The following is a 137,870-nucleotide window of genomic DNA, read 5'->3' as shown; positions in this document are numbered from 1 at the left end:
TATATATATATATATATATATATATATATATATATATATATACATATATATATATATATATATATATACATATATATATACACATATACACATATACATATATACATATATATATATACACATATACACATATACATATATATATACACATACATATATATACATATACATATATATATATATATATATATACATATACATATATATATATATATACATATATATATATATATACATATATACATATATATATACATATACATAAATATATATATATATACATATACATATATATATAAATATATATATATATATATGTATATATATATGTATATGTATATATATATGTATATATGTATATGTATATATATATGTATATATATATATACATATATATATATATATACATATACATATATATATATATATATATATATATATATATATATATATATATATATATATATATATATATATATATATATATATATATACATATATATATATATATATATATATACATATACATATATATATATATATATATATATACATATATATATATATATATATACATATATATATATATATATATATACATATATATATATATACATATATATATATATATATATATATACATATATATATATATATATATATATATATATATATATATATATATATATATATATATATATATATATATATATATATATATATACACTATATATGTAGGATGTTAAACTGCAGATCTGCCAGTATCAGGAACTTCATTGCATACAGTCGATCGGCTGCAGTCATGGCAAATCACACCAGCGGTATCAGGAACGGTAAGTAAGGAACCTAACTATCACTACATGTAAAGTCTCCCGGTGAGCACAGATCAATGTACCACAATTACTCTCACTCTCAAAACCACAGTGTGCGTGTGCTATATCACCTTTTTCCTTTTCGGTCTTCACTTCCTATCAGGCACTAGTCGTTGTTCCTGAATCCTGAATCCCTCAGAAGTTTGTGCATCCCAGAAGACGCCTGCAGTTAGTGTAAACAGTTTTAAATTAGACACCATGCATGTCGATCATCTCACGTATATGCACACAAAATTAACTTTAATTAATTTTGCACTGCGACCATGCACCAAACAAGCTAGCATGTCGAACAGTTAGCATGATGACAGTATTGTATACTTACTGATGCATCCTACTGCGACGACCAGTTGATCTGTTCTCTCTGGGACGTCTCCACCATGTTATTGCCTCTTCCTTTTTTCTACAAGCACCAACAGTTAATGTCACACACAACAAGTGATAGATATACGGCCGGTGCTATTTAGGGAGAAAGTTTCAATTTTCAAACCTCCTAGTGGCATCAATCATCCGAGCAATAGGGTACCACATGAGCCTCAGGGCAACCAGAACGCACTGAAATTGAACACGACAAACAATTAGAATTGAACACGACAATTAGTTATACAACATTTGGAGAAATCTGGTATTGAAAATCAATTACTCACCACAGGATCTTCCGTAGCCAATGTCCAGACAAGAATAACGATCAAAGCACTGATTCCTGCAGTGACACTCCAGACTATAGCGATGGTCTGTTCATCCATGGCAGGCGTGTATTTGAATACCTCAGGAGGAAGGCTTGTGAATGACTCAATATTGAAGGCCAGCACGTTAAACAGCAACCCCTGGAGTACTCCATTGCCTGATAGGGCCAGTGGACACTTAAAATGCCGAGGGAAGGAGCCAGCCGCCACACCGATGAGCATGGATAACAGGGCGAAATTGATGTATGCATTCGCCGCAGACATGACGTACGGATTCTTAAGTTTGCCAACAGCAGCTCTCGCGCCACTCCAAAACACTCCACCCAGGCTAACCAACACAAGATTAACGTATCCATTGGCTTGTTCATGCTCAATCTGCTCAATCTGCATTAAAAAGAATGATCTCAATCCTAATATTAACTAGTGGTCAGTTCGATAAGGTTTTCATACGCCTGTAAAAAAAAAGACAAAGATTTTCAATACACATATATACGCAAGTAGCTACCTCCTCCTCTGTTCTCCTATTTTCTTGATATTCAGACTTTGATCTCTTTGTGCATATTTGAACCCAGAATTCCTTGAGGGCCTCCCAGGAGGACTTAGGATCCTCCATGTGTACCCTGCAGTTTAGTAAGATGTATTTAAATGAGTAAACTTCAAGAATATGTGTCATTAAAAATTATTATCTCGTCACAAAATAACTCATTGTTTACACATTCCATACATGTCAATCAAAAGTAAAAAAATAATTAAAATTATCAAATCCCAATACAGTTGTCCCTCTCCCATTGCGTTTGTTCTTCACTTTGGCACATTCTAATGCAACAATTATTTGATAGATGAAGTTATTTTGAGATGATAAGATGGTGAAAAATGAAGTGTTTGAGTTTAACAAAAAAAAAGTACAAATACTCGCTAATGCACGAAATCCAATGCCTACTTTTCAATTTTAACAAAACAATCATATCGCATTCACCATATTTTAGAGAAAGTTATTTCACTTACTACTTAACATCCACTCCCATGAATAATATCCTAATGACACAATTATCATATGATCTTATAATTTTAGTAATCCCATACCTAAAACATATAAGATAGTCTAGTTTTATGTGTATAGTAAAAAATGACATATAAAAGAGAAGAGAGCAAGCAAACTTGTTAAAACAATGTGCTGGAGTATGTGAAAAGGTGGCCCGACGATCACCGGACAAACGCCCACCGTCCCGCGCTCCAAATACGCCCGTCGGCCCGTGTTCCCGCAGCTGGGTGCACACAAGGCCACGCCTGCCCGGCGATACAGACATACAGTCCACCAATGCATGCGTGCGCATCAAACTGTGCGAACCAAACACAGCACGTGTACTCGTCGATCGTGTGCTCGCGCCACGATCAACCCCTATCGGTTTCGACTTTCGAGTCGTCAGCTCCGCCTCGACGTGACGCCGCGAACCGCCCGGCTCGCGCCATATAGGAGTAGCTCCGAAGCGCGCACACCGAGGACAACCTAATCCGCCGCCTGCGAACTTGGGAAATTGAACCCCCCGAGTTTGCCGTTTTCGATTAGACGCGCACCAGAGCGCGTCGGCGCGAACCCTTCGCCACCGCGCCACGCCGCTCGACCTCCGTGCGCGCGCCGCGCCTCCACCCAACGTCGACGCGATCCCCTCGCCACCGCGCCACGTCGCTCGGCCTCCGTGCACGCGCCGCGCCTCTATCGTCGACGCGAGCTCCTTGCCACCGCGCCACGCCGCTCGGCCTCCGCGCGCGCGCGCCGAGCCCCTCGCCACCGCGTCATGGAGCTCTGCCTCTTGCGCGCGCGTCTCCACTGTTCGTCGACGCGACGCGATACCTTCGCCACGGAATTGGCTCTCGACTCTCCCTGGTCCCTGCCACCTAGACTGGCCCCGCCTCCTCGACTCCTCCTCTGCACGACTACACCACGCCGGTGGCAATCGCCAACCCAACGCACCGCCCTTGCACCCGCACATACGGCTTCTGTGCTCCGGACTCGGCAGTCGTCTCCCAGTCCCAGCTAGCTACACCGCGCTTACGCCGCCCGCACGTGGCAAACACGCCGTACCAACAGTCCAACGACACAGCGCCCTCCCTCCTGTTCGAGCGCCGGAGCGCCGACGAACACCAGAAATGCCACCATCCCAAGTCGCATCGTGTCGCGCTATTCCCGACCCCTCCACCGCCCACCGTCTCCGCTCCACACGGCGATTCGCTTCCCCGCGAACGCGCCCTCCGCCACCACGCTGCACTCGCGTAAACCATCTCGTTTCTCGGACTCGAACTCGGAAGACACCACAACTCGACGCGGACTCGCCGCCCCGGAGAACATCACCTACTCGTCGACGCCGTACGGGCCGTACCGCGTCGCCGACTCCCCTTCGTTCTCCCGCCGCTCCTCACCGCCCCCAAATCGCCTACTCCTCCACCTCCTTGGCCCTTGCACCTCTCCGGCGACCAATCCATATCGCTACTCAATCTGGCTACGCACGCGGCCTCGCGCTACCACCCACCCGAGACGAACCGCTCGCTCACCTCCATTTCTTCCCTAGCACGCTGACCTCACCCCCACCAAGCCCACACCCCGAAGACACCACACCACACGTCCACACCACACCACGACTCGACGGGACTCGCCGCGACGAACAACAGAACACCACCCACTCGACGCCGCCGGAAAACACAACCAACTCGTCGGCGCTGTACCGCTCGCCAGAGAACACCACCCACTCGTCGCGACCCCCCACCAGCACCCGTGATTCCGTGAACCGCAACCGAGAACCAATCCGAGAAGGGGAAGGGAGGGGATGAGATAGTTGGGCTCGTACCTGGTCTGGTGGTGGCCGGCCGAGGAGGAGGATGCGCCGCCGCGCCGCGGGAGGAGGCGTCACCTTGTCACGCTCCTCGCCTCCGAGGCGCCGGCGCGGCGAACCCGATCACGCCGCTCGCCTCCGAGACTTCGAAGCGGCGAACCCGATCACTTCCACGCCGCGCGATTGGTTGGCGAGCCAGCCACGAAGAAGAAAGGGGTCGAGGCGCCGGCATTTTATAGGGGGAGGTGCTCTCTCCGGCGAGGTGGGTCCTTCTCAGTTCAAATCTATCTCGCTGACAGGTGGGCCCAGTCCAATGTGGACGACGTTGGTTGGCCCACCTGTCAGCCCTCTCGGAGGGAGGAGGCTGCGCCGGCGAGGTCACGTCATGCTCTCTCTGTTTACTTTCGCTGACAGGTGGGTCCAGCCCTGCGCTACGGTGATTGGCCCACACCTGTCAGTCACCTAGCTCCGGGCCGGCCGGTTTGTTTTGGGTCAAGTCGACTTGGGGAAGGGGGGAGAGGCGTGTGGCGTGTGACGTGTGGATTCCCCTCTCCCCGTTCAGTCGCCGCGGCGGCGTTGCTGCCGGCGGTGGCGGGGCGGCCGAGGTGGCGGCTGCTACGGCGAGTCCGAGTGGATGCGGCGGCGAGTAGGGCCAGCGCTCGAGCGTGGTGGGGCGGCGGCTGTGGCTTAGGCGCTCGGAGTTGAGGCGGAAGCGCCGCGCCGCCTCCCGATCCCCTCCGCGTCACGGCCTCACTCGTCTACGCCGTCGCGGCCAACTCCGTCCCCTTCCCCGTCGCCACCGCGTTCTTCTCCTTCCCTTCGTGCGCCTCATGGGTCGCCGGGAGGTGGCGGCGGCGCGCGGCATGGTGTCTTCGCCGCGTGGGCGTCGTTCTTCCCCTCGCGGATCGGGCTCGACTGCCAGGTTCGTTGGTTCGATCGCCTGCAGCTTGTGAGCATTTCGTCGAACATCTGCGGAGTGGTCCTTGGCGCGCTGCCTGCGGGGTGGTTCTTGATTTGTAGTTATCAATTTCTGCTACATATGGCTGACGACTTATGCTTGTTCACCGAGAGATTGTTTGGGACTCTGGGTCTTTGGGGGGGGGGCGCATTTAGTAGAACAGTTTGATAGTACTCTACAGATGAGCTCACAAACAGCCCAGGTTTCTCCTCAGAAGGTAGCAAAAACAGCACTTCTGTAATCTGATGGAACAGTGAAGGTGAGGGAAACATGTTACATAGACATTGAAGCAGCACTGCATAATCTGGATGTGGCATAGAAGTGTATCCAAAAGTACTGAGCAAGGTGAACTGCATGGCACCAAGACAGAACTTCAGTCAAACTTTAGTCTAGAGAGTAATCCCCTTGAGGCACAGTTTCCTTCTTGAGATGTTTTCCCCAAACAAATGGGATGCCTGACATTTTTAGAAGCAAAGGAGTATATTCAAAATCTGTTCTGACCCCTCAGTGACGGTCGAGTAGTTTACTGACCACTTAAGGACAAAACAGAGTCTCAGCGCTGAACAAAATGAGCCATTGACTATAAAGCAGCTGAGATTTTATGGTCTTGAAAAGTTGGGGCATCCTTCGATAGTGATTATATTCTATCAGTTGCTTCTGGTATTACTAATGGAAAACCATCCAGCAATGGAGCCACCACATCTGTTGAGGAAAGGTAAATCGAAGCTTCAGGGGCAACAGTTGATCCTAGGACATCTGATGCCAGCAATTCTAAAGGCAATTCTCAGCTTGGATCACAAAAATCTGCTGAAAGGAACGGTATCCCTTATCTGGAGAGAAAAAAACAGGTCATATTGATGGATCATCAACACCTGGAAGCTAATGGTAAATACAATTTATTTTTCTTGATAGCCTAGCAACATAATTTCATTAGGATAAAACCTTTATTTGTACCTGATATATTTCCCTCTTGTTAAGATTTAACTCAGGGTGCTCTTCATTCAATGGTTTCGCCAGATTCATGCGACATGTTAATATGACTTGGGTTGTGCTGTTGCTCGGTGGAGAAGATCGTTAAGTATCTCCTGGCATGCATGCCACTGCCGTCGACATTCTTTCTTGATGGCCGTGAGCAGGTTATATTCTATCCGGTGTTATCCCAGGTGATGAGCATCCCGTTTGATTTTTTTCTTTGTTTACATTGGTTAAGCTTGATACATTTTTCAGGTTTGCTTCCATGGATCAGTTCGGTTAGGCAAATCTTGTTGCAATGCAGAGTTCTAGGTATGAACAGTTCATATACTTCATATCATAGTTGTATACAGTGGTTTCTTCTAATCATTCCCATGCGATTCCTGAGAGTAGCCAAGTCGGTACATGGTCAGATATTAGGAATGCGCTCTGTTGGGTCAACTAGCTGTATATGTTCTGACATGTGCTCTGTTGCTTAGATTGTTGTTTATCTATGTGCTTGAGGGAAGTATTTTTAACCTGTTGAACCTAGAGCTCAACAACTCCTGGTGATAGATTAGTTCACTAGAAGAGAGTCCTTTAGTTGTTCAGGGAAGATAAGTGCAATCTTTTTTATGTTTAGGCCTATTACCTAAGAGTCAAAATACCCAGGATTGTGACGTGGAACAGTGCTCCAATATGAGTAGTGACCAAAGCAGATTAAATTGAATTGTGAACTCTTTTACCAAGTGAACAAAGGCTGTAGTGATTCATATAGGCAGGTCAGTACTAAAATCCTATTGATCAGTATAAAATTGCAATCTCATTTGCTGTTGCCTTTTTCTTGGTGGTCATAGGAGTAAACCCTTTTTTCATGCTTCAAAGGCATATGGTTTTGTATAAAATTCCATTGCTCAGTATAGAATTTAAAACTGTCATTTTTGTCTGAACGAATAAACTATTGGTCTTCTCCAAGATTTGTTCACTAAGTTGCAACCGATAGCACATTTCTACATTTTCTTGGCACGGCCAATTGCACCTCCACAGTTGCCTCGTATGCTACTGCGACATTTCTTATTATTCATTCCTGTTTCTTAGAGAACAGTATTTATTTATGCAAAATTTCAACTTGATGTATTGAGGATTTTAGAAGCTTTTAAAGATTACTGTGAGCACATAGTGTACTGTCCAGAGAATTACTCAGATTCATTTATTTCTTTAATGGATTGGATTTCATGTAAATTCAGTTGCAATCGCTGGATTTGATGATGTAAATTCAGTTGTGATCCTTTAAGATGATTTTCAGTTTTGTATATATATATAGAGTCTCTTCAAGGCATATAACATGAAATTTAGCATGTACGAGAAGATTATAATCAGTAGACCAAAGAAAAGGTCACACTTAGGACCAACCAATTTTGATTTATCAAGTGCATGACCCTTGATAAATTTACTCGTGTGCGATGTCCTTGACTGCTTCCTGAAGCACCAACCAATTTTGTTTTGAGGAAAACATCAACTAATTATGTATCACCTAATAGGGTAATATCCAGAACTTGTGATCTTAGAAAATGAAACCTTATTCTTCTGTGCCAAACTGCCAATGCCTAATGGTTAGAGAAATAAAGCTACAACTGATTGGTGGGCACGTGGCAAGGGCAATAAAATCCAGTCGGCCACTCGAGCAAGGCAAGCCGAACGCGTGCAAATCGGCGTGTGTTGGCCCTTTGTTGCGATCTTTGCTTGCAGTATTTTCATATCTGCCATGGAAATGTTTCTTTTCCAAGCACGCTACCCAGTGCCAATTGAACAGGACAGTTATTCACTATTATCATTGTTGCTTTTGTTATCTAGGTCCATCCAAATGTCCCATGTTTGCTGTTTACTCCAATCTGCCCGCACTCATTGTCATTTAGACTTGTCATCCTTCCTGATTTCTGCACGACTTGAATTGAAGGTATGGAGCAATCAACATTCAACAGCCGATAAAATGTTTATGTTTTCACGCAACCTTTATTATCATCCTTAATTAATAATGTTTACTATGACTATGTAACTCAGACTCTAGTAGCAGCTTTAGCTCCTGTTTTTAACCCACAATACCACAACTTGGTTAGCTAACTGGTAAAATTTGCACATTCTTTTGGAACTGCCATTACATTTGCAACTTCCACAGATACCAGATGATGCAAGAAGTCACATCTGGGTATCATTTGATGGCAAAACGAGGCAGCAATTATCAAGAGTAGACTGTTCAAATATCCATGAGTCAGCACCCACTCCCAACTGTTAATAAATCTGACCAAACTGGTGACTGGATCCGCAGCTTGATCAGGTGCCTGAACTGAAAAGAGCGACTGGACCAGAAGGCATTATAGGCTAGTTTTCCCTTGTACATACATAGCACTACACATAGATACACCTTTTAACAGGTGTAATGCCAGCAATGGCTAATTAATATTCGATAGTATAGTTCCAAGCCATCTAATGTCCAACCCAACCAACTACGTGTTCTCTTGATTTAATTGTTGATACATTGCTCTTATGTCTACTAGAGGATTTATCAAAAGCTATTAATTTGGTGCAAACGCGAAGAAATCTGGTTGAGAATGATCGTGTTTTGCTAAACCCTGCACATCGTGCTCAACAGGAATATGAAAGGTACGCCGAAATTTTACTCAGTCTTTTTCTTTCTTAACAATAGATATTTACTGAATCCAGCTAGAACTTTACTGGCATAAAGCATGTCTTGTGTGTCAATGATTGTCGGTATACAGTATGTAGGACTGGTATCAATGTTTGTTTCTATGCCCTTCCATCCTCTTTTGACTTGTTCCTTAGAACCACAGTATTTCATTTTGGGTATTTTTTACCAGTACATATGTTCTCTTGGAAGGGGGGTTTTGTTATTAATAAGAATTCTAACATACGTTTCAAATACATTTTGTTCACTGTGTGCTGCATAATGCTTGTGCCAGCTGTAACATTTACCAATTGAGCAGCGTACTGTTGGGATTCATGAACTGAAGCCATACTCTTAATTTTGAATTGATAACAAGTCCACAAGATGTTATTTAGTATGCTGATGCGCAGGGAAAAATAATTATTTGCAGCTGATGTCTATCTAAAACAGGAATTGCAATTTGGGATGCACTTATTTATCACAAATAATCCTGCTTTTTTTTTGTGTTGGTCTTGAATATTTTCTTATATTTGGTGGAATGAATCTATGTTCCAGCTTACTACGAGCACGTTTTAAGAATGGTTACTGATGTTTCCTTTATATAGGGTGGCCAGCTGCTGTCTTAGTGGTGAACAAGAAAAGATGGTATCAGAACGGTGTTTGTCAGAACTGAGAAATGCAGTTCAAGAGGCTCAGATGTTTTGAGGATTGCCAACCTGTTAGGGGTTTGGTAAGTATATAACTACCTTGTATTTACAAGTTTCTTGCTTCATTACAAACCCTTTAAGAACACAATCCGAGGGCCAGACTTCAATTAGATTATGGCAATGCGGTCATGTTGCGATTGAATGAGAACAATGATTATGGCCTAGAAAGGATTCTCAGTCCAGTCCTGGCGTGGGTGTTCTCATCCACGCATTGTTCTTGAGGGAACTCATTTCAGTTCTTATTCTATTATCCAAATTATCCATTGTGTTAGAACAGGGTTAACAAAATTGAGCTCGGTTTTTGTGAAACCGCTGGTGGTTAGTTTGTAGAAACTGATAGATTTTAGCTGGTTTTCGTACAGAGTTGACTGAACGTCGCCGGTTTTTACTGTTTTCCACTCGGTTCTCAGCAAACAGGTGGGGAGCAGTTTTCACTTCCAAAATGGTAAGGTAAACCTTAGTTAGAAACTCTTACTGAACCACCCATACGCACAAATAATCATGTCAGTCAGCTCAAATATGTATGAAGGGGAAGTGGTTCCTCTGACGTGAACTGCCACATGACGTGGTCACTGGCAGGTGGGCCCGCAAGCGGTGGGGCCCACATGTCAGCCACCACGTCCCTCTGACTTCACGTCAGAGGATCCCAATCCGTATGAAGGGGTACCATAGCATTTGCCTGATTAGTCCATTCCCCACGGTTTATATTTTCCTTTATGCTCCTCTCCATCAGCTTATTTTTACTTTACTTGCAGGTTGATGAATGGCATGAACAACCAGCAGCAATAGGCGTTGACTGGGTGACAATAGACGGGCAAATCGTTGGTGCCTGGATCAACCTCGTATAGCAACTTCACAATGGACATATTCGGGCGAACGCTTTGCCATGTCCACGGCAGGCGATGACTAGCTAGGGCAGCTAGTTACGATCTACAAAGTAATTGATTTCTTGTGTGAGGCCTTGTTTAGATCTCAAACGTCACATCAAATGTTTGGACACATGTATGGAGCATTAAATGTGGGGGAAAAAAACAATTACACAGTTTGCATGTAAATTGCGAGACGAATCTTTTGAGCATAATTACGCCATGATTTGACAATATTATGCTACAGTAAATATTTGCCAACGACAGACTAATTATGCTTAATAAATTCATCTCACAGTTTACATGCGGAATCTGTAATTTGTTTTGTTATTAGTCTATGTTTAATACTTCAAATGTGTGTTTGTATTCTTCAACAACTTTACACCCAAAGAACTAAATACACCCTCAACACTAATAATACATCTCAGATCTCACCAACAGAAATAGAAGAATTTCAACATGAAAAGAGGATAGGCTGAAACCTTAAGAAATCTGAGCTCCTATCTGAACCGTGAAATGTGAACTGATAGGCTTGAAATTTGAATGAACTGATAAGCTTGAAATTTGAATCAAATTTTAAACTGAAACGGTAGCTTAAACTGCAGTGCTTCGCTTATTAATTCTTTTCCTATCATATGATTCATTGTTAAATATACTTTTATGTATACATATAATTTTAAATATTTCATAAAAGTTTTTGAACAAGACGAACGGTCAAACATGTTTAAAAAAGTAAACGGAATATATCAAACGCGCCCAGCGCCCCCAGCGCCTTCTCCTGGCATGGCGCGTCCGCATCACACCGGCATCCACCTCGTCTCCCACCTCCGAGCGTCCGCGCCGCTCGCCGACCTCCTCCGCTCGGCTCCCGGCCTCCGCGCCGCCCGCGCCGCGCACGCGCGCGCCCTCAGGTCCCCCTTCGCCGGCGAGACCTTCCTCCTCAACACCCTCCTCTCCGCGTACGCGCGGCTGGGCTCCCTCCACGACGCCCGCAGGGTGTTCGACGGGATGCCCCACCGCAACACCTTCTCCTACAACGCGCTCCTCTCCGCGTGCGCGCGCCTGGGCCGCGCCGACGACGCCCTCGCGCTCTTCGGCGCCATCCCGGACCCCGACCAGTGCTCCTACAACGCGGTCGTCGCGGCGCTCGCGCAGCACGGCCGCGGCGGCGACGCGCTCCGCTTCCTGGCCGCCATGCACGCCGACGACTTCGTGCTCAACGCCTACTCCTTCGCCAGCGCGCTGAGCGCCTGCGCCTCGGAGAAGGCTTCGAGGACCGGGGAGCAGGTGCACGCCCTTGTCACCAAGTCGTCTCACGGGAGCGATGTGTACATCGGTACCGCGCTTGTGGACATGTACGCGAAGTGTGAGCGGCCGGAGGAGGCACAGAAGGTGTTCGATGCAATGCCGGAGCGGAATATTGTTTCCTGGAACAGCCTGATCACTTGCTATGAGCAGAATGGCCCTGTCGATGAGGCCCTCGCGCTCTTCGTCAGGATGATGAAAGATGGTTTTGTGCCTGATGAGGTGACACTTGCAAGCGTCATGAGCGCATGTGCAGGCCTTGCTGCGGGTAGAGAAGGCCGCCAGGTCCATACCCGCATGGTGAAGTCTGATAGGTTTAGGGAGGACATGGTGTTGAACAATGCTCTCGTGGACATGTATGCCAAGTGTGGGAGGACTTGGGAGGCGAAGTGTGTATTTGATCGCATGGCTATCAGGAGTGTTGTCTCAGAAACGTCAATGATAACTGGGTATGCAAAGTCTGCAAATGTGGGAGATGCTCAGGCCGTGTTCTTGCAGATGGTGGAGAAGAATGTCGTTGCTTGGAATGTGCTCATTGCAACATATGCACATAATAGTGAGGAAGAAGAAGCGCTTAGGCTCTTTGTCAGGCTGAAAAGAGAGTCAGTTTGGCCAACACATTACACGTATGGAAATGTTCTGAATGCGTGTGCCAATCTTGCTAACCTTCAGCTTGGTCAGCAAGCTCATGTACATGTCCTGAAAGAAGGCTTCCGCTTTGACTCTGGACCAGAATCTGATGTCTTTGTTGGGAACTCCCTTGTGGACATGTACCTGAAGACAGGGTCCATCAGTGATGGTGCGAAGGTGTTCGAGAGGATGGCAGCCAGAGATAATGTATCATGGAATGCAATGATTGTTGGTTACGCACAGAATGGCCGTGCAAAAGATGCGCTTCTTCTTTTTGAGAGAATGCTTTGCAGCAACGAACGCCCAGATTCTGTCACCATGATTGGGGTTTTATCTGCCTGTGGCCATTCTGGATTGGTCAAGGAGGGTCGGAGATACTTTCAGTCCATGACTGAGGATCATGGGATAATTCCAACCCGAGATCACTACACTTGCATGATTGATTTGCTTGGTCGTGCCGGTCATCTGAAAGAAGTTGAGGAGCTCATAGAGAACATGCCAATGGAACCTGATGCTGTGCTCTGGGCTTCTCTATTAGGTGCTTGCAGGCTGCATAAGAACATTGACATGGGGGAATGGGCAGCCGGGAAATTATTTGAGCTTGATCCTGATAACTCTGGACCCTATGTTCTTCTCTCAAATATGTACGCTGAGCTTGGGAAATGGGCAGATGTTTTTAGAGTGAGGAGATCCATGAAGCACAGAGGCGTTAGCAAGCAACCTGGCTGTAGTTGGATTGAGATAGGCAGGAAAGTAAATGTGTTTCTCGCGAGAGATAATATCCATCCATGCAGGAATGAGATACATGATACCTTGAGAATCATTCAGATGCAGATGAGCAGGATGAGTATAGATGCTGAAATTGCAGATGACCTGATGAACTTCTCCTCTGAAGCATGTGGCTAGAGCTCGAATGTAGTACATTTTGCAATTTAAAATCATGGAACATGTAGAATTCAGAGAGGGGAAATCTGCAAGCAGAGAATATCTATTGTCAATGTTATTGGGTGCCACAGTTTGCTTGGGTGAAAGCATGACAGACATTTATGATCCAGACTATGATTCTAAAACTGAAATTCTTCTGACAAGTATTGGGAACTTGAAAATGGGAATGCCATGATGGATATGAGTTGCTTCCTTGAACTCACTATATAAAGGTGAAATGCTACTTGCAGACAAAGCAATATATACCATGCAATCTGATAGCCAAATTCTGGTACTGAAATTTCTGTACAGAAAGTCATCTGCTTTCAGCTATTGTTGGTTATACAGTAAGCAATAGTACATGTTTGCAGATGATGTTTACTACCTGAAAAATAAGAAAGATGATGGAAAAGATACTTAATTAGTGTCTTCTATAAGCAAAGGTCAGGAACATGGAGTCAAAGAAAAGCTAGAAATTAGCAAAGAAGCTCCCATTGACTTCCTCGAGATCTCTGCTAGTGCATCATCACTCAACTCCCCTGATCTATATGGTTATATTAGCTTGAGTAAAGTTGGCCTCCCCTTCCTAGTGGAGATCCTGGGAAACTTGTTAGTTACAGATTAAGCAATGGCTGTCAACCTGGTGCTGTCTTTTGCCCTTGCCATTCTGATATCCTCCAGCCCTACCGCGGTTGGTGTGGATGCCACCGAGGAGCTGAAGGAGGCGGTCCTAACGCTGGATGCGGGCAACTTCTCGGAGGTGGTGGCCAAGCACCCGTTCATTGTCGTCAAGTTCTATGCCCCATGGTACAGTTCACTCACTTCTCTGAGCAGCTAGTACAGTATCACAGCATCACACTCATTCGCCGAACAGTGGCTAACTGGTAACTACGTGCTCACAGGTGTGGTCACTGCAAGCAACTCGCCCCAGAGGTAACCGACTACTTTGATACTTTCAGCAGTCAGCACCATGGACGTTTCAACATCAAGGTGAATGTAGTTTGTGCTATTTATGTGATATATTGATATGATGCAATGTAGTACGAAAAGGCAGCCTCCATTCTGAGGAAGAACGAGCTGCCAGTGGTACTCGCGAAGGTGGACGCATACAACGAGAGGAACAAAGAGCTGAAGGATAAGTATGGGGTGTATTCATACCCAACAATAAAGATCATGAAGAATGGGGGGAGCGACGTGCGTGGCTACGGTGGCCCAAGGGAGGCCGATGGCATCGTGGAGTACCTTAAGAGGCAGGTCGGCCCAGCATCCCTCAAGCTTGAATCAGCAGAAGAGGCGGCCCATTCCGTCGTCGACAAGGGGGTGATCCTTGTAAGTTTGCCCATTGTATTCGCAAAAAAAGTTTGCACATTATTACTCAGTTTGCTTACGTGTTCTTCAGAACAATGGGATTACGGGAGATTGATGGATGTGATGCATGTGTCTGAAATTTGTGTTGTAGGTGGGAGTTTTCCCTGAGTTTGCTGGTATGGAATATGAAAATTTCATGGTTGTGGCAGAGAAAATGCGAGCAGATTATGATTTTTTCCACACGTCTGATGCAAGCATTTTGCCACGTGGTGATCAGAGTGTCAAAGGCCCCATTGTCCGTCTCTTTAAGCCGTTTGATGAGCTGTTTGTTGATTCGGAGGTATATTCATCTGACTAGTTGAATGCTGATCAATTCTTGCATGTGCAGCAACCTGTGTAACACTCTACCCTGCATCTTTATTAGGATTTTGGTAAGGACGCACTTGAGAAGTTTATCGAGGTATCTGGTTTCCCAATGGTTGTTACCTACGATGCTGATCCAACCAACCATAAGTTTCTTGAAAGATACTATAGCACTCCTAGTTCTAAAGTGAGTAAACACAACAGCTGTTACATTCTGTTTGTTTCATCAAAATACATTGTCAACTACACATGCTAATTCTTAAAACTAATCTGTATATATGCTATATGGAACGATGAACATTTCAGTTATATTATTCAATTTTCTTTACCTGCATCAGCATTATGGCTAGCATGTATAACGCCTCTAGTATACCTCTAGATACATCGGTATACCATTGTTCTTGCATAACTGCAATGATCTACTTTCTTTCAAACACAATTGGACAGGCAATGCTTTTCGTGAGCTTCGGTGATGACAGAATCGAGTCCTTCAAGAGCCAGATTCATGAAGCGGCCAGGAAATTCAGTGGTAATAACATAAGTTTTTTAATTGGTGATGTTGCAGACGCTGATCGTGTCTTCCAGGTTATTGTTTGTACCACTCAGCACTTCCTTGTGAAGGATTCTTAGAACTTAGAACTTCCACTTATGAGCTTCCACATCCACCCTTTCAGTACTTTGGGCTCAGAGAAAGTGATGTGCCCCTCCTTTTCGTGATAGCATCTACTGGAAAATATCTCAATCCAACAATGGATCCTGATCAGATCATACCCTGGCTGAAGCAGTACATAGTTGAGGCTTACTCTACTTTACTGTGTTGATCAATTACTTATTTTATTTCAGGGTACTTCATGCCCACTCATTTCTAACGTATGTTAGTTTCTATTCTGATTTTGGTCCATGTAGTATGGCAACTTGACACCATACGTTAAGTCAGAGCCTATCCCTAAGGTGAATGACCAACCTGTTAAGGTTGTTGTGGCCGACAATATAGATGACATTGTTTTCAACTCTGGCAAAAATGGTATGTTTTCATTTCAATGGTTGCGAGCAGTATCATTTTCTGAGTAGTTCCATTCGATATTTTGGTATGTTCTATTTGATTGTTTGTTTCACCACTGCATGACATCAATTTCGTTGCAGTTTTGCTTGAGTTCTATGCACCTTGGTGTGGCCATTGCCGCAAGTTTGCCCTGATCCTGGAGGAAATTGCAGTGTCATTGCAAGATGACCAAGATATAGTGATAGCAAAGATGGTACTTCGTCTTGAGTTGATGACTTTATATTCCTCGCTGTTGTTGCGGATCGTTTATTCATACCTTTTGTGTTATGGAAATCAATGCCTACGGTTTTGCAGGATGGAACTGTGAACGATATACCAACAGACTTCACGGTTGAGGGATATCCAACTATCTACTTCTATTCATCAAGTGGGAACCTTTTGTCGTACGACGGTGCAAGGACAGCTGAGGAGATCATCAGTTTTATCAACGAGAACAGGGGACCGAAAGCTGGTGCAGCTGCTGCAGTGGATGAGAAAACCCAGATTGATGCTGTGGAAGAGGAGGTAACATCATCATCAGAGCCTGTTAAAGATGAACTCTGATCAAGGTGCTGTATGCATCTTTAATTTCTTTTCCAGCATTCCATGTATTTTGCCCTGTATCTTGCTTTGCAAAATTTAATGCTCAGAGGCACCTGTGTTGTGCAGGACACTGATGGTCTCTACACTGCATACAACAGAGACTACTGAAAATGAGTATGCAGTGCAGTTGTTCAGCAAGATGGATAGAAATTCAGAGTGGGTTAAATATGACCCGTGACCCAACCAAGTTTGAGTTTGGTCAGTCTTGTCACCATTCTCTTACAGGAACACTAGCCATTTTGTTCGAAATTTGTGAACTATACTAGTCAGTTTGTTGGAAATCTGCTGTCTAAACTTAATTGCATTGAATAATTCAATACAGTTCGTCTTTTGTTCCGTTGAACATCTGGGCGTTCGTTTCATTAGAAACATTTCCGGCATTGCTATGACTTGAAGGGAAAGGAAATTAAGGCCGATCTGATCTGTACTGAAAAGCAGTTCAAATGTAGCTTCAGTCTCACACAAAGCCATTGGATCAGGAATAGTGCCTGGCTGGACCTACTTGTCAGCTCATTCGTGGCCCGCCGGTCCCACCTGTCCGCCTCACAAACACCATTCCGGGTACTGAAAACATATTCCGAGTAAGATTTTGAATGTTTTTGGGGAATTCAAGTTTAAAACAGTAATTTAGATCGAAATTTAATTAAGATTTGGTGAAAGTTGTCATACCGTCATGGGTCAGGATCCCGTGCTCAATCGGAAATATGGACCCAGCAAGTAACCCCTAAGCTTTAAAAAAAAGTTAAACAAAAATTTAAAATTTTACTACCTTCATGGCCCCATCTCAAAATATAGCAATATAGGATGAGATTAGAAATTTGGACCATCAATCTACGTAGTACGAATCAGTTCCGATTTGTAGTCCTAGAAATATTTGTAGCACTAGAATGGATATAATTGCACTTACTTTACATTACTATATTTTGGGACCGAATTAGTAAATTGTCAATACTCCCTCGGTCCCTCCGTTCCATATTATTAGTCGTTTTGATTTTTTTATCAAACTTTTTAAAATTTAACTAAATTTATAGAAAATAATAGCAACATTTCTAACCCAAAACAAACATATTACTATTAAACTATATTAAATATTAGTTTTACTGAAACTATTTCATTGTCGTAGATGTTATTAAATTTTTCTATTGATTTGATAAATTCAAAAGAAGTTTAATTAGAAAAGAAGTTAAAATGATTAATAATATAAAATGAAGTGGGTATTTGGTTTTTTCTCGGTTGCGTAGTAAGGCCTTGTTCGGTTACGCTTCGATTCAATCCGGGCCGGGAATGACAAGTATAGTAAAAAATTTATGATAGATACAATAAGAGACCGAGATTTATTTCGGGCTGAAAACCAATTTACTCATGATAGGGGCAATAAGAGACCAGGAATCAATCCACTAGTCAAGAGATGTGGAACTAATCCCGATCTCTTATTGTCCCTATCATGAGTAAATTGATTCTCGGCCCGAAATAAATTTCGGTTTCTTATTGTATCATTCATAAATTTTTTACTATACTTATTCCCGGCCCGAATTGAATCCAAGCCTAACCAAACAATGCGTAAATAGGCTTACCTTCGGGTGCGGTAAACCGGCGGTAAAACTCTCGAAACGGGTAAATGGAACACCCTCCACAGAAGCAAGCCTCACCATCGTTTGGGGAAGTCGCGTGGCGGTTAGCTAGTGGAGTTACCAACCCAACCCGTGTCCCCTTGTCGGATCCGGGCGCGCGACCTCGTCGCCGGCCGGCCGGATCGCCGCCGCCGCCGCCGTAGAGATGGACCCGGAAGCGGTGCGGAGGAGCCTCGAGCCCACCGCCTTGTCCAAGGAGGTCGTCGGCCCCGCCTCCGCGAGCCTGCGCTACGACGCCTTCGCCCTCACCGGCGTCCGCATCGACGCGGCCGAGCACGGCCGCCTCCTCTGCTCCTTCGTCGTCACCCCGCGCATCGCCGTAAGCGCCCGCAGCCCCCCCCCCCTCTCCCACTCCCTCCCAAACCCTAATAAGCTTCGGTGGGTCTGAGATGGTGACGGCGCGGACGCGCGTGGTGGTTTTTTGGCAGAGCCCGGCGGGGTACCTCCTCAGCGGCGTCACGGCGACGCTCGCCGACCAGCTCGGGTCGGGCGTGTTCCTCTCCAGCGGGATCGGGACGAGCGGTGTCTCGCTCGAGCTCAACCTCTCCTACGTCGACGTGGCCAGCATCGGGGTGAGACCAAGGATTCTCTTCCCAATTGCCAGTTAGTACAAATTTTTGATCCTGTTTGTCTGTGTAAATGTGCAATCAACTAATTTGGGGCTAAGTAGGTGAAAACAAATTGTGCCGTCGATGCTGCGGTTCTGTCGAAATTTTGTGCATTTGGTGCTTATTTGTCAAATTAGGCCTCGCCGAATTGCTGGGAGCCTGAAACAATGAGATTAGGCAAGTAGTTGCGAGGCTTTTCTCCGAGTGGGCTCGTGTTTGGCAGTCACGTTTGGCAAGGAAGGGGGAGTGGTACCCAACAATAATACCATTGCGGTTGGTTAAAACTATTGCAGGTGTCTAGCGTTCTTGTTGTTTGTATTAGTGATCCTTGATCAAGTTCTGTCACGATGCTGGGATGCTTTGCAGGTGAATGCCAAATGAGGGCATGAGGTTGTTGTCGTGGATGGTTGGTACGAGTGCTACAGCAGTTGTTAAGGACAGCTTTGCGTCTTAGCTGAATCTGCCACTGAGTACCCCAAAGAGAGAGAGAGAGGGAGAGAATATGTAGTAGTAGTTGGTTTTCCTTTGTAAGAATTGCTCAAAGCAGGAACTAGGGGTGAACCAGGGTAACAATTACTTTGAACTTGATGGAAGTTGTTGAATTCTCCTAGTTTTCTGGCTCCATGACATAAATTAAGATTCTGCCTAAATCAGATATTTTGTGTGTGGGCTCATGGATTTTTTTAGGGTGCATACAGCTTTTTATAGCGCAAGTACTTTGCTGTTGTTAGGGTGTGGCACAGCATTCATCAGAGTATTATCAGTACTTCCTCATGAGAGATTAAACATATTCATAATAAACAGAGGCTCCAATTGTGCCATTGGTGATCATCATGTTGGAGTTATTTTCCGTAAGTGTGGTCACATCAATCTAAAGTCTGTGTCTTTAATCTAGTTATTAGTTAGGACACATTTTTGTGATTTGTGGTTCTCTTATGGTGATTTGAATGCAATTTTCTTAGTGATTTGCCCATCTTGGATGTTGGATGTCTCTTGGACTTGTAATACTTCTTGTAATGAATTTGAATGCATTTTTCCTGCATTATTTTCATATTAATCATTGAGTGACGGTGCTTTGGTATTCTGATAGCATATCTAAACAGTGTACTTCTAATCTCTTCATTTCCTCCACCTACGTGTCCATTTTTCACTGTTTGATATGCTTAACTATTGTTGTATGTGGAAGTATATAAGTTGATGGAAATAGTGTTGTGAAGAGTAATGACCTTGAGCCTTATGTGCTCAAGAATAGTGCATATGCACATGTGTGCTTCAATATCTTCCATAAACGGGCACAATAAATTCTAGGACTGTCTTGGGACATGAGATAATGTGCAAGCGTGCTATTTCTTCTTTGGAATAAGTAAATATTCAGCAGATTAAAAAAAAACTCCCTAAAGTTTTTTGCAATCTCATATTTGTATTTGTCTAGAAAGGTGGAAGGTAGTATTCTAATGGGTTAACGTTGGTGAACATGGAGGATGACAGCCCAATTGTTTAGATTAAAAAAAAGGGTCATTACTTCTTACCTTTCACCTTTAGGTCACTTTTCTACTGTAGGACAATAGGTGTGTAGTCTCTAGGCAAAAGGGGTGGTTCAGGACTAGAAGTGAATGCGCCTGCATTCCTTTTGTGATTTCCTTTTTCCTTTGTTGGCACTCAAGGATAAGTTGAGATCAAAACTTGCTGGCTAAAACATCGTTCCTGGTACCAGTACAGGATATTAGAATTTGACTAGCAGTGTTGCTGGCAAAATGCCTGGTCGAATATAAGAGGTAACCACACCAATTGTTTCTACCTGTCCATTATTTTGTGAAAAAATATATATAGCTTGTTAATTGGCTCGAAATTGGATGAAAAAAATGTAGATTTGGTTAATTTCTTCTGATTCTTATGACAAGGTGTTTTTAATTTTCCAATTATCTTCGCTTTCCACTACTGTGTTGACTCAAGAAGTTGTTTGACATTTCCATTAACTGCTTTTACTTTGGTAATTTTCCAGGAAGAAATAGAGGTTGAGGGAAAGCTGTTGCGCGCTGGAAAATCAGTCGGTGTTGTCTCTGTTGATTTCAGGAAGAAAAAGACAGGCAAATTGATAGCGCAGGCCCGCCATACCAAGTACCTCGCTGTATCTAGCAAACTATGAGGTTTTCCTAGATACCAAAATGATCATGTCAAACTCTTTACTATCTAGACCTTGTCATACGCTGTCAGTGCTGTATATTGTTCTAAAATAGGATCGTGTCCATCTCAAACGCATAGATTGATGGCGGTTCTGTTATTTATATTGCTTAGGTCAATTCCTATTGGGAATGAAGGGATTTCACAGAAAATGGGGGTAAATCCTCCTAAATTCATACCCAACTCTTCAGTTATACAAACAGGACCTCAGAAATTACGCAACTGGAAAATAAGAGTAGTTAAGTACTCAAATCAGATTGCATTTGTGTCAATATCTTCGATTACATAACTGTAGTCTTCCCTCAGCTAGGGTGATTCCCTCTGTTCATATGATCATTGTTGTATTATTTGTTTGGTGACAATGGTATCCACTGCATATATAATCTGGATGCACTACATTGCTCTGAGATAGTAGGTGAATGTAGGGCCAGCTGCAATCATTCTTGTTTCTGTGTTTCAAATAATTTCTTGTGGGTTGTCTGCTCTAGCCTCTAGCTGTTGGTTGACATCAATTGGGAGATTCATTTAGGTTAGGTTTCTAGATTGTACAACAACTGTTCTGTTCCTCCCAGTGCTAATTGAACTGGCAATTGTACCTCAGATCCTTCATTGTGAGATTTTCAAGTTGCCCGTCACTTCAGCTCTAATTTAACTTGCTGGTTTACCTTTCTTAAAAGATACTTCATCTTAAAATAAACCAATTCCTGCTTACAAACCTGGACATAACCTATGTCCAGATTCGTAGCCAAGAATTGCTATATTTTGGGACAGAGGGTGTAGTCCAGAAATCACAAACCTTAAACTCCAGTTACACCAGTTGGTTTAACAATATGCTGTCATTTTGTTTGATGCAGCACTGCAACTGAATCTACTCTGAACTGGTACAATCAAATGCTTTCTCCCATTTTTACTCAACTCGGTGCTCACCTGTCTTCAGGAGCTTCTATAGCTTAGGAGCAGAGATTCATTACTGCTCTAATCAGGTTGGAGGTTGGATGTCCCTGTCCTTGATCTCTTTTGGCCTTTAGTGCCCCGAATTAATCCCCTGTCCCTATATGAGAAACCTAAATTAAACACGCATCCTCCATTTCTCCTACTAAGCACAGTACGGAAGCTTTTTCTTCCCCCACAAAAAAAGTGACCTCTAAAAGGCCGTACACCTTTCCTTGTCCAGATCCAAAGATGATATTGTCACAAATCATGACAGCATCTCGTGACCAATAGAGATAAAAGGAATCTGGGTAGGTCTTGATCTCTTCTGATTATGTTAACGCAGATTATGTGATAATTAAATGATCTATTACTACTAGCTAGCATTGAAGAAGACCTGGAAAATGAATTCCATATTCAGTTCCATGTTAATGTTCGATTAAGATGACAGCTAGTATACCAAGCTAGAATTAGTTGCAATTCACCCTACCATTTGCATGAGAAGGAAGCGATGCTTTTAAGTCAGGTTTGGGGAGATTCCGAGCCTCAATAGCTACAAAATGCCAAAATTCTCGAAATGAATGGGCCGTTCAGATTGATATCATTTTCAACCTTACCATTTTTTTTGACAAAGTTATTAAAAAAAGTACATATATTTAGTTTGTTGCCAGACTTAAATCCTGCCAAAATTTTGATAATATTGTCTAACTTGTCAAAATTTGATAAGGTTTATTTTGGTTCCAATCTGAACAGCTTCGAACTACTCCTTACATCCCATGATATAACAATGTGGAATTGGATGAAATAATTTATAATATAACTAATCTAAACGTGCCACGTTGGGTTCCAGATTATCACCGGATGGATACCGATTATTTCCTGGAATCTCGCTAATTCCCCAAACAGGCCTAAATAAAATCAGTATGCATAATGTAGCAGTGCCCTTCAGCCTACCTGAAATCATGGTATAATTCGAGAGCACAGGAAGAAAGAAAGAAAAAATGTTGTAATTCAAATAAATTACTGTAAAAAAAACTGAAGAATTCAAAATTCAAGTGATGCTTAACTAGCTCCCTCAGTCCCTTGTATCTGCTGAACAAACCCTATCTAGCTACATGGCGTTATCAGCATGCAGGAGCAATTCGTACGTACGTGTGCCTATAATTTACTTAACTGCAGTTTAATTAGCATCATCAGAAGCTAGCGATGCTTCTTAATTAATTGCAGGCGATTAATCGTGCAAAGAGCAGTACGGATGCCGCGCGCTGATCGTGAATTAATGATGGCGGCATCACCGGCGCGCACTCCCATGGCGGCCGGACGCCGACGCCGCCGCCGACGACGACGACGAGATGGTCTTCTCGATGACGAAGAGCCTCCTGAAGATCTTCATGAGCAGCACCCAGCTGGTGGCCGTCCGGCGGTAGCCGCCGGCGCCGGCCCTCGACGAGGGCCGCAGCATCGGCGCGCACCCGATGTGCCCGCGCAGCGCCGCCGCCGCCGCCGGCTCCGACTCTGCGTCCGACGTCTCCGGCGACAGCTCCATCCCGGCCGCCGCCGCCGCCCGCGCGTCCGCGCGGGGGCACGAGCCCACCCGCTGGTGCAGCGCCTGGCGGAGCTCCTCGTTGAAGTTCTCCCACAGCTGGTCCATCTTCTCCTCCTTGTCGCGCGCCGCGCCACCGCCGCCATGGTCGCCGCCGTCCTCGTCGCCGTCGCCGCGCGAGAGCTCTCCTGTTGCTGCTGCTGCTGCTGTCGCCTCCTCCTCTTTCTTCCCCTCCTCCTCCTCCCGCCGCCCGGCGTCCGACGTCGCTTCTTCTTGACCGCCTCCTCCTCCTTCTTCATCTTCTTGTTCTTGTTCTTTGCCTTCCATGGCGTCTCGGACGAAGACGACGACGTCGACGTCTTTGACGGCGCTCGCCACGGCGGCGTCGGCGGTGTCGGCGTCGTCGGCCACCGGCACGTCAGGTGGCGCGGCGGCGACGGGGCAGGAGGAAGGGAACCAGAGCGGCGAGGCGGCGAAGTGGAGGCGGCCGCGGCGGCGATGGTGGTGGTGGTGGTGGTGGAGGCGGAGGGGCTCTGCTGCTGCGGCGGCGGCGGCGGCGGTATCTGCCGCCGCTGCTGCTGCTGCTGCGGTTATAGGGAAGGTGAAGTCGTCCATCATCTGTTAGACACTGCGGTTTGCGTGTAGAAAAATTGGTGAAATGCCACGCTGTTTTGCGACAGGGATATTAATCAATCTCTCTGGCTTGTATATGTGTGTCAGTGTGGGTGTGGCCCTAGCTTGCTCTTTAGGTGGCTACAGCTTAACAGTAAACAGTAGTAGTAAGTACGGTAGTGTTTACTCTTGCTAGTTTTTCATGCAAACTGTCGTGTTTTAAAATATAGTTTTGCTTTCAACTGTATTTTTTTAAAGAAACACGGTAAAAACGCGAACGCAAGTACTTACTCTTTTACCCTTATGATTACACAAGTTGACATGTTCACCATTCCTATATGCACATTCGAGAGATTGATGAATTTATTATATGCGTTTAGCTGTCACCACTCCTACGAACTTGTTCGAGATAGAATAAATCGGTATATCTTAACACTGATGAGTTTAGCATAGACATCTTTTTACTAATATATGTGTCCATGCTAAGTTGATTTTTTGGATACTCGAATCCCCGCAGATAGGTTAATTTTACCACGAGAAAACCAAGTTACACTCAATTCACATATACAATGTCATATTGGTCAGAAATTTTTTTAAAAAGAATATCAGACCTATCAGATATTACAGGTAATTTCGTAATATACTGGTACATTTTATTAAAAAAAATTATAAAATACCCATGCATGGCACTTAAATTCATCCTATGTTTTTTTTACATATATAAATCGTCCTTGGTGTTTCGCTTTTAGGACTTCCTCTGCAACGAGAGGTATAATTCATATAAATTCTTTTTTAAAGTACCGTGAGACTTAAGCATAACTTAACACTACAATAAACTATTTTATCTTCGAGTGCTGGTACAAACCCCTGGTTACTTCGAAAACGCTCCAAAGTACGGTAAAAATAGTTGCTCAACAGGTCGTCCTAATTACGTACGGTAAAAATGCTGCCAGCTAGTACTAATAGCAAATACTCCCTACAGCTCAATATATAGCAAGTACTCTCTCCGTTTCATAATGTAAGTCATTATAATATTTTCTATATTCATATTAATGTTTAATGTGAAAAATGATAGAATGACTTACATTGTGAAACGAAGGAAATATCAGATTGACGTATCATGTTATCACGAATCTAAATATATTTTTGTCTAAATTCATAGAATTAAAATATGTCGAATTCGATATAAAATTGTTATATAATGGGGGCAGTGGGTGTGCGCCATCGCCTAGCGTGTGCGCGCGTGCCAATGGCAGAGTGGCATATGCCATGCAAAGAACCACAGGCACAAGTCACAACCGAAGGCGGTAGATAGTATAACAGCGTACGTACGGGCGTGGCGACAAAGCGGAAGCAGGGGTGGGTAGATCTGCGGTGCACGGATCTACCGACAGGACGAGGAAGAGGCGTCACTGCGCAACTGTGCCGGCCGGCCGTTAGAAAGCTTACAACACAAGCTAGCTAGCTACCGAACGTAGTACCGCTACTTTGTACGCGCGCATGCATGCTGGGCCATGTAACAGACATACTACTCCTGTGTACGTATTCTCGCCGTCAAAAGAAAATTATAATTACTTCCAATTTCATCCCAAACATATATATATATATATATATATATATATATATATATATATATATATATATATATATATATATATATATATATATATATATATATATATATATATATATATATATATATATATATATATATATATATATATATATATATATATATATATATATATATATATATATATATATATATATATATATATATATATATATATATATTCCCAACGTTTCAAAATATATATATATATATATATATATATATATATATATATATATATATATATATATATATATATATATATATATATATATATATATATATATATATATATATATATATATATATATATATATATAAGGGTTTACGATAGTTTTAAAACCAGTTAAGGAACAAGATAAACCATCATATCGGTCATTGAACTGAAGGACCATTCCTGATTGGTCTAATTGTTACTCTACCATTCTAGAATATAGTAACCAAATATTTGATTAGACACGAGAATGAACAATTGGTGCTGTGGTAGAGTCGTGTGTGCTCATAAGAGTTCAAATCCTAATGACCATAAACATTAATAGAAAAAATAACCAATTAGATACTAATACTATAAATCTATACACAATTTATCAATATTTATAATACTTGATGATGTTTAATTGAGTATATTACTATATATTTTATGACAAAGGAAGGAGTTGGTTATTGAGCTAATACATACCATAAAGTAGCGTCCATTTGATAAATTGAGTACTCTACTTATGAGGTTGGACCGCCCTTATGTTTTTGGACGGGTGAGTGGCTACTTATGACTAGCTACTCAGTTAATTATCTTAAACAAATATCTCTTATTGTTTAATTTATTTATTTATTCATCTCAACCCATCATAATTATTTCTCGTTTAATTTTACATCTCACTTTAATCTTCGTAAAAAAAAACTAGAGAAAGCATTTACATTTTTGGACGGTGTTGAGGGTGGGTGGTACGTTGCCACGTTGCGCTTCGCCGTCGCATCAGCCTGCTGTGAGAGGTGAGCCTGTGACGCTGCCCCTTGGCTGGTACCCGCGCCCGCGCCGCGCGGCGAACTTGGGCGTCGACGAGTGTTGGGGGTGAACTTACGACGACAACTAGTCACGCACGTACGTAGTACGCTGCATGTGGGGACTGATCGACCGGGCGTCTTGGTTGGGCGTGTGGATGTGTGGTGGTGTGGGGCGTCTCCTTGGAAACGAGGGGAGAGTGTGGGGGGGTCCGGGGTCCCGGTGTGGTGGCCGACCGTGTATATAAGATTCATTTGGGCTGTGCTTTGCGGGTGCGTAATGGCGTGATGCTGGCTGGCTGGGGCACCCGCAGCTGTGGCTGTCGCCCGTCTAGGGCTCTCATCTTAACATGTTCTTTTTCTTATTCACAAAATTAAATGGAAGGGTCTGCAGACTGCGCAGCTGTGTAGTAGAAACGGTACACGCTGGATGCAACCCTGAACGTACGGGGAAATCGTATATGCTTCACAATCACACCCTTCTCGACTGCCTTTGTCTGACAATTTAACCAACGCTCGCGACGACAGTCCGTTCGTAAGTTCATTAATTCTTTCATGTTCCTAACGGTGTCTTTTAAAGTCTTTTGTAGCTCTAGCTGATCGGCCCGGCCCGTTTCGCGCCGACCGGCCGAAACCTTTCTCGTTCGTTTTCAAGAGCACCGAGCTAGAGATCGGCAGGCGGGCGCGCGCGCGGCGCCACCGCGGATCACATCACATCACTTTCCCGTACGTCCCCCCACCGCGCACGCACCGCCCCGCGCGCGACGTGCTCCGCTCCGGTGCTCCTCGATCTCCTGCCCGCTTCGCTTCTCCCACTCCGCCCGGTGTGAGGCGGTCACGTCGTCGTCGTCGTCGCCCCGCCTCAGCTGCCAAATGCACCAACCACGCGAAACGCGACCGATCGAGCCCAACGGGAGACGGGACGCGATCGCGCGCGCCCACCTCGGCTCGGCTTTGTAGACGATCGCGCGAGCGCCGGAGGCCAGGCCGGCTGGGCCGCTTATCTCACTGTAGTGGCCGGGCCGGGAAATTAAATTCACGGGGAAAAAGTATACCAAAGGTCCCTCTATTTGTCATCAAGATACAAAATCGTCCCCTAATCACAAAACCAGATATATGATATCCCTCAAATTATAAAACTGTTCACTTTAAATCCTTCGGTGGTTTTTGTCCGACGTGCCGATCAAGTCAGCGTGAGACCCATGTGGGCCCCACGTGTCAGGGCGACCACATCATCACCTTTCTCCCTCTTCTCTCCCTTCCCTTATCTCTCTTTTCTCGCCGTTCCAGGGTAGTCGGCCGGCATGTGCGTAGGAGGCCAGCGGGGAGAGGTGGGAGAGGAGCAGGTCCGCCGGCGGCCGGTGACGAGCGACACGGCGGCGCTAGGCAGGGGGAAGTGGCGGGTGCGACGCTGGCTGGGTGAGGCGAGAGAGGAGGCGGCCCACGGTGGCAATGCCCTGAAGGAGGGTGGCAGCGACGGCGACGGCAAAGAGGATCTCCCTGCGCGCTCATCGTCGGCCGCGGCCCTTCGACGCGAGCACCTCCTTCCTCTCCGCCCCGAGCGCCGCCATCGCCACCACCCACCGCGGCCGGCAGCGACAATGAGGAATTCACCTTGCCCTTCCCCATTTCTCTTCCAAGCTTCTCGCTTTTGGTGGGCGACCCCCTCTTATGGGCCAGCGCCAGCGAGGGCGAGCGGCACGGCCGAGACTCAACCGGCGAGGGCGAGCAGCACGGCCGGGACACGGTCGGCGGCGCTCCCGTGTAATGGACCTACGGGACACGGCCGGTGGCGCTCCCGCCGATGGACATGCATGGGACATTAAACGTGGAAAAAAAATCGATTGCACAGTTTGCATGTAAAATGCGAGGTAAATCTTTTGAGCCTAATTACGCCATGATTTGACAATGTGATGCTACAGTAAACATTTACTAATGACGGATTAATTAAGCTTATCAAATTCGTCTCGCAGTTTACATACGAAATCTATAATTTGTTTTGTTATTAGTTTACGTTTAATAATTGAAATGTGCGTCCGTATACTTCAAAAAATTTACACCCAAAGAACTAAACACACCCTTAGATTTTTTTTAGCTCATAAATTAGTTTATAAGTCTAAACGTCTAAACAAATAGGGCTGTAGCGTAGTTGTATCACTTGGAAAAGCGTGCCGTTTCACAAGTTCTCTTCCGGTTTGCCACTTCTGAAAAGTTTGCGAACACCTATATTCTCAGTGATTATCAGAAGGGGAGATTCTTTAGTGACAAATCATCAAGAGATCAGAACCAAGCACTTATTGCATCTTCCAACAGAAGTTAAAAACATTCCAAACACATGTCCACAACGGTGCAGGTTGGTTTTTTGCTAAAATCACCTCTAAGCAGGTGATCGATTACAGACAGTGGCAGCTGCGATAACCCTAATAGGTACTGGATCTCAACAACACCAGGAGGGGTTCGTGGAAATCATCACTTGGGCAGAATGGGATGCACAAAAATGGGACAGCACTGGATGGAAACGTGCGGTGAAACAGTTGCACATAGGGGGTTTTTGGATAGTGTACTAGGGAGTTAAATTGGGAGGTCCAGGCCCCTACGAATGCACACGCATCCTCTTTACATCGTTCTCTGGTACATTTGCGTCCGCCCCGTTGCCTCGTGCCGTGCCTTCACCTGAATTTGGAACCTACAGGTAAAGAAGGAAAAGAACTTCAGTAACAGTTCTAGTATAGTATCAGATTATAAGTGCCGTGTAATGGTTTGATTTTAACTGTTCGTGTTCTTGTGGGAGAATAAAGGGCTTCAAGTACACAAAGGAACTCACTTTTTCATCAGGAACAATGGCATATCTTTCTGATGGCGAGACCCAGACTTTGGCTGAAAACAGCAGAAAGCACCATTAGTCATGCAACTGCTAGTATCTGCAAGCTGGCAAGCTGCAATAGCTAGAACACGTTGGGACCAACCTGCAAATGGTACAGCTGTTGATGGCTCTAATTTCTTGCAGCCAGGACCATCCGGGCTTAAGGCATCAATCATCACAGGTTTGTTCCTTCAGATTCAGAATGGTAGATTGTTAATTTACAGAAGACCAAAAATGATTCATTTTGGGAGCAAGATATTATGGGTACAGAAATATTGATAGGAAACACCTGTCAACTATTTCACCATGACCAAGTTGTCCGCTAGTACCCCTCCCCCATGAGAAAACATTTTTCTTTTCTGTAAATGCAAGAGTATGCCTCCACCCGCAAGCAACTTGGGCAACTTTCTGCAGCAACAACACAAGAAATGGAACATCAAGTTCTTGATTGAGCATAAATATTGTGATTATGACTTGTATGCTTCAATAGTTCATTTATTCCTCCAGATATATGCCATACCTGATCCTCTGGAAACTTGACCTGTACTGGGAAACAGTGATCATCAGTATCACCAACTCCGACTTGCCCAAACTGCATATCCGAAGTATGAGGTAGAATCAGTAAAAACAATGGTAAATTACCAGTTCAAAAGAAAGTAAACATTTTTGAAACATTATATGTCAAACTGATGGTATATCTAGGACTGCAGCCGGTAGAACTGGAACTCAAGCAAGCTAGGCTCCGTATACAAATCAGAGCTATGCTTAGTGATAAAGACAACCTGAGCTTATCACTAATCACGTAACTCACGTTACCTCAAAATTGACTTGTAAAAGAATGCCACAAAATGTTTCCAGTTAGTTGGCACAAGTCAGCATCAGGTCTGGGGTGGATGATAGCAGGGGGGTTTGGGGAGCATGAAGCGTCTTTTAGTCCCTTAGACAATGGACTCGCAGTGGATGGTACTGGTGGAAGTCGAAATGGGTGCATGATTTGCCAAGAGGCCCATGATGCTCACAGAAAGAAAAAAAGTGTTGATATCCCGAAGGTTGAAACTCAGCTTGTTAAGTTCGGGAGAAAATATTGTTCGTCTTCTTTTGTTTGTTAAGAGATTTCCAATCATCATGACATTTATTCACCATGGAAGAGAAACTACACAAGTGCATACAAGATTCTTAGAATTTCTCATTTTCTTTTATAGGCACCAGGCTATAGAATCAATAAAACCATGAAATTGGAAGGCTTTGATCGTGCAGTTGATTTCTAACAAGACAATAAACCTGGGACAAAAATATAAGTAGAGGCACATAGATAATGACCTACCTTGTTCCACCCCCAACCATAAAGCTTTCCATCTGATGTAAGCGCCATTGTATGCCTCCATCCACCTGAAATCTAAATTAGTAGAATACTTTGTAAATAAGACGTGTGAAATTCCAAGAGAAAAGGGCAAATATATACTGACAATCATCAGAGGAAACAGGCCAAGAACTTCAGCATAGTTCCCAGAATATTGTTAGTGCTAGCGAGTGTACCTGCGATATAGAGCTATCCTTTAAGGCCTCTAGTTTATGTGGAACTAAATGATCTTCAAAATCACCATGCCCTAGTTGACCATATTTGCTCCAACCATAAGTATACAAACTACCAGAGGAAGAAACAGTAATTGTATGGCGCCATCCACATGCAATAAGCACCATCTTCTCTCCCTACAAAAGATCAAATAATAAGACGACAACAAACATGGAAACACAAAAACAAAGATAAAACTATCAAAATGCATACGAAAAAGAGGATCAAATGAACCACATGGCAGCAGACATAAGCCCATAATAATTCAAGATATTATAATATGAAACTTCAGAGAAGTGTATCTACAATTTATTTCACAGAAATAGATCCTTGTGGTTTGATCAATTTATAAATAAAATAGATCAGTTATAAACCATTTTGCACATGTGCAGCTCAGTGACAACTTCCAATTGACAAATCAGCTAATACACTCTGGCTCAATACTTGGATGACAGTAGGAGCAGAAAACATTTTTGGATTGAAAATGAGAACCGACAAGTTCTGATATGCATGGAAATAATTTGGCTCTCTCTGTTCTTCTCAAGTTTCAATTCGATGTTAGTGATATGACCTACAATCATTTCTAAGCATTTTGGTATAGTTCATGATAATGTGGTTAAGAGATGTGGAGGTTTGGGTGGAGAATGGTGGCCTTGAAGGGTGTTGGAAAACCAGAACCAGCTGGTTTTGGTTTCTTGGCCTGTGACCAGCCACTCCCCAGCAGTTTCCCTGTCCCTGATTAGTACAAGTGCCTTTCCTTTGCGAAAACCATAAAAGGTGATAATACTAGCAACCTATGATTAGAGTTTCCAAGGATAAATCACTACTGGATAAGTAGATGAGTGTATCTAGCTTCAATTAATTGACTCTAGGACCATATTGTATTCCATTGAATTCCACATAAGAAAATGATTGGCTTAGGTGTTCTGATTCTAATAATGCTTTGGAATATAAGGTGATAACAAAATACAGGATGCTCTGAACTATGTAGGAAATATCTTGTTTTTTAATAGTGTATTGAGAAAATGACTGACAAAATAAAAGGATCTTGTCTCCTTCAACTCATTCTTAACTCTATGATAACAGTGATATGGTGACTGACTGACAATACAGTCCAGTAGCATATAGGGATGGAATCTTCAAAAACATATTCTGGAAATTGGATGGAATATTCCTTTTTAATGAATTAAATATTGAAGGAATTTGAAAGGAGGGGATGCGAAGGGCAAGCTTGTTAGAATATTTACCTCCACAGAAGATACTTTCTCAGGTACCAACCGATCATTGCGATCACCAAGCCCCAAGTTTCCATATCGACCCCAGCCCCATCCATAGAGGTCACCATCTTCAGTTACTGCAGCGGTATGTTCAGCACCAGCAGCAATCATTTTCACACAAACTCCCTATACATATGTTAGACCATTAGCAACAGTGCATAGTGTATTGAGAAAATCTAAAAGTTATCCATCTTCCTTCTCTTTGAAGCAACACGTAATAAGTGGGCCAGGATGTTCAGATTATTATTACATGAACATATTATTTATTGTCTCTGGGTGCTGTCTATATTGGAGAGTAAAACTGTTACAATAACGTGAGAGGATCTACACCTGCAGTCCACCTCATGATATGGAGTACAAAATTTAGTTAATAAGTACAGGGATGACCAAAGATTTGCACTAGACTGCGTAATGGATGCCACCATACCAGTGATTTTCACATGACACTCTTCCTTAGCACAATGTATTCGTATACTATTTCCATGCACAAATATCAATAAACGGTGAGGTAGTACTAAAACTATCCTTTTTATGATATACATAATTATATGATACACAACATTCTAATATGTATAATTATATGAATATGATACACAATATTCTACCTCAAAAGATTGAATCTTTTGTGGGAGCAATGAGTCTTCAGTGGTTCCAAGACCAAGCTGTCCGTTTTGGTTGCGCCCCCAACTAAAACAAAAAGTCATGAGAAGATCAGTGCAAACAGCAGTCACCCAAAACTCAGAAATCGCAACACAACAGAATAATGTAAGAATTTGCCACTATTCAATATTCATCCAAAAAAAAATATGCACAACCCTTCGAATTCCCAGATCATCCTTCTGGTAATATAGAAAAACAAAAACATCATTTATAAAAGTTGCCAGCAGCTGCATCCCATCACTTGCCCTGCGGCTTCTAAATTTGAATTTTAAAATTTAATTTTGAAGTAGATTTTGGGATTTTTTTTTCTCATCATGCCTTATTTTTTAGCATTGACTTTTAAATCACTAAGGACATAATAACTATAAAAGCTTTACCCATAAATTATGTTTTGGTTGCTGATAAGCAGCTTTAAACAAGATCACATGACAACCATACTATACAATCCTGGAGTTATATACAGTAAATAGTATGGGCAGATGGCTGTTTACAGCGATCTTCACTCACCTTTGCACTTCACCTGCCATAGTGACGGCAAGACAATGGCTATCGCCGCAAGCTATCTGCTTGATCTTTATCCCCTGCAGGGCCTTGACTGGCTGAGGAGTGAACACGTCGCTGGAGTTGCCATGGCCGAGCCTCCCGAAGTCTCCCCAGCCCCAGCTGTACACCTGCTGCTCGTCCTCGGAGTAGGCGGTGGTGTGGTCGGCGCCGCAGATGACCGACGTGATCCCCGGCGCGGCGGCGTCGAAGCCGCTCAGCACCGTCGGCACCAGCCGGTCCTCCGCGTCCCCGTGCCCGAGCTGCCCGTCCTCCCCTCTCCCCCACGAGCACAGCACATTGCCCGCTGCAAAACGGGAAAAAAGAAAAAGAAAAGAAAAAGGCAAACGCCCGCTTAGATAGAAGCGCCGGCAAGGCGTTCGACGAAATGCTTCCCCCGCCCCGAAGGACGCTTACCGAGGAGCGCGACGGAGTGGCTGGCGCCGGCGGAGACGAGCACCACGGCTGGCGGTGGGTCCTCCCGGCCGGACGCCGCGCCCGCGTCGTCGGCGGCGGACATGACCGCGTCCATGCCTCGATCACCCCCGGCCGATCCGGAGGCACAAGCAAGCACCCAGATAATCCGCGGCCACACCACCCGCGCTCCCGGCCTCTTGCTAGCCTTAGCTACACTACCAAAAAGAGCTAGCTCGACCGGCGATGGCGGCGGCGGCGGCGGCGGAGCTAAGCTCTAGCGCGGCGAGCGAGCTGCAACCACGGACAGGAGGGAGCCGCGGGGATTTAAGCGGAGGAGACGCGATGGGATGGGCGACCTGCCGTATTAATGGCTAGTGTACAAGAGCCCACCCCATGTGACGCTAATGGCGCACTGCCTGCCTGCCTGCCTCTCCGCCCCCAGCGGCTTAAGCCCGGTGATTAACTGATTACCGCGCGCGCCATTAATGGCGCGAGGTTGACGACGACCTCGCCTCCGCTGATCTGCCTCACCTCGTCGTCACGTTTGGTCACTGACGGGTGGGCCCGGGTGGGTGGCTGGTCCCACGTGGCAGTGGGTGGGTAGACGAGGGGGTTGGAGGTGAGGTGAGGAGGACCACTCGTTGTGGGGATGTTTGCCCGGGTGAAGAGACCAGAGCGCGCGACGTCGCCTTCCCCGGCTTATCTGAGTATTTAATTCGCTTCCCGATTTCCTCTCTACCGGGTTTTTGGAAGAAAAACGGTGCCCATGGCCCCAGCTTTCAATTGTTTTTTTTTTATAAGAATGTTACAGGACAGTATTATGTTCGGACAGGTATCATCCTATACATCTTAGGTATTATGTAATACCTCAAAGATATCATTTCGTTTGAACGGGATATCAGCTGATACCTACCAGGTATCGTATGATACCTCAGTCAATACTAGCTATATCATGCAGTAGCTCAAAGGCATTATCCCATCCGAACGGGATACCATTCTGTAACATTTTCTTTTTTCCCAGTATTTTCATTGTCCAAATAATTCTCTCCAGGGTTAGCAAGATCTGGTCATTGTTCGTGACTCAAGATTCGTACTTCACTTTCTTAGGTTTTTGTTGCATGTTTGGAGGAGCTTCTCGTAAGTAGAGAATTTGGATTCTCAGAAAGATTTTGAGAATTTATAGTTACAGAATTAAAAATAAACTAAAAGTCAGAAGCCAAGAAGCTTAACTTCGTATTTGGCTCATCAAATGTTTCTCAAAATCTCAAGCTCTATCCAAACATAGCTATAGTTACCATAGTTACCAAAGCCTGACCATAGATCTTTGCCATGGGCGATGAGAGAGTACAATGGAATTAATCTCTAGTCATGGAGCATAGCACCACTTGTTTCAACACGAAGTATCGCGATGATATATCTTCTATAGCTAGGAGGTTTGGTGGGACGACATGATACATTTTTTTTAGCTAGGAGAGTTGGTAGGACAATGTGGTATGGTGGTTGCGAGCGTCAATGATTGTCAAAGGTTATCCTTGAAAAAAATAAAATATCTCAACGTGTGTAGGGATATTAGAAATAAAATTGGATTGACAATCACGATAAGAGATAAAGCGGCTATTATCATATACGAGATGAAATAGAGTTTTTTTTATAAACTAATTACCCTTGGTCAACCTGTTATAGTTGACACTAACCATACATATGGCTAGAGGTTGGAAAAGGACTAGGGTGCGTTCAGATAGAGGGGTTTGGATCTTCTCCTCCGTCCACGCATAACGGTATGACTCATTAGCACGTGATTAATTAAATATTGGTTTTAAAAACATGAAAATTGATTAATATGTTTTTAAGAAACTTTTTTACATGTTTTTTTAAAAGAATATACCGTTTAGCAGTTCAGTGAGTGTGCTAAAGAAAAATAAGGGAATAGAAGATAAAAGATTGTAGTTTTCGAATGCAGCCTAAGAGGGAGTGGATACAGTTAATCATATTGTAGTATAATTGTACCAAAGGCGACATTAGAGTTCTATCACAAGAAAACCCAAAATTTCAAACTACAGCTCCCCCAATTATTGATGTTTCTGTTGTGAAGTGCAAGGGTGTGCAAGACTTTGTGCACGATTAGTACTTGTTGGACCACCGCTTCAAGTTCAAAGCTATGCACATGTGTAACGTGCGAATAGATGAAACAAAAGATAAGAGTTGTATTAGTGTGTGAATACTGCAGTGAACAGTACTGAACAGTGTGACAATGATGGAGTACCTCATAAAGCACATAAAATAAATTTGTACTCCACAGGATCATTAACTTCAAGTGGTTAGACTAACACGAGTATTAAGTATCTAAGATCTTCAAATTGAACACGGTGATGCATAAGTGTTAGGAACGTACACTACGGAATCCTCTCTTATATATATCCCACTAATTTCTAAAATTTAACATGTAAAAATGATACATCATTATCAACTAACAATTATTACATTTAAGCATCATGCAAGCATGATATATCATCTATAATTTATTAAATTTTAGATATTTAAAATGTAAGAATGTTAAATCATCCCACATAATTCACATAATATTTCAATATATCTCTTCATCTTTTTTATAATATCCTATATACCTATATACTACCTCCGTTTCAGGTTATAAGACTTTCTAGATTCATTAACATCTGTATGAATGTGGGCAATACTAGAAAGTCTTATAATATGAAACGGAGGAAGTAGTTTATTCTTACTTAGTTCATGTTTTTTTCTCTTATTAAGTCACATCACATCAATTGTTTTTAGTCCTTAGATGATTAATCTATGGTTAAAATTATCTCTCTTATTTTCTTCTCTTATTAAGCCATATCTTTTTTTTAGCTCTTAGATGTATGGTCTAAATTATCTTTCTTCTTTTGTTCTCTAATAAAACCACATCATCTTACTTTTACATTTGAATCATCATTCTACATACTATTTAAATTTAAATCGCATCAACTTATATAAACTTATGTTTATATAAGCTTATGTTTATATAAGCTTATTATGTTGTTTAAGCTATCTTACATATTGTTTTTACTTATTGTTATCATAGTAAACTCCCACGACAACGTGTGGAGTTTCATCTAGTTAAACATTAAGGATGGTGCTTAGGGGAGGTAACACACTTCCGAATATCAATTTTGATATATCGTTAAGTCCAATGCTATTGTTTTGGTGATGGAAGGAAACATATTTAGTCATCAATAGTCTAATTCTGGACCACGTGAGAGAAGATGGAATGGGAGATGGTAAAATAAAGTGCTTCAAGCCGGAAGATAAAGTGAAAGATTGGTGAGGGCGCATCCAGAGCCCCTCCCCTGCATCTGGGTGTCGCATGATGGTGGTTAGCACTGGTTAGTTCGTCCTCGGACACCACGTCACTATGGTGGCTCACAGTCTCGAGGGCACAGTTGTATCGTGTGGTGTTGGCACAGTTGCATCAGTGATAAAGCATCCACCGTGTCATTGCCACCGGATGTTGGGTGTTCAGGTGGCGGTAATCCTCGACTTCTGGGACGGTATCCTTTAGTCAAGGATGGATCTAGCAATGTCGACCTAAGCTTTTGGAAGGTGTTTCGGTGGTTCAGATTGAAACAACGCTTGCTTGATTCAGATCTGCTGCATGTTAATTTCTCTTTGTCCTCGTTCATCCTCCGTTGTTGAGCTCTGGCTTGATCTAGCAAGACAGAAGTTCTATCGCCACCATCCTAGTCCTCTCTTGAATCTTGATTAAGGTTGGCTGGATTTTGGGGAGCACTCTCTCTTTGTGTGTGTGTGTTTCTTTGTTAGGTTCATTATTCAGGTTGAGCACAAACTCCATTCAAAACTTTGGTTTGTAGAATTGCAAGTAGTGCTCCTCGAATTCAACGGCGAACTCCGATCCATGAAATTCATTGTTGAGTCCGACAAAGCTCACATCAAATCTACAGCTTAACAACAAATCTCTAACTTGTGTCATTCTCGTGGAGTTAGCTAAAAGGGATTATCGTCTTGTCAATTAGTGTGCACATCAAAGAGGCCCATGGCTATAGGACGTCGCGGCATTTGCCGTGGCTCCCCGTCAATCTCATCCGTTACGGTCGTATTGGTCCATCTAGAATTTGGTTTCCTTAGTTGAGTTAATTTTACCTTCCGAAAGGATTGTTTTGTGTTGTAAGATGAATCGTTTGGTGTACTGGAGATTCTTTTCATGAACTATCTTTGTTATGTATAATAAAATTATGAATCTTAATAAAAACTATGTTACCTCTTAACCTTGAGAGAACTTAAAAAGTTACGAACATATATTAGGAATTAACACTATAAACTAAGGTATAACGTCGATTGTCGTGGTATTCTTTTTTCAAATATATCAATGACGATCGATGTTGCCAACGCTGTCTTGACTCTTGATCAGCAGGCAAGGACAATTGAATTTCGGTGCATTTGGAAATAGCAATATCAATCAACTTCGTACTAGCTATTCTAGAAACTATTTTCAAGAAACGGTACTCGTTGAAGGTTTTGTACTGTCCATTTCAGCCTCCTTTAGCTTTTAAAACTTCTCGTGCTAGTGGCATAGCACATGTAGGTTACTTCTTCCATTTCAGGTTAGAAGACTTTCTAGCATTATCCATATTTATATATATGTTAATAAATCTAGATATATATGTGTGCCTAAATTCATTAACATCTATATGAATATGGGCAATGCTAGAACATATAGCACGACTTCAGGCTATTATATCCTTGAAAATCATTCGCCTATTCTAGAGCTTGGGTTTTATGTATGAGAAAGACAAGATGAGAACGAAACTATTACACGGTATAGTTTAGATTCTTTATATTTGTTGACGAAGATATTAAAACGTTTGCTCAGGTGTTCAAGGAAAAAAAGGGCCCAAAATAGCTTATAAGGATAGTCCTAATCCTCCACCTTAACCATTTTTTATAACATTAAATATACAGTCACATAAGAGAAAGCTGAGTTGATAAAAAAAATTAATGAAGAGAAAGGAAAAACATAAAGAAATCATTTTTCACGTAAAAAAACAGTTCTACGTAGAAATCAAAAATAAAATCAAGAAAATAGATGGATGAAAAAAAAAAGAGAAGAGAGGTGATTCGATAATAAAAAACTAGCATGGTGGCTCACGCAGATTGCGCGGCTAGCATCATTATATTTTCTCTCATATAATAGCATATATGTTTTCTCATTATATTATTTAAATATATTAAAATGACAACATAATTTTAAATTTTGTAATAACTTTACAAAACTACTAATATGTAGTATTCATATTATATTTTATATACGTGTTAGTTATTAATTATTTTTATATCAAATTTTAGTTATTTGTAAATTATATATATTCCTATATGGACTCTAGACTCGTCTTTTAATATTTCTTTTTTTTAATTTCGAATTTTCTGTAAATTGTATTTCTATATAGACTCTGTGCTCTTCTTCCAATATTATTTATTTTTATTATTTCTAATTTTATTTTTATGTGGACTCTAAACTCATCTTTCAATATTCTTTAATTTTTAATTTTGAATTTCAGTTACTTCTAAATTATATTCCTATATTGACCTTAAACTCTTCTTCTCATGTTTTTCTTAATTTCGAATTTTAATTATTTGTAGATTGTATTTTTATACGGACTCTAAACTCTACTTTTAATTTTATTATGTTTATTTCAAATTTTAGTTAGTTTTAAATTCCTATATGGACTCTATACTCTACTTCTAATATTCCTTATTTTTAATTTCGAATTTCTATTTTTTTCTTAATTGTATTTCTATATGGACTCTATACTCTACTTCTAATATTCCTTATTTTTAATTCCAAAATTTTCTATTATTTCCTAATTGTATTTTTATATGGACTCTATATTCTACTTCTAATATTCCTTATTTTTAATTCTGAATTTCAGTTATTTCCTAATTGTATTTCTATATGCACTCTAGTCTCCTCTTCTAATATTCCTTACTTTTTTAATTCCGAATTACAGTTATTTCCTAATTGTATTTTTATATGGACTCTAGTCTCCTCTTCTAATATTCCTTATTTTTTAATTCCGAATTTCAAATATTTCTAAATTGTATTTCTATATGGACTGTAGTCTCCTCTTCTAATATTCCTTATTTTTTAATTCCGAATTTCAGCTATTACTAAATTGTAATTCTATATGGACTCTGTTTTTTCTTTTTCTCTGATTAATGTGAGAATTTCTAGGCCATGAGAGTGAACGTGGAGGCTCCTTTTTCTATTCATTTAATAATATATAACTAGCTGGGTGGCCCGCGCAATTGCGCGGCTAGCACCATACAAAAATATATATTTTTAATATGATTTTACTTTAAATTTATTAAATAGCTATCTTGTTGTTATTAAGATTTTGAACGACCAAACCTTATCATCCCCGTGTTTCTAATTTTATAGTTTTTAAAAGTCACACAATTGTTACCCCTACTTCTATCATTACATTTTTTTATTTGCTTGCCTGATCTACCACTGTCTCCATTCATTCTTCTTGGAACCTTTAAAAATTGGATCGTATAGGTTTTAGAGTTTATTGTTTCATTGGATTTTGTTTTTATAATTTCTAGAAGTCTCGTCAAACGCTTCCATTATACTCCTCCACGGCCCGTCGCACTACCTTTCTCTTTATTGTCATTGAGATTTTAAAAATCGAACATAATTATTGCTTGGGTTCATTTTTTTTACTTTCTATAAGTCCCACCAAACCTTCAGCGACTCTGCTACTGTACTCCTCTATGGCTTTCCCGCTACCTCTCTTCTCTATAGTCATTAAGATTTTAAAATCGAACATGATTATTATTTGGGTTTACTTTTTTTTACTTTTAGAAGTCCCAAAACTTTAAACATTGGACCTGTGGTTTTTAGAGTTTTTTTTTCTCGTTAGGTTTCATTTTTTATAATTTTTAGAAGTCCCGTCAAACGTTGCCACTATACTCCTCTACGACCCGTTCACCGTCTACTCTTCTTTATTGTCATTGAGATTCTAAAAATCGAACATAACTATCGTTGAAATTCATTTTTTACTTTCTAAAAGTCCCGCCAACCATTGGCGGCTCCGCTACTATCCTCCTGTACGACCCGCCCGCTACCTCTTCTTTTTATTATCATTGAGATTTCAAAAATCGAATATGATTATCATTGGAGTTTTATTTTTTACTTTGTTGAAGTCCCGCCAAACGCCTTGATCGGTTTCTTCATGGCCTACCCGTTGTCCCTCCTTTTAATCGTTATTAGGATTCTATTTGGTGTTTTATTAATAGTTTTTAAATGTCCCATCAACCACCTCAATTCTACTCCTTTATAGACCTATTGCTTAATTAATCTCTTCATGTGTTTTAGATGGTATTTTATTTCAATAGTATTTATTTTTTATCACCAATTTTTGTTATTTATAAATTTTATTCCTATTTGAAATATTATTTTATTTTTTTTCTAATTTTTATTTATTTTCTTATATCAAATTTTAATTAATATCGTATTGTGTTCTTTTAATATTTTTATTTTTTTTATTTTTCAATTTCAGTTGTTTTAAAATTGTATTCCTACATGAACTCCCTTTTTAATTTGTCTAATTTTGGATTTTATTTTTTATACTGAATTTTAATTAATCTCATATTGGGTTCTTATATATACTCTTCTTTCAATATTTCTTATTTTTAATTCAGAATTTCAGTTAATTTCAAATTATATTCCTAATTGAACTGTTTTCTTTTTTTTGTAATTTCGAGTTTCATTTTATTTTTTGTTTAAAATTTTAATAAATCTAGTATTGGGTTTTTATATGGACTCTTTTTTCAATATTGCTTTATTCTAATTCCGTATTTCAGTTATTTTTAATTGTATATCTACTTGGACTCTTTTATTTTTGCTAATTTTGGATTTTATTTTATTTATATTCTGAATATTAAATAATCTCATATTGAGTTCTTATATGGACTTTTCTTTTAATAATGCTTATTTTTATTTCAAATTTTCTTTTTATCTGATTAACGTGGGAATTTTTAGCCCCTAAAGCGAACATGATGTCTTCTTTCAAAGAGATGATAAAATATGAATAGTATTTTATGCGCTTATTTTTTAAAACAAATAAAATAAGACAGACGATCAAAGTTTGCGTTTAAAATAGGATGGAGGGAGTAAGGACTAAATAGATTGTTGAATAATTGTATTGGTATTCTGGGTGTGCTGTTTTTTTTTTCATCTCCGGCTAGTATTACTGTATGCTAGCTTCTGAATTTTATTTGGCTGCAAGTTTGAATGCATCAATTAAATTGAGTTAGCTGTGGCCAGATCCAGTGATAGTTCAATTCCTTTTTCACTTCAAAATCTGAATCCACGTCTGTATCAAAAAGCTGTCCGTTTGATTTTCTTTTTCCTATTTGGAATCCATGTAGTATTCAATTTTTTTCTTTCCACAATCAGAAAACACCCTAGCCCAAATAACTCAGACATGCATGCATGCATATTCGTAATGTATGTGAAAGATTAGATTACTTTCCTATTTTGAGATTTTTTTCTGATAAATCTACACCCTTTAATTTAATCCATTACAATCTAACGGTATAGATTTTTCTCTTTTTCTCCGATTAATGTGGGAATTTCTAGCCCCTAAAGCGAACGTGGTGCCTCCTTTCAAAGCTGTTTTAATAATATAATAGATAGATATATTATTTTAAATAAATCACTCATTGAGTATATATTTTCTATAAATAATATATATATATATATATATATATATATATGACATAACAAGTAGTGTGGAAACTGCTTGATAGTTTCTAGCACATTAACACTTGTTTGTGGGAGTCGGGTGTTGCTTGCTTGGCTAGCGTACCCATCGTGTAGTGGTGGACACACCCACTAAGCAAGGTGGGTCGGCCGGTCCAGCTACGGTACGTGTCGCTCCAACCTTCTAACCTCATTTTTAGTCATATTTCTAGCACATTAGTCATCTATCCATTATTAAATAATCACTTAAGTCAAAATATTTTAAGTAGGAATAAAAATATTTATGAAAATTAGTGACTGAATTAGTACTATTTATGTATAAATTGTACCATTTTAACTGTCTATGATTTTGGCCATACATAAAATTTATTTTTCTATTTCTTTAGCACATATTATAGTCTATAATAAATAGTTAAATTGATAATGTCATGGTTACGGATACCCCAATACTCTAATCATCCGGTCTACGAGTATCACTCGTCGACAGATAAATATATCAAAAATCTATTTTACTACATGAACTATTTTGGTGAAGCACTTAACCCGCTAAATAAATTTTCATCTCGTTTTATATCCCGAACTGTTGAAAGCGGTTTCCCTTACTACCTAACAATATTTCTTATTTTTTATCTTTTTATATATAAGTCATATTTGCACATAAATTTGGTAGTTATCTCTTAACATTTTGTTTATAATTTTATCACTATTTACGTATGTTTGGAAGCATTTATTTTGAAAATATTTTGATACTTGATAATAGTGTCATTTATGGCTTTGGACATGTTTTAAATATGAAAATTCCCAAATGCCTATAAATTTGTTTTTAAATAAATGATTTTGTGTCCAACAATTTTTCATCCCTGGTTCCCGGCATAATCCGTCCATCGTCTCTCATCTTCGTGACCATGCCTACTACCTCACCTATCTAACTCTGACGATTGTTCGACACTGCTAATCTTCGTTGTTAACTTGCTCGATGTTCGTGCGGTGCGTTGTCACACAGGTGTCGTGAGGCGGCGACTATGATTTGTGTGTGTTTGTGCCATTATCTAATTAGGGCTAACTATTTGCTAGATGTTGTCCTATCTGTATTTTAAAGCTACATCCGTCACTGCCGTCATAAACGTAGCCTATCCAGGTTTGATTCCTAAATGATGGCAAAACCTGAGTGTTTCACAATTGTTATATGTGCATCGGTTTAGATGTAGAGACCGATATACCCCCATTCTTAAAAATAGAAAGAAAAATGATAGTAGTTCGTGTCATTTCCCGATAAATTCGCGGTAAAAACTGGAGTTACGCGTTTGATCGGCTATTCGGCGAGCGATGTACGGGGTTTGGTGCTGGTTGGTGATTCGGCCGCGGGGCGCCGATCTCCTTGGCTCCTACAGTGTGGTTAACGAATCCCTTGTCGCCTTCCGCGCGCGTTAATTCTCACTCACTTGTCACCTGTACTCTTTGCTGCACTATTCTACTGTACGAGTAGTAGATACTGGGTGGAGTGGACTGTACCACACTACCACTGGAGCAGTGTGCTCTTTTTTTTTTTTGGCATAAAACTGGAGCAGTGCTCCCTCCCTGATAATCACTGGTTGCACCACAAACCAGTAGCTAGCTTCCAGGCCAAATCAAACATTAGCTATACTCATATTGAAAAAAAAATACTCATATTGCATTTGCAGCGAGCCCGCGAGGGCGCGAGAAAGAAAATCGCACGCGAGTCGTCGGTGCAGCGCGTCGTCCGCGACATGGACCGATCATGCGACCGTCGAATCCCATCCCATCGCCCCCACGCGCGCGCGGCAGCAAACCAGCCAACTAACTGCATGCCCAAACCTGGCCTCGTCTCGCTACGACTTGGGAGAGGAGATCGATCGATCGATCGATCGGTTGCCGTTTGCCAAGTGCCAACCAAGTGGCCACAGCCGCGTTGGTCGCGTTGCCTCACTTACTCGCGTCCCTCCTGACATCCTCCCTCTTGCGCGCGATTCTCTACATGCATAAATACAATATAATACTACAACCGAAAAAGACAGGGTTATACGATGATCAATTGGAATTTTTGACTTTAGTTATATGATGATCAATATTAAACAGAAGGAGCATTTAGGATCTAAACAGATGAGATACATCCCATTCCATCTCATCCTAGATTTTTTAAAAAAATTTAGAACAGAGTAGTAAGGGATTATTTGATTTGTGACCATATATTGCCACACTTTGTCACACCTCAATTTAAGCATCTTGGATTAAGTTAATCATGTATTTGTTTCATTGCCACATTTGTGGCAAGATTCTTTTTTTAACACTTTAGTCCCACACATCATTGTATCATGAAAGTGTGGTAAGTTTGTGGATTGCTAACCAAAGTGTGGTGCTAAATTTGTTCGCCTAACCTTAGGTAAGCATAGCAAGAAAATTATGATAAATCGTAGACAATGTTAAGTACCCATTGTTTCGCTTATTGGCAGAATAAGTCAAACGACATATTTGCGAACGAATAGTAATTTGTGAATAAAATTTTTATATACATGTTCAAAAACAAAGGTTAAAAAATAAATTTCGATGAAAAAAACCTCAAAATCAGCTCTAAATTTAAAGTTAAAAATTTAAAATTTTGCTAATAACAATGAGTATAAGCGAAAAAGTATATGAACCAAACAAGCTCTAGGTGAGTCGCATGTACGCCATCCTGTGGAGGGGGAACAGCATGATTGGCTCGCGATGAATGCAGGGTGACAACCAGCCGCCGGGGGCCGGCAGATTGGTCGATCAGGCGCCGGTGGCCGCGTCGGTCGTGTTCGGATCATCAATTCATCGCGGCAAGATGTGGCCCATTCAGAATTGAATTGAATCGGCGGCGACGAGTGACAGGCTGACAGACAGCAACGCCGTCAGTAAATCAAGTGAGCGCTAGTGTAATTAAGTACTACTAGTAACACACCGTCTACAATTTCTGGATCCTGCTAATCATGAAAACCCGAGGTGAGCAAGCAGCCAAAAGCATTGTCCGATGATGAACTGAAGTCTAACCCACCGGCCGGCGCCTCAGCATTTGATGCGAGGCCATGATTGATTTGATGGAATAATGATTGTTCCAAGCTTGCGGTTGGACATTGACGGCTAGTGTAGATACGGGAGTGAGAATCCATCGGTGGAAAGCCCAGGTGAATCTTGATCCAGCCCGTGAAGATTACAAATTACTTGGGCCCAATGGGGAAAAATATGGATTTTTTTATTTTTATTTTATTTATTTATGAGTAAATTTCAGTTTGGGCTAGGTATTTTGATCATGTTTGCAACCTGTACTAGGGGTAAGTTCATGTTTTCACTTAACACCATACATATTGACAAGCTTTTTCACTTTGGACCGGAGTGAAAGATTTAAGTTGCTACAGTGGCTCTGTCCATGGCATGCAAGCAGGAGGTGGTGGACTCCACGTCTCCACCTCCGTTCTGCGTTGCCATCTTCGATCTTCCCTGGGTTCTAGTAAATCGACAGCTCTAATTAAGAAAGTCTACAGCAAAAGTAGTGTCAAGCAACTCTGTGGTCAACACCAGTCACCAGGGCGGCGATAGACAGGTCATCGAAACCCTCAACAGCTTCATCAAGCGGCATGACTTTTGTCAGTTTCATCAATGGAGAACATCTCGCATGATGCTAGGATTGAAAAGAGGAGGGAGTCATGGGTACTTTATTTTGTGGTTTCTTACGGAGTTTGTTAATTTTGGGTTACTTGATTGATTTTGTGCAAATTTAGCTACTGCTCCGTTGCGATTGCTGCGTGTGTAGTTATTGGTTTAAGAGAAGTGATTTATGTGCATTTGAAGAAGCAACATAGCAGTCTAAACTATTGACCCGGTGCAAAATGCAAAAGCTTGCAAATACATGTGGTGTTAAGTGAAAACATAGTTCAATCCCTAGTCCATGTTGCAAGTATGGTCAAAATACATGGCCCAAAGTGAAATTTAAAATATATGTGTGTCTTAATTAACATCTATATGAATGTGGATAATGCTAGAAAGTCTTACAACCTAAAACGGAGGTAGTATATATCTACACCCCTTAAAAAACGCTTATAGTGTTTTCCATGGCGTGGCACAAAATCGTTAACGCGTACTTTCTCTGAAAAAAAAACTTCTAAGGTTGAATAGCATATTTTAAGATTTATCTCCAGAGATTTTTTTTAAGAAAAATAAAGGAAATACTAAATATCATGTAGGGAGGACCGACCATTTTACGGACGGCCTCTTTACCGCCCTCCCAAAGTCCAAAGCCAAAGAAAGATAAAAGAGCCACCTGCAAAATGGCTAGCCCTCCTTCACGTAGCCGTTACCATGTGCCAACCAACGTGTGCTACATTAAAAAAACATCGATCTCTAATAATGTGAAAATAAATTTATTTTTATAGATATTTTAATAATAAAAAAATAAAAAAAATATGGCCAGCTAAAAACAAGTACAATAAGCTTATCCAGTAGGCTCCAAAACATTTTATATCATCTAATGTGAAGGAGAGAGAATCAAAGAAAGAGAAAGAAGGAAGCGAGCGTCAAATTAATCGCCGGGCAGAGCACAATCCTCCATGCACTGCAGCTCAAGAGCAAACTGCACAAGCGATAAAGCTGGCATTTTGCAGGCCCGCATCAGCTCCATCTCCTCTAATACTCCGTATTGAACTAACTAAAAAAGGAAAAAGTTGTTAGTAAACACTGTTGCATGTATAAAATGTACTCCCTCCGTCTTCTAATATAAGGGATTTTAACTTTTTACTTGCATTGTTTGATCATTCGTTTTATTAAAAAAATTAAAATTATTATTTATTTATTTTATTTGTGACTTACTTTATTATCTAAAATACTTTAAGCATAACTTTTAGTTTTTTATATTTGCACAATATCAAACAGTGTAACTAAAATGCCAAAATCCCTTATATTAGGGGACGGAGGGAGTAGCTAATTATTGTACACCCTACTAACTTTGTATTAGAGCAGGTACAATAGCAGGCTATAAGCTAGCTATAAATATATTTTAAAGAGATAAAGGAAGAGAGAGAAGAGCAGTGGACTACATATCTGTAGCCAGCTACAGCACAGACTCCAAGACGTAATGTGTGTATAACAAGTAGGACCAGGTATTAATAGTATAGTAAACAACTATTATATGAATTGGCTATTACATTACGTATAGATGATTTAGAGTTAGTAGTGAGCAAGTTTAATAGTATAGCCCACTACAAACTCCAAATCATCTATAGCCAATGTAATAGCCAATTTATATAATAGTTTCTTACTATACTATTAATAACTGGTCCCACATGTCATATATACATTATGTCTTGGAGTTTTTGCTGTAGCCTGATACTCTTCTCTTTTTTTTATTTCTTTAAAACTAGCTGGGTGGCCCGCGCAATTGCGCGGCTAGCACCTAAACAAAACATATTTTTTACTATGATTTTACTTAAAATTTATTAATTAGCTATCTCATTGTCTTAAGACTTCGAAAGACCAAACCTTATCATCCATGTGTTTCTAATTATATAGTTTTTAAAAGTCACACCAGCTACTACCCCTTATGTCATCTCCTTCTTTATTTACTTGCTTGATCTACCGCTATTTCTATTCATTCTTCTTGTAATCTTTAAAAATTAGATCTTATAGTTTTTAAAGTTTATAGTCATGTTGAGTTTCGTTTTTATAATTTCTAGATGTCTCGTCAAACGTTGCCATTATACTCCTCTACGGCCCGTCCACCGTCTCTTCTCTTTATTGTCATTGAGATTTAAAATTCGAACATAATTATCGTTTGGGTTCATTTTTACTTCCTACTTTTCAAGAAGTCTCACCAAACCGTCAGTGGCTTTGCCATTGTACTCCTCTACGGCTCACCCGCTCGCTCCCTTCTTTATTGCCATTGAGATTTTAAAATCGAACATGATTATCATTGGTTTTTTTTTACTTTTTAGTAGTTCCGAACCTTTAAAAATTAGACCTTGTAGTTTTTAGAGTTTATTGTCTTGTTGGGTTCCATTTTTTATAATTTTTAGAAGTCCCATTAAACGATATCACTATGCTCCTCTGCGGCCCGTTTACCGCCTACTCTTTATTGTTATTGTGATTCTAAAAATCGAACATAACTATCGCTGAAATTCATTTTTTATTTTCTAGAAGACCCGTCAACCATCGGCGGCTCTGCAACTATACTCCTATACACCCCGCTCGCTCCTTCTTCTTTTTATTGTCATTGATTATCAATGGTTTTTTTTTAACTTTCTAGAAGTCCCGGCAACTGCCTTGCTTGTTTGTTTCATGGCCTGCCTGTCGTCCCTCCTTTTAATTGTCATTAGGATTCTATTTGGTGTTTTTTTAACAGTTTTTATATGTCATATCAACCGCCACCACTCTACTCCTTTATAAGTCTGTTACTTAATTTATCTGGTAATGTGTTTTAGATGGTCTTTACTCTCAATAGTCGTTATTTTTATCACAAATTTTAGTTATTTATAAATTATATTCCTAATTGAAATCTTATTTTTCTTCTTATAATTTCAATTTTTTCCTAAATTTTAATTAATATCGTATTTTGTTCTTTTAATATTTTTATTTTTTATTTTCAATTTCAGTTGTTTCAAAATTTTATTCCTACTTGAACTCTCTTTTAATTTTTCTAATTTTGAATATTATTTTATTTTTTATTCTGAATTTTAATTAATCTCGTATTGGATTTTAAATTGTATTCCTACTTAAACTCTTTTTTTTATTTTTTTTTCAAATTTCAGACTTTATTTTTATTTTTATTCCGAATTTTAATTAATCTCGTATTAGGTTCTTATATGGACTCTTCTTTTAATAATTTTTATTTTTATTTCCGAATTTCAGCTATTTTAAAATTGTATTCCTACTTGGACTATCATTTTATTTTTCTAATTTTAGATTTTATTTTATTTTTATTTCGAATTTTGATTAATCTCGTATTGGGTTCTTGTATGGAAACTTCTTTCAATATTGCTTATTTTTAATTCCGAATTTCAGCTATTTTTAAATTGTATTTCTACTTGAACTCTCATTTAATTTTAGATTTTACTTTATTTTTATTCTGAATTTTGATTAATCTCGTATTGAGTTCTTATATGAACTCTTCTTTTAATATTCCTTATTTTTAATTCCGAATTTCAGCTATTTTAAAATTGTATTCCTACCTGGATTATCCTTCTCTTTTTCTAATTTTAGATTTTATTTTATTTATATTTCGAATTTTGATTATTCTTGTATTGGGTACTTATATGGAAACTTCTTTCAATATTGCTTATTTTTAATTCTGAATTTCAGCTATTTTTATATTGTATTTTTATTTAGACTCTCTTTTCTTTCTTTTTCTTTTTCTCCGATTAATGTGAGAATTTCTAGCCCCCACAGCGAACGTGGTGTCTCCTTTCAAAACTGTTTTAATAATATAATAGATATGTTTATAGCTAGCTTATAGCCTCCTATTTTACCTGCTCTTATAGCTGCCGATAGTTGGCTGTACACTCGGTGGCTCGTGAAGTCGTGCCGGAGGCCGTCCCCCGCGCATCTGTGCGCGGATCAGCGTGCGCGACGCGTGGCGTGCGGGTGGGCGGCACGGCACCGAGCAGGATCGAGCTAGAGCTAGCTGGACGCGATCGCGATCGCGATGGGAACTCGTCGTGATGATGAGGTTTTAAGCGTCACACGCTTTTGGCTGCTCCCGCGTCTCCGCGACCGGAGGCCCCGCCACCGGAAAATCGCTTGGATCACGCGCGCCAGTACAGAAGAAGCTAGCTGCTCTGATTTCTGTGAGAATAATCACGCACAGATATGCTCTGATTGGTCCGAAGCTGCCCGCAAGATAGCAAGATGGTTTGGTTTGGTTTGGTTTGGCTAAAAATTAAACGATCTGTACGTAGAAAAGTTCAGCACGTCAAGTGAAATTTTGAAAGCATATGTCGTCAAGTGTAGAAAAAGTTCGCCAGCAACTCGGTTTTTAGATAGTTGAAAGTCTTCCACGAAATTTCTGGGTTAATCTTCTCCAAGACAAAAGACGAGTATTTGCTGCGCAAATAGGTAAATAACGTCCCTTTTGACCTCACCAAAGTTAGACTAGAAACTCATATTTGTTTTTATGCGATTACAACTTTTGATCTCCACCTTAATTGAGGTTGCGTTCAATTCAGAGGACGAAGAGGGAAAAATACATAATTTTCCGCTTGCATATTTCCTGAACTGAGAGAACAATGTGTTTTTTTAAATGCTCTATAGGAAAGCTATTAAAAAATATTAATTCATTTGTTAAGTTTAAAATAATTAATAGTTAATTAATTATACATAATAGCTCACCTCGTTTTTCATATCTTATTAATCTTCTCCTTTCTTCTTCCTCAAACACCCCTTAAGTACGTAACCATATTTATTGAGACCAAAATTTCATATAGACTGCACAACTTATTTTCATATAATGTTGTTCCAAAGGCTAAATAATGAACCAACCCCCTCTATATTTTAAAATTTTAATGTTTCACTACCATTTCGAAAACACTCTTTTTCCCAAAAAAAAAAGATTATAGCATCCCAAAGAAAATATATATAGTACAACATCCCCTCATTAATAAAATTATAGGGGGGGTCATTAAATAATCGGTATTGAAGGGAATTTTTGTAAAATTTTAACCGAGAGGAGGTAGAAGATTAAAAGTCAACTTTTTTTTAGATAAATTTTGAACCCTAGAAATTGACTTGTTTTGGGAGTAAGGTTAGTTTACTTTGAAGTAACTAAAGTGGACCGACCAAAATGAGGTAGTACTACTACCTAATTCTGACTATATTTCAACATCATTCATTTTTTGAAAAGTTTAGTTCGACAATTCGTCTGTGTAACAAACCCTCTGTAATTCAGGACTTGAGTTTCCACTAAGCATAAAAAATCAGAGCTCCATCGGTTGACCTAATAAACTAAAGCAAAAGCCAAAATTTAAATTTTCAAACTTGAATTTAAAGTTTTTTTTTGGAAAAAATTGAATTTAAAGTTGATTTTAAGATATTTTTAACGTAATTTTTTCCAGTATAGATTTTGTGTCACTATAAACAAATATAAAAGCTTTACCTATAAATTAAATTTTATTTCCTAATAAACCGTTTTGATTTATTAGAATATACGGGCGACCAAGCTCTCAGAAACAAGCCTGGATAGCAAACGTGTGCCTTGTGGGGATCAAACCCTGGGTGCACGCACCACGTCCATTTGGATAATCAACCCCCCACCGACCAGAGAAAACCAGGTGGAAGTTTGCAATTGCAACACACCACGCCACACAAGCATCAAAACCAAAGAGAGGGTGGAACACAGGAATGACAACCCAGAAAAAAAAAAAGCTTACTCCCTTCCCCAAAAGAAAAAACTTTATTTTTTTGTTTTTATACAACATTTATCTCTTCGTCTTATTTTAAAAAAAATTATAATTAGTATTTTTTATTATTACTATATAATAGAATATAAATAGTACTTTATGCATCACTTATTATTTTTATTGTTTTTATTCATTCTTTTAAATAAAACGAACACGCCTGTAATGATTTCATCCATCTTCAGTATGGATTTGCCGGCTTAATCTTCGAAGATGCTTATAGGGGTGAGTGTGCATACGTTGCAAGGGTATGTGTTGTACTATATAATTCTCAAAATAAAAAAAATCAAACAATGGATAAAGAAACCTTAGACACAGAGGCCGTGTTTAGTTCTCTCAAATTCTCAACTTTCCATCATATTATATCACATAAAAATTTTCCTGCACACGTAAACTTTCAACTTATTTTCAAACTTTCAATTTTTTTTTGAGGAACTAAACACACCCAGAGTAGAGTGACGAAGTACTAGTAGTATTTATTAACCACAGTTCAAAAACATCCAGCCAGGACGAGGAGAATCAAGAACAAAACCGCTCTCCTCTCCCACTCCCACCCAAGTGCAAGTGCTCCTACTACCCAACTGGCAACTGCTGCTGCCGCTGTACACGCGCGGACCCAAGAACGCGCCTCCTCTCACCGCCCGGGAGGAAGAAGGAAGAATCTCTCGCGAAGCATCTCCAGAGTCTCCCCCGCTGCCTCCGTCTCCGGCGGCTCACCCCGTTTCTGTGGAGGTACGGTTGGGCGGCCATCCTTCCTTCCTCCCGTTTCTTCTTTCTCTTTCTTCCCCTCGGCGTGTGTTGGGAGTTGGGAGAGGATTTGATGCGAGAGCAGTCGAGCAGACGAGTGGACTGGATGGGTGGGGTTTTGGTTGATCTCCGACTGGAATTTTGGCTGTTTCTTGGGATTTAGATTTGGTCCGTGTGTTGCGGTGGTTACGTGGAGCTTAATTTGGGGGGTTGGGACGAATGGCAAAGATCATGGAAAGTGGAAAGTGGTATTCTTTTCCCCCCCTTTCTTGCAGAGCGGTTTGCATAAGCTTTCTGATGCTTCTGTTCGTCCTGAAAGTTCTTTTGTGATTTTGCACTGAAAAGCATGCGTTTTGTATTGAGATTTGATCGGGGCAAAGCGTGATTGGTGGTTCTTGCCCCACTTTTTTAGGATTTATATGAAAAAGGCAGATCTTTTTTGGCCGGTACAATTGGTACAATTTAGTATCTTCTTGATAAACTAGCAGCGGAAGATATGCAGAAAATACGTCCAAGAAAGAATACAGACTGGATTTTCGATCAAATTGTGTTCGACAGTGCATGTTGTGCGGTTTTCTCCGCGTACTTGTGTACTTGTGTGGACACCAACTAGACCCCTGTCATGAAATTCTGTTGAGATAATGAGATTTGTATTTTTAATTACATAAACGATTATTAGTTTAGACCACTTGCAGTCTTGCACGCTTGTTCGTCATGTTCCACTGATAGTCATTGAGAATTTGTACTGATTGCATCTTTCTTTGCTGCTACTGCAGCAATGCAGCTATATCACCACCCGTATTCGCTGGATAGTCAGAAAGTGCGGATGGCACTGGAAGAGAAGGGTATTGACTACACCTCATACCATGTCAATCCACTGACCGGGAAGAACATGAACGTGGCCTTCTTTCGCATGAACCCTTCTGCGAAACTCCCCGTCTTCCAGAACGGCGCCCATGTCATTTATCGGGCCTTCGATATAATTCAGTATGTTTCCTCATTCACATCGCGGGTTCAAAGATGATGGCCATGTTTAACTTTGCTGATCAGGCATGACATATGAATGCTCATTTATCTGTTTCGATGTTGTCATAGGTACCTTGACAGGCTTTCGGTGCATTTAAGTGGTGAAATCGTCCCTGTGAACACTGAGGTTTACCAATGGATGCAGAAAGTTGATAGTTGGAATCCGAAGATGTTCACTCTCACTCACACCCCGATCAAGTACCGCACGTTTGTCTCCAAGTTCATACGGCGAGTGCTGATTGCTCGCATGGCTGAAGCCCCAGATTTAGCCAGCATGTACCATGCTAAGCTCCGTGAGGCTTATGAGACCGAAGACAAATTGAAGGATCCTGACATTATGAAGCAAAGCGAGGAGGAGCTGAGCAAACTCCTCGATGATGTTGAAGCACAGCTCAACAATGGCAAATACCTTGCTGGCGATGAATTCTCGCCTGCGGATTCGGTGTTCATTCCTATCCTCGCACGCATCACTCTTTTGGACCTTGATGAGGAATACATCAACTGCAGACCTAGGTTACTCGAGTACTACACATTGGTGAAGCAGAGGCCCAGCTACAAGGTTGCAATTGGCAAGTTCTTCGGTGGGTGGAAGAAGTACCGAACTCTCTTCAAGACCTCGTTCTTCCTTTGTGTCCGAACCTTGTTCAGGAAATACTAGGTGGTTCAGCAGACAGCAATGTGTACAGTGAATTCAACCTGAATATACGACCACTACATCTTGATGTGTTTTCTGCCGAGGGGTTGTGGTTGATGGCTCCTGATAGTTTTCGTTTTAGTTTGTGAAATCAAATGCGTTTGTTTCCTTATATGTCTCTCTGCTTGCATGCTCCTGTCCACAGCTCAGAACTTGTACATCATAATGCTTACACAATACATATACATTTTGGTTTTGTTTATTTAGCTCATATGGAATTGGAATATCTCTAATCAGGGTTGTTTCTTGAAACAATTCATGTCTTGAGTACCTTGTATTCTGTTCTATTTTCTGCTATCAAAAGGGGTAATTTTCACTGCAATGTTTTTTCTCTTTTGTATATTATATGGAATTCATCTAAATTTCTCTATCATTCTCTGTAATCCCCTCAATATTACTTCACCTAAACAAGACAACATCTATTCTCTTGCCCCATGCTACCATCTCTCTCAAACAATCTGAAAGGAATGACCCTTTTCTTCACCCAACTTTTCCCCTTTTATAATACAACATGTGCCTTTTTGGATATGGGTAAGAAGATCTCCACCCTGCATGTGCCGCACAGAACAGGTCAGTGTCATTCCATGGCCCCATTGTCATTGACTGTAGGTCAAATTGTGCACCACCATGCCATTGTTTGCACTTTTGCACTACATTGTCTATAAATACCTTGGAGCTGGAGACCTTGAACAATTGAGCCTTCTGGTTTCAGAGTTTCAGGACAAGAGTGAGCCAGGAAGAGGAAGAAAGAGAGAGCCTAAGAGCAGTGGGAATGGGAACATGGAGGAAAGCCTAAAAACCAAATTTCTTCCTCCAGCAATGGAGGTGGAAATTTGGTTTGGTTTTTTCCCGATGCCTCCCATTCCTATCGTTCTTAAGCACTTCTTCCTCTTCCTTTCAGCTCGCACGATTACTTTAATGGAGAAATTAGAACACATATTTTGGATAGCTTGAGATCTTCGAAGGCGGGATCGGAAGAGGAAGAAAAGAGGGCCAAGGAGCAGTGGGCATGGGGACATGAAGGAATGCTTAAGCCCCTCTCCAATCCTCGCATGAGATTGGAGATGGAGTTATGAGTTCTCCTGATGCCTCCCAAGCCTATTGTTCCTTGGTGCTCCTTCCTCTTCCTTTTGTTCGCAAAATATATGAACTGGATGCATAGCTTGGTGTGCTTTGTTCTTCATAGTTCATTTCATCCCATCTGTTCATCTGTTGGTTTGTTTCAGTATTTTCTTTGCTTTGTTCCTTTGGCATGTTTTCTTGCATAAGCATAGGATGGTAGCTTGGCTTACTGGTTTTGACTTTAGTATGTAAAAATTTGCTACCATCAGTTTGCTGATTATATCTGATATGACCTCTCTTCAGAGTTCAGACAAGTAAAAACATGATCATGACAAATGATAGCAATTAGAGAAAGTAGATGAATCAGAAAAAAAAGAATCCAACTTTCAACCACTCTGTTCATGACAAATGATGGCAATGATAACAAACAAAGATTCTGTTCATGCCAAATGATAGCAAACTAAGATTCCAACTTGCAATAGAGACTACTAGTAGATACACCAGGAAAAAAAACGAAAGAAAAACATGAACATGTTCCCGAACTCTGGAAGAACACAAAGGAAGAAGCAAATGTGGTGGTAATTTGTGGCATCAGACTGGTAACTGCTTGTCTTTATGATATATCCAACATTAACAACAGATCAGTGCACATGATCCTACATCACTCTGTTCTTGCATTCTTTAGCACATTTAGATCACTAGATGGACCTGGAGTTCTAAACAACATTTTCCCCCTTTCTTCTTCTTCCTTTGTGTGTATCTCTCTGGTTGTTTCAATTCCACAGGCTGTCAGAAATAAATTCTTCCTCTCTGAGAAGAAGAACGAATCGACCATGGGAGACAGCCGTAGTATTTCCAGTCCACAAAAATACAGAGCATTTTGCAGAAGGGACTCAACATAACAGCGTGATCACTCGATTACTCTCGTTAGGTTTCACAGGTGTTCAGTCTAAGCTGGTCCATCATTTGCTGGCGACTCTCAGGTATGAAGAATGCATATGACCATGAGATCAATGGCATCTACGATGAGTTAATTAGTATATGTTCATCTCGGGGACTTAACAAGATGAATTTGTACTGCCTAGTGCCTGCTGTCGATGTCAAAATTGTACTTTGTAGTTTTCTCCAAAAAAAAACTTACTGAAATCGGTTGGCCTTGTCTTCGGCCAACCCGGCAAAAAAAAGAGTATGTTAATCGGAATTCAGTCCCTGAAAGTCAAAGATATTATGCGTTTAAAGTGAACATGCTGTTGATATATGGATGTCATTTTGTCCTAAAAATGCTGTTTGTTCTTGCAAAGAGATTTACTAGGTGGCCATTTATCATCTTCTCCAGTTGTGCTTTAGAAGTGAAGTGTAGAACAAGGTTCTTGTTCTGAAATCCAGCAAATTTTGCCATATGAAATCATGAAACCTCTGACGAGAGCTTGATACTGTCACTCAAACATTTGGAAGTGAATGTTACTCCTAGTATGGCTACTTCACCACTATATCCTGATTCCTGAACACGTCTTCTTTCTTTCGTTCTTTCTTTTTTTTTCTTTTTTACCTTTCTCACGTGTATGTATAAGACTGAATCCATACTTAGCTATTCAACTCTCGGTGATTACTCTGTCAGATATAATTAGTGCCTCTAATGTTGCAGTCAATGTATTGCAGTTTGCTACTGATTTTTAATAATTGAGACAATGCCTTCCATGAGTACAAGTAACATGTAGTTGTATTTTTCAATCAAGAGTAACATGTTTATGTAATAAGCTAGACTACATGTTCCTCCTGTATTTGTAGAACTTTGCACAAGTATGCAGAAGAGAACGTGCAATGTTTCACAGGATCCTCTTTGAATGCAGATTCGCATCGACTCTTTCACCAGTTTCAGTTCATATACTTTAAAGACCCGACTCCCCGAGTGACTGCATGGTTCTTTGCTTCCTGTCCATTATATCATGCCATGTTTAGATTCAAACTTTTTTCTTAAAACTTTCAACTTTTTCGTCACATCGAACTTTCCTACACACACAAACTTTCAACTTTTCCGTAACATCGTTCCAATTCCTTCAAACTTCCAATTTTGGCGTGGAACTAAACACAGCCCGCTGTCAGCTTTTTAGATGTAGTATCCAGAAGATCTCACTTCAGTCACAGTAAATGTCATTCACTTCAGTGTCCTACTGTGCCCCATCTACCAGATTCAATTCATTTGTCCCTCACAGCCCTGCACTGCATAGGTCTATATATACTCCAGAGCCCTGAAGAAAATGTTCAAGAGGTTCAGGCTTGGTTTCTGAAAGTGTTCTTGTAGCTGTGTGCCAAAGAGGGTGAGCCAGGAAGAGGATAGAGACTCTAAGAGCAGTAGGAATGGGAACATGAAGGAAAGCCAAACCAAGCTCTAACTCCTGGAGTTGGAGATTTGGTATAACGATTTTCCTGATGCCTCCCATTCCTACAGTTCTTAGGTCCTTGTTCCTCTTACTTTCGGCTAACACCAATTTAGTAGAGAAGAACAAAATCATTTAGATGTATGGCTTGACAGTGAGTCGGGAAGAGGAAGAAAAAGGGTCTAAGAATGGTTGGAATGGGAACATGGAGGAAACCTAAACCTTTAGTTTCCATCTCTGACGATAGAGGTGGAAATTCGGCTGTGTGTTTCCCAATACATTCCATTCCTATTATTCTTAATCACTCCTTCCTCTTCCTTTTGACTTGCTCAATTGTTTCAGCAGAGAAAAAGAAAAGAAGAGGACATTGGATGACATGATATTTTAGTGAATCATGAAAAAGACAGATAGTCAGATAGTATGTAGTAAGTCATATGAACAAAAAGGATTGGGCTCTAATATTTCTTATCTAACCTTTCAAAAGAATATGGTTCAATTAAAAAAAACTGAGAAAAACCCTGCATTCCAAAACCTGTCTAAAAATTCCACATATTCCCCACTAGTTTGAAACCGTATGCGTATCTGATAACATCTAAAATGACAGATATGTTTCTTTGAACCATGAACTGCACATACTCATCACTAGTTCTTATGTGGTGAGCCCATAGTCAAGATAGATGATGGAGCAAAAATACACCTAATGTTTTGGTAAAAAAAAAAAACACCTAATGTGACGAAGCAGCTTCGCATAGAGACGTGCATGCATGAAGTAACATTGCAAACTGTACATCATTTATATATATCAGCACTTAGCAGCTACGATATGCAAAATGAACTGTCACTATTGAGATCTCATATGGAACATAACATCAACCAAATGGACAAGTACATAAATTAGCATCTATTTGCACATTGTAACTTAGTCCGAACAGAAAGGTAGTACCTATATATACGCCTCTCACCAAAATTGAAACAAGAATATTTGAGTTTATTAATATCTCTTAAACTTTGCAGAGGTTGCATGATGCCCTTCACGATTTCTTCATTTCCTTGTTCTTCCTGCATTCGAGTTATTTGATGCCGTTGCGCATGGCTGAAGAGCTGAAAACCAACATATACCCAATGAATCGACACATACAGCGAAACAAGGAAAAGAAAGAAAAGCTTTACTGGGCTGCTCATGATCAGGGAAAAAACAAAGAAAATGTCGTAGCTTCTAGTTCATGATTTCTCCACTTCTTCTTTTTCTTTTTTTTAAAAAAAAGCAGTTCAGGATAGTTTCAGCGTGTATTAATCAACTGGATCAATATTGAGGGTTATTTGTTCATGCTGTCATGTGCCATGTTAATTTAAATCAGCCATACCTTAGGACTTGAGCCTTGCAATAACGGTAGCAAATTTACCTTCCTGGTTTGAGGCTACTACTATATATGGACTTTATTTTCAGAGCTGCAACTTAATAACGTACTATTTGTTTGGTTCCATAAATATAAAAATAAAACATTGAAACTCATATAAAGAAATTAGCAGACACTGTATAAATACATACAAAATTACCAAGATGCTAAATTATCATTATTTGTTAACGACGTCACACAGAAGCTAAATTTACTGCCTGTGCATTTCTTTGATTTAGAAAGAGGGTTCACATTAACTGCAGGGCAAGCAAAGGAACTCGTGCTGTGCTTTCCGTTCTCATTCTTAAGAGTTAAGAGGAGCCCCAACTGTCACTGGATGCTATGGCCTCAGTGCCTCACCAATCCACCATCCAAGCATTCACTACAGTAAAGGCTCTATATATACTCCAGGCTCTCCCATATAGTAGCCTCTACAAAGAAAGCAAGCCAGGAAGAGGAAGAAAGAGAGTATCTCAGAATTGTGGGAATGAGACCATGAAGGAAAGCCTAAGCTCTATTGTCCCCTCTAGTATTGGAGGTGGAAACTTAGTTTCATGTTTTCCTGATGCCTCTCATTCCTATTGTTCTTAGGTGCTCCTTCCTCTTCCTTTTGGCTTGCATGATCTGCCTAAGCGAAAACCATCTATGTATTGATTTGGATGGCTTCGATAGTTTTATAGCGAGTTAGGAAGAGGAAGAAATTGAGTGTCTAAGAACAGTGGGAATGGAAACATTAAGGAAAGCCTACAGTATTTTCTTCTCCACTAGAATTAGGGGTGGAGATAATTCTTTTGTGTTTTCCTAATGCTTCCCATTCCTATTGTTGTTAGATACTCCTTCCTCTTCCTTTTGGCTTGTACAAAGTATAGGGCAAAGAGTATTTACTGTTTAGATCCATGAATCAGATGTGCCTACCCTCTGGAGTTGGTTTGGCAGATTATATTCAAATTTTGGAGAAACCAAACAGTTAGTTAACCATCAAAACATCTACATATTGAACAAATTACAACCTCAGTCTCTTCTAATTAACTTCCTATACTGCATTGTGCAACATGGTATCGATAGTAATCCTTTTTCATGCAAAAGGGATGCACAATGATGCATAGAAAATTCAGAATATGATATTCTGTAAAACAGCACAAAGCACAAATTTTTGACATGGCTCACCAAACTATAAGTCATATGCTGAACCGCTGATGTTTCTAATATGCATTAAGGTGTTCTTTGATCCATTCCGCAGGCTGTCATGATCTAAAAAACAATCCACAGGCTGTCAGAAATTCTTCCTCTCTGAGAAGAAAGAAACAAAGAATCCATCATGGGAGATAGTCCTAGCATTTACAGTCCACAAAAGAGGGTCTAAGAATGCTGGGAATGGGAACATGGAGGAAACTGCTTGTTCCATCTCTAGGTGGAAATTTGGCTGAGTGTTTCCCAATGCCTCCCATTCTTATTATTCTTAATCACTCCTTCCTCTTCATTTTGACTTGCTCAATGTTTCAGCAGAGAAAACTAAAAGAAGAGGACATTGGATGATGGTAATTCTAGAGTGAATCATGAAGAACAAGAAAAAAATGAAGCGTAGGGTAGGCATATCAAAATTGACTGAGAGTGAGAGTAATAATTTCGCACAGAATTTTGGAGGAAAATCATCCAGCACCACCCCATTGTAAAAAACAGGCCTTCACCAGCATCTCCTCTATTGCATTCATCAGTTTTTATTGTAGCCCACGTAATCATGTCTTTGTTTTTATTTCATAGTAAATATGCCCATTGTTGCAACCATGAAGTAAATTTTGACAGTTCCATTTTAATAATTTTGTAGAAGGAATGCAGGGTGACAGTGTAATTACTTGTTACTCTCCTTGGACTTGCAGTCAGAAAATAGTACGTGTTCAGTCCAAGCTGATCCAATCGTCTGCTCATTGACATCAACCATGTTTATTCATCAGAATCCAGTCCCTGAAAGCCAAACAAATTATGTATTAATCAGTGCATGCAAAAGTGAACATGGTATTGATGTATGGATGGTGTTTTGTTCTAAACATGTCGTTTGTTCTTGCAAAAACTATTTACTAGGTGGGCATTCTGAAAAGATGTATAAGTGTAGAACAAGGTGCCTATTCTGAAATCTAGCAAAATTTGATAGATGAAACCTATGAGAAATTGAAGGTTAATACTGTCAGATAAAACGTTTTGGAAGTTAATATGACCTATAACATGGCCACATCACCGTTATATCCTGAGCATTTAAGTTTCCAAAGACAGTGAAGCACCCAAAAGAGAGATTGACAAAACTGCTTAGCTATTCAAGTCCTGGTGATTATTTTGTCAGATAGCATTAGTGAATTTAATGTTACAGCATATGTGTTGCTACGGCTTAATACTTGAGTACAAGTAACTTTGCTAAGTATCTGTATCAGAAAAGAAACGTGCAATGTTCCACACTCACACAGGATCCACTTTAAATTCAGATTCACATTGACTCTTTCTCCACTCTGAATTCTTACTCTCAAAAGATCCCAAGTGTCTGCACTGTTCTCTGCTTACTCTTCATTATGTCAATCAGCTTTCTGATGTACCCAGAAGATCACATCCCTGCAGATGTTGTACAGTGACTTGTACATGTTTCTTGGCCAATATATGTGATCATTCACTTCAGTGTCCTATTGTGCACCATCTACCAGATTCAATTCATTTATCCTTCACAGCCCTGCACTGCATAGGTCTATATATACTCTAGTACTCTGAAGAAAATGTTCAAGCTTCTGTTTCTTGTAGCTGTGTGCCAAAAAGAGGGTGAGCCAGGAAGAGGAAGAGAGACTCTAAGAGCAGTAGGAATGGGAACATGAAGGAAAGCCAAATTAAGCTCTAACCTCTGGTATTGGAGATTTGGTCTGATGATTTTCCTGATGCCTCCCATTCCTATAGTTCTTAGGTGCTCGTTCCTCTTACTTTCAGCTAACACCAATTTACTAGAGAAAACAAAATGTATCCATGTCCACATTTAGATGCCTTGGCAGTGAGTCGGGAAGAGGAAGAAAGAGGGTCTAAGAATGGTTGGAATGGGAACATGGAGGAAACCTAAACCTTTAGTTTCCATCTCTGACAATAGAGGTGGAAATTTGGCTGAGTGTTTCCCAATGCCTCCCATTCCTATTATTCTTAATCACTCCTTCCTCTTCCTTTTGACTTGCTCAATTGTTTCCGCAGAGAAAACAAAAGGGGGACACTGGAAAATGGACATTTTAGAGTGAATCATGAAGAACAAGAGAAAATGGAGTGTAGTGCATAGAAATTGGGCTCTAATTATCTAACGTTTCAGAGAGATGGTTCAATTAAAAAAATCCTGCACTCCTAAACATGTCTAAAAATTCCACATTCCCTACTAGTTTGAAACTGTATTCATACTTGATAACATCTAAATGACACTACTTCTCTTTGATCCAGAAATGGCACATACTCATCACTAGTTCTTCAGTGATGAACCCATAGTCAAGATAGATAAGAGAGCACAAATGCACATGATGTAACTAAGCAGCTCAGCATAGAGACATGCGTGTATGCTGTTTATTTTATATAAACTCTATATCATTTATGGAGTATATATCAGCACTAAGCACTTAGCATCTATAATATGCAAAATGATCCGAATGGATTGAACGACACTACTGAGATACTCCCCATCACATGAACATAACAAAGAATTGGACAAAACATATATTAGCATCTATATGCACCTTTTAATTCTCAATCAGAAAGGGAATGGCAGCACCTATATATATGCCTCACTAAAAATTAAATAAAATACTTACATCATTAATATCTCTGAAACTTTGCAGAGGCGAAATGATGATATTCAAGATTCCTTCATTTCCATGTTCTTCTTGCATTCTAATTACTTGATGCATAGCTGAAGACTGAAAACCAACATGTACTGAATGAATATATGGATACAGCAGAACAAGGACAGGACAGAGAGCTTTATTAGGCTGCTTACATGCATGATCAAGGGGAAAAAAAAGGAGAAGAAGAATGTCAATGCTTACCTTCTAGTCTTTTTTTTTAAAAAAAAAAAAGTAGTTCATGATACTTTCAGCATGTGTACAATCAATCAAATGGATCGATGTCATGGGTTTGTTTGTTCATGCTATCATGCACAATGTCAATTTGGATCTTCAAGTCCTTGGGAATTAAGGCTTACAGTAATATGGTAATACTGAAAAATTTATCTTCCTGATTTGAGGATACCATATGTCCATATATAGACTCTGTTGATAAGCTAAATCAAATGCTATTCTTTTTCGAGCTGTATTATTGTGACACACTATTGCTTGGTTCCATACAGAAATATAAAGCAGAAAGCATAAATAAGAATATACAAAAATCAGCAGAAATTTTCATGAATAAATTCAGAATCACCAAAAAGCTAAATTTATTGGCCATGCAATTCCTTGATTTTACATAGTAGTGGCACCTCAGCTGCAGAACTAGCAAAGGAACTTCTGCTACAAATTTGCATTCTCATTATTAAGGAATCCAAATTAATAAATGCATTGCCCCATAGCTCCACTTTCTCTGGCTATTATGACTTACTAATGTGTCACCAATTCACCATCCAGGCATTCACTACTTGTGTACATTGTCAACACACTACAGTAAAGGCTCTATATATATACTCCAGGCTCCACCTATGGGTTGGTTCTACGGATTCAGCTTCTCACTCTGAAAGCCTTCATCAAGAAGGTGAGCCAGGAAGAGGAAGAAAGAGAGGATCTCAGAAATGTAGGAATGAGAACATGAAGGAAAGTCTAAGAGCTAATGTCTCCTCTACATTGGAGGTCGAGACTTAGTTTCATGTTTTCCTGATGCCTCTCATTCCTATGGTTCTAGGGTGCTCCTTCCTCTTCCTTTTGGCTTGCAGTCTACTTGAGCAAAGAAAATAGAACAACATCTGTGTATTGATTTTGATTGCAGGCTTCGATAATTTTATAGCAAGTAAGGAAGAGGAAGAAATTGAGTGTCTAAGGGCAATCGGAATGGGAACATTGAGGAAAGCCTACAGCGTCTTTCTCGTCCACTAGAAGTGGGGGGTAAAGATAATGTTTTTGTGTTTTCCTAGTGCCTCCCATTCCTATTGTCCTTAGATACTCCTTCCTCTTCCTTTCAGCTTGCATAATGTACAGGAGAAAGATGGTTTAGATCCATGCATCGGACATGCCTAGCCTTTGGACTTAATTTGGCTAGAACATATTCAATTTTAGGAGACCAGAGACTTTTAGTTTTTGGCAACCAAAACATCTACAGTACAAATGTATAGAATCAATTTTATCTCCATCATAACTTCTAACTGATTTCCTACACTCTGCATTGTACAAAACAGTGAATAGTTGTATCCTTTTTCATGTAAAAAGGATGCATAATAATGCACAAAAACAAATTCAGAATATAAAATTCTGAAAAACAACACAAGGTACAAACTTTTGACATGGCTCCCTAAACTAGAAGCCATATGCTGAACTGCTCATGTTTCTGTGAATTGCTCACTTATCACTCACCTAAGTCATTGTAACCATGAGAATTTACACTAATTAACTCAGCATTACATACACAACTTCTATCATAGTGGCATAGTGGGAACCTTAACACAATGTTAATATAAATTCAGACGGTCACTAGGACGTAACTAAGAGTTCAAGCACATGTTAGAAACATTTGGTATTTGGACAGAAAGAAATTTTCCATATTTTCAAACAGCAATAAGTCACTCGGCATGGAGGGAGTTAGAACATTAAATCATATGCAACTGATTGGCTCCAATCACTCCATCCAGCATCACAAGCTTGTTTTCATTTTGTCTACAAGGGAGATCAGCAAGAAGACTGAATGCCAGTGGGCAGTGGCACTGAGAAGACATACTTGCTGCTTCTACTCGAAGTCCAACATTAGGCAGCTTCAATTAGTTAGCAGCATCACAAGGTCGATTTGCCATCAGCAGTTCAGTACATGCCTAACCAACCTGAAGGTCGATTTGCCATCAGTACATGCTGAAACTGGCATGTCCTAGTCATCTAGTGTACAACAAGTATAGTTTGAGCATCACATGGTATCATGCTGAAGAATCGGAAACATGATGGATGCAATCCTTCAGTGGCATGCTAGTGCATGCCCATCGGATTGATGATCAGTGATCTGGATGCTTTGAGCACCATACGTAAAAAACAAAAATATGGCCCTAAAATCTGCACAAAGTTATCAGGCAATTTAATTGATCAAGGTTATTGAAGTTCAAATCCATCACTTCCCCTGTTGTGAAGTCCAAATAGTGTTTTCGTTTGTTGGTCTAATTTTGTTCCCCTCTTAATTACTGCAACTTTGTTTGTACCCGGAATGTTATAGAATAACAGGGCAATGCCCCAGTTTTATTGAATTGTACCAATTCTACGAGAACTTTAATTATGATGATAACAACACTCTTCTTTCAGATTATTTTTCTTTTGTGTTATGCATCCTCTTTGCCAAAGATCCAACAAGGACCACAAAGTTAGATGTGTCTAACTCTATTACCCCATGCATCCTCCTTTTGTTTTCTCTTCAGCTTGTACATGCACAGCTCGGTTCAGGACTAAGCTGGCAGTTTTTTGTATATGTTACTATGCAAGGACAGAAGATCTTCCCCACAACCACAAATGTTGATCTACATTTACAGCACAGAATTTTGTGGCCCTCACTGCCATCACTGGTATGTCCTATAGGGCATCATGCAGTAGGAGTCCTTGTTGCTTATATATTTCTCCATAGCACAGGCCAAATGATCTATATATACTCACACAGCTCATTTCTCTGAGTTCTGAAACTTCAGGACTTGGTAATAGGGAGGGTGAGCCAGGGAAGAGGAAGAACGAGAGGGTTCAATAGCAGTGGGAATGGGAACATGGAGGAAAGCATGAGCTCTAAATTTCCTCCAAAGGAGATCCTGCTTTGTGTTTTCCTGATGCCTCCCATTCCTATTGTTCTTGGGTGCTCCTTCCCCTTCCTTCTTGGCTTGCACATTTGTCTTAGTAGGAAAAAGGCTTCCATTTCGGGTGATGGGACTTAGAGAGTGAACTTGGGAAGAGGAAGACAGAGGGTCTAAGAGCTGTAGGAATGGGAACATGGAGGAAAGTGCAAGCTCCATGTTTGTGGAGACTTGGCTTGCAACTTTCCTAATGCCTCCCATTCCTATTGTTCTTAGGTGCTCCTTCCTCTTCCTTTGGTCTCACAAAAATTTAGAAGGACTGTATAGTTTAGTTGTTCAAGCAGCAGAGTCCAAATTTCATTTACTTCAGCATGTTTTGCTTACCAAAGTTCAAATGATGGCATAGCCTAGTTTAGTGTCAATCTATTAAAATAATGACATAAAAGTTAGCTTTTGATTGTTCAGGAATATATCCATAAGATGCATAATTATGGGATGCTTACATCATCTAAGAATATTACCAAATTAAATAAGGAACAGTTTTTTTTCTGTCGGGATATAAATTCATGTATTTATTTCATGTTGAAGTGTTTCTATTCCATAACTTAGACTGATAATTTGTTCAGAACACTCTTGTGAAGAATAATACTTGAAGCAGAACAATGGAGAGAACAGTACATGTATCATGAATACCAGAGGCCATTTGTAACAAGTCAATAGTAACTGCTCCTACTCCTAGTAAGATTACACAGGCCATGACGCAGCAATAAAATGGGCTCTAAATTATCATTTTTTAGCAAGAGGGGCAGTATAATAAGTTAATAACAGTGAGAAATCATATCTTGAGCTTCCAACATTCTACACTCCAGTGAGTTTGCTATAATCCTCTCATCTAAGTTCAACGAAATAGGCTATCAAGAAAACATACGGCAAGATGCGTACCAGGCAACAAATGGACACAATCACTTGTGCAATGGTCAAACAGTAATTTAGTTATGATTTCTTTAGCCCTCAACGAGGGTTTATTACATATCTTCTTTTGGAAGAAAAAAGGGGTTTTCCCTACTGCTTCCTAGAGAGTGAGATCTAGATACTAAGCTAATAACCTGCCACTCTTCAAAATTCCTAATTCTGCCAGCATATTTCAGATTAAGCCTGTCCTGGATACAAGATGCTTTAGCAGATGAAGCACAGCCAAAGGGGCACATTTAGGTGATAACACATATAATGGCACATATATATCACTATTTCTTTCAAGAAAAAATTAGATCAGTGTCACTGCAAATAGATTGTAAATTGAAAAATGTCATCCATTGTGAAAATGGCATGTGGAATCCAAGGCCACATCTCTGTGGCACTCTGATTGGGTGGTATCATTCAACTCAGAGAACTTTTTTTTACCGTGAACTCATGGAGCTTTGTAATGGTACTGCGATTAGCAATAGCAAGATTGTAGTGAGAACATATTTGGAGGTTATCCCTATTTGGAGCTTCAGTTTTCTTTGTATTTCCAACAGGAGAGGTTACTATATTCTCACCTTATGTACAAGATATCTGGGATCACCCACAATCTCTTCGACATTCTGGTAAAGTTTAGACCAAACTAAGCTACCTGGTGCTCTTCAAGATCCCTCATTCATCCTGTTTATTTCGAATTAAGCATGTCCTGGAAATACAGGAAGCTTCAGAAGATGTACTTTAGACTGAAAATAATATCATGATCAACATGTAAAATCACTTTGGGGTGGACAGAACACACATGATGAGAAAATGTTGATACCTGAGTGTGCTTTTACTAGGATTATATTATGTTAACTGTCTCCTGATGTTCTCTCAGTATGAAAAATCAAGGTGCTATATATCTATTTGTACCATATTGTTTTCCTGTTGTTAGTGAACATAATATTTGTTGGACCTCTTGCTCCATAGGGTAAAAATACATAATGCACGCTTTCACACATTATAGTTTCTATAGGATCGTAGCAGTATTAATTCCTTGTACTGTTTTGTTATTACTCAAGTTAAAATTTCAAGTCATTAACACTTGATATTCACTATTTGACTGCCTCAGGAAGTTTGTAGTGTCTCTCTATGCACAAGAACCAGAGATTAGGTTCATGACATATGTGAAGTACCATCTTTTCCTGCACCCTCCCTTCTCACGTTCTTAATAAGAATGTGAGTGTCCCTTTCTTACCCTTTCAGTAAATGCAAGGCCCAAGGTTACAGTCTAGCAGACCTTTTATATATGCATAGAAATAACATTGTCTAATTCACATCCATAGATGTCCTACCTTAACAGTAAGTTTATGTGGCCCACTGTCATTGACCTCTGTGTGCTATGGTGCACCATGCACTAGGTTTGTTCATTGATTTGCTCACAGGGCTTCTGTGCAGTCTAGAGGACTTCACTAGACCCTTATATATATCACACGATACTAGCCATTTTTCAACAGCTCTGAGTCTTATTGTTAAAGTTGTGTAGTTCTTTGGCTTGAAAGTGAGCAGGGAAGAGGAAGAAAGAGAGACTCTAAGAGTGATGGGAATAGGAACATGGAGGAAAGCCTAAAGCTAAATTTTCTGCTCCAGTATTGGAGCTAGAGATTTGCTCAGTTTTCCCGATGCCTCCTATTCCTACCAATCTTAGGTACTCCTTCCTCTTCCTTTTAGCTCATGCTACTATTTTAAGGGAGAAAAACAGAAGTGCCAATGCATAGGTTTAGATGATGAGTCATTGGAAGTGGATCAGGAAGAGGAAGAAAAGAGGGTCTGAGAGCGGTGGGCATGGGAACATGGAGGAAAGCCCAAACTCTTCTTCGCCTCTAGAACTAGGGGCTGAGATTTGGTTTCCTTGTTTTCCTGATGCCTCCCATGCCTATTGTTCTCAGATGCTCCTTCCTCTTCCTTTTGGTTCGCACAATATTTTAGTGGAGGGAGTGAAAAATATCCAAACATATTCATGTGTCTAGATAATGAGGATTTGGGGCTTTGGGCCTTGACAGTGAGTCAGGAAGAGGAAGAAAAGAGAGTCTAAGAGCAGCAGGCATGGGAACATGGAGGAAAAAACATATATAGTTTTCTTCCCCTCTAAAGTTAGAGGTTGAAATTTGCTGTGTGTTTTTCCCAATGCCTCCCATGCCTACAGTTCTTAGGCACTCCTTCCACTTCCTGTTGGCTTGCTCAATTTCTTGAGAGTGTTTTTATTTTTCTCGCCATGTAAAGCATGCATATGTAGAGATGGTTTCTGAATCTTGGTTCAGCCTGTGTTTCACACTGTATTTTTTCTAGAGTTGGTGGATTTTACCTAGTAAGGAATCAGTACTGAAGTCCCATCACAGTAAGAAAGTTATGTGATTTATAAAACTCTAGTGACCTGGCCAGTATTCAAATGTTAATGAAATTATATAGTGTACTTTTATGAAGAAAAAGAGGAATACTTTTGCTAGTTAACGATTTCTAATGTTTTAGATGAAGATTTCAGATGGGTTATTTCTGAAAGCTGCAGTATGTACATCGGCAATAAAAAGGTTCACCATTGTACCGATGCCTACACAGTACACACTGCTCACTTGATACAACTGCAGTGTGCAAGTGTGAACTCTGTTACAAACTCACAGATGAATGCACGTTTAGGATTACTGAAAAATTACGGCGGTAACTTGGAACCATCCGAATGAAATTACATGCAAAACTTTTCCATGTTAGGGGAAAAAACTTGCAACGAGAAGGTTGATACATCGGCTCTAAATAAGAGTTGGAACAAACTAACAAAAATACAATGCACTATGCAAACAACTTTAAAGCTGGATATATATGTAGTTAGCACTTGAGATTTAAAATATAGTTCAATCAGATTTGCTTTTGTTGATATTACATAAATTAGAAAAATTGAAACCCAGAATGCTATGAGCAAGATAATTTGAGCTGACACTGATGCGTGGACACTAGAGTGGACAGAAAAGAGAGAAAGAGAGAATGGGACATCTAATGAACACTCAAGATCATTTGTAGAATTACCTAGCAATTTAGCATGCAACATGATTTAGATGACTTCAGCTGTTCCTATGCTCAATGAGATAACAAATGGGGAATAGCAAAGAAATGCAAATGCACATAGAATAGCAAGAGGCAGCACAATAATAGTGACAAAACAATTTCGCAGCTCTCTAAATATATTTTGCCTCAAATGAACAGATGGTAGTGGAATCAGTTGCTTTTATTACTCTTTGCTTAGACTCACAAATACTTTTATCATTTGTTATATACATTGGTTAAGCAGAAGTTGAGCTAAATATCCGTTGTTTCTCAAAATTTCTCACTCTGCCAAGTCAATAGGAATCAAGTCTGTCCTGGAAATACTAGATTCTGCATTAGGTACCACACAGCTGAAACTGGTACTTTTGTGCTGTTCGGTGCATACATTGACTTATGTACTAATGACCATAAAACTAATGTGGCAGAGTTCTGGTCTTCAAAGGGATTGTGTTAATCAAGAGTTCATGATAGTTTCTCCTTTAGTAAAACCAAATACTACTATATGATAATTTTTAGTTTTGTTCCATGCCCTGCGTGGACCCATCAGCCAATGGAGCTCACGCTTACATGATGTGTGATGTGTGCTTTGCTTATGTGGACATTGTAATGTTCATGAGCAAATGGCTAGGATCATATGTTGGGCAGATCATCTTTAATTGTGAGAAATTATTTGCTTGGTTCCGGTGATCCTCCACATATGCACTATTATTTCTTCATCCACCTAACTATCATTCTCAAATAATCAGAATGAATTCATGGTACAAGTTCCTTTCTTCCTTCTGTAAATGCATGGCTCAGATTTAATGACCAACCTTGCAAGGCTCAAAATCAAGGACTACCATGTCAGCTTTTTTACATGAGCATAAGCAGAAGATGTACACCGATGCCTCCATTGCATGAGGTCTACATTAGCAATAGATGATCTGTGGCCCACTGTCACTGACTGTTGTGTGTTATGGTTTGCTATGATGTGTGCATACTTATTGCCTCATGTACAGTATATACGCATGGTGTTTCACTTACTGTCTATATATACTTCAACACAGCAAGCATCATCAACAGATCATGTTCTCAATCTGAAACTTTTGGAGCCTTAGGTCTTTGGGATGAGCGAGGAAGAGGAAGAAAGAGGTAGTCTAAGAGCAGTGGGAATGGGAACATAGAGGAAAAATGAGCTCTCAGTGTTCACTTCTGGAAGTGGAGGTGGATATTTGTCTCAGTATTTTTCCCGATGCCTCCCATTCCTATCGTTCTTAGGTGCTCCTTCCTCTTCCTTTCAGCTCATAGAGATATTTTAGTTGAGAAAAATATATTAATGTTTAGGTTTGGATGATGAGATTGAGAGAGTGGGTCAGGAAGAGGAAGAATAGAGCACCTAAGAGCAGTGGGCATGGGAACATGGAGGAAAGCTCAAACTCTTCTGTCCCTCTAAAATAGCGGGGTCGACTTGTTTTGATGTTTTCCCGATGCCTCCCAAGCCTATTGTCCTTAGGTACTCCTTCCTCTTCCCTTTGGCTCATATAATCTGCTTGGCAGTAGTATAGATGATGAGGTCTTGAAGGCAAATTGGGAAGAGGAAGAAAAAGAGCACCTAAGAGCATTAGGCATGGGAACATGGAGGAAAGCCTCAACCATTATTTCCCTTTAAAATTAGGGGTCACAATATGTTCCTGTGTTTTCCCAATACCTCCCATGCCTATTGTTCTCAGGTGTTCCTTTCCTCTTCCTTTTGGCTTGCACGAAGTTATCAAAGAGGGGAATCAAGGATTTGCCAGTTGCCACTTGCCAGTTTGCCACTACAAAAGTTGCCATTTGAGAATATCCTAACCCAGATAGCTCAGTGAAAAAATCTCAAGTGTACCCTTTTCTCGACTTTTTCTAAACAAAAGGCAGCTTCATGGTTCAGTCAGTCTCAGAATGAATCATGGGCAGACCCTCATTTTGTCTCGAAACATTCATAATGCCGCATGGCTTTTACCACTTCAATTCTAACAAATAAAATACTAAATTGAGTGCGTTCTATTCCCAAAAAAAATGAGTGCTGCATTCCTATCACTCTAGCTCCCACATGTTTATCTTCCAGCTCCTGTGCTCCACTACTGCATGAGTACAGTCAACTGAACAGAGATGTTAATTTGCCGTTGAGTTTTCTCCTAAGAAGGTGACCAACTTGATCTAATACGATTCCACTAAATCTAACCTGACGTATGTACCTACAACCAACAACTTTTCCGTGAATTTAGAAACAAAAATACCTCACGGGTGGGTTGGCAAACCATCAAACAAATCATTTTCACGAGCCAAGCACAGACACTTGCATTGATTCGAAACACATCGCATAAATCACAGGATCGCATTGCATCACAGATTCTAGTTGCAGAAGAGCACGAGAGATGGAGAAGAGGAACTCACGGAACCAACTCGCCGCAGGTCCTCGGCCGGCCGTAGCTGAAGCGCCTCCAACCGTATCCCCCGCGCGCCCCCGCTGCCCTCCTCGCGCACGGCGTGCTCCCCTCGCTCTCCGATCCGGCGAGCGGCGATGCTATGTCGGAAGCGGAAGCTCGCGGTCGCCGCCGACGAAGAGGCCCTTCCCTTCTCTCTTCCCCGAATGCCCCACCCCCCCCCCCCCCCCCCCCCCTCGTGTCTTCCTTTGCGTATTGGGCTGGCCCAATTTACTCGAAATTGGGCCTAGTTGCGGCCCATTCTCGTCGTCTCCTACGTGAATTCCAGTGGCCCTTTCAAACGAAAGAAGTTTTGAAGTTCAACTTTCTCCACAAAAAAGAAAAAGTGAAATTGATGCATGTTTTTTCTTTTCCTCGTGCGAAAACCTTCCAGTGTTCCATCATGGGGTAATTTCAGATTTGACGATATGTCATATGATACGGAGCAGATACTTCAAAATTGTGGGTGTTTTTTTTATTGGTTCTGGTGATCGCCATTCTTCTCGCATAGTATTCACAAGCATTAATAACTGAAGCTTTGTATGGATTGAATCATTTCCTCCCTGGTTGCTCCAGTTCTTGAAGAGGCTGATTGGCTGAATGAATGCATTGTTTCTCTATCGCATGCTAGTTGTTTACTCCTTTCGTTCTATAATATAAGGGATTTTGGAGTGGATCTGACACAACGGTCTGTCTATATTCATTTTACTAGGATATGTCACATACACCCAACATTGACAGATGGAGTAGATACGCAAATCCGTCAGAAGATCCCCGGTGTGCTTGCACTTCGTTGACACAATTTGACCGTAGAAGTCCCGGGCCCACTGTCATTGACTGGTGAAAGCTGCGTTGCACCGTGCAGTAGGTTCGTGCATTGATTTGGCTCACAGTGTCCCATTACTTCTTTATAGTGCATCTAGAGTGAGTATATATATAGTCAGAAGTCAGGATGCACCTATAACACTATTCAACATCCCAGATTTCTTTTCTTATTTTCGAAACTCTTGTAGTTGTAGCCTCAGGCCTTTGGTGAGCTTGGGAAGAGGAAGAAAGAGAGGCTCCAAGAGTAGTAGGACTGGGAACATATGAGAAAGCATGAGCTCTATCCATCTATCCATCCCCTCCCATTCGCTAGAATGTTGCAGGTGGAGATTTCGCTCTTATGTTTTCTCGATGCCTCCCATTCCTATCGTTCTTGGAACTTCCTTCCTCTTCCTTTTTTTGCTGATATAATTTTCTTAGCACAGTAAACAAACATACAACACACACAAAATTTTGATCGATGATAGATGCCTTTGAGAAAATTGGAAGTGAGCCGGGGAAGAGGGGGAAATGTGTGTCCAAGAGCGGTTGGCATGAGACCGTGGAGGAAAGCCCCAACACAGCCTCTCTTCTGAATTCAGGGGTTAAGCACTTAAGCATGTGTTTCGGTGTTTTCCCGATGCCTGTCATGCCTATCGTTCTTCGGTGCTCCTTCCTCCTCCTCCAAGCTAATACAATTTAATTTAGTTTGTGTCTTCATAATGCTTGCGTGCTCTGTTCTAAGTATGTGATACATGTAACTAATTTAAGTCATTCTATATGGCACAAAGTTTTCTCCACATCCTAAACTAACCCCATTGATAGTGTCACAGAATAGTACACGTACACAACAAAGTAGGAGACAACACAAGAGAGGGAAAAAAAAACTCTATCGAGAATGTGATCAATTTGGCTTGAGCTAATGATCTGCTCAAACTAAGTACTCCAGTAACAACCTAAACCATACTTAGACCTTGTTGCCATTGTTATGGACGCCATCACCACCACCATCTTTCAGAGGATCGTCGATGTTCCTGACGGGTCCCTTGAACCACCTCCTGGCGTCGAGCACCCACCAGAGCCCGATGAGGCCGAGGCAGGCGCCGAGCGCGACGGGGGCGTAGTTGAAGTTGCCGGCGCTGATCGGGTACGCCGTCGGGAGGAGGAACACGGTGCAGGTGTAGCAGATCCACAGGAACGCGACGAGGCACACCGGCCGCGACGCGCGCCGGAGGTAGAAGGGCCCCGGCGAGAAGTCCTCCTCCCGCATCACCATGCGGGCGAAGATGGGCACGGCGTAGCCGCCGACCCAGCCGATGGTTGCGATCGACGTGATGGCCGTGAAGACGACGTTGATCCACAGGATGGGGAGGCCCAGCAGCGCGCACGCGGCGGCGCAGAGCCAGACGGCGTTGGCGGGGACGCGGTGGCGCGGGTGGACGCGGCGCCACACGGAGGAGAGCGGGACGCCGCGGTCGCGGGACAGCGCGTACACGACGCGCGCGGCGCTGGTGGTGATGGAGAGGCCGCCGAAGAAGAAGGAGCCCCAGATGACGAAGAGGAGGGCGATGGCGCCCGCGGAGGAGCCGTACCGGCCGTGGAACGCGTCGAACAGGATCTGCGCCGGCACGAACGTGCCGGCCGTCTCGTTGCTCGGGTCGAACAGGTAGCTGAAGTCCTGCGCACACACAGGAACAGAGTTCATGTCAGGCCATTCCTAGGGCAAGTGCGAGATGTGCGATCGCACAGGCAACAAAAAAAAATCGATATTGCTAAATTTATGTCGACATATTTTAGGATAATTTACAGTCGGATGTTTTAACCGTGAGATCCTCCGATAAGATTCGTTTCAAGCACATGCACCCATCTTACACCTTATGCGAAAGAACCAGCTGCACCTAATCAAGCTCCAAGCTCATTAGCACTTCACCTCCGTTGTAAAATTAATAATTATTTATATATTTATACGAATTTACACAGTAGTTACACATCACTTATACATCACTTACATATGTAATTAATATGTAAATTTGGGATTTACATATGTAATTTTAGGAATTATATATGTATTTTTGGGATTTATATTGTAAATACACTAAAATTACATATGTAATTTAGGAAGCTACAATGTAAATACATGCCGACTATTTTTTGTTGAAAAATATGACGCTATAAATATAGATAGTCCCAAAAAAATAGGGGCCCTAAAATTATACATAATCTATGTCAATGTATTCTAATATGGTTAGGATCTTTTCACTCCAATTTTTAAAACTTCATTAAATTCATCTAGAACAATTTTTTTCTAAACTCCATGTTCGATGATAATCATAGCTATCTTGAAGAACTAATACTGATGAAGGCGTTGTTAACATGCGTTCTAAACCATACCAATTATATTTTTTTCACTTAATTATTAATAACAACTAAGTGCAGCGATTCTTCTTCTGCCTAGCTAGATCATAAGAGATAAGAGGTGATTTTTTGTCCCGAGCTCGATGAAGAGGAAGAGGATGAGGAGTACCAACCTGGATGCTGAAGGTGAGGGCGAGGATGTAGGCCCAGCCGAAGACGGTGATGATGCCGATGCTGGAGAGGATGGCGATGGGCCCGTTCTTGTCGGCGCCCTTGGTCTCCTCGGTGAGGTGCGCCGCCGCGTCGTAGCCGTACAGGGAGTACTGGCTCACCAGGAGGGACAGGATGGTGGCGTAGGCGCTGCTCCGTATCCCGGTCGCCTCCGGCGCCGTCTCGAAGTGCGTGAACACGTACGACGCCGGCTGCGTCGTCTTCGCCACCAGCGGCAGCACGATCACTATCACCGTGCCACCGATCACCTGCACACACACACAGAAGCATCGTCAATGGCAGCTCGATCAAAATTAACTACTACTCCCTCCGTCCAGATGGACAGACTTCTTCTAGATTCATTGTATTAGGTTATGTCTCATTCAGTACAAGTTTGTTATATTTTAAAACGGAGTGAGTACTGATCTTGGGATGAACACGGAAGGGATTGTTGGTTGGATTGTCACCTGCCACCACATCGAGATCAGGTCGAGGAAGGCGATGACTTCCAGCGCGAAGGTGTTGAGCACGGCCCAGATGAAGGTTAGGCCGATGTACATGAGGAGGAACAGCCAGCGAGGGGTCAGGTAGCCGCCGCCTTTGTTCGTGCCGGTGCATAGCAGGATTATGCTCTGCAGAACTTGAGATCCCGCGAATGCCTGCGCAAGCGCAATACGGTTGATTGAAATGCTCAAAGAAATGGAACAAACAGACGGTTTTTGCTACGAATTAAGAGGTTTAGCATGAGAAATGTAACGGATTGCTTTGCATTTTTAAGTCCATGGCAGTGCTGAAAGTCCACAACCGAAATGGACAGTAACATTTGATTTGATGTTTTCTTAGGATAACATTTAATTTGCTTCCACCTAATAACAAAATGGATACTACTGAGTACTGACCAGAAATGAGAACACAGCTAGAAAAGGATCAAGCGTGTGACTGACCATGTTCTACTACAGAGAACAATTGACAAAAGAGCATACCTGTGTACCAATTCCGGCAATAAGACCTATGGCCTCTAACCAAGCACAGCACCAAGATGCCAACGGGCCCCAGACTGGGCCAGCCAGATGAGCAGCCCAAAAGTACAGAGAACCAGTGGTCTGGTTTCAAAAGGAAAAACGATGCCATCAGTAGATTATCAGAAACAGCCAGCTTTCTTCGGCAAAACAAATAGAGTACTGTAAGTACAGCAAAATGATGCGTTGAAAGTTTCAACCATGCCATATTGCAACTCAAGAGTCAGAACTGGATTGCAAAACCTATTTCTTTTTTCAAAAATTTCAAGGATGCATGTCATGTGCTGATGGCGCGTTTGCGGAGTCTATGCTGTAGTACTAATGTGAGTAGTCAACAGAACAGTGACAGCAGGCAGGCTTATAATTAATCAAAGATGCAATAGTGCTGGAAACAAGTACTACTACTACTACTACAAAACAAAACAGCCGTGAGAGAGTACTTAACGCTAGCATCACCCAGGTAAAACAAATGTGTAATGCTAGTGACAAAGGTCACAAACATTTTACGGGGATTCAAACTAACTGTGATTAAAGTTGGGGTTGATGTTGGCCTAACGTAAGTAGTAGTGTAGTGTTACGTAAGTTATGCCTGCCTTGCCCACTATGATTGGAAATAGTACCATTTAGTAGAGAGGCAGGTATTTCAAACTAATTTGCAATTTAAAAGGCAAACTAAATTCCAAGACAGCAAGCAACTTCGAAATGTTATAGTAGTGGGTTGAAGTAAAACGAACATAAATTAGCTATCGTAATCGAAATTTGCCGTCAAAAAGTCGACTGTTCCATTGAAAGTTGTATCAGAAGCAAACCAAGGGATTGTTGCTGAAATAAACCTTACCAAAAAACTAAATGCATTTATTGCTAAAATAAACTAAGTCGGATTGGTAAGTTGGCAATAGTGCTAAATTTTGGCAAGATTCCTTAAGTATGTATCAAAGTTTGGTAGAAAACTAAATGTATGCACATTTTTAACAACTTTTAGAAAAGAAAAAGGTATATTTTGAAATAACATTAATCTAAACAACCCAAATGTCTAAACAGAGCAACTCGATGAGCACCAAGTTTCCATGATAATTGCAATCCAATTATAGTTTTCAGCAAATTTATCCACGGCATGGAGGAGGACGGCCAAACTGCGATCCAAGAAATGGTATTGCCAAAGGGAGGAGAGACGAAGAGGGGTGTGCTTACGGGGAAGGAAGAGCAGATCTCGGCCATGGCGAAGCCGACGAACCAGGTGAAGAAGGAGACGACGACCCAGCCCCAGACGAGGCTGGCCGGCCCCGTGTACCGCAGGCTGCTCCCGTACAGCGGCGTGATCCCGGTGAACAGCGTCATCGTCGAGAAGGAGATGGCCAGCGTCTTGAACAGAGTCTAAAGAACAACATGCCCAAGAAAAAAAAAACATATCATCAATCAATCTCTTGAAGAACAAAAATGAAGAGAAGGAAGAGAACTAACTACTACCAAGAATCCAAAGATCAAATGCAAAACCGTGAAGAAACTAAAGCCAAATCACGCAAGAGAATTCCGGTGTGAACGGGAGGAAATTAGCCACGAATTTAGTCAAATCTCACGACTCCCTGATCGTTCCTATCGATCTTATAACCCCCCACGATCATTTTCAAATTGAAATCCAGAAGAGAAACAGAGAGAAAGAAAGAGGGGGCGGTGGTAAATGAAAAAAACCGCACCATCTCCCTGCGGAGCTCCTGCTTGTACCCGAGCTCGTTGAGGCGCTTCTCGCCGGAGTCGATGGCCACCTCGCCGGCCATGGCGGCGCCCCGGCGGGATATGTTTCGGCGCGCGCGGCCCACGCCTCTCGGGCGGCGGCGTCTCTCGGGAATCTTATATGAAATGGAGAAGCGTGCGGCGTCTTGGGAAGGATTTCGAGGGGAGGAGGGTTTTGGTGAGTTGAGCGGGGGGAGCTTCTCCTCTCTGCCTCGTGTTGGGTAGGAAGGGAGGCAAAGCTGCGATGTTGTGGCTACTTCTACGCTATATAGACGGCTATTGCTCCTACGTATCCGTTCTTTGTTTGCATGGTTGTAGACAGAGTTTCAGGATCTTTGCGTTGACTAGGATTCCCATCTCTTTCCTATCCAGCCTAGCCTGAGTGCCTGACTCGCTAGTAATTTAGCTTCTCGGTCCATTCCGCCTATAATTTAGCCCAATCCTTTCCTGGCCCATTTGATTCAAAGGAAATTTATACAAATTTTAGAGAATTTTATTTCTATAGGAATTTTTCCTATAAAGCCCTTTGAATCAAAGAAATGAACTATATGGAATCCTATGAAATTCCTATGGGATGCCTCTTCCCATACAAGTTTTGGAGGAATTTTAACAAGAGGTAGAACCTCATGGAAGAAATCATTTGTCTTTATCTCTTCTCAAATTCATGTGTTTTTCCTGTTGTCCAATCAAACGGTCATTCCTATATTTTTCCTGTGTTTTGGAATCACCTGTTTTACACTTGCATTCCTGTCAGAATCCTATGTTTTTCCTATTCCTCTGTTTTTTCATTCCTGTGATTCAAAGGGGCCCTTAAGATGTACTCCGTACTACTATTTTCTCGTATAGAAAATTTTCTATACGGGTTTTGCTTTAAAATATTAAATAAATATATTTTTCCAAATCAATAATAATTAAACTAAATTAATTATACATTAATGACTTTCTTGTTTTACATGCACCGACTTTATCTTCATCTATAAAAACACCACCTAGAATACATAAAAGATGAATTTTAGTATCATTCTTCTCATCCTACTCTTGTCATAGCAAGTGTCATAATGATTCATGTGATGCCTCTAAAAATACCAAATATGATTGAGTGATGAGATAGAGTAGAGAAGGAGAGATGATGAGTCACTCATAAATCAAGAGGCAACTTTCACATAAACTCCAAAAAGTGAGTGTGAGTGTTTAAAAGGTGTTGGTATTTGTGTATTAGAGGTGCAATATTTCTATACGTTGCCTCTTAATTTATGAGTGAGTGACATTGATAAATTTAGAGATACTGATCATATCTATTATAGCACTTGCTATCACTCCACAGCTCGCCAACCAAAGTGAGCACTTTAGTGACTTTAGGGCTTGTTTAATTTGTGAAAAGAAAATTTTTTGGGTATCACATCGGATGTTTGACCGGATGTCGGAAGGGGTTTCCGGACACTAATAAAAAAAACTAATTTCTTAACTCGCCTGGAAACCGCGAGACGAATCTTTTGAGCCTAATTAATCTGTCATTAGCACATGTGGGTTATTGTAGCATTTATGGCTAATCATAGACTAATTAGGCTCAAAAGATTCGTCTCATGATTTTCCCCCTAACTGTGCAATTAGTTTTTTAATCTATATTTAATGCTCCATGCATATGTTCAAAGATTTGATGCGATGTTTTTGGGGAAATTTTTTAGGTACTAAACCAGGCCTTAGTGAGGACATTTCAGACCTTTCACATCAATTGTAAATCTCTCCAAAGATTTCAAATTGAGCTCTATTTGGGACAGATAGAGTAGTTAATATTCACGTGGCAAATGTCGTGTGTACTCTTAAAGTGTAAATAATACAAACTCTGTTATTATTAAGTTGTTTTACCCCTTTGCTACAATGACTTGCATTTTGTAACATAAGGAGTAGATTAAAATAGTGCTTGTGTAGTTTAGTGGGCTTAAATTTTCGATTCATCAGTAGTGTCTATATTAGATAAAAACAGACATGCTTAAGATGTTTTGGCGTTGTGTTTGTACCATTATTTTCTGTTAGTACAATGAGGCAGGGCTACTAACTTTTGTATTTGATCTCTCCTTTTCTGTAGTAGCAACCATACAAAGTTTTGTTGAATATTAGCTCTTCCCTTATACTGTTGCTTAGAGATGAGTGACATACTTTGTGTTTAATGCTAAACTTTTTGCTTAGAGATCAAACAACGAATTTCCATAAACAAAAACTTGCCAAAGGCTTTAATTAGTTGTGAGTTCAAGAGTTTTTATACGCCTCCCCTATCATGCACAATACGTGAACGAACAAAATTTGTCTTCACTTGTATGACTAGCATTGGTAGCTAAGGGCATTCATAATGTGAGACACCCCTAGAGTGTCCTCACCAATAGGAAACTCAGCTTGCAATGGGAGGTATCTCTAGGTGGGCTCCTCAAAATCTGAAGCAACCCGATAAGAGTACTATAGCCCACAATGGGTGTCTTGGCCCAAAGTAGCCCCAGATAAAAAATCCCCAAATACCCCTCTTTTCTTCCGCTGCTTCTTCCTTCTCTTTTCTTCCGCCGCTTCTTCTCGCTTCTTCTTCTCGCCCTCGTCGCCCATCTCGCCGCCGCCGCCACCTCCCTCCTCTCTCCCCCGCTCGCCGCCGCCGCTCTCCCCCGCCGCTCGCCACCGCCGCCGCCACCTCCCTCCTCTCTACCGTCGCTCTCTTCTCTTCTCTCGCGTCTTCTCGTCTCCTCCGCCTCCTCTCTCGTCCCCGATGCCAGGAGGCATCCCCGCCCCACCCTGCCGCCAGCATCGAAGCGGCGGCATCGACAGCGCGCGGCGAGCGGCGAGCGGCGCACGGCTATCCCTCCGCCCGTCGCCGCCTCTCTCCCTCCGCAAGGCGAGCAGGACACAGGGCGGGGTGGCCAACGGCGGATGGCGGGCGGCGGCGGGCCTCGGCGCCGTCCCGGATTTGCTTGCTCTTCTTTCTTCCTTCCCAATCTGGATTTGCTTGGATGTGGTCTGCATGCAGTGCGGCGATTCGTCCGGCGGCGACTCCGGCTCTGCCCCGAGTGCACGCACACGCCTTGCCCCTGCGCCGCGTCGTCCTCATCCCCTTCCTCCGGCCAAGGGTGGAATAGGAATATGAGCTGGGGAACCGGTGCCCATAGGAGCCCGTCGCCCCCCAATGGGTCTCTCGGCTGCGTCGCTCCGCCAAAAAGCGGCGAGAGGCGCGTCCCTCAGCCAGAGGTCGCGTCGCATCATGGGGAGGTGGCTCGGACGGAAAAGCGAACGGCTTAGGGTGAGGGGACGAGCTGAAGACACCCATTGCTGATGCTCTAACTATACAGATACAAAATTGCCTAAAATGTGATGAGTTGTTTTATGTCAGCACAGTTGAGCATGTTCGATTGCTACAAATTTAATTGCATTTATGCTGCTGGTACAGTATATAGAAAAATAGAAATAAAGATTTACTAACATATGGGCACGCACATTGCTTCATATTCAAACGTGGTGGGCCACCCGCGAAGCCATCTCCGTTGACTGGGCGAATAGAATATCCGCTGGTGCAAATATTTTTCCCCAAAATTGGATGCGGCTTGTATTATTATTGCAGCGTCCACACGTAGGCACGTAGCTGTTGCTGTCACAGAAACATCCAAAAGTAGCCTTTGAAATGTCAAGTGCTACGTAAGCTAAGAAAATTGAGCACGTTTCTTTCAGCGGAAGAATACTCCTTCACCTTCTCCAGAACAATAATGGTACAGTCAAGCCCCTTCACGTATTGGGTAAGGTAATGACGTACTGGTAATGTTATGATTATGAAATGTACGTACTAATACGCACAAATCCCTACATCAAATTAGTGCCTTTATAAAGTATTATACTATCACTAAAAATAATTTGAAACGTTTGGTATGAAAGGTAAATCAATAATTTAATAATACAATTATTAGGGATAACTTTATTATTTATGTTTTTTCTAGCTAGATCGATATGTGGTAATCCATTGCACTAGCATCACTCATATTGCATCTAAAAAGCCAAAAGAAAAAAATATTTAGTCACTACTAAATGACGATCATACCTATCCACATATTTTTTTTAAATAGTGTCCTATGTTTCTACTACAGATGCTAGTATAAGTAGATCTGAACTCTTTGATCAAATAAGATAACCGATTGGTTTCTACTAACAATAGAGAGCACCGTATTGGAGCTCTTTTATTTATCTTTTTCTTTTTTTAAAAAAAAGTAAGCAGGAGCACTGCTATTCATAAAACGGAATAAGTTTATAGATCTTTTATGCACCACTATAGTGCAGGGCTGAAAAAATGACTTGTACTATGCTGTTCTGTTCAGTAAATCAAGAACAAAAAGGAATATGGAAAAAAAAAAATCTCAAGTTCATGCGTGCATACATAGTGAGACAGCAAGCAGAACGTACCGTGCTAGTGTTACTCGCTATGCTTAAGGCCTGGTTTACTTCCTCAAATTTTTTTCCAAAAACATCACATCGAATCTTTGACACATGTATGAAGCATTAAATATAGATTTTTAAAAAACTAATTGTACAATTAGGGAGGAAATCGCGAGACAAATCTTTTGAGCCTAATTAGTCCATGATTAGCCATAGGTACTACAGTGACCCACATGTGCTAATAACGGATTAATTAGGCTCAAGAGATACGTCTCACGGTTTCCAAGCGAGTTATGAAATTAGTTTTTTCATTTGTGTCCAAAAAACCCCTTCCGACATCCAATCAAACATCCGACGTGACCACCTAAAAATTTTCTTTTCGCGAACTAAATAGGCCCTAAGTCAGTTGCTTTCTGAAGTGAATGTGTGAACGCCAGTAGCTTGCTAGTATCAAGGAGCAACCGAATCATACGAATGGAAGAAGCAAATTGAATGTAGCCACTGGTGCAGAACGGGTGGACGCATCCCTTCCACATGATGCTGTCATGCTAACGTGCCAACATGTTAATCTTCGGCAGAAATTTTCTAGTGCTACTCTTAAAAGTGGCATCCGATTTCACATCTAGGAGGGGAACGACAGCGTGTCGCTTTCTTCTGGGAGTAAACAAGAGAGAACCCGTTGACTACTATCAAAAATAAAAATTGCAAAAGATTGCAGATTGCGGCACAGATGCCTTCTCATTCATGATCCATTTCCAGCCTGCACTTCGAACCAATATGGGGGATGGATCATGGATGCATGGTTGTTGGTGGCAACTTGCAACAGCATAACCACCCACAAACAGGCCAGATTGCCAGAATGTTGTGTACAGCCATCCTACTCGTGTGTGAAGCATGTGAATCTGCTTTTGTTTTTCATGCCTAAAAGGTGTCACAATGATCAAAACCTATTTTCGCATTCTTTTTTTGTTCCATGGATGATTTTGAATTTAGGCAGCCACTGGTAGCATGTGTTTTCCCAAGTGAAAATGAAAGTAAACGTTCTTTAAGGAAGGAAGTAGATAAGTAAACGTTCTTTAAGGAAAGAAGTAGATAAGTCTTACTCCTTTTGAATTTCTCCCTGCCTTTTTATGGAAAAGGAGTATTCCTGGATGACTCTCTCATGGAGTCATGGAACGGTGGAAGATAGCACTGCATGCACCGATGCACGCTGTACCTGATCTGCTACTGAAGACCTGGTAATCCTGAAAACATATAAGAATTCAATGCGGTTATTTCAGCACTGCTCAATGCACTGTATTTTCCCAAGTGAAAATGAAAGTAAACTTTCTTTAAGGAAAGAAGTTGATAAGTCTTACGCCTTTTGAATTTCTCCCTGCCTTCTTATGGAAAAGGAGTATTCCTGGATGACTCTCTCATGGAACGGTGGAAGATAGCACTGCATGCATCTATGCACACTGTACCTGATCTGCTACTGAAGACCTGGTAATCCTGAAAACATATAAGAATTCAATGCAGTTATTTCAGCACTGCTCAATACACTGTATTTTCCTAAGTGAAAATGAAAGTAAACTTTCTTTAAGGAAAGAAGTTGATAAGTCTTACTCTTTTCAACTTCCCTGCTTTGAAAAAAGAACATTCCCGAATGACTATCTCGTTGAACTCTGTTAGTATAGAATTGCATGCAGAGTGTAACCGATATGCTCATGAAGACCTGGTAATTCTGAAAGGATACAAGGATGCAATGCTGTTATTTTAGCACTCACAATGCACTGTATTTAGGATGCTCATCGATGGAAGTGTGCACCTTCAAGCGGAATAATTTCCTTATATGTGCAGCAACATCCATATTGTCCTGAATCTTGAAAATAGCATATCCTGCTTAAACAGACAACTGTACTCGGAGAACAGGGAAATTGTTTAGGAGGAATAGCCTTTTTAGCAGCATCAATTGACATATCACTCCTGTACAAGTTTGCAAGAAAACATAAATTTGAGTATCATTTACATACAACATATTGCTAAGAAGAATGGGTTTAGACGTACCTATGCAGTTGAAGAGATCAAAGTCATCAAACCATTCTGCAAAGGTTCATAATAACTCTACTAAAGACGTGTTGTCATGCTCCGTTCTAGTTCAGATGTCCTATGGCCTCTCCAATGTATTTGAGTAGGCTACTGCTGTATTCAGCTTATACAGCTTTACAGAAACAACAAGTGCAACCGTAAGAAGCGCTTTTTAATATCCCAATTTCAAGCAGTTTGCAGGTCACAGAAGTCTTATTTGCTCACTGATTTGTCGAATCAAAACTTTAGTTGCAGTGCTCATTTTATCTGAATCAATCAAAGAACAGTTACCCAGATGAAGATTAAGATGGCTTTCTGATCTAATACTGATGGACAATGTCTCTTTTCTTCTCGCTATATTATGTCATGTGCAATGTCGGTTACAACGTTTAAATATAAGAAAGGACTTTGTATACAACATGAACCCCGAAAATATAGATAAATAATAGCATAGAAGCAACCGATATTTTACAACTTGAGTTACATTGGTTGTGATGCAAAAATGGGTTATTCAATGGAAGATTCCCTGGAATGTAGTATAAAACATGCTTCCATTTCCTTAAACAAAGGCTCCAAAGATGCTGAAATACTGATGACATATTTGGGAAACAGGTTATAATGTATTTCTAAAAATACCATATTAACACAAAGATACAGGCATTTCGATTAATGGTTGCAAAAGAACAATGTTATGGGAACAGACAAGAGAAAGGAATGCCTCTCCTGTTAAAAGAAAGCAACTATACAGAATCAAAAGAATGGAGAACTTGTTCAAGAACATTTCTAGTCTGGCTGTCCAAGGGCTTCTCCTGGCTATCCGAGTGGGCTATATTTAACAGATAGAGCTTCCTAGAAGCAACAAATGCAGCCGAAAATATCCTCTTCATCCCTCCCCTTGTACTATCCAGTAAGTATTCGATTTCATACACTGTCAGGCCATCATGGCCTGATCTCTCTTCAGCAGAAATAACCTCTGCAGATTTGGTGCTTTCCTGTATTAACGGAAAGGATTCAAACCAACTGTCGATACTAGCATTGAACTCCTCAAGTACAACTGATCCTTTACAGGCAATCATAAGCAAAACAATAAAATTAACTAAGTTGAGTTTTCACATAACTGTTTATTTACATATGCTACTGTCAATTTGTCACACAAGCTAAGCAACAATACAAGATGTATCACAGACCCCTATATGATAATTAATCAGCGTCCATCTAATCTAATTAGTAGTGCACTTCAAATGTGAAATCATGAAAAATCACTAGGAAATAGCATGGAGCTGACAAATTGCAATGTCCAAAAGGATCGTTCATGCATTTACCTTTTTCTTCTCAGCCTGAATCAGCCTTTCAGCGACAAATTGCGGTGTGCCAAACTCTGTCAGCGTCGATAGGCGGACGGGATTAACAACGATACCAATATTGTTACTCCCTTTCCCCTCCTGCTGAAAGAGCGCCGTCGCCCCGGCCTTCTCCACCTTCACCAAATCACGCCACAGAAACCTCAAAATTCACAGCTCCAATCCACACAATACCAGCGCATCAATTTCTACTGCATTGCACGATGCGTGCTCACGCAATTACCCTACGTTGCATTACCACATAGTTCAGAGTTCAGAGTGTTTTGCGTACCTTGGGCCACGAGACGGGCTTGAGCAGGGTGAAGCCCTCGTCCCGGTCAGTGTACCGCTCCAGTTCCAGTTCCAGTTCCAGTTCCAGCTCTCCCTCGCCCTCTCTCGCTTCTGCTTCATCGTCTTCCTTCGCGGATGCCACGGGGAGTTGCGGCGACGAGGCGGGGAACGGGGGGAGGGCGGCGAGGAGCAGCGAGGCGGCGGATGCCGCCCTTCTGGTGGTTAGCAGCGGAGGAGTGGTGGAGGAGGAGGAGGAGGAGGCGCGCTTGGGCGCGACGGAGTGCGGTGGAGGCGGGCGCTGGGCGCGGCCGGCGGGCCTCGGCGGCGGGCCGCGGCGGGGGCAGCCGACGACGAGCGGCATCGGTTTGTTGGTTGCTGTACGGTGCTCGTCGCCACCGGCGGCGGCTGCGCCTCCGCGCGTTATCGCCGTATGTGACACGTAGACACTGGCACACGTGGGCAACAGCCGGTTTGTCAATGGGCTGGGCCCATAGCGCTTTTCACCTTGTATTTACCTTATGGGCCAAAAGCTCTATGGGCCGGCTCAAGGCCTGCTGAAATGTTGGGTTAACTCATGGTTGACTTAGTCACAACAACTATAGACTTATGGGGTGAACGTGGAGGTTGATATCTTTCCTAACAATGAACTGATAAAGAGGGAAAGATATTGCAATATACTCATATATAAGAAGTTGTAGTAATGTACATGATAGAGTTAGTTTATGTCAAACTCGTGTAAAACTAAACTATGAATACGGAAGAGCACCACGCCAAAGTCATCCGCATGTTGTAGAAAATAGTCATTTCCGTTGACCCCACCACTCTTTTGGAGTTGAAAATGACAACGCGTGTGAAAGCTCAGCAACGAGGAATAATCCAAAACTACCAAGCAAGCACGTAGGCCTCGTTCGGAAGTGCTTCGGACAAAGATGAAGTACTGCTACCTCAGTTTTAGGTTATAAAACATTCTAACATTACCTATTTTTATAAAGATACTACATCCGTCCCATAAAAGTTACATTTCTAGCTAATTTAGGATAAAATAGTATGATTGAAAAATGACCACAATAACTTTATTTAATGAACCCACTGTATGCACACATTCCATATATACAAATGATTAAAAGGAAGTTTGAGAGAATAAACCCATATAATTAGCATACTTAACAAAATTACAAGCATTAACAGCCCAAATTACGTGGGATGGAAGGAAACTTATATAGATGAATTAATTGGTTAGGCCCAACATACTAGAAATACAATTTTTGTGGGACAAAGCCTTGGAGCTAGAAATACAATTTTTATGGGACGGATGGAGTATTAATAAATCTAGGCACACATATATATCTAGATTTATTAACATATATATGAATGTGGACAATATTAGAAAGTCTTATAATATAAAACGGAGGAAGTAACACATTAATGAAAAAATTATTAGCCTATAGTTAATTAAGTTAATTATTTTAAACTTTAAAAAGTAGATTTATTTGATATTTTAAAACAACTTTTGTATAAAATATTTCTATATTTAGCTGTTTAAAAAAATGCTAGAGAAAACCGATATAGGATCTGTTGTATTTCCTCCGTCGTAAAATATCTATAAAAATGCTACTTTGACTAACAAATATTAATAAAAATAAAATATTTTAAATAAAAAGAGCTGTGTATTATGATAATTTGTTTCGGGAGAATAGCCAATATGGTCCCTAAAGTTTCGCTTCTGGGTCATTTTAGTCCTTAATCTTTCTTATTGTCTAAATAAGTCCTTTAATTTTGTCACGTGGGCTGATATAGTCCTTGGTCCCACCAAAATCGCCACATGGACATGCCATGTCATATTCCTATGCAAAATCTATATGATTTGTCCAATTTACCCTTATATATATCATAGCAAAATAAAAAAATAAAAGGTTAAATGTAAGAGCAAAAGTATACCTCAAACGGTGAAAAAAAGGATGAGTATTTTTTTCCTATGGTTATGTCTAATTCACCCTTATATTTATTTTTCTATGATATACGTAAGGGTAAATTGGACAATTCATCATAGATTTTGCATGAATGATGACATGGCATATCCATATGATGATTTTGGTGGACCCAATGACTATTCTAGGACTTGTGATAAAGTTTAAGGATTTCTTTGGACCATTTAAAAGGTTAGGGACTAAACTGATCCTACGGAGAAACTTTAGGGACTAAAGCAACTATTCTCCCATTTGTTTCATAATAAATATAGTACCATCAATTTTACGTGATTGATTTTTTTATTTTTTATTAATAGCTAAAATTAAAAATGCTTGACTTAACCCTTAATATAACTGTACAACCGGACAATCGAACAACCGTGACGTGTCATCCTATCACGAGTACGACGAGTCACGGTCCAGCACGAGTGCACACACACACTGCACCAGTCACCGTTCTCAGTAGAGGTGTACTAGTAGACCGTATCACACGGCAGAAAACACCGCGCCGCCACCACCACCTGCGCCTCCCCTCCCCGGAAGCCGCCGAAAAGCCGCGCGGCCCACCACCACCACCGTCGCCGCGTCCGGCGCGGACTTTAAACCAAACCAAACCCCACTACTCCCCTGAGCACCAACGAACCGCGAAAAACCCCCTCGAAACCCAAGGCGGCGGGCGTGGTGGTGGACTGGACTTTTTTCACCTCACTCCGCCTCGTCCCCGCCCCAAAGGCCACGCTCCCCTCCCTCCCACCAACCCACCACCAGCGTCACCCATGGCGGCCCAGCGACTCGCCGCCCTCCACGCCGCCGCGCCGTCGGCCTTCTCCTCCACCTCCTCCGCCTCGCATGGCCGCCCCGCGGCGCGATCCAGCACCACCGCTCTCCTCCCGGTGGCCCTCCCGCGCGCCTCCGCCACCCTCCGCGCCGCACCTTCTCGGCTCCTCCCCCAGGTCCGTGTCGGCTCGGTCTTGGGTGGTGGTTGGGTTGGGGTTTGGGACGCCCTGGTTGTTTGTTGTTGTTGACTCGTGCTCTGGCTGTGTGTGTGTGATCGCAGGAGGCGAAGGCGGCGGGGAGCGGCAGGTCGGTGATGTGCATGGCGTCGGCGTCGGCGTCGGCGGCGTCGGCGGCGGTGGCGTCGGGCGCGGCGGAGCTGAAGGCCGCTCGCGAGGACATCAGGGAGCTCCTCAAGACGACGCACTGCCACCCCATCCTGGTATGATCTCGTCTCGTGTACACGCACCACGCGATGCGGCTTTGGTTGCTCCGAAACTTCTCCTTCATATCAGCATCACCATGTGGGAGATTTGATTCGGTAGCAGAGGAGCCATCTGGCCGATCGCCTTTGCAACCAAGGATTGCACATGAGAACAAACTCAGCTCGGAGACAGCGATGTTATGAGTTTGTGAACACACTGAATTTTCTCTCTGGAGACAGTGATGTCATGAATCTGTGAACACACTGAATATGCTCTCTGGAGCAATGCTGGAATTTAACATCACGAGGAAGTAATTTCATGACCAGCTTGCCTCTCAAATAGGATTTTGACCTCTAGAAATAGCGTATTGTCGTAAATCACCAATGTGTAACGACAGTTCAATTGTTAAGTCTGATCTCATCTGTACTGACGAGTAGGTTGCACATGTCACAAATGGCTTGTGAGAGTTAAGAGTTGTATTGAAAGTTTGAAACTATAAATTCATTCATCACGTATCCTATCATCATTTATTGTTTGTGGTGATAACTGATACTAACACTTGCAGCAGCTTTTCCCAGTGAGACTATCAAGTATCATGTGAGTTACTCTGTCCGTTCTCAAATATAAGTATTTCTAGCCAGAAATGCTTACATTTAGGAACGTAGGTCGTGCTTGTGTAAATTGTTAGGCTGTGTTCAATTAGTTATCAGATGGTACAAGTAAATTCTAAGGAATTAGGCAATATGAATGCGGCGTTGAATAATTAATGACAGCAGAACAACATTATCATAGCACTAGGACATAAGTCCAGTTCATTGGTTATTTCCATGCTATTTTACCTTCATATGGTCATGGCTATGATATGCCAGCTTGCTGAAGTTAAAGGTGTTAATAGGGCTGCCATTTATCCAAATAATCACCATTGACTGAACTTGTACTGTCGTACATTTTGAATTTGCAAATACTGAATGCAATGCAACGGGGGTAGACCACGGCACCATTTCCTATTGTTTAGTTCCATTCAAACCCTTGCATGTGCACAATCAATTGGCTTTCTACTCCAGTTTCTCTATATCCACGGTGGTTAAAATGTTATTCCTTTGCCTGCATGAAGGTTCGTCTTGGATGGCATGATTCCGGTACGTATGACAAGAATATTAAAGAGTGGCCACAACGAGGTGGAGCTAATGGAAGCTTGAGATTTGATGTTGAGTTAAAACATGGAGCCAATGCTGGTAACATTACCTTTTCACGATTTCGTTTCCTTGTTGCTTGTAAGTGTACTTTCAGCAACTAAAAATCCTGATTGAATTATTGAAGGGCTGGTAAATGCTCTAAAGCTTGTCCAACCTATCAAGGACAAATACCCAAATATCTCATATGCGGATTTATTCCAGCTGGCAAGTGCTACAGCAATTGAGGTCTGATCCCCTCACGCCCCCAAAAAATAATGAAAAATGAAGTACCTAACTAGTCTGGTTTTAATGTACGAACACTATATTCTACCTTAATGATCCATTTTTGTCAAACTTGTACTAGGAAGCTGGTGGTCCAAAGATTCCAATGACATATGGACGGATTGATGTCACAGGTCCTGAGCAGTGTCCACCTGAGGGGAAGCTTCCCGGTTAGCAACTTATGTTTCACTGGATTTTCCAAAACACTAACATCTGTACTGATATCCTGTCTTGCTTACTTCATAATTGTTCTTTTTAATTTTTAAATGTAAAGGTTCCTATGTACATTGTCTCTCATCAGCTTAATATATCAACCGACCTTATTTTTTCCCTTGGAAAATTATGGGATAGTTTTTATTGCCACGCTAACAGGCATAAAACTGTTCTTACATATAGGGGTATTTAGGAAATATTGCACCAGCATCATACTCAATCCCTTAAAACTGATGCTTGCTAACTTTCAGTTATCCTTCCCTTTTGGTTGCTCAGATGCTGGCCCAAGTGCACCTGCGGATCACTTGAGGAAGGTATTTTACAGGATGGGTCTTGATGACAAGGTGTGCAAATGAGATTCTAGTTAACCAGATGTTTTCCCATTTGCTTTGTTTTATGTGATGTTGAGTTGCATGTGCCCCGCGATGCTGTGCCTACAGGAGATTGTTGTGCTGTCTGGAGCACATACACTTGGAAGGTCCAGACCTGAACGGAGTGGCTGGGGGAAACCAGAAACGAAATATACTGTATGTTCTTCTTATCTTTATTTTCTTATGTGAGAACCGAGTTTTGAGCATGATCTCAGTTCTATCCACTGTTTCAATGTATTCCCATGTTAAGTCTATCATTGCATATCATGTCATCATTTTTGCAACAAGGAGTCAAGGACCACTTAGTACTTCATGATGTTTTATGCTTTCAGTACTTAATGTCTCTGCTTAAATTACCCTTATTCCTCAGGAAAGAAACTACGTGTATTAATTTCAAGATGTGTACATAGCTACAGACTAGAGTAAATCAGAACTCCATACGTTTTAGATATTTTTCCTTGGCCTCTGCTCCGATGGTTTTGGCTGAAGGATGTACTTTTTGCTCACATAATCTCTATATATTCTCTGCAAAATATCGTGCCGCCTCTGCAACTCCATGAAGCAACATCAACTCCAAGTGCATTTGTCTTTATGGTTAGACTGGATTGGACAAATCTTGAGCTTTTTCACCTTTTTTTTCTTACTTTTTCAGAAGAATGGCCCTGGTGCACCTGGTGGGCAATCGTGGACAGCTGAATGGCTTAAGTTTGATAACAGTTATTTCAAGGTACGTGCCACTTTTCCCTTATTCTTCATGTCGGATGATTCATATGATTTTGCATGATGTGAGCTGGTGCCTGGTGGCAATACTGCAGGAGATAAAAGAGAAAAGAGATCAGGATCTCCTGGTCTTGCCTACAGATGCTGCATTATTTGAGGACCCAACATTCAAGGTGAATAATGCTTAAACTGTACTCTCACTTCCCGAAATAAACCAATCTCGTACTAGGATATGTCAGGATCATTTGAAAATTGAAATAATTATTGAACTAACTGTCTGAGAATTCACCGCACATTCAGGTCTATGCAGAAAAATACGCAGAGGACCAAGAAGCATTCTTTAAAGACTATGCCGGAGCTCATGCTAAACTGAGCAATCTGGGTGCAAAATTCAATCCTCCTGAGGTGAGTGATAACATCTTGTCCTTAGTTTTCCTTTCCACAACACGCCACTCTTGACCGACTGGGCCACAGTTAGTAGAGATAGTTTATCCGACAAACCACTGCCAAGTTGTTTTTACCCCCGATGACTAGCGCCCAATCCTAGTCCGTGGTCCTTCTGTTGTGGCAAACTGAGAGTATGTGACTGTTTGGTTGTCCTGCAGGGATTCACGTTGGACGGTTAATGCGATGCGCATGAGCCAGATCGCTGAAGTGGCCAACCACTTTTACAGAAAGGTCTATATACTCTACTACCCCATCCACCTCCCAATTTGTAGGTTCATGTCAGCTGTTCTACTTACTCGATACTGTGATTCAACAGAAGGTTCGCTCGGTTCTTGGCTAAAATGATTCCAATCTGCTATTTATCTTGCTCGTAGGATCAAGAGAGAAACACTACACAATCCAATTTCCTGCTCCAACGTTGTGTCATCATTCCAGATGAAGCTTTTCCTGACCACGAGTCATATTGGATTTGGAAACTGAGTATTCGAATAAAAAAACAGACTGGCTAGAGAGGCAAATTTGAGCCGAACTTGCGGACCAAATTCGACGAGAAACCAAAAAGAAAAACATTTTAATACTATTCTTTACTTATTATGCTTTACTCGTCCTGTCATTTTTTTAGCTGTACCAGCCAGATGCTCCCCCGACCACGGGGGCAGCAGATCTGCAGACTGCAGCACACACACCACAGGGGCCAGGGCACGAGTAAATTCCCGTTCGGCGAGTGCTCTTGGATTTTGTCCGCTACGGGCACGAAGAATCTTTTGGTGCACTGCCGTGCCGTGCAGTGCTTGGGCCCATGGACCCGGTCCACAGTCCGCGCCACCGGGTACGGCCCACCGAGATCGGGAGCGCCGGAGTGGCTGCCTGGTGGGCGCCCACCGAGCCACCACCACGCAGGAGAGAGTCTACAGGGTTTTTGCTAACGGGACGCCATTAAGGGCAGCAGTGGATTGGATTAAGACATTGATTACTAGGCGTTCGTGAGTGATGGGGCATGGGGGCTATGCTATGACGCTGGGCAAGTGGTGGTCGCAGCGGCAGGGTCTCACGTGGTGGCCACGTGCCGGGTATCGAGGGAGCCCGCTGCTTTTGTGGTGGAGCGAGCCAAGTGCCCAAAATTACATACAAACTTCAAAGAGCCTCTCCCCCCACGCTAGGCGCAGGTTCTCTCGTGTCTCCTGTCACTTTCCCGGTGATGGTAAGCGTGCTTACCGCTTCTCTCCCGCCCAAATTGACCCAAATCGATTTCGACTTCTTTTCTATCTACAGGGAAATGCTACTGCACAGCACTACTTGTATTACGGTACACTGCTGTAGTGCTGTAGGATTACCGTGTTTATATGTCCATGAACTGTGCGTATTGTTTACGGAGTAAATGCATTGCAAAGTCAGAAACGATTAGGATGCCATGTGCTGGTTTAATTAAACAACCATTGCGCAATTAGGAGTAGTTTTCAATCGGTTACAGTTTGTTGTGTTTTTTTTTTTGTGTTTGACTATGACGAAGTAGAGATTTATGAATGCGAAAATAAGATTAGATCGTGCAACATATTAGTGTGAAAATAAAAGATGCTATGCATGCAACTATAATTATAAAGAGTGAAGATACCGACATTCACGTATGGTTCATTTTGTTCGAGGAAGCAAACCTTTACTACGAGGTGATCTATCGTAATTTTAATGGATAGTGACTACCGATTTTTTGGTTGGTATACTAAGGTTGTCATTTGCAATTTTTTTTTGCCACACCTTATTTAAAGTTCATGAGGTGTGGTGCCAAGAGAAAAGAGAGAATCTTACCACAAGTATAACTGTAAACCAAATAAGTAGTGATCAACTTGATCAAACTCGTTCAATATAAGATGTAGCAACCTTGGGCTACATGTGACATTAAACCTTACACAATGCATGTAGTGAATGTCGACGGAGGATACTTGTAGACCGGATATAGAGGGTATTGGGGTATGCTGGTACGAGGATCTACGTAATACGACATCAAGCAAACAGAAAACAGAGATTATACTGGTTCAGGCCCCTTAATAGGCAATAGCCCTAATCCAGTTGATATGGGATTATATGATGGAAGTCACAAATTACAAAGGGAATAATGGAACTCGATGATACCGACGAGATCATAGTCGAGTTGATTCGACTAGATCACCCGACGACTTGGCTCCTGTAGGCTCCGGCTTCATAGGCTATGGTGGTTATCTTGGCTATGAGATTTGATGTTTTAGGTCCTCCCAGGGGGTCATTTTTATATCGCAGGTCAGGCGGTTTCCAAGTAGAACTCGGAGACATCGGACCCTGCACGATACAGTGACGACCATCGATGGACTTCGTGATGAATTTCCTTAGCGTATACAGAGAACGTCTGTACACGCGCAGATATACCATATTGCTGTATAGCGTATATCTAAGGGTAGAGGATATGCCTTATCTGTAACCCTGACAGTGAACTCGTCACCCACCCATAAAACCTAACCAGCAGAATATAAAATAACCCCTCACTCCATTTTCTATTTTTCACTAATTCAAATAAGTGATAATTATATGTGGTGAACGAGCCGCCTATGTTTTCACTGCATTTTTATTTTCAACACATGTAGATAAATATCAGTCACTAACAAATGCTACTCGTTCTCCAAGCTCAACGATGTGGATGACTCTACCTGTGGTCCCTGAACACGTTGCTACTACGAATATCTTTTTTTTTTTAGAAAAAATGAAAACAACGAGGCTGCTCGTTAGACGTTGCGATCCCGATAAAGACGGCGGTAAGCGCACCTCCGGTGGTCAAACCCCCCCAAACCCCCACAGAAAACTTGAGCGCTTTTTAGACCAAAGCACCAAAAAGGCGGCACAAACCCAAATCGACAAAAGACGCCACGGTGACCCAGGCGCCCCTCCGAGGAAGACGACGACGGCTGCCTGCCTAGCCAAAGCGAGAAGCCCACGAGCTCGCGGCAAACCAACCTCGTGCTCGCCCAAACCCTAGCCGCCGCCCCGCACCTACCTACCCCGGGGCTCCGCCGCCGCAATGTCGTCGTCGTCGAGGCCGGGGCGGGCCAGCATCTCCCCGTTCCGATCCCGCCGCACGTCGGCGGCGGGGGGCGGGGCGGGGGTGGCGGCGGCGGCGCATCCTCCTCCGGCGAGGACGTCGTCGGGGGGGCGACCCTCGACGCCTTCCTCCTCCTCCTCCGCCGCCGGCGGTGGCCGGCCCACTACCCCGTCGTCGTCGTCCGCCGGTGGCCGGCCCACCACCCCCTCCGCGGCGTTCGCGCGGTCCACCACCCCGTCCTCCGGGAGGCCGACGACGCCCTCGTCGGCCTCCTCGAGGGCGGCCGGGAGGGCGCCGCCCGTCGCGGCGGTGGACGCGGCCAATGCCAAGGAGAACATCATGGTCACCGTCCGCTTCCGGCCCCTCAGGTGCGCTGCTGCTGCTGGTTCGATCGCTCTGTGGGTATGGGAGTCCCCTGGGCTTTGTTGGGTTTTTGGTCGTCACGGTGTCTCCGTGTTTCGTGGTGTAGTCCTAGAGAGATCAACAAGGGGGACGAGGTGGCGTGGTACGCCAACGGCGACAACATGGTGCGCAACGAGTACAATCCGAGTATCGCCTATGCTTTTGGTTAGTGATCTTCAACTCATCCTATATAAAACATTCGAAATGATGATAAGCAGTTGTACTCCATAAAAGGAGGGAAGGAAGCAATCTAATATGGGATTTCCTTTTGGAAATGAGGATGACATTACTTGGCAATTAAAAGCTGGCTCTAGTGGAATCGAGGCATACCGTAAATGAGTATTATCAGTTTCAGCGGTAGATTGTTACAGCAATATATTCTGGTAGTACAACATAGAAAAACTACTTAGGCTGCACATGGGAAGAATGACATGGCGGCATTGTAGCTGTATAATATGTCTTACTTTGGTTGGTCAAGGTTGCTATATAGAATGCAAGATCAAGAGCACCAGATCATGATGAAACTTGCATGATCGTTAGTACAAGTGCATCAGGCGGTAAGAAGTTAATATGTTATTGTTTTGAATCTGAGTGTTATGATACTGAGGGTCTGTTTGGGAGAGCTTAAGATTCTGAGAAGCAGCTGCTGAGAAGCTAGCTGGTGAGAATCTGGAGAAGCTGGCTTCTAGTTCATTTTCCAGATTTTACAACTACAGATTCTCAGAATCTGGGTAAAAAGCTGGACTGTTTGGGGGAGCTTCTAGCAACTGGAGATTCTAGGAGAAGCTGCAGCTGCTAGAAGCTCCCCCAAACAGGCCAGACTCTGTTCCCAACAAAAGGATGAGAGCCCTAGAATTTACAAGTTACAACTGGTGACATGTGATATCTCTGCAGTTTATTAAAACCATTTTTGTTGTATGTGTTCACCTTTTCAGATAAAGTTTTTGGCCCTGCTACTACTACTCGTCATGTATATGATATTGCTGCTCAGCATGTTGTAAGTGGTGCTATGGAAGGAATCAATGGTACTTTCAAGTCTCCTTTTGGTTCTTAAAACATAGTACTAAATACTTTCAAACCGTAAGTGCAAAGTTACTGAACTAGGAACTGTCCATTGTTACATAGCTATGAACATTTCCAAGTCGTAAATATCAGGATTCCGATGCCACCTTTACCCCCTCCTCTTTGAAAGAAATCATCTCCCAAGGCTGCTGAGATGAGGGCCCTAGGTAGGATTATTTTTGTGTTGGTAGGATCAGATTATAGTTACAATGGCAGGAATGCAAGATAATTTGATAACGTCGTTATATGAAGATTGTAACACATAGGAACATCATTATACCATTCTGTGCCTAAGTGTCATCAGAACCAGAATTCACTGATAATATTTTAGGATATTATGAGACAGATCATAATCCTGACAAACTTGGCCTCTACTTTTTGCTAGGACTTAAAGCATTGGTAGTTGATGATGTTTATTTTTGTCTCTTACTCTAGTATATGTAGTTTATTCAGTTCAGTAATATTGTTCTGTTCCTTGTAGGCACTGTTTTTGCGTATGGTGTAACTAGTAGCGGTAAAACTCACACCATGCATGTAAGTATCAGTACCGTTGTTATGCTTATGCATCTGTTCTCTTTCATGCATCTAATACATGCCAATGTGTTCTTATTCATTAAACGCGAGACATCTCTATTTCATATAGCTAGTATCCTGTGTATATTTTTTTAATGACTATCGCTTCAATTTAATTACCAATTATTTTTTTTACGACACACTCGAATTACAGGGGGAACAAAAATCACCTGGAATTATCCCATTGGCAGTGAAGGATGTTTTCAGCATTATTCAAGATGTAATCTGTTCATTTCTCTGTGAACAATTAAAATGGTTGGGATCGTATGACAATATTATTTTTTTGTTCACCTCAGACACCTGGACGAGAATTTCTTCTACGAGTTTCATATCTTGAAATATACAATGAGGTACTTCTATTGCCAAGCCCTGTCTTTGTTTCACACTAATGTGCAAAGATGTGTTACCTATTTAGTACTTACTTACCCTGTAGAAGCCAATATGTTTCCAATCCGTATTCGTATAAGTTTGAAGTCATGTGATCCATAACTTGCGCTCACTCTTTTTGTTGCCTTGATCACTTCTAGGTTATCAACGATTTACTTGATCCAATTGGACAAAATCTCAGAATTCGAGAAGATGCACAGGTACCTAACGTTTGATGCAATATATTTTATGATCACACAATCATGTCCATTAATGTTACACAGAAAAACAAGTCAAACTATATGATTTTTTATTTTACGTTCTTAACACTGATTGTTGCATATTTCACTTAAAAGTTCTTGGTTTACTACGCCTATTGATTGATTTGTTTCCTTTTTTTAACTCATTTCTGATTCCTCTCTAAAAAGAGTGTTGTAACCAATACACTGTACCCTCATTCTTTTATTCACTCAGGGAACTTATGTGGAAGGGATAAAAGAAGAGGTTGTTTTATCACCTGCACATGCACTCTCTCTAATAGCATCTGGCGAAGGTACTTATTTCTTTCTACTGTACATCCTTTTTTCGTTCCCTCAAATATCATTAGTTGCACCCCAATGATTTATTCAGTTACATGGAGATAACTTTTTGCTATTTTTTATCTTGCATAAATTTCAAACCCACAGTATAAGGTGCTCTCCAAGAATGCATTTATATATTTTTTTTCTCCATGTGTGCGTGCCATGTTATTTTTTTTGGACTCCTGGCATTTCCTTGAATGTTATATCTTCATATACGTTGAAATTGTTAAACTTGAACTTAGTTACAGATGCCATTGCTTTCTGGCAGAGCATAGACATGTTGGCTCAAACAACTTCAATCTTGTCAGCAGTCGGAGCCATACTATCTTCACATTGGTACCCTCCCTCGCTCTCTCTCTCTCTCTCTCTCTCTCTCTCTCTGGGTGGTGGTGTTAGGTTGCTCCATTCATACATAAAGTTTTTGCTGAGGTAGAATTGCTTAACTTTAGACTCTAACACTACGCAGACTATTGAGAGTAGCCCCTCTGGTGAGAATGATGAAGGAGAAGTCAAATTGTCTCAGTTGGTAATGCCTCTTTCCAGTTTACTTATAGTTTCATTCAATCGTCTTAAGCATTGTCTATAGGTATATGATACTTAGGTTGAAACCTCTGTATCTTCATGCTTTCATCAGAATTTGATTGATCTTGCTGGGTCTGAGAGTTCCAAGACTGAAACAACTGGATTACGACGCAAAGAAGGTTCATACATAAACAAAAGTCTGCTCACCCTTGGAACTGTAAGTATTTCATGCTGTTATGGAGTTCCTTTTTGAACGATTTTATGAACTTTATGACCTATTTCATTGAGCTTTACCAAGTCTCCCTGGATTAACTTGCAGGAAATGGCCCGTTTCACAAATATTGCTACCATTTTTCCATGCATTTTTTACCTGATTGCTAGCTATATATATTTTTACTAGTTCCAGTAGGAATGATGCCATGCCTTAAAAATGATACTTTCAACTAATTCCAACATCCAGAAGGTGGCAAAATGTGCATTTGAAAAACACTGCCATGTGAAACAGCACTTTAGTTGTCAAATATGATTAGCTTCCAGGAATTGATAAGAAATGGTCACATTTTTGTTCACTTAGTTTTTGTTCTTGTCCTAAATTAACAATGGAATTTTCCTGCAGGTAATTGCTAAACTTACAGATGGTAAGGCTACCCATATTCCTTATAGAGACTCAAAGCTCACACGCTTACTTCAGTCCTCTCTTAGTGGGCATGGGCGCATTTCTGTGAGTGAATCTTTAATTCTTCGTGAAGTTTCCACATATATCCTGCCATAAAGAGTTCCCACATATTTGTGTGGGGCCACAAACCTACAGAAACATATGCTTACTACTTTCTGAATTTTATCTTTGTTACAGCTTATTTGCACAGTTACCCCTGCTTCCAGCAACAGTGAAGAGACACATAATACATTAAAATTTGCCCACAGGAGCAAGCATATAGAAATAAAGGCTTCTCAAAATAAGGTAAGAATCATTATACTATATGGTGCTTAATTGCTTATTACTGATGTTTATGCATTTATCTTATCAGATAATTGATGAGAAGTCTTTGATAAAGAAGTATCAAAAAGAGATAACCTGCTTGAAAGAAGAGCTGCAGCAACTAAGACGTGGTATGATGGGTAATGGGTACATTCCTCCAACAGATCAAGAGGATCTTGTTAGCTTAAAACTGCAGGTTTGTTTTCTTTTTTTTACCATCTTTGTCAGATAAGTTAGCTTTTATGACCTGCAGGTGAATATATTCTATACAATATTGTGCTAGATAGCATCCAAGGACTGGGAGATTGAATTCATCCCTTGTACCTTTGGATTAGTTCTTGCTATTACCTTGATGGCCATCGTTGCATCCAAGATGATTAGTTCTACTTTTTATTCTTTCTGCGTGATAGCTTGAAGCTGGTCAAGTGAAACTCCAGTCAAGGCTAGAAGAGGAGGAAGAAGCAAAAGCTGCATTGATGGGTAGAATTCAGAGGTTAACAAAATTGATATTGGTATCAACGAAAAGTTCCATATCCTCAAATGTTTCAGGAAAGGCTAGCCTCCGTCGACGGCATTCATTTGGGGAAGATGAGGTTTATAAACCCAAGCTCTTTTTCCTTCTTTGTTTGGCTGCATCATCTTATTCTTTTAGTTCAGCTTAGAGCAATATCTTTTAAGAATTACAGCATTAAGTTTTCTCTTGAAAAAAGAAGAGTTACTGAGTTGCAACAAGTGTTCTAGAATTTAGAAATAGTGCAGGTGTGAAAAAATATGATAGTGATACCTCTTTTCTGATGTATCTCCGTTTTCTTATCATGGTAAAATTTCTTATCTTGTTGTAGCTTTTACTGCTACATGTAACATTGGGATTATATGATGTGATTTTGCACCTTGCCACTTACTAATACACAACCTACTAGCTCCTTTTGCATTATAATTTAGCTAAAACGGTTTCCAAGATAATAGAAACCCACTATTTATGAGGTGATGTTCTGGTACCTCCTAACAACTTCAGAACTACTCAACGATATCATGAGGGAGGTCTGTTCTAAGAACACATAATGTATGTGTGTAAACTACATAGTACAAAATTTGCAAAGCATCAAACTGAATGGACTGAAAAACTGTTCTATGTGCAACAAAGAACTGATCTGTTCTTAGTCATATTTAGCTGAAATGGGTAGTCATCACTCATTAAACTGAATAGAGCCTGAAAAATTGTTATCTGTGCAATGAGAACAGATATTTAGCTGAAATGGTTAAATATTAAACTGATTGGAGCATGGAAAAAATGCATTTTGGTTTTGCCACTGAACAAAGCACTACTCTTGCATTGGAGTACCTGAATTCTATCTTAATTGTAGCTTGCTTATTTGCCTGATCGGAAGCGGGAGTACTCCATGGAGGATGATGATGTTAGTCTCGATTCAGAGTTTTCTGTTGAAGGAAAACTTGATTCTAACAATCCTGATGAGTCACTGAGGTTTGATAGAAGGAATCGCAGACGGGGAATGCTTGGTTGGTTCAAACTAAAGGTGATTTTCTCTATGGATTATAAATACAACGAAGAGAGGCAGTCTATGCTGCTCAGTTCCATTTTCTGTTTTCACCTAGCAAAAGGTTTTGCGCTTGCAACGGCAGACAATTCTGCCTGTATATTTTTAAAAAGGATTATAGGTGGCTTTATTGGATATGTCTTGAACCAGTCTATTATTAAAAGTGTCTGTTTCATACATGCTACCTCCAGTTAAATTTGATTAAATTGAATAATATAGTTCAACCATATTTCGAATATTAGAAAATTAGATAAGTACATCTCAAAGATGTGTGAATTGGAAACTGTCGTAGGTGGCTTTGTGATCGTTGCAACACATGTTATGGTATTTTCCAACTTGGTGATCTTTGCAGTGGTATCAAGCAAAATATCATGAATAAATTGGACTTACTTGCTTAGTACTTTATTTATATCAAAAAATGTGAAATAAAAATATACTCTTTTGGTCAGGTGCAATAAAGGCTAGTAGTCCTGCTAAAGCTGTAAATGCTTGTGTTGTTGTCAACGTCCTGGGGGCAAGGTTTAGAATTCTAGTGCCAGATCATCTTCAGCTGCAAGAATAAACCAAGTATTTGAATAAATTAAATAAGACTAGCTAATATCTGATCATTAGAATTGAGTAGAGATAATATTGGTTTGTATCCTATCAGTTTGTGCTTCCTTATCTCTAATGAAAGTTGTTTGGAGGTGCCTGCTACATAAATGTTTGTTCTCTTCTAGTTTGGGTGCAAAGAAGTCATCCAAAAGTACCTACACCAAAATTGGTGAATCTGAGCCTCTTGCTTGCAGAGATCAAATCATGTCAAGCTATGTGAAGGACTCACATTCCTATGATCCTATCTATACTTATTTCCACTTAAATCGTTTCAAACCTGGAGGATTTTCTTCGGATGGGTCTACTTATATATGGATGTCTTGGAAGATCCTTTATGATACATGGGATCATCTATGTGTCTCATAAATTTATTACCTACGGCTTGCTTGCAGGACGCTCAATGTTACTCTTTTGTGCATGATAGCTTTAATGCGCTAGTTTAATGAGAAAAGAAATGAGTTTCAAGGTGGGCCATCTTGGTCTTCCGTTGAGTTCTTAAAAAAAAAAGTGGTCAGCTTTGCATGTAAGGAGACTCAGGATTATTTTGTTTCTTTTTTAGTTTAAGTTTATGTTATCATCTACTTGATGTTCATTTCATGAGCACTCAGCTAGTACATTGTTCCCACTTGTTCGGTGCAGCTAACTGCTCAACTGAAATTTTTAGTGGTGATATAGCTTGATGAGTTATCAAGAATTTCTTAACCCAGAGTAATTATCTATAGAAATTTATCTGAATTAATATTTAATTTTGTAATTTTTTTTGAATGGTCTAACGTTGTAACTTAACTTATGCAGAAGTCAGATCAACTGTCAGGACTGTCGACTAGTGTAGACAGTGAAAGCACAGCCAGCGGCTCACCTTCCTTTTCTAGATCATCGCAACAAAAACACCCGCTTCTTGACCTGAAGGATGGTCGAAGAAAATCTATGACTAGGAAAGGAGATGACCCAGCACTTACTGATTCTTTTCCAGGGAGGACTCAAGCAGGTGATTTATTTAGTGCTGCATCTAGAGCACGGCACCATCTTCCGGTGAGTCAGATTTCTAACTGGTACACTCTTATGAGTTTCACTTTCACCTCTTTCTCTCAATAGACTTTGCTTTCCACTTCCATATCGAGTTATCAACATTTCGTTCAAGCCTTCCCTCAACTAGCTGCTTGGTCTGTTGGTTGGATCAAGCTCTCTTCTGGAATACGAAAGGAATGTGGAAGATTGTAATGTAGCATGGTAGGTCCAGGATCGATGCTTTGCTAGAGGATAGCGCCTTTTGGGGGGCCTGCAGGCCTCCATTCTGACCTTCTGGGCCTGTTGCTCATTGAGGGCATTGCAGTTCAATTTCCACACTAAAGTTAGCTGTGCGACTTTGGATTTGGGTCTGATGCTGAGATGGAATTTTGATTCCAGTGGTGCATATCTGACCCAGTGACTCCTACCTGTTTTGGTAGGTTTTGCTATATTCACTGATTTTGACACTGACTGACATGCTACATGTATAGAGTGGAACAACTATCGTGGATCAAATTGATCTTCTTCAAGAGCAGGTTAAAATGCTGGCTGGGGAAGTTGCACTTTGTACAAGCTCACTCAAAAGGTTGTCAGAGCAAGCTGCAAACAATCCTGATGATTCACAAATTCAGGTAAACCTATGTCATAATCCTTTCTGACCTATTCTTTTGTAATCATGTTTCTTCGGCAGCTTGGTTAGCCTCAACTATAATACATTTCAAAAGGCACTTAGTGTTTTTTTTTATTATCCCCTTTCTGCAGGAACAAATTGAAAAATTGAAAAATGAAATTGACGAAAAGAAATCGCATATACGTGTGCTGGAGCAGCGTATGGCGCAATCATTGGAAACTACCGAAGACCCAGCTATTAGGACTGAAATGTCCCAGGTAATACTTGTTAAATGGCTACATGATAAACCAGGAGGTTTAATTCTATCTTTGATTGGCTGGTGCCAACTTCATAAAGATTGATGTTTGGGCATATTGTAGTTATGTTTTTGTTTTAAGTATGTCTACCCTTTTTCCCTTGATCGTTTTGCTCTCCATTCTATGTGCTGATGGTATGCTAGAATATTTTGTGTTTTGATGGCCATTATCTATGTCAATGATCTGAATATTTCGTGTAATCTGATGTTCTCACAGACCTTTTCAAAGTTAAGCACACAATTGAGCGAGAAGACATTTGAGTTGGAGGTTTGTTCTAGTGCACATGTTAGCTAATAGTCGTTTCTTCATATGATATTTATGTTTGGATAATTACCATTCTCTTTCTGGTTCGGTGGTTTGTCTAGATCATGTCTGCAGATAATAGAATTCTTCAGGACCAGCTACAAGCAAAGGTGAGCAGAGGGTGGGACTTATTATCTAATCGCTGTTCAACAGATCAATTCGATTTCACTTTTTGTACCCAAATAGGTATCAGAAAATGCAGAACTCGTAGAAACAGTTGCTCAACTGAGGCAAGAAATTGATAATCTGTTGAAGACTGCCAAAAACGAGGATAATGTGGCTAGTATGCAGTCAAGTGAGCCATCAAGTACAAGCAGCAATCCTAGGGATCTGGCAAATGAAGTTGCAAGTCATTCAAAAATGCCCTCTAGAACAACTGAAGATCATACGGAGTCACCACTGAAATCTCAAGTGCTCTTGCAGGTAAAATTAATATGCCCCTAAGTTCATCACCGATAATTTAGTCTGTCTGCATTCATATTCTTTGATTATCTGTTACCTGAAAACCAAGAAATCGATGCTGCAGGCTGCAGAAATCGAGAATTTGAAGCTAGACAAGCTGAGGTTGGCAGAAGAGAAAGATGGGCTGGAAATTCACAGTCAAAAGCTGGCTGAAGAATCATCCTATGCTAAAGAATTGGCAGCTGCCGCTGCAGTTGAACTAAAGAACTTGGCAGAAGAAGTTACGAGGCTTTCTTATGAAAATGCAAAGCTGAATGCAGATTTAGCTGCAGCAAAAGATCAAACAAGGAGCAGTATCCAGAGTGACACAAAACGCCGTGATCAGGAGAATGGAATCTTTGTAGAGGAGCTGCAGAAAGAGTTGGTTGCTAGCTGTCAGAGGGAGGCTGTGTTAGAGGACACATTGTCCCAAAGGGCCCGAAGAGAGAGTGAACTTCTAAAGGTTATTGAAGATGCAAAATGCCATGAGCATGATTTGGAAAATGAACTGGCAAACATGTGGATGCTTGTTGCAGAGTTAAAGAAAGAAAATTCTCAGGAGGACTTGTTCCAATTCAAGGCAACACAAAATGGCTATCATTCATCGAAGAGTGATACTGGCAGGATGATGAGTGGAATGGAAGCTTCAGATAATAGGAACTGGGATGGTGTCAGTGTCAGCACTTATGAAGAAGCAAAAGCGGCATACAATGTTCAAAGAAGGCGCTGCAAAGAGTTGGAAGGCATTGTTTCCAGATTGAAGGTGATCCAAATTATATTCACCAAATTATATTCACCCTTGAAGTAATTATTCCCACAGCAAACTGGATAGCTCTGCTTGCATCTACGCTCCACAATTTCTTTTTTTTTTGTTCCCTTCCTGCAGATATACCTGAAATGCATCTAGCCATCGTGCTTCTGCTCTTATGATGCTACTGTGAACTTTTTTCAGGGCGAGGATCTAAGAGGCTTAGATGTCAAAGTCCTGGAAGAGTTACAAAATTTTCATGTAGAAGCGTTGTCAAAGATTTGCCAAGAAAAGGTATTGTTTCTATTCCCGCCATCGACATTATTATGTTGTTTTTCCTTACCTTTGGGGGTTTCCTGCCAACCGCATTGCAACGCACACATGAGTATGAACGTGCAGACCGCAGATGCGCCGATCAGTATATGCTAAGCTTGGACTAACATACGCACATTAGCTCCTGAAATTTATTGGGGTTTTGTTTGCAAAGTATCTTTCTGCCCCTGCTTGGCTCATCTTCATTTATGCTTCACAGATGGCAAATCAGGTGCTATAGCAGGGCGAGGTCACAGCTTTGCAGTTGCCCTCCAATTCATCAGCTGACGTTGATCCATTCACACCACACCACACAATACTCCAGCAGCCGAAGCAGCACTGACGATTCTAGTACAACGGAGTTTAAGCAATCTCATGGAAGTGGAATGTGGTTATGCCTTCTGACTGTCAGCCCTGGTGCTAATCCGCAGTATGCTGCCCCCTTCTTGTACAGCTTCATTTGACTTAGGAAGATCGTAGCACGGTTACTGTATTTACTTAGGGACTTAGGTACGATTGACGCCCAAGGCGTGTAGCCAAGCCGTACATCTCCTTGTGGAGACAGCCGAACGGACTGTACCGTGGTTTTTTTTCGCGTACACTCGTAGTTGTAGCCTGTAGCAAAGCTGCAGTTTAGTACTAGTACTAGTAGTCGTCTTGGTGTTTATTTGATGTTTAAATAGCGTATGCATATATATACCTGACGCTGTACTTTATTGAATGCGGGATTGACTTGAGCGGTTAAAAGCCGGACCGTGGTCTCGCCGGAACAGCGGTACGGGCTCTCCCATTGACCCAGCGTCGGTTACGGATGACGCGACGTGACAGCTCGTGCGCTCTGCGCAAATTTGGCGGAGTAGGTGGCCGTTGCGTCGCCCGCGCGTGGCTGCGTAAGCGGAAGCGGAAGCGCCCCGTTTCTGCGGTGGTTCTGGATGGACTCCAGCCTTGCCATAGCACGATATCATCATTGTAGTTGATTACCAATGGTGGTTACTGAGAAATCTCGCGTAAGTCTGTGTTCTTAGTTCAGTGTAAAGTTTAGATTTTAGTTAAAATTGGAGATGATGTAACTGAAAAGTTTTGTGTGTATGACAGGTTGATGTGATGGAAAAGGACTGAAGTTTGGCACAAAACTTTTCAGGTCACATCATCTCTAATTTTAACCAAAATTTAAACTTTACGCTGACGTAAACACAGCCAATGTCTTCAGTTCACAACAAACAGAAGCCGCGTGAAGGTCTTTGCAAGGTCTTCGGTTCACAACAAACGCTGATGACATATTGACAGAGCTTCACTGTGCACCGGTCAATCACGGTGTCCTGTTGATCGCTGATCGGAACTTGGAATCATTCGCCTGAGACATGGCATTAAAAGATCGTGTAGTACCAGGGTGCCCCCTACCCGAGTTCCCAAGGTTAAGAGTGTATTTAGTTCCATGTCAAAATTAAAAATTAAAAATTTAATTAAAATTAAAAGTTTAAAGAAAGAAGTTGTAAGTTTAAAGAAAAAGTTGGGAACTAAATAAGGGCCAAATACAAAACCGAGCGGTTACCATGCACGGTAACCTTTTTAATTTTTAAAACCACGGTATGTCTCGTGGTTACCACACATTTTTTCGTGGTAACCGTACCTTAACACGAGATGCGGTAACCGCGCTAAAACACTGCCCCTATCACAAGCCCATCGTCAGCCTGAGTTTTTCTTCTTCTTTTTCTTTCTTGACGGCAAAACAATCAACAACCATCCCCATTAAAACTGTAGTTGTCGTAATGCAGAGAGAGTTCATTGAGTGCAAATTTACACACCGGCACACTGAAAAATTAGCGCTCCATCATTCCGTGTCGCTCGCGTACAAGTATTCGTATACTAGCAAATGATCGCTCCCAAGTCCCAAAAACATGCAGATCGATGCGTCGGGAAACACAAGCTGCCAGACGCAGTAGAAGTAGAAGCAGTAGTGGTAGGAGACTGGAGACGGGGAGGCAAAAAAGCCCCAGTTCCATCCCCTCCATCCATCTGATCAACCTGTCAGCGCCCCTGGAACCAAAAGAAAACAAAAGAAAAACACGCAGACGACGCAGCAGTGGAGGAGGAGAGAAGAAGAAGAGGAAGCAGGTGGGAGCGAAATGATTCTCGCGGCAGCTTTTTGATCCGAACAAGCAAACAAAACCGAAAGCTACTATAGCAGTACTAGCCTCTACTCCTACACGCCTCGCCCTGCAGCTGCCTCTGCCGCAGCCGCTGCAGCAAACAGAAAGCGCGGACAAGATGGGAGCTGCGATGCCGCTCGCTGCCCCAAGACGCGACGCGACTAGACCCTACGCTTCGCATTGCATATCATATGGCCCCCGCGTGCTGCTATGCTGCTGCGACGACTACCTCACGCTCGCTCTGTCTCTTCCGTGTTTTCTCCTTCCTTCTGGTTCCAGCCAGTGGCAATGGCCATCTTGTTTCTTCACGGCGTTTATCTTGTTTGTTTTGGCTCTGATTAGATCTCGTCCCAAAATATTTTACCATATCCATCGAACATTTGAATATTAAAGTATTAAATAAAAAATAACTAATTACACATATTATAACTAATTTACGAGACGAATCTTTTAGGCATAATTGCTTTATAATTTAATAATATGGTGCTACGTTAAACATATACTAATAATGAATTAATTGGGCTTAATAAATTCATCTCGTGATTTACTGACGTATTCTATAATTAGTTTTTTATTAGTAACCGAACACCCTATACGATACCCTATATAATATCGACGTGACACACGGAAACTTTTATCTAAACACCCCTTTGTTTTTGTTTTACCGGTTGATTTTTCAACGGCGCTGTAGCTGCGGCAGAGACTAGAGAGAGAGGAGGAGGAGGAGGAGGATGTGTGTGTCACTGTTCTGTCCGAAAAAGTTTTCACCGGAAGGAAAAAAAATTAACCGGAGGGGGAGGAGAGGACGACGTGGATGGGGCGGCAACGCATTAATTGCCCGGTCCGATTCCATCAACTGCCACTGACATCATCACGCGTCGTGTTCGTGTTCTTGCTCGTGCTCGTGCTGGTCATGGTGTGTTTGTGCATCTTCAGTACAAGCACTCCCTGCCACTACCTATCTACACCTTCGCTGCAGGATCACCAAACAATTAAGGAGATCGCGTTTGCTAATGCCCACCAAACACTAGCTCTCCTCCTTCAAACCCAAATCTGTCCCTAGTTATTAGCTCCATTTTAATTCAATTAAGGTGGAGTTCTCAGAGATAAAGGCCTTAATCGTTTATGCTGACTTCAAATCAACTATTTTGTGTAGATTTGGGCTGGTCGCAGCCGCAACAAGCACTACCGATCAGATCCAAAGATAAAGCTAAAAGCACGAGAAACAAGAAAACTATTAGCGTATGATTAATCAAATTTTATTATTACAATTCTTACAAATAAATTTATCAGATATTTTAAAACATTTTTTATATAAGAAAGTTTTCGTATCCAATACATCATTTAGCAGTTTATACTGCTAACGAAAAATAAGGTAATTTTTTTATCTTAGGGTCTGTGTGGCACAGCTCCAGCTCCAGCTCTACCCCTCCTGGAGCTGGAGCTCAGCCAAACAGTTTCAGCTCCACCAAAACTGGGAGTGGAGTTGGGTAGAGCTCTCTCACAAAAGTACTAGAGTTGTGGAGCTGGGTTTTGCCAGCTCCACAACTCCACTCCAAACTCAACTTCTGAAGTTATATTTAGTAGTTGAAGCTGTACCAAACATGCCCTTAATTTAGAAAAGGGGCCTTACTCTATACTCCTACTTCAGGATTAGCATCCAACCAATTGGGTATTCGGAATCTGTCCATGAGTACATGTACATCCATATATCGATCATGGATGAGACTTGATGAGATGAGATCATACGGGATGACGATATTAATGGCGTTATCGCTGGGTAGTAGTAATAGGTCAGGAAGATGGATGCATAGAGTTTAGCATTGTACAGTACCGGGGCAGCGAAAAATCTGTACGTGTCACGGATATCCTCCTCTCTTTATTACTCCTCTGCCATTAAGCACTGTAGCAACATGCACCATCGATCCATCGCCCTTTGCTTGCCCCCACGGCGACGGTGCCCTCCCTCCCCTGATTGATTGCACGGGTAAGCATCGTGTGATCAGCTTCAATGGCGGAACGTGACAGCGCGCGCGGCTCATTAGCACTCTCTGTAGTAGTACCAAACACCACATTGCATGCAAAAAAATTTCCAACAAATGAAGTTAAAATTGGGTATATTGGGCTTATTTCGTTTGGAGCCAATTTTTACCCTACCAAACTGGTAGTGCCAAAACATTGGTAAATTTTGGCACTATCAAATTGAGTAGTATTCAATTTGAACTATTGTGGGTAGAATTTGGTAGCAAACCAAACATTCACTTGCTACTATTGAAGTTACCAAAATTTTGGTAAGGTAATAAATTGGAACCAAACCAAACAGGCCCATTATCGTCTGAACGTTAACTTATCAGATACTCCCTCTGTCTCATAATATAGCAACTTTGGACCAAATGTCCCGTCCAAATTCGTATGTACTATAAAATATCACATTTGGTATTAGATTATTATATTATAGGACGAAAGAAGTATGACCCAAACATAAATTACACTCGTTAAAAGGGTCCTCATCGTTTGTTCGTTAGCTTATATGCCTAGAATAACGAAATTTTAAAGTTTATTACGAGGGATTTTCATTATCCATTTATTAGCGTTAGCTTTTTAAACCAGTTAGTATTATTTTTATCGTAAAATTTAAATCGAGAGCGCTCTCGATTTAGTCATAATGAGCGACCCTATCATCCAATCAACCGTTGTCCAGATATGTCTTGAAGAATCTTACTTTACTATAGTACTAATTGATCAAGCAAGTAGAACAAATATTCCTATCATCTATGCTTCAAATAAAATTTTCTCTTAAATTACTCATCCGATTTACAATCCGATTTGACGGAGCGTGGGGCCCCTCACCGGAAGACCGCGCAGGCCCCCCTTTGCCGGTTCGGCCGGGGACTCAGGGTGAGATTCTAAGCTCTCTGTATGTGGAAGGTTCGCGAGACAGGAAACACACAAGACACGGGCGATGTATACAGGTTCGGGCCGCTGAGAAGCGTAATACCCTACTCCTGTGTTTTTGGGAGATCTGTGTATGAAGGAGCTACAAAGTATGAGCCAGCCTCTCCCTTGTTCTGGGTTCCTAATCTGGAAAAGTTCAGTCTTCTTTATCTAAGTGGGCAAGGTCCTCCTTTTATATCTTAAGGGGATACCACATGCACCATTTCTCTCTTTTTTGTGGGGACTTCCCCCACCTTTTCATAAATGGACGGAGATTTGTATAGTTGCCGTCCGAGTCACCTTCTGATGAGACGGCCCACAACTACCTCCACTTTCGCCGGGAGCAGATGCGACGTGGAATCGTGGCTGTCTGCTGACGACATGACCGGTGTCAGACCAGTCACGTCGGTCATTCTTGTCCACCACGTGTCAGCTTAGCAATCTACATGTTCGCCCTTCTTCACACAACATCTTGCCTGTAATGGTTAGGATGAAGCCTGGCATATATCTGACCAGGACTAACGTGCCATCTCTGGGAGGTAACACGCTAGCTCCAGCTGGGGACGAGCGCCTAGAAGCCCTCGTCCTGACGGGATGGGGCGAGGCGTGCGTCAGATCGCCTGTCGCCACCTAACCCGCGATCTGACCGGTCTGTGACTGGTCACAGACCGGATAAATGAGTGCACTGCACTGCGTTACATGCGGCGTGACACGCTCAGCCGAAACGCAATAAATGTGGTTAGGTGAGCCCCACTGTGCTCACCTAACCCATACACGCGGAGCAAAAAACCCACGAGGGGTCGGGGCGCCTCGGCCCTCGGGGCCGAGGCGGGTGCGGCCCGACCCCTCGGGGAGACAAAGAGAAGGGCGGCCGTATCACCCTCGGGCCCGACCCCCCCGAGGGGGTTAGGCCACGTGGGTGATCGCGTCTGCCTCAAGTCTCTAAGTCATGATACTCCCGGTCCCATGTCACCGACACGATTACACCATTGTGTTTGTAACAATTAAATCTTTACAACAAGATCTCACATGATTATATTTTGATAAAAAATCACAAATTACTTTTATAATATATCTAAATTACTTTTAGATTTCACTAAGTTACTTCTTAAATATATAAAAGTAAATTCAATAAAGTTTTAAAGTAATTAACATAAATTATAGAAGTTATTTTCTTTTTTTATAAGTTACTTCTATAATATATGTAAATTACTTTTAGGTTATATTGAATTACTTTTATATGTCTAAGAAGTAACTTAGTGAAATCTAAAAGTAATTTAGATATATTACAAATGTGATATATATTTTTTCATCAAAATATAATCATGTGAGATCTTGTTATAATGATTTAATTGTATGAACACAACGGTGTAATCTGATTGTAGATCGGATGACTAGTTTAAGAGAAAATTGTATTTGAATTATAGGTGGATAGTGTTTATCATAGATGGAGTGGTAGATAAACCAGCTACCATTAGATGTCTAGCAATGTCCTATTTTTATTGCTTTGTTCATTTATCTATATTACATGGGCTCGAACCGCAGAAGATCAGGAGGCTAGGAAAAATCTCCACCGTCGGGCCATCCGATCGCGTCATCTGGGCCATCCGTGCGAGGCGCACCTGATCGGATCAGACACGCCGCACGGCGACTACACGGCCACGTGGCGGGGCCCAGCAATTAGAAAGTACAGTGAGTTTTTCTTTTTCTTTCTACCGGGGGGCCCAATGCGGGGTCGACACGTGAACACTGCTTACCGCCTCCCTCCCCCGTCTGGTCCCGTCAAGCGTGGCCGAAACCCGAGCTCACGTGGCATTTGGGCACTGCATTTTGAGAGAGTGGCAAATAGTAAATTCTCCCAGCTCACGTGGCGGCGTGGCGTGGCGCGTCGCGTCTGCAGGGGACCGGGAGCCGTCGCCTCCCGACCGGCACGTGGCGCCTACTCTGCTGCCTCAGGCAAGACAACCCAGCGATTTAACTACCGCATCATATCATCAGCAAAGTTAATCACAGTACAGTAATTAGTACTACAAGGTGTGCTCCCTCCCTCCACAAATATAATTAGAAGTATCGTTTAGGTTTTCTTTAAGGGCCCTTTGAATAAAGGAATTACGAAGGAACTATTGAAATCCTATAGGAAATCTTCATATATAGCTCTTTTGATTCAAAGATTGAAGTTTTCTAAATCCTACAGAATTTCTATAGAATATTTTGTTGCATATAGGTTTTGGAGGAAACTTAGTAAGAGGTTGTCCAACCTCTTAGTAAAAATCCTCTGAGTCTATCTCTCTTATCCGATTCCTGTGTTTTTTCTGTGGTCTAATCTAACGATCATTCATGTGTTTTGCAATCCTCTGTTTTAAACTTACATTCTTGTCATAATTCTATGTTTTTACTATTCCTCCGTTTTTTTATACCTACGATTCAAAAGGGCCCTAAATTAAGAAAGAAAGAGAAGATCTCATACAGTACTCCCTCCCTCCCTTGATATAAAGGGATTTTGATATTTTGTTTGCACTATTTGACCATTCGTAATCTTTAAAAAAAATTAGAATTATTATTTATTTTATTTGTGACTTATTTTATTATCTAAAATACTTTAAACATAGTTTTTTTGTTTTTATATTTGCATAATTTTTAAATAAGATGAGTGGTTAAACAGTGTAAGTAAAATATTAAAATGGGAGAGAGGTTGTACTAGTTACCCCATAAAACATGTGCTAGTGCTACGTAGTACTAGTATCAACTATCAAGTTCGGATTAACCGAACCAATACAACCACTCAAAAGTAGTGTAGTGGAGTACAGTAACTATAGAGGAGTATTACTTACTAAATGAGTGGTGGTTGGTCCGTGATAATAGTACTAAATGTGTATAATTAATACATACAAATAAAAATGCATATACTGGGTCAGTTCTCTTTGACAGTTCACTGCTGTCTCTAGCTCGTACCGGCTCAGTTCATTAGGGTGAAACTGTTTTGCCGCTTTGTCCAAACTGGGGTCACATTAACTAACCGACTATAACTGATCACTGTATTAATTATAATCAGTCACACACACACCCCTCACACCAGCCGTGTCCACGCGCGCGCATAAAAGCTCCCCCTCCTCTCTGCTCGTCCCGGTCGCTGCCGCTATCAACACCAACAAACACCGCGCCTCGCCTCGTCTCCTCCGATAGCGACGCCGCCGCCGCCGCCGCCACCGACGCCGGGAGTGACAGCGAGTGAGATCGTCATGATGGATCACCTGAGCCTGGTGCCCTACGAGGGCGGCAGCGCCGGCGGGGGAGGAGGTGGAGGGAAGTACAAGGAGTGCATGCGGAACCACGCGGCGGCGATGGGCGGGCAGGCGTTCGACGGGTGCGGGGAGTACATGCCGGCGTCGCCCGACTCGCTCAAGTGCGCCGCGTGCGGCTGCCACCGCAGCTTCCACCGCCGCGCCGCCGCGGGCATCGGCGGCGGGCCGGTGTTCTTCCGCCCGCCGCCACCGCCGCAGCCGCACTCGCACCACGCCGCGCTGCAGGGCTTCCTCCCGTCGTCCGTGCCGGCGCCGGCGCCGCCGCCGCAGCTCGCGCTGCCGTACCACGCCGTGCCCGCCGCGGCGTGGCACCACGCGGCGGCGGCGGCGGCAGGCCGCGCCGGCTCGGAGACGCCCCCGCGGATGGACGACTTCGGCCCCGGCAGCGCCGGCGGGAGCGGGAGCGGCGGCGGCGGCATCTTCGGGCGGAAGCGGTTCCGGACCAAGTTCACGCCGGAGCAGAAGGAGCGGATGCGGGAGTTCGCCGAGAAGCAAGGGTGGCGCATCAACCGCAACGACGACGGCGCCCTGGACCGCTTCTGCGTCGAGATCGGCGTCAAGCGCCACGTCCTCAAGGTCTGGATGCACAACCACAAGAACCAGCTCGCCTCCTCCCCGACCTCCGCCGCCGCCGCCGCCGCCGGCGTCATGAACCCCGGCGCCGGCATCGGCCTCGGCACCGGCCTCGGCACCGGCATCAGCGGCGACGGCGACGGCGACGACGACGACACCGACGACTCCCCGCCCCGCGCCGCCGTGTCCTCCCCCTCCCCTTCACCGATCAGCGTCTAGCTAGACAGCCAGACACACTGTCACTGGCACACACTAGCTTAGCCTTAGCCTAGCTTAGCTTAGCTAGCTAATGAGTTCACTTAATCACTAGGGTTTAATTAGCTCTAATTCAACTAGCAATATCCCATGGATTAATTAGCCGCTAGTCGCTCAGTTCCGCGTTAATTAATTAATGACCCACTTCCCTCCTGCCCCCCGCACCGCGGCCGTGGTAAGCTAATGGAGGTCATATCTGTAATTTCTCCCCCCACTAGTACTACTCTGCTGTAGTAGTAGTAGCTGCTGCTGCACTGTCTCATCTCATTTTCAGTCGTAGTACCACTGATTGCATTGCAGTGACTAATCATCGTATCCTAGCTCATTAAACAGCATCGGCCACGGCAGTGAGAGTGAGTGAGAGTGCATCGGTCGCGCGTTGGGGTTGGTGCGTGTGCCTCCACTACTGCAGGAAGCTTCCATTTGCTTCGGCCTGGGCGCGAGATTTTTTTCTTCCCCGAGATTTGGCTCTCACCAACGTCGTGTCGGTACAGTAGTGCTGAGGTTTTTGTTGGCATTTGGCGGAGGATAATGCGACGGCCAAGGCGGAGGCGACAGCGCGGCGGCGGCGGTGGAGCCAGCTGGGGGATCGAACGGCTCGCTCGGGTGCACGGCTCCCCACGTCGCGTCGCGTCCGCTAGCGTGAGCAGCGTCTCGTCTCGTTCTCGTGGGGCTCGTGGCGGGTTCTTGTCGCGCTTCTAATGACAAGGTTGGGTTTACAAACCCGATGGAAACCGTCTGGTTACTGTGTTTACCGTTGGGAACGAGAAAGTTTAAACCGCTGTAACTCCATTAAATTTAAAAACAATTTGAATTTTCGACAAATTTTATATGGTTTGTCATTGTTACGGTGATTATTGCGTGTGTAATCATATTCAGCACCCCGGGTGCTGTAACCCCCACTCCTATGGTAAGGGAAACCCTAGCTAATGCTTGATCTGCTCTTTTTGTTTTCTACGGTGATGATGGCGGTCCAGGGAATGAAAATGATCACGAAAATTCCTAATCGAACGAGCTTCGTTTTTATATAGGGAAGGATTACCGTTTCTGACTAGTATCGTTTTGTTGTATACTATAAAATTTATAATTTCTTTGTGTTTTGTATTAATGTTAACACTGAATAATTTAAATGAGGAAAAAAATACAAATTACTAGTTGATCAAACCTAGCGGTGCTATCTATTCCGACCGTTTTTCACCCCGTGTGGCTGAGAAATGGGCCGGCTGCGTCTGGTCGCGTCGCGAGTTGTCTTTTCGGCGCGTCCTCCTGCCGGTGTCGCGGTGGAACGGCACGAGCCGGGGTTTTTAGGAGGTAAGGTGATGATGGCAATTAGGCCGGCACGATTGGGGGCTTTCGGTGCGGGAGGGATCTGACACGATCCCACGAGGATTTGTGTCGCGTACTAGTAGTACGCTCCGTTTGCTTTTTGAGAGCACCTGGGGCTGGGGGGTCGATCGGTCAGTCATCCGATCGAATGTGTGACAGTGGCGGGTGTTTGTGTGGTAGGAGGCAGGGGTTTTTGTGTGTGTGTGTTCGTGAGTGATTTGATTTTGTTTGGTTTGGTGGGCTGTTTTGGCTGTCTGAAACATGGATTGGGATCACCTGCAGTAGCTATAGCTACTTAAGCAGTCCTATAGTCACCATTGGATCAGAAATTAACGTTCTAGATCTTTTCTAAATAAAAACCGTACAAAGCATATTCCTGTAGTATGTAATTAAAGCTACTGTAGCATATGTTTAGACCGTTGATTGCCTTAATCCAACGATGAAAAACAGTCTCAACTGCCAAACTTGCAGTCTCTACTAGAGGACAGCTTTTTTGCATTGCAGTCTTGCAGAAGACAAAGCAAACACAGGGCCGTCATCACGAGTTGACGACCCGCGCCACCACGCCACCTGTGGTGCGCGGCTGCAAACCGGAAGGCACACGCGTTGTGGCGGAATTCTCAACACCGTCGCTCCGATCCACGCCGCTAGCAATGCACCGCACGAGATGGCACAACATTGGTCGTTCCTTCCAAGCCTCATGAGTAGCCTCGTACGGAGTATTATGGTAAATCCCGATCAGCGATAGAGGCTTCCAGTCAGCGGAGGCAGGCCGCGATCGGTTCTTCTCAGATTACGGTAAATCCCGATTAGCCTCGCCCGGCTGATCTGGTCCCTGACGTCGGTGATTCGGCGAAAGGAAAATACCCACTTTACGTATATCAACTAGTTGAGGACTTGGAGGGTTTGACTTTCATCGACGTTCCTCGACCACAGAACCGATTATATTATATTTGTCAACCTTTTAAAAACGGTGAAAATAGTAGTGGCCACCTCTTGAGCAGGTCGGGTGACCATCCGAGCTCCGCCACTGCCGTCTTCACTATTAGAGTGTGTTTAGTTCACGCGAAAATTGAAAGTTTGGTTGAAATTAAAATGATGTGATGAAAAAGTTGAAAGTTCGAAGAAAAAGTTTGAAACTAAACAAGGCCTTAGTAGCTCGGGTTTGATAGTGTCACTGGCTTCACCATTGAGTGTAAATCGAGTCACTTAACGTTGCATTAGCTAAAACAGCTCTCATCACGTCACTAAACAAAACTATGTTTCAATTCGCATCGGTTTCACTAAACAAAGTAGACTCGATTCGCATGGGTTTTAGAAATTAAGGGAAACTCTAGCGACACGAATGAATACTAAACCTCTAGTAGATAGAGGGATCCTGAGTAGACTTATTCGTTCGGTGAAATGCTCGGGCTCGTTTCATTGCGTCAACCGAAATAGCCCGGGATTGGGAACGTTCAAGGTCACGGCCTAGTTACCCCGACTTCAGCAGAATTGCACAGGACAACCCATGGGCCTAACTAACAGTTGCTACTTGTCTGCCACGGCCGACGGGCCTGGCCTATATTCCCCCATCACTAAGACCCAAACAGATCGCGTATTGCCTAACATTTCAACACGCCGGCTCAACGCATGAAAAATTCGTGTCTTTTGCCCCAATTTGAGAGTTGAGACGATCAGCAATGGGATGTGCAATGCCGCTCATATGCTCGCAGCGCAAATCCGAGAAGAACTCAAGAACCTGAGCACCCATCGTCGATGAACGGTCGATGCAACGATCGATCGCGCGTGATAAAACAGATTAGGGGTTTCCAGTTACATTCATCCCAGCTAAAACAAGCCAACAACGGACGTCGTGTCCGAAATGCAGCAGTTTTGAGCTACATCCCAACCTGCAAGAACACTGCAGGAAACTACAAACAACAGCAGATCGACATGCTACTGTTTTTACGTCGACGAAATATACCTAAGCAAGTACATTGATACATACGAACAGATCAGACGCCATGACAACTGCCTGAACTAAAACGGTAAAAACTACAAGAAGCTACAGCATGTCAGATTCACAGCAAACGACACGGACGACGAAGAGTTTTGAGCCTAGCAGACGCTGGCTATCTGGAGGCGACGTGCCAGGTGCACGAGGTGCCACGTCAGCGCCATCAGGCACAGCACGTTGCACAGAGACGAGTAGCCGTTCAGCTTCTTGAGCCGCTGGTTCAGCGTCGCCACCCGGCTCTTGGACGTCTGCTCGTCCACCGGCGCCGCCGCCGCCGCCGACTTCGCCGCCATATTGTTGTTGCCTGCCGGCTTGCGCGCCGCCGCCGTGGGAACGGTGGTGGTGGTGGCCGTGTTGCCCGCCGCGACGGTGACCGTTGGCGGGTCGACGATGTCGGCCATGTCCCTCCCCCTGCCTTCCTCCTTCTCCACCTTCATCCTCTCGAACATCACCTGTGCAAGAACGCAAGGAATCGATCATAAAACTATGAAAAGAATTGGGTGATCGATGAAGTGAGGTGAGCTTACGTACTTTGGTGGCTTTTGGCTCCAGGAGCAGCATGTTGGCGAGGACCAGGGCGAGCGCGGCGAGGAGGTTGACGCTCTGGGCGCGCGCGGCGAGGGAGCTGCGCTCGCGGCCGAGCAGGTGCGCCGCGAGCGCGAGGCCGACGCCGTACGCCACGGCGCGGAAGTACATCGGGAACAGCTTGCTCTGCACCATGGCGAGCTGCTGCCGGGGCAGCGCCGCGGCGAGGACGTAGCTGGACACGAACGTCACCCACAGGGACGCGCCGTACGCCGCGGCGAACCCCAGCAGGTGCATCACCGCCGTCGCGGTGCGCGCCGCCTCCCTGGGCCCGCCGCCGAGGAGGTGCGCGGCGGCGTCGGACGCCACGTCGCGCGCCCTCCGCGCGATGTCGGAGAGGTTGCTGGCCGCCTCGCCGGCCTTCGCCTTCACGGCCTCCTCGGCCCGCGCCGCCTTCTGCGCCGCGCGCCCCGCGGCGTCCTCCGTGCACTGCTCGGCTCTCTCGGCGACGTCGGAGACCCTGTCCTTGGCGTCCATGGCGCGCTCCCTAGCGCTCTCCCGGGCATGTCTCGCGGCGTGAGAGACCTTGTCCTTGGCATTCCTCACGGTCTCTGCTGCTCCGTGCTGGACGTGAGACGCCCTCTCCTTGGCTTTGCCCGCCGCTTCGGAGACCTTGTCCTTGGCTCCCACGGCGGTCTCCTTCACTTTGGACGCAGCGTCGAACACCTTGTCCTCAGCTATCTCCTTAGCATGCGAGAGCGCCTCCTCTGCACCTCTCGCCGCCTCCTCCGCGCCGTGCTCGCCTGCCGACGCCTTGTCCTTCGCGCCCTCCTCCGCCTCCCTGGCCGCGCCGCAGAGCCTGTCCTTGCACCGCTTCACCGCGCCGAACACCTTCCCCGTCGCGCTCTCCTTGGCGTCGGACATCTTCTCCTTGCCGCCCTCCGCCGCGTCGGCCACCCTGTCGGCCGCGTCGGAGACTGCGCCCCTGGCCTTGTCCGTGAGCCTGCCCTCGCCGCCGTCGAGGGAGTCAGGGGGCAGGACGTGCGTCTCCTTCACGGCGTCGCCGGGGTACAGCGGGTGCTCCCGCTCGTACTCGACGATGACCACGCGGCGTCCCTCCCGGACGACGTGCTCGCCGGCCGTGGACGGCGGTGGCGTCGGCGCCGGCGACCACACGCCGGCCGCGGCCAGGGTGGAGAGCACGAGCCCGATGGCCACCACGTTCATCATGGCGAGAGCGGCACGCCGTGGCATTGGACGAACACTCGTAAGCTTCCAGTTCCAGTGAGTGGAGTGGAGGGAGCTCAGTGCGAAGAAGCATAAGCTACCGCGGTAAAAGTGCATTGCTGGTTCGACCACGCCGCCTAATGACGGGCTTAAATTCGCGCGCTCGCTGAGCCGCCGATGGTTGTAGAAGCGCCCGGCGGCCGCGGCGGCCGAGGCCGTGGCGCGCTGCCGCGGCGTACGCGTGGACGCGCCGCAGTGGATGCGGTGGCGAGCTCGGCGTCGCCGCGAGGCGACACGCGTGGGCGGGACGTGGCCGCGCGTCGCGCGGTTTCGGTTCTCGCGCGCGTGCGGGCGCGGCCGGTGGAAAGGTGGGGCGGCCCAAAAAATCGAATTGGGTGGGCTTCGTCTCGGCCTGCAAAGGATAGCCCACAAAGCGGGCCCAAACCGAGAAGCCCACTTTCACTCGCGTCGTCGCGACGCAAGCGAGAAACCCTACTCGGTCGGGGAAGCCACCAGCCCACGACGACTCGCCTGGACGCGCCGCCGCCGTCGCCGCCGCCGCCGCAGCAGCAGCAGCCGCCGGAGATGGAGATGGAGGACATCGAGGACGTGCTGGGGCCGGCCGGGATCGCCGGCGGCGGGGCGGCTCCGGGGCTCCGTCTCCCGCTCGCCGCCGTCGCCGTGAAGCCCAAGCGTCCGAGATCGTCCAGGGTCGCGCAGACCCGGCCGCAGCCCGAGGCCCGGATCCCCGGGACGCAGGTGAAACCGCCGCCGTAGCTCGAGCTCCAATGAGCGTGTTGCTGCGTTTCCACGTTTAATCTGATGCGCTTGATGGTTTCGTTTTGTTGCAGACGATATATGTGAAGACGTTCGGGTGCTCGCATAACCAGGCAAGCTTCGTCCACATTTATTTCTGCAGAATTTTGGCACGCTAGCTTACAGAATACTGATATGAATTATGAAGTGCTATATGATTCGTTAAATGCTGTTACTTCCACTAGCAAATGAAGAAATTCTGGTTGAAGTGCTGAAACAAGTAGTGATCCACTGATAGTGTGTGGTTCTAGCGGGCTTATTCATTGTGCTGATGCTAGGAAGCCAATGGTTCTGCTGTTGTTAGCTATGTAAAATAACCAGTTGATCATTCCTGCTCTGCAGAGTGACAGTGAGTACATGTCAGGGCAGCTGTCAGCGTTTGGATATGCGATCACTGAAGAGCCCGAAGGAGCGGATTTGTGGCTAATTAACACGTATGGTTTTAGTTTCTTTCTTCTCTTATTTGTTTCTTTCCATCTATTACCTCCTGACGTTCATTAAAAGTACACATGAGTTGAATTTAACCTGTGATGGTTTCAAACTGGTGCTGCTCTGGATTTGTGTTGTGGAAAACTAGCTACGCTATTTTTTGCACTAGAATATGCCATGAGCTGTGTAAACTTGGGATAATAAGCATAAATCCAACTTGCAGTGCCGAAGAGTGAGATATATATTGACACGTAGGGGCAAACCTTCAAATTAACTTCAGAGGTGAAGAATATATTGTGACCGACACCTATTTTGCCATTTCAGATGCACTGTGAAAAACCCAAGTCAGTCTGCCATGACAACTCTCATATCGAAGTGCAAGAGTGCAAACAAGCCTTTGGTTGTGGCTGGATGTGTACCACAAGGAAGCCGGGATCTGAAAGAGCTTGAAGGTATTAGCGTTATTGGAGTGCAACAGATTGACCGCGTTGTTGAAGTTGTTGAAGAAACCTTAAAAGGCCATGAGGTTCGGTTGTTGAGTCGGAAAACACTGCCCTCACTTGATTTACCTAAGGTACAACTCATATTTCTGTACATGATGTTATATGTATCAATCTTTTATGGCTAGTATAGTGCCAATGTTATGTGCTATTACCTTTTTACCACTGACAGATGTAATATACTAATATCATTCCTGATGACTGACCACAGCTACAATTTCCAGGTAAGGAAGAACAAATTTATCGAGATTCTTCCTATTAATGTTGGGTGTTTGGGTGCTTGCACATACTGCAAGACAAAGCATGCTCGTGGTCATCTTGGAAGCTATACTATAGAAAGTTTGGTACGTTCATAGATGTTTTGTTTCCTGTAGGAAGTTTTGCTTATTTATTTAAATCTCAAGCATGAAAATTGGTTTGCTACTCTAGGTAGATCGTGTGAAAATTGTTGTCTCTGAAGGTGTCCGAGAAATATGGTTGAGTAGTGAGGATACTGGTGCTTATGGTAATACCATTGTCCAGATCTTTTTGGATTCCTTCTGAGAGATAAGCCATAGAATTATTATGGCAATTTGCTCCTCTGACTTTGCGAGGTTTTCAGGCAGGGATATCGGTACAAATCTTCCAAATCTATTAAATGGAATTGCTGCTGAGCTTCCTGCGGACAGAAGCACGATGCTTCGCATTGGCATGACCAATCCTCCTTTCATATTGGAGCATTTGAAGGAGATTGCTAGTGTTTTGTGCCATCCCTGTGTTTATTCTTTCCTCCACGTTCCTGTACAATCAGGAAGTGATGCAGTTTTAACGGTATGCTTGAACTTACAGCAACATATGGATATAAAACCCAAATATAATTGGGTAATTATTTGCTTGTAACCTATCTGTAGTGTTTGCGCCTGGCCCTGACTTATTCCACAACTATACATCTCAGGCAATGAATCGTGAATACACTGTGAGTGAATTCAGGAGGGTAGTTGACACTCTTTGTGAGCTTGTCCCTGGAATGCAAATTGCTACAGATATTATTTGTGGATTCCCCGGTAAAATAAATATCTTGGTTTAGCTATTCAACCTTACTTAAAGTGATCATTTATGAATAACCTTCATCTTTGTTTATTAAATCATTCAAAGATGTCGATAGTAGTTTAAGCTAAAGTATAATCTTGCCATTTTTCAGGTGAGACTGATGAGGATTTCTCTCAAACTGTTAACCTTGTAAAACAATATCTATTCCCTCAGGTTCACATATCACAATTCTACCCCAGACCAGGTATCTTTTTCTAACTTTTGTTTTCTAGAAATATTCTTCATCAGTTTTCCCCCATGTCTTTGTCTATAATGTTGTTTCTTTGTGTTCTGTAGGAACACCTGCTGCTAGGATGAAAAAGGTTCCAAGCGTTGAAGTGAAGAAAAGGAGCCGTGAATTGACCTCAGTTTTCGAGTCATTTTCACCCTACCAAGGAATGGAAGGCAAAGTAGAGAGGATATGGATCACTGAAATAGCTACTGATGGTGTTCATTTGGTAAGCGTGTCATTATTGCTGGCAATCTTATCATCGATGGTGTTTGTGCGAGTTGCCACATTTATAGTCACATAAACTTTTTCCTGAAATTATCTTTTGCTGCACAGGTTGGACATACCAAAGGATATATCCAGGTGCTTGTCATTGCTCCTGATAGCATGTTAGGAACATCAGCAGATGTGAAGATCACATCTGTTGGGAGATGGTCTGTGTTTGGTGAAGTGATAGAAGGATCCGTTGTAGCAAAGGAAACACAGAAGCATAATCACAGTGAACTGCAAGAAGAATACAGGCCAAGTCAGGTTGAGGAAGCCACTTGCTGCGGCACGGACTCTTGTGGTGCCTGCACATGCTCTGATGCAGCACAGCAATGCAATCCCGGTCCAGAGCGATCCGAAAATTCGACGCCCCAATCCTGTGGTGATGCTACTCATCAGGAAGCTGTTCAGTCTAAACTTGTGAGAAGAAATGTTGAAGGAGCGGTGAAAAGTAGCGAAAGTGATACAGCGAAACAGGTAGGGGAGATTCAGCGACTAAATGTAGCAGCTAGGAGGTTCCCAGATGTTGATACGATTCTGTGGGGTGGTTTGGCCGTGAGCTTTGCCACGACAGTAACCCTCATTGCACTGCTAGCTTACAAGATTTCTTCCACGCCCTCCTACTAGTAAGTCTGGTGCATGTGTAACTGTAGTTGAGCTGTGTGTTACTGCTCAGTTTTGACCATTTTTCTGTATCCATCCTCGATCCTTCTGTTTGCCGCAAAGATATGCAATGGAACTGTAATTCATTATCTCAACAAGTTCTCTAATAACCTTTCCCCCCGACCTTTCTAAATAACTAGAAGATACAATTAGTATTTTTAAGATTAATGATGAACAAGGAGAGTTGGTGATCTAACTCGTAATTGCGTTTATCTGAGCTCGAAGAAAAGCCTTATCTTTTCGCTTATGCTTATGCTTATCAACTAAAATTTGAATTTTCAACCTTAAATTTAGAGCAAATTTTAAGGTTTTTCATCGAAGTTTATTTTTTAACCTTTGCTTTTAGATCGCTAAGAACATGTATATAAAAGTTTTATTTACAAAATACTTTCGTTTGCAAATATGCTATTTCGCTTATTCCGTAAATAAGTGAAACGATGGCTCTGTTCTGGCTTCCTGCATTTAAAAAGCAATGGAAGTAGTCATGGTGTTCTTGGCTTGCACCATGAAGGATTTGAACATTTGATACATGCGTTCTTTAGAAACTCGCTACATTCCAGGTTGTGGTTGGCACAGGACGGTCTCTGAAAGGACCAAGGGATTGGAGTGAGCCTCTCAAGTCATTTGGTAGTCGTACTAGTAGTCATTTGCTCAAGGGAGACGCTCTGCCAGTCTGATGAAGTAATGATGATGAGTAGGAGTACTTGCTAGTCCTTTTCTTTTAAGAAAAAAAAAAGAGTTATTGCGTACTCCCTCCGTCCTTTAAAAAAAAAAAGACAAGTCACACATAAAATACTCAACGTTTGATCGTCCGTCTTATTTGAAAAAATTATAAAAATAATTGAAAAGACAAGTCACGCATAAAATATTAATTATGTTTTATCATTTAACAACAATAAAAATACGAATTATAAAAAAATTTAATATAAGACGGACAATCAAAATTGAACACGGAAACTCAGGGTTTGCCTTTTTTTTTTGGACGGAGGGAGTATTGACAATGTCCAGATTCTAGTACAAATTATCAAGAAATTGGATTTCATCTGCAATTCATCATGGCCACACCAATATCTGTACTCGTAGAAGTACAACTTTTCGGAAAATTTCACTTTGCGTAACTTTTTATTACCGTTGTTTTGTTTTGTACTGTCTTTTAACTAATATTTTTACTTTAGATTGGGTTATCTTACCTTTATTTTATTTTGGACCACCCTAAAGTATTTTATGTATATGCATCCACTTGTCATATGTCAGAACAATAGTTTAAATGTATTATTGGAGTTCAGTGATAAATAGGAGCCGACATACTCGAAATCATTCATATGAAAATATTGGTTAAAGAATGATCTAAAATGAGACACCGATAATAAAATATTAAAAGATAACCTAAACTAAAATTTACAAACTTTTATGTTTTTTCTTTTGTTCTCCTTCCCTCCAAAACGGGTTCTGTTTTGGATGTTAGCAATGCCATCGTTTTCCTTTTTGCAGGAATCATATAGTACATTTATTTATCGAGTTAACTAGGAGCGATTAAGATCAAAATTACACTCATCCAGATTCACCCAGTTAACGCATCTGATGGGAGTAAAACTTGCCAAACATCAGAATTTGCATGACAAACCAAAAACGTTGTTGCAGAAGTGCAGAATTCAGTACAAGAAAAGGCGAACAGCAAGTTAGCAAGGCAGAGGAGTAAAAAAAAAGATCAATTATCAGAGCCGGGTTTCGATCCTGAGACCTGTGGGTTATGGGCCCACCACGCTTCCGCTGCGCCACTCTGATGTTGTTGTACTAAGCAGCAAGGAAACAATTTTGTCCTGTTCTTACTAAACGATCACCATAGCGTGGCAAATGCCTTCGCCTGTAGTACTAGCAAACACGCGGCGAGGCGAGCAACGAGCCAAGCGCCCAGGCCGGGTCACCACGTGGCGTTGGCGACGCAAAGCCGGCAAGGCAACGGCCGCTCGCTCATCTCACCTACCACCGCCTGCACAGCTCGTACTACTACTTATTACTGGTAAGCTCGGCGCCTCTATATCCAAATCCGGCAAGTAATTGTTTTAACCGCGCGCAGGCAAATCCTGCATGTGTGCATGCCCTCGCGGTGCCTTCCCGGAGTGGACACAGCGGTGGCGCGCACATGTCGTCGCGACGTCGATTTTCGATTCGCACCGCGCGCCGCATCGGCCTACGCTACGTACGTCGCGCGTGTGTCGGCCACTGGGAGAGACTAGAGAGCGCGCGGGTGACAGGGCCGGGCACACACGGACGCAGCTAGACACCGTAGCTTGGCTCGAACTCGAAGGCCATGCCACCCACCCACCCCGCGCGTTCCCGAGAACGGAAAGGCCGCGCGCGCGCGCAAGGCAAACGGCCGACGCGCGTACGTACGCCCGCGCGGCCCGTGCATCGGCCATTCCGCCCCCCAATCCCCACCACCAGTGTGGGTTCCACGTACGTCTTTGACGGACACCACCGCGTGCTGCGTGCATCGTGCGGCTTGCCCTTCGCTTCGCTTTCGCGAATTTCCAGCTGCCGCCTGCCGGATGCATGGCCGCGGCTTCGCAGGGGAGAGCAGTGCGCACCAGGGTTTACGATTTCTAAGATGGCCTTCCATTTCAGGGCTCTGGCAGAACGACGGTTTCTGTGAAATCCGATAAAAAGCCGGTAGATTCCAAACAAATTTCATAAACCAAAATTTGAATACAGATTCCTTGAGTTTACCGATAAGCTCGCGAAAATCGGTCGGCTTTGACGAAATTCTGAGCGAAATCATCGAAATTTCAATCATTAACTAGAAAAAGAGATAAACTGAAATTGTTTTTCTTTTTTTTAAGTTCGTTATTCTTTTATTTCCTACTTCAAATTTCAGTAAATACACGGAATACATCAATTTTTTTTTTGAAAATTTATATCCAATAGATTTTATGAATATTATACTATTTATAAGATTTTATTTGATTTTTTTTCTTTTATTTATCAATTTAAATTTGAATTTGGATGAAACTCATCGAAATCTCAGACAGCTTTTACTTTCGAGCCTTATCGAAACCTCAAAATTTTGCGGAATTCGACCGGTTTTCGTTGGAATCATGAACCCTGGTGCGCACCCGCATCGTACGTTTGCCATCGATCGGCCGCCCCGCCAAAGATGGCGACGCACCCATATCTCAGGCGTGGCCACATGCTGGAAGGGATGAGGAAATAAGAGATGACTGGCCTTTTTTTCTCTCTCTCTTTCTAATTTCAACCGGCCGTCAATTTAAATGTATATAGTTTAAGGAAGAAAAATAAACCAGTAATAATTTCAAGTAGGTTTGTATTACGGCTAGTAGTTCCATGGAGTATATATAAGAGAAATATACTCCCCTCTTGGTTGATAATTCATTCTTATCGTTTTAAACAATGACACGGTCTCTAAAAAACAACTTTGACCAATATTTTTCATTATAATATATATAAAAGGGTTAACAAATATATAATTTTATTAAAGTACTTTTTAAGATTAATCTATACATGTATTCACCATATTTGAAAGACAAATATTTTAAAAATTATTCATAATCAAAGATTCTAAAATTTGATCTCGACTTTATCTAAAATAACAAGTATTATCGCTCCAGAGGAAGTACCTATCTTAAAGTCATGGCATGACACGGCACAAGATACGTTTTGAGTAAGATGTCTTGGTATGAACCTTAGTTTAGTGACTTAGAATTGTTGCTAACCATGAATGCCCTCTATTACTAAAAAAAGGGGTGAAATTTGAAGTAATTCCATATTAATGATAGGTTGACTTTTAAAATCTGGGCTTTTAGTATTTCTTTTCTACTTGCTCGGTAAGTCAAATAACCACAACCGATCGAACAATTATCATTACATTTTATCGATCATATGGTCTGGTATGAACTATGCCGAGACGTGGCATATAAATATTCGAATCTTAATCCATCTATCTCTCTTTAGCTTGATGCCCAAGTCAGAACATGGAAGTAGCAACCAAATGTAGAGGTCGCATGTATCATGCAACGTATTAGAATCTGAATCCATTGGTGGAGAAATGCTCTTTACTCCTGATTTAGAACCTTTTGTAGTCCCGGTTTTCCAACCGGGATTATGAATCCGGGACTAAAGATCGCTATATTTAGTTCCGATTTAAATACATGAGATTAAAGATCGATCTTTAGTCCCGATTAGTAACACCAACCGAGAGTAAAGTAGGGAATCTTTAGTCCGGTTGGTAACTGGACTAAAGAGGGGGTAGCGGCAGTCCCTCGAGGTCCCTTTTTCTTCTTCTTTTTTCATTGTTGATTTGCTAATGGCTAGAGTTAATCCCTGTATTTTATGCACATCCCGAATCAGCATCCTAAATCTTAAGTTACTTATACACACTGACGGAGCGTGGGGCTCCTCACTGGGAGACCGCGCGGGCCCCCCTTTGCCGGTTCGGCCGGGGACGCTAGGTGAGGTTCTAAGCCCTCGATTTGTGGAATGTTTCGCGAGAGAGCAAATGCACAAGACACGGGCGATGTAGACAGGTTCGGGCCGCTGAGAAGCGTAATACCCTACTCCTGTGTTCTGGTGGATCTGTGTATGAAGGAGTTACAAAGAGCTGGAGAGCAAGAGAGTTCAAACTCTAGAGACCCTCTCCCTCTCTCTCTCCTCTATGAGCTCCGCTCTTCCTTTTACGAGCTCTCCTTTTCTTCTCCCTTTTCTTTTCCTCTTTCTCCTTTTTTTTCTTTCTCCTCTCTTGGTAGGCATGGTCCTCCTTTTATATCTCAAGGGGATACCACATACACCATTTCTACCTATCCTTCTTTTGGGTGGGGACCCATTCTACTTTGACCAAAACATGGCTCATGCCTTCGCCTCACACCGGGATAACCCTGTCCTTCCTTCATTTATGGGCGGAGATTTGCAATGGCTGCTGTCCGAATGACCCTCCGATGGGATGGGTCATACCAACCTCCAGATGACGGAGGCAGGTGCAACGTGGGAGCACGGTTGTTTGCTGATGACGTGACCGGCGTCAGACCAGTCACAAACCGGTCATTCTTGTCTACCACGCGTCAGTTTAGCATGCCACGCGTTAGCCCTTCTTCATAAAATGACTTCCTTGTAATGGTTGCGATGAAGCCTGGTATGAATCTAGCCGGGACCGACGTGCTAACTCCAGGAGTTCCCACGCCAGCTCCGTCTAGGGACGAGTGCCTAGAGGCTCTCATCATTCCGACGGGACGGGGCGAGGCGTGCGACAGGCCGCCTGTTGCCACCTAACCCGCGATCTGACCGGTCTGTGACCGGTCACATGCCGCGACTGGTCACAAACCGGATAAGCATGCGCTGCGCCGCATTGAATGCGGCGTGACGCGCTCGTCTAACCCGCTATAAATGTGGTTAGGTGAGGGCCGCTATGCTCACCTAACCCACACACGTGGCGCCAACACCACAGGGGGTTGGGGCGCCCCAGCCCTCGGGGCCGAAACGGGAGCGGCCCGACCCCTCGGGGAGACAGAGGGAGGGGTGGCCATGTCACCGTCGGGCCCGACCCCCTCGGGGGGTCGGGCCACGTGAGTGATCGCGGCTACCCAAGCCTCTAGTCACGATACCCCCGGCCCCATGTCACCGACAGTAGCCCCCGGCGTCACGCCAGGGCGACCGCCCCCCTCGAGGGAGGCGATCGGGCGAGATGCCACTCCTTAGGCCCGGTGACAGGTGGGGCCGGTCCCCACAGGCGGGCAGAAACCCAACGGTCGCAAATCGCGCGCATCGGCAAGGGAGAAACCGATCGACAATAATGAGCGGCCTCTTCAAGACCGCTACATTACTTGAGTAGCGCGCGAATCGGGACGAACCGGTTCGTTTCGCCTAGTGATGTGATGATGGTGCATCGGTCAGCGAGCGTAGTTAACGCGCGCACGATATGTCCCATCTTGACTGCCACGGCCGCACATCCGCCTCGTGCGCCGCAAACGGGCGAACGGGATTAGTGGAGGAGTGGGCGCGAGAAACGAGGGGGCGAGATAGTGGGAGCGGGAAGCGAGGAGCCGGGCATAGCGTTGGCAAGGGTATAAAGACGCCGAGGAAGAGATTTGTTTCCTTCCTCTCGCCACTCTTCCCCTTGCCTTCGCCACTTGTGCTCTGACACTCCGTTTCCTGCGCCCTACCCTTGCCATACTCACTCGCTCTCAAGCTCCTCCTCCGCCGGGGAGTACACCGGGTCCGAGGACTACATGAGGACCCACCAGGGGCGCAAATGGGACTGGGACCCTGAGGACTTCAGGATAGTGGTCCAACGGGTGCTGAATCTCAGCTCCGTGGAGGCATCCCTCATCCCTCAAGGCGTTCTCCCCCTCTGCAGCGATCCAGAGCGCGCTAACATCCTGACCATCATGCAGGCGGTCGGGGCGTCAGGGGAGCGGGCTCCTCGAGGCCACGATGGCGCGAGCGGGAGCCGCAGGGGGGAACAATCTACCTCGGGAGGGGGTCGTGCTTCTGGGCCCCGTGACGGGGGCCCGGGGGGCAGCCGCCCTGCCGACGCCCGGGGGAAGAGGAAACAGGAGGATACCCCCTCCCCATCTCCTCCCCGAGGGGGCGGGGCGGTGCGTGCCAGCAGCAGGCACCCGGAGGGTGCTGCGCCGACGTCGTAGCCCGAGGGGGAGCGAAAAAAAAAGCGGCTCCGCAAGATGGGGGGGGGACCGAACCATGCCGGGGAAACCTCATCTCCCCCCCAAGGTGGTCGTTTAGCCGACCTCCTCGCAGGTTCGTCCCCGCGCCCACTGCGGCCGTATTCATTCTCCCATCTCCCAAGGCAAGTTTTCACTCACCTGTTTTTCGTCTTCTGGTTTTTCTTCTGCCTCAGCGAGATCCCGTCGCGCCCTTCCCGCCATTCCAAGTCCGGCCGGTCTGAGGCCGAGGAGACGGTGACCGCGGAGGCCCGGAGGCGGGAAGCTGACCGGCGAGAAGCCGCAAACTGCCTCCGGGAAGCCGAGGAAGCTGCCCAGGAGGCTGTCCGGGCTCGCCAGGCTGAGGAAGCCGCTCGGGAGGAGGCCAGACTCCGCCGGGCCGAGGAGTCCGTCCGGGAGACGGAGGCGGCACACGCACGCAGGGCGGCCTGCCAAGCCCCCGACCCGACTCCACCCGAGGCGACAACGACTTCCGAGGCCGCCCACGACGAGGCCGCGGGCGCGCCGCTCGGGCCCGACCCCTCGGGCGACGTTCGGGACGAGCCCGCTTCGGGGGACGCCCCCGAGTTCGGCACGTCGATCGGTGGGCCGAGCCGTGCGGCATCCTTACCGAGGCGGCTCTCCCCCACGCCTTCCGCTGCCCCACTGAGCGCGGAGCCCCTTCTGCAGGCCTTGGCCGCCGCGAACACCACGGTGTTGGACGGGTTAAGTGCCCAGATGGAGGTCCTGCAGGCAGAGCGGGCGGAGCTCGACGCGGCGTGGGCGCGTGTCGAAGAGGGGCGACGCTCGGTGGAGGCCATGGTGGAGGCGGGCCGCAAGGCACACCGCCGGCACGCCTCAGAGCTCGAGGCCCGTCGTAGGGACCTGGCGGAGATCGCCAGGGAGGTGGAGGAGGAGCGGGAGACTGCCCTCATTGCCACCGCCGTGTTCAACACGGCACGGGACGACCTCTGCCTCCAATACGGGAGCCGGGCGGCGGAGCTAGAGAAGAAGCTCGACGCGTCCCGGCAGCGCGAAGAGGCCCTTGAGGCTCGCGCCACGGTGCTGGAGGAGCTCGCCCGCACCCTGGACACGAAGGAGAGGGAACTGGTGGGTCGCGAGGCCGCCGTCGCCATCCGGGAGGCAACGCTGGCGGTGCACGAGGCCGCCTGCGCCGAAGAGGAGTCCGCACTCCGCCTCCGCGAGGACGAGCTCACTGAGCGGGAGCGAGCTCTCAAGGAGGCCGAGGTCGCGGCGCAGCTGCGGGAGGAGCAGGCGCGCCTCAATCTGGAAGGCGCCCGCGCCGAGAGGGCCGCACTGGATGTCGCGACCGGGAAAATTGCCTTTTCCCGAACGCTAGTGTATTAATCCCCGTCCCAGGAAAAGCCGGGGTACACCACACAAACATGATATAAAAGACACATCTTTATTATATCGATAATATTTACATTATTACAAAGGCGCTTCAGGCCTGGCAATCAAAAATAAACAGTAGCGGACTAGCGGGCCTACGGCTCCATCTTCACAGGCGTTCAACTGGGGTATAAGCCAGGACTCCACCTAAGACATCTTCTCCAAAGCTTCTCTTACTGAAGAGGGGAAAGATTGAGCAAGAATGAGTACAACCACAGTACTCAGCAAGCCACACCGGAGATGCATAATTAATGCAAGGGAGTACAAGGGGATAATAATATAGGGGTTAACTTTTGCAGTAAACAGCATTTAGAAGTCACTTAGTTGCCCAAAGCCATTTTATAAAGACGATCCTAGAGCTACACAGTATTATTAATCAAGGCCGTGAACCCACACGAACCTGCCTTAACCCAAGGCCTACGATGATTCAGACCGAACTGGCAACCCGACCCTGGGTCCCAGCTCGTCCCTAGCCATCCCAGGACAACCATTCCACATTTTAGTTGTTGAGCAAATTTTAAGAATTAAAACACTAACTTGGGTACATTGCTCGGCTTGCCCATAACCGAGGGCGCGGCTATTCGAATAGATTATACTCTGATCAGAGGTGTACATCTTTACCCACAAGACACATCTTCCTCACGTGTAACCACGTGCCACATACCACCACGGTATACGGACGGAAGACGTGACATAGTTTCCAACCCATCCTAGCCATAGACAAGAGTACCGACCCAACCCCACCTACGGCCGGAACCCCCGGGACAGGCAGGCAGAATTGAGCCCCCTAGCAGCAGGACACTGGCCCTGTGCCATGACATCTCGACTACCGGGCCACAGCTCGTGTAGCCTTCATTTGTCCTAGAGATGTCCATCGACCCCCGACTTCGTCCATCTCCATCCGTGTACTTTTGTTTATAACCAGACTGAGCCACAAACTAAGCCTTACCCACTAGACATGTGGAAGTACGGTAGTGCTTTGCAACAGAGGCCCGAGCTTAATCCTTATAGTGGCCGGGGTGCTACTTCCCACAACTAGCATGCACCCAAACCCCACCGAAAAACAGGTTTTAGGGGCTTTGAAAGAGGAAGAGAGGGGTATGTCCAATTCCACAATAAGCCAACCATTCCATAGTATCCAAGTGATATGAGAATTCCCCAAGTCTAAAGTTATAAAACCACCTAATGTTGCGTAATTAAACAGCGAAGCATCTACCTAAATTCATACTAGTGGAACCATGAATAGAGTGTCCACTAGTTGGGGTTTTGTTTATTCTAGGGTGAACAAGGTAATAATAACAATAGCAATAATAATAAGGTCATAACAAAGGTAAATAGGCATGGCTAAATAAAACAGTGATAACGCAGGAATTTAAATAAAGCGATAATGCATTAATTTAAATCAAAATAATTTTATAAACTGGGATTCAATATGCTCAAGGATGATGTGACTTGCCTTGCTCAGAGAGAACGGCCTTCCGAACCTTCGGCGACGACCACGAACCACGCTTCGGGAACCTCCGGAACGACAGAAGCTACGCGAAGCACACAAGCAAAGCTACAAGCCTATAAAGAAGCAATAACAACACATAAAAAGAAAGCACACAGTTCTTTAGGTTATAACAAACATTAAGAGACTTGAACGGGTCGATTCGGAGCTCGTATGACCAAGATATGATCATCCGAAGTTTAATGCTGTTATATGGAGATTTGCGGATTATTATAATTAAGCTTTGCAACTATAAAACATGTGTAAGCGCTAGCCTGGAAAAGACAGGAAGGCTGCGCCGTTGACATGCGGACCCCACATGTCAACCTAAAGGACCGCGGTAAACTGAGTACACAGAGACGGTCCACGGGTCGACGGAAGCAGATCCCGTGTGTCAACCGAGGCGAGTGGCCGACAAACGGACTCCACTAGACACCACACGGGCTGCACGCGTGGAAACCACGCGGCTACCGAGCGGGCACACTAACACGGTCACCACACGCACAAGCGAACGACTACCGACACCGGTACACAGGTACCGGGGTCGACAACCGCACGACAGACACGGGCGACACCGAAAGGACGAGGACGGGGCAGCGAGGGAGAGGGATCCTTACCACCACGCGACGAGGCGTGGGAACGACAACGACGAACGGGCGCGGCGGAGACGGCCGGGAACGACAGAGACGAACGGCGAGGGGACGACTTCAGCGGCGATCCTTGGACAAAGGCGAGACGCGGCTGGCACGAGGCTTGACGACGCAGAGCCGAGGACGAAGACGACGACGGGGCCTGCAGCGACCTTGACGAAACACCGAGGACGGACGAGAACGGCTCGATGGAGGGACGAACGCCACGACGACCGGGAACGACGAGAGGACGACGACGATGATGACCGGGGCCGGCGAGGAGGCGACGAGGGCAGCTGGCAGCGGCTGCACGGAGACGAGGACGGCGTGTTCCACGCCGCTGCAATGCCGACGACAGAGGCGGCGCCGCGAGATGACGAGCCGGCGAGGAGGAACGATGATGACGACGACGAACACCGGCGGGGTTCGGTCGAAGGGGAGGCGAGGCCGAGGGCGACCTTGCTGCAGCGATGCCGGAGGTGGAGATGGCGACGTCGGCCGGCGCACGGGCACGGCGGAAGAGGCTGCCGAAGGCGACGTCGACGAGGAGGAAGGAGAGGCCGGCGCGGGCGACGGCGTTCCGGTGAAACAGAGGAGCAGCTGGAGGAGAGGACAACGCTGCGACGTCGATGGAGGAGACGGCGACGTACAGGAGCCGACCGAAGACGGGGAGGTACTGGACGCCGACGAGGAGGCCACTCCGGCGAGCTTCGGGCGAGGAGGAGGTGATGCCGGGGATGAGGGCGGCGTCGCGGAGCCGAGGGAGGTGGTGGCGACGTCGACCGGCGCTCAGGCAGGGAGACAGAGGCGGCTGGAGGTGGTACAGTGGCGGCAACGCCACTGGACAACGGCGGGAACGCGCCTCCGGTGGTCACCGCGCGAAACGGAGGGCAGGCCGGGGGAGAGGAGGCGGCTGCGACGCCGCGGAAGGCGACGGCACGGCCGGCCGGCGCACGGTCGAGGAGGGAGAGGCGGCTGGAAGCGCCCGGCGCGGGGAAAAGAGAAGGGCGACGGCGGGGAGGTGGCTAGGGACCACGGGAGATCGCGGGAAGGGGCTAAAACGAGAGAACGGGGCGAGGGGGTTCCATTTTATAGGAGAGGAGAGGGAGCCGGCCACGGGGGAGGTCGGAACGGCGGCGGTAAAGGCGGCCGGCGGCCATGGAAGTTGGCCGGAGTTGGCGCGGGCGTTCCCGGCGATTGGGGGCACGATTCAAGGGGGAAATTGGGGGCAACTGAAGAGGATTCAATGGGGATTAAAACCCCCCAATTAATTTGGAAAGAGCCGGCTTGAATGGGGCGGATTTGGAGGAGGAACGGCGCTAGGTTTGCACGGGAGAGAGAAGAGGCCGGCTGGGGGAGGAAGACGGGTCCGACAGGCGGGACCCGCCTGCCAGGCGCGGTCAACGCGCGTGGGCGCGCGCGTGACAGGCGCGTGCGCACGCGGGAGGAGGGCGGCTCGGGCAGGGGCGCGGCGTGGGCCGGGCGGCCGGCCCCGGAGGAGAGGAGGGGAGGGGTGGCCCGGGGAGAGAGGGAGGAGGAGGGAGTGGGCCGGGGAAGGAGGAAGGGCGGCCCAAGAGAGAGAGAGGGAAGGAAAAAGAGAGGGAGGAGGGAAGGACTTCGGCCGCGGGCCGGGGGAGAGAGAGGGAGGCTTTGGGCCAGACTTGGCCCAAAGGAGGGAGAGGGATTATTCTTAGGTTTTTCTTTTTAATAAACTTTGATAATTGTTTTTGTTGTTTAATAAATATTTCCGGTGCTCTGAAAATTCAAGTAAAATTTGAGGGCTCCTTTTAGACCAAGGAGAATTTAACAAAAATTCTCCGGGCCACATTCGAATTTTTCTGGCACGTATTTTAGTGTTTGCCAATTTCTTTTCGACTTTTAATTAATTCTATTATTCCTTTTAGAGAATGAATTTTATTTCGGAATGAATTTATCAGGACGTGACACTGGATCAGCGGGCCGCTGAATTCGAGGCGCGGGCGAAGGAGCTGGACGCGAGAGCGCGCAGCGGCGGGGCGGCCGCGGGCGACGGCGACCTAGCCGCCCGCCTCGCAGCCGCCGAACACACCATCGCCGAGCTGCAGGGCGCGCTGGACTCGTCCGCCGGGGAGGTCGAAGCCCTCCGCTTGATGGGCGAGGTAGGGCCTGGCATGCTTCGGGACGCCGTCTCCCGTCTAGACCGCGCCGGGCGGCAGGCGGGCCTCTGGGGCGGGCGGACCGCGAAATATGCCGCCAACCAGGGGGGCCTCGCCCAGCGCCTCTCAGAGATGGCT

General features: G+C 43.3%; 14 protein-coding genes, 3 long non-coding RNA genes and 1 other non-coding gene across 37 annotated transcripts; 9 read left to right on the top strand and 9 right to left on the bottom strand.

Annotated features, from left to right (window-relative positions):
• Positions 1-867: 867 nt before the first annotated feature.
• Positions 868-4,538, bottom strand: LOC107280644 (uncharacterized). The gene is made up of 6 exons (XM_026024917.2): positions 4,399-4,538; positions 2,061-2,175; positions 1,517-1,939; positions 1,360-1,424; positions 1,195-1,272; positions 868-1,035 (listed from the first exon to the last, which is right to left on the bottom strand). Exons 2-6 carry the CDS (start codon positions 2,166-2,168, stop codon positions 1,008-1,010), a joined length of 702 nt encoding a protein of 233 aa, XP_025880702.1. The 5' UTR covers positions 2,169-2,175; positions 4,399-4,538; the 3' UTR covers positions 868-1,007.
• A 367-nt stretch (positions 4,539-4,905) lies between these two features.
• LOC4335907 (uncharacterized) lies at positions 4,906-10,902 on the top strand. Of its 7 annotated transcripts, none has more exons than XR_010741173.1 (8): positions 4,906-6,226; positions 6,359-6,477; positions 6,569-6,625; positions 8,147-8,249; positions 8,848-8,953; positions 9,581-9,705; positions 10,045-10,127; positions 10,438-10,902. It is a non-coding gene; the product is annotated as an uncharacterized protein (transcript). The 7 variants fall into 7 exon arrangements; XR_010741174.1 differs by having other exon boundaries at positions 10,045-10,132; XR_010741171.1 differs by having other exon boundaries at positions 6,320-6,477.
• Positions 10,903-11,302: 400 nt separating this feature from the next.
• Positions 11,303-13,389, top strand: LOC136351166 (pentatricopeptide repeat-containing protein At2g13600). The gene has a single exon (XM_066310186.1). The coding sequence runs from the start codon at positions 11,332-11,334 to the stop codon at positions 13,387-13,389; it is 2,058 nt and encodes a 685-aa protein (XP_066166283.1). The 5' UTR covers positions 11,303-11,331.
• A 140-nt stretch (positions 13,390-13,529) lies between these two features.
• On the top strand, positions 13,530-17,066 carry LOC4335906 (protein disulfide isomerase-like 1-2). 2 transcript variants are annotated; one of them, XM_015780146.3, is made up of 11 exons: positions 13,530-14,214; positions 14,310-14,340; positions 14,449-14,736; positions 14,867-15,055; positions 15,140-15,265; positions 15,526-15,663; positions 15,753-15,869; positions 15,985-16,102; positions 16,222-16,334; positions 16,436-16,689; positions 16,790-17,066. In XM_015780146.3, exons 1-10 carry the CDS (start codon positions 14,036-14,038, stop codon positions 16,682-16,684), a joined length of 1,548 nt encoding a protein of 515 aa, XP_015635632.1. In that variant the 5' UTR covers positions 13,530-14,035; the 3' UTR covers positions 16,685-16,689; positions 16,790-17,066. The 2 variants fall into 2 exon arrangements, with proteins under 2 accessions (XP_015635632.1, NP_001406270.1); NM_001419341.1 differs by having other exon boundaries at positions 13,996-14,214; positions 15,753-15,875.
• On the bottom strand, positions 16,943-18,505 carry LOC107280754 (uncharacterized). Of its 2 annotated transcripts, XR_010741181.1 has the most exons (4): positions 18,373-18,505; positions 17,393-17,452; positions 17,226-17,287; positions 16,943-17,150 (listed from the first exon to the last, which is right to left on the bottom strand). It is a non-coding gene; the product is annotated as an uncharacterized lncRNA (long non-coding RNA). The 2 variants fall into 2 exon arrangements; XR_001545373.3 differs by lacking the exon at positions 16,943-17,150 and having other exon boundaries at positions 17,198-17,287.
• LOC4335905 (acyl-coenzyme A thioesterase 13) lies at positions 18,370-21,411 on the top strand. The gene is made up of 3 exons (NM_001419340.1): positions 18,370-18,673; positions 18,783-18,926; positions 20,965-21,411. The coding sequence occupies exons 1-3, from the start codon at positions 18,500-18,502 to the stop codon at positions 21,106-21,108; spliced, it is 462 nt and encodes a 153-aa protein (NP_001406269.1). The 5' UTR covers positions 18,370-18,499; the 3' UTR covers positions 21,109-21,411.
• A 1,653-nt stretch (positions 21,412-23,064) lies between these two features.
• Positions 23,065-24,519, bottom strand: LOC4335904 (uncharacterized). The gene has a single exon (XM_015780147.3). It carries the CDS (start codon positions 24,232-24,234, stop codon positions 23,365-23,367), a length of 870 nt encoding a protein of 289 aa, XP_015635633.2. The 5' UTR covers positions 24,235-24,519; the 3' UTR covers positions 23,065-23,364.
• Positions 24,520-29,116: 4,597 nt separating this feature from the next.
• Positions 29,117-34,626, bottom strand: LOC4335903 (ultraviolet-B receptor UVR8). The gene is made up of 11 exons (XM_015781487.3): positions 34,170-34,626; positions 33,720-34,059; positions 33,158-33,239; positions 32,523-32,678; positions 31,239-31,412; positions 31,027-31,098; positions 30,223-30,294; positions 29,992-30,110; positions 29,806-29,891; positions 29,664-29,716; positions 29,117-29,525 (listed from the first exon to the last, which is right to left on the bottom strand). The coding sequence occupies exons 1-11, from the start codon at positions 34,282-34,284 to the stop codon at positions 29,433-29,435; spliced, it is 1,362 nt and encodes a 453-aa protein (XP_015636973.1). The 5' UTR covers positions 34,285-34,626; the 3' UTR covers positions 29,117-29,432.
• Positions 34,627-52,926: 18,300 nt separating this feature from the next.
• On the top strand, positions 52,927-55,092 carry LOC4335902 (glutathione S-transferase TCHQD). 2 transcript variants are annotated; one of them, XM_015780361.3, is made up of 3 exons: positions 52,927-53,102; positions 53,894-54,104; positions 54,213-55,092. In XM_015780361.3, exons 2-3 carry the CDS (start codon positions 53,896-53,898, stop codon positions 54,799-54,801), a joined length of 798 nt encoding a protein of 265 aa, XP_015635847.1. In that variant the 5' UTR covers positions 52,927-53,102; positions 53,894-53,895; the 3' UTR covers positions 54,802-55,092. The 2 variants fall into 2 exon arrangements, with proteins under 2 accessions (XP_015635847.1, XP_025880900.1); XM_026025115.2 differs by lacking the exon at positions 52,927-53,102 and adding an exon at positions 53,161-53,365.
• A 4,009-nt stretch (positions 55,093-59,101) lies between these two features.
• Positions 59,102-73,277, bottom strand: LOC9272241 (uncharacterized). 3 transcript variants are annotated; one of them, XR_010741090.1, is made up of 8 exons: positions 73,080-73,277; positions 68,171-68,298; positions 63,490-63,594; positions 62,551-62,649; positions 62,127-62,455; positions 61,528-61,636; positions 60,842-60,925; positions 59,102-59,378 (listed from the first exon to the last, which is right to left on the bottom strand). It is a non-coding gene; the product is annotated as an uncharacterized lncRNA (long non-coding RNA). The 3 variants fall into 3 exon arrangements; XR_001545408.3 differs by lacking the exon at positions 60,842-60,925; XR_010741089.1 differs by lacking the exons at positions 60,842-60,925; positions 68,171-68,298.
• A 1,384-nt stretch (positions 73,278-74,661) lies between these two features.
• On the bottom strand, positions 74,662-79,462 carry LOC4335899 (amino-acid permease BAT1 homolog). 2 transcript variants are annotated; one of them, XM_015780360.3, is made up of 6 exons: positions 79,191-79,462; positions 78,688-78,870; positions 77,461-77,580; positions 76,945-77,136; positions 76,441-76,746; positions 74,662-75,590 (listed from the first exon to the last, which is right to left on the bottom strand). In XM_015780360.3, exons 1-6 carry the CDS (start codon positions 79,269-79,271, stop codon positions 74,880-74,882), a joined length of 1,593 nt encoding a protein of 530 aa, XP_015635846.1. In that variant the 5' UTR covers positions 79,272-79,462; the 3' UTR covers positions 74,662-74,879. The 2 variants fall into 2 exon arrangements, with proteins under 2 accessions (XP_015635846.1, XP_066166043.1); XM_066309946.1 differs by having other exon boundaries at positions 79,219-79,462.
• A 3,099-nt stretch (positions 79,463-82,561) lies between these two features.
• Positions 82,562-85,959, bottom strand: LOC136356018 (uncharacterized). Of its 3 annotated transcripts, XR_010740667.1 has the most exons (6): positions 85,672-85,959; positions 85,392-85,590; positions 85,231-85,289; positions 84,984-85,116; positions 84,729-84,869; positions 82,563-82,849 (listed from the first exon to the last, which is right to left on the bottom strand). It is a non-coding gene; the product is annotated as an uncharacterized lncRNA (long non-coding RNA). The 3 variants fall into 3 exon arrangements; XR_010740666.1 differs by lacking the exon at positions 85,672-85,959 and having other exon boundaries at positions 82,562-82,849; positions 85,231-85,398; XR_010740665.1 differs by lacking the exons at positions 82,563-82,849; positions 85,392-85,590; positions 85,672-85,959 and having other exon boundaries at positions 84,563-84,869; positions 85,231-85,365.
• A 373-nt stretch (positions 85,960-86,332) lies between these two features.
• Positions 86,333-87,768, bottom strand: LOC4335897 (psbP domain-containing protein 2, chloroplastic). Its single transcript, XM_015780379.3, has 3 exons — positions 87,325-87,768; positions 87,015-87,170; positions 86,333-86,684 (listed from the first exon to the last, which is right to left on the bottom strand). The coding sequence occupies exons 1-3, from the start codon at positions 87,682-87,684 to the stop codon at positions 86,433-86,435; spliced, it is 768 nt and encodes a 255-aa protein (XP_015635865.1). The 5' UTR covers positions 87,685-87,768; the 3' UTR covers positions 86,333-86,432.
• Positions 87,769-89,919: 2,151 nt separating this feature from the next.
• Positions 89,920-94,298, top strand: LOC4335896 (probable L-ascorbate peroxidase 7, chloroplastic). 4 transcript variants are annotated; one of them, XR_001545413.2, is made up of 12 exons: positions 89,920-90,243; positions 90,348-90,506; positions 91,604-91,724; positions 91,810-91,910; positions 92,029-92,116; positions 92,436-92,503; positions 92,600-92,686; positions 93,183-93,257; positions 93,346-93,423; positions 93,551-93,655; positions 93,856-93,928; positions 94,014-94,298. XR_001545413.2 is itself a non-coding variant. In NM_001402369.1 (11 exons), exons 1-11 carry the CDS (start codon positions 90,067-90,069, stop codon positions 93,874-93,876), a joined length of 1,080 nt encoding a protein of 359 aa, NP_001389298.1. In that variant the 5' UTR covers positions 89,950-90,066; the 3' UTR covers positions 93,877-94,298. The 4 variants fall into 4 exon arrangements, 1 of the variants encoding a protein (NP_001389298.1); NR_175253.1 differs by having other exon boundaries at positions 89,950-90,243; positions 94,072-94,298; NR_175254.1 differs by having other exon boundaries at positions 89,950-90,243; positions 93,856-93,965; positions 94,072-94,298.
• A 2,250-nt stretch (positions 94,299-96,548) lies between these two features.
• Positions 96,549-107,856, top strand: LOC9271714 (kinesin-like protein KIN-7E, chloroplastic). Of its 3 annotated transcripts, XM_015780375.3 has the most exons (25): positions 96,549-97,129; positions 97,231-97,328; positions 98,099-98,188; positions 98,707-98,759; positions 98,953-99,018; positions 99,095-99,148; positions 99,326-99,385; positions 99,639-99,717; positions 100,014-100,081; positions 100,212-100,271; positions 100,380-100,484; positions 100,884-100,988; positions 101,121-101,228; positions 101,296-101,442; positions 101,657-101,839; positions 102,611-102,781; positions 104,192-104,428; positions 104,896-105,036; positions 105,167-105,292; positions 105,548-105,598; positions 105,697-105,744; positions 105,821-106,057; positions 106,161-106,838; positions 107,028-107,117; positions 107,356-107,856. In XM_015780375.3, exons 1-25 carry the CDS (start codon positions 96,741-96,743, stop codon positions 107,374-107,376), a joined length of 3,465 nt encoding a protein of 1,154 aa, XP_015635861.1. In that variant the 5' UTR covers positions 96,549-96,740; the 3' UTR covers positions 107,377-107,856. The 3 variants fall into 3 exon arrangements, with proteins under 3 accessions (XP_015635861.1, XP_066165487.1, XP_015635862.1); XM_066309390.1 differs by lacking the exons at positions 96,549-97,129; positions 97,231-97,328 and having other exon boundaries at positions 98,140-98,160; XM_015780376.3 differs by lacking the exons at positions 96,549-97,129; positions 97,231-97,328; positions 98,099-98,188 and adding an exon at positions 98,365-98,392.
• Positions 107,857-115,344: 7,488 nt separating this feature from the next.
• On the top strand, positions 115,345-116,616 carry LOC4335893 (zinc-finger homeodomain protein 8). Its single transcript, XM_015779708.3, has one exon. It carries the CDS (start codon positions 115,459-115,461, stop codon positions 116,311-116,313), a length of 855 nt encoding a protein of 284 aa, XP_015635194.1. The 5' UTR covers positions 115,345-115,458; the 3' UTR covers positions 116,314-116,616.
• Positions 116,617-119,430: 2,814 nt separating this feature from the next.
• On the bottom strand, positions 119,431-121,547 carry LOC9266106 (uncharacterized). The gene is made up of 2 exons (XM_015779070.3): positions 120,206-121,547; positions 119,431-120,126 (listed from the first exon to the last, which is right to left on the bottom strand). Exons 1-2 carry the CDS (start codon positions 121,541-121,543, stop codon positions 119,776-119,778), a joined length of 1,689 nt encoding a protein of 562 aa, XP_015634556.1. The 5' UTR covers positions 121,544-121,547; the 3' UTR covers positions 119,431-119,775.
• Positions 121,548-121,910: 363 nt separating this feature from the next.
• On the top strand, positions 121,911-125,518 carry LOC4335891 (uncharacterized). Its single transcript, XM_015781656.3, has 11 exons — positions 121,911-122,185; positions 122,278-122,316; positions 122,585-122,676; positions 122,996-123,245; positions 123,396-123,515; positions 123,601-123,676; positions 123,773-123,981; positions 124,106-124,214; positions 124,352-124,444; positions 124,537-124,697; positions 124,805-125,518. The coding sequence occupies exons 1-11, from the start codon at positions 122,012-122,014 to the stop codon at positions 125,360-125,362; spliced, it is 1,881 nt and encodes a 626-aa protein (XP_015637142.1). The 5' UTR covers positions 121,911-122,011; the 3' UTR covers positions 125,363-125,518.
• Positions 125,519-137,870: the final 12,352 nt, after the last annotated feature.

Source organism: Oryza sativa, chromosome 4 (assembly GCF_034140825.1).
Source record: "Oryza sativa Japonica Group chromosome 4, ASM3414082v1".
Taxonomy (NCBI): Eukaryota; Viridiplantae; Streptophyta; class Magnoliopsida; order Poales; family Poaceae; genus Oryza; species Oryza sativa.
The sequence above is the reverse complement of the archived record's forward strand: the minus strand, read 5'-3'. Positions and strand labels throughout refer to the sequence as shown.

Excerpts from the sequence above, each read along its gene's own strand:
- LOC4335905 (NM_001419340.1), top strand. The coding sequence starts at position 18,500 with ATGGACCCGGAAGCGGTGCGGAGGAGCCTCGAGCCCACCGCCTTGTCC. Across the intron at positions 18,674-18,782 it reads TCGTCACCCCGCGCATCGCC|AGCCCGGCGGGGTACCTCCT; the intron begins GTAAGCGCCCGC and ends GTTTTTTGGCAG. Across the intron at positions 18,927-20,964 it reads TCGACGTGGCCAGCATCGGG|GAAGAAATAGAGGTTGAGGG; the intron begins GTGAGACCAAGG and ends GTAATTTTCCAG.
- LOC136351166 (XM_066310186.1), top strand. The coding sequence starts at position 11,332 with ATGGCGCGTCCGCATCACACCGGCATCCACCTCGTCTCCCACCTCCGA.
- LOC9271714 (XM_015780375.3), top strand. The coding sequence starts at position 96,741 with ATGTCGTCGTCGTCGAGGCCGGGGCGGGCCAGCATCTCCCCGTTCCGA. Across the intron at positions 97,329-98,098 it reads GAGTATCGCCTATGCTTTTG|ATAAAGTTTTTGGCCCTGCT; the intron begins GTTAGTGATCTT and ends TCACCTTTTCAG. Across the intron at positions 107,118-107,355 it reads CAAAGATTTGCCAAGAAAAG|ATGGCAAATCAGGTGCTATA; the intron begins GTATTGTTTCTA and ends TATGCTTCACAG.
- LOC4335896 (NM_001402369.1), top strand. The coding sequence starts at position 90,067 with ATGGCGGCCCAGCGACTCGCCGCCCTCCACGCCGCCGCGCCGTCGGCC. Across the intron at positions 90,507-91,603 it reads CGCACTGCCACCCCATCCTG|GTTCGTCTTGGATGGCATGA; the intron begins GTATGATCTCGT and ends GCCTGCATGAAG. Across the intron at positions 92,687-93,182 it reads AACCAGAAACGAAATATACT|AAGAATGGCCCTGGTGCACC; the intron begins GTATGTTCTTCT and ends TTACTTTTTCAG.
- LOC4335902 (XM_015780361.3), top strand. The coding sequence starts at position 53,896 with ATGCAGCTATATCACCACCCGTATTCGCTGGATAGTCAGAAAGTGCGG. Across the intron at positions 54,105-54,212 it reads CGGGCCTTCGATATAATTCA|GTACCTTGACAGGCTTTCGG; the intron begins GTATGTTTCCTC and ends ATGTTGTCATAG.
- LOC4335903 (XM_015781487.3), bottom strand. The coding sequence starts at position 34,284 with ATGGACGCGGTCATGTCCGCCGCCGACGACGCGGGCGCGGCGTCCGGC. Across the intron at positions 30,295-31,026 it reads ATGGTTGGGGGTGGAACAAG|TTTGGGCAAGTCGGAGTTGG; the intron begins GTAGGTCATTAT and ends TCGGATATGCAG. Across the intron at positions 29,717-29,805 it reads AACAGCTGTACCATTTGCAG|CCAAAGTCTGGGTCTCGCCA; the intron begins GTTGGTCCCAAC and ends TGCTGTTTTCAG.
- LOC4335893 (XM_015779708.3), top strand. The coding sequence starts at position 115,459 with ATGATGGATCACCTGAGCCTGGTGCCCTACGAGGGCGGCAGCGCCGGC.
- LOC9266106 (XM_015779070.3), bottom strand. The coding sequence starts at position 121,543 with ATGCACTTTTACCGCGGTAGCTTATGCTTCTTCGCACTGAGCTCCCTC. Across the intron at positions 120,127-120,205 it reads TGGAGCCAAAAGCCACCAAA|GTGATGTTCGAGAGGATGAA; the intron begins GTACGTAAGCTC and ends GTTCTTGCACAG.
- LOC4335899 (XM_015780360.3), bottom strand. The coding sequence starts at position 79,271 with ATGGCCGGCGAGGTGGCCATCGACTCCGGCGAGAAGCGCCTCAACGAG. Across the intron at positions 78,871-79,190 it reads AGGAGCTCCGCAGGGAGATG|ACTCTGTTCAAGACGCTGGC; the intron begins GTGCGGTTTTTT and ends GTTGTTCTTTAG. Across the intron at positions 75,591-76,440 it reads CCCTCACCTTCAGCATCCAG|GACTTCAGCTACCTGTTCGA; the intron begins GTTGGTACTCCT and ends GTGTGTGCGCAG.
- LOC4335897 (XM_015780379.3), bottom strand. The coding sequence starts at position 87,684 with ATGCCGCTCGTCGTCGGCTGCCCCCGCCGCGGCCCGCCGCCGAGGCCC. Across the intron at positions 87,171-87,324 it reads AGCCCGTCTCGTGGCCCAAG|GTGGAGAAGGCCGGGGCGAC; the intron begins GTACGCAAAACA and ends GATTTGGTGAAG. Across the intron at positions 86,685-87,014 it reads TTCAGGCTGAGAAGAAAAAG|GAAAGCACCAAATCTGCAGA; the intron begins GTAAATGCATGA and ends CCGTTAATACAG.
- LOC4335906 (NM_001419341.1), top strand. The coding sequence starts at position 14,036 with ATGGCTGTCAACCTGGTGCTGTCTTTTGCCCTTGCCATTCTGATATCC. Across the intron at positions 15,056-15,139 it reads AGCTGTTTGTTGATTCGGAG|GATTTTGGTAAGGACGCACT; the intron begins GTATATTCATCT and ends CATCTTTATTAG. Across the intron at positions 15,876-15,984 it reads TGAAGCAGTACATAGTTGAG|TATGGCAACTTGACACCATA; the intron begins GCTTACTCTACT and ends TGGTCCATGTAG.
- LOC107280644 (XM_026024917.2), bottom strand. The coding sequence starts at position 2,168 with ATGGAGGATCCTAAGTCCTCCTGGGAGGCCCTCAAGGAATTCTGGGTT. Across the intron at positions 1,940-2,060 it reads ATAGGAGAACAGAGGAGGAG|ATTGAGCAGATTGAGCATGA; the intron begins GTAGCTACTTGC and ends TTTTTAATGCAG. Across the intron at positions 1,036-1,194 it reads CGTCGCAGTAGGATGCATCA|GCGTCTTCTGGGATGCACAA; the intron begins GTAAGTATACAA and ends CACTAACTGCAG.
- LOC4335904 (XM_015780147.3), bottom strand. The coding sequence starts at position 24,234 with ATGATGGACGACTTCACCTTCCCTATAACCGCAGCAGCAGCAGCAGCG.
- LOC4335891 (XM_015781656.3), top strand. The coding sequence starts at position 122,012 with ATGGAGATGGAGGACATCGAGGACGTGCTGGGGCCGGCCGGGATCGCC. Across the intron at positions 123,982-124,105 it reads GAAGTGATGCAGTTTTAACG|GCAATGAATCGTGAATACAC; the intron begins GTATGCTTGAAC and ends TATACATCTCAG. Across the intron at positions 124,215-124,351 it reads TATTATTTGTGGATTCCCCG|GTGAGACTGATGAGGATTTC; the intron begins GTAAAATAAATA and ends GCCATTTTTCAG.